The following is a 144,179-nucleotide window of genomic DNA, read 5'->3' as shown; positions in this document are numbered from 1 at the left end:
TTTTGAGCTAGAATACCAAAAACAGCTTGAACTGATATTAACAAGCTTGCCACGTAACACAGGCGCCGTAAATGCAAACGAAGAAAAACAAAAACCATGACAATAAATTTATGTGTGGGTTTTTTTTTCAACATAAAATAAACGAGGAAAGTCAAAGAAGTTTTTGGCTAGCATGATATGTGCATTCTGGTAGAACAGTTACGCAATGAAAAGATCAACAATAAAACCAAAATATTTTCTAAAACTACACAAACCCCCCCCCCCCCCCAAAAAAAACCAACATCACGATAAAGAAGCAAAATTTTCTTTGCACCTTTAAGATTATTTTCACAAAATTGACCTTCGTCAATCTGAGCAGTTTCTTTAATAATTTTGACTCCAGACAACGGAGAATGGTTGACCCGTTTTCATAAACAGCATTATAAAGTTTTTAATTAATTAAACAGATTACTGTGAATGCGTTTTTCCATTTTACAAATAGTATTTAAGTTCGTTTATTTACAACACAAAGTTTATACAGGTAACTTTGCTTTACTATTGGAGGAAGGTAAAAACAAATATAAAACGAGAAAAAATAACCATAAATATCAATGTTATTTAAAAAAAAAAAACCTCTAATTTAATAGAATTAAAACCGAATAGATGTCTCTATAACAGTATCATATATGAAACAATTATAAGAGAAAAGTTTTAGATCTGCCGAATTATTTTCTTTATTTGTATTGTAAACTACGTTTTCATGATAAAGAAAAAGAGTACAAGGATAACGAAGTATTAAGACACGCCTTCACAGAAAATTTGAAACATTTAGCCGTAAATGCAAAAAACAATTGCAAAACAAAATGCAAATGATGACATAAAGATACACTCTTTTCATAAAGAAAACCTCAACAAGACGTTTTTACGGTAATTTTACGAGATTGTTTAAGCAAGCTTTGTCAATAATTTGAATTCTTTATGACATTTGTGTTTAAAAGCACACAGACTGATTATTTTCATGTTTATTATGAGGTTTTGATAGATTAATCCAATTCATTCTATCATGCTTTTGAAATCTTCTGCGCATTTTTCTGTTTAAATGTTCATGCCACGGGAAGATACACTGACGTATCAGTATATTGGATCATTTTAATTGACCAGTTAATAAAAGAAACTACAACTTCAAAACAAAGAGGTTAACATAGAATGTTGAATGCAAATAATCATATCAAACAAGATGTAATTTATAGCACTTACACGTAGGTACATCGTAAAGATTCATTTTTTACACGCATATGTCAAAAATTGATCGATTTCAAATGAATTTTTACTTTTGTGATTTATTTTTGTCAATGATGTACATGATGATGATTTACATTTTTTCTTACTTGTTCGAATAAGAGAAGACTTGGAATTGCCTTTTTTGGTGAACAAACAAATTATTGTATATATGATAAGATAACTATTACAAACTTCAATAATTTGATCTAACTCTAATGTTTTTGTGGAAATAGGTGAAAAGACTTCTTTAAAAACTTTAATAAAAAGAATTAATTCTTCAGAAAATAACCAGACATGATGTACTCGACGAATTGTTTCAACGCTCTATCGTTATTGTAAACAGCATCTTTCATTACAAAGGCTAAACATTTTTTTGTTTCATTACAGTGGCTAAAACAAAAGAAAATGTGTCATACATTCATATTGCAGTTCCAAATTATTGTCGTAGCAATCTTTCGTTTCTGGAAATTGGAAATAAAAAATGAGTATGAATTATTTGTTGCTGCATTGTTAAAATTGATAAGTAAATAAATCGAGGGGTTAACAATGACATATTTTACTGTATAATCACATTTTTGCTATTTATATTAAAAAAATTCTGTCATTAATTTTGATTTGCAACATTCTATAAAGTCAAATACCAACGTTATATCAGGCAAAAAAATTTATTGAAACAATAAATCAATTTCAAAAGCATCTCTCTTCCGTACACCTTTCAAAATAAAATTAATCTTCCAAGGAAATATTAGACTATCGACCGTTTCTCACAGCAGCTGACATCTTGTGACATTTCGCTATGTTTCTAGAATAACAATCATTTCTCTATTAAGTAATTAAAATTCAATTTTTTCATCTTGTGGTTAAGAGCCAACACACAAAAATAAGAATAAGAGAAAAATAAACTGGATCATATGTCATGCTCTCCAAAAATCAAATGAACCAATCCTTTAAACAACCTGCAAAAACTCACCCTAATTAGGATTCCTTAATAATGATGAATGAATGTAATTATAGTTAAATGACATCTATAGAACCCTGATGAGGCATATATAAAAAGGCGGGAGGTCTAGAAACTCACTTCGCATTTGCTTGTTCTGTGTCTTGCAGTCGTAGCTCTGTTGTGACCTGTGAAGACTTCGCTTCCAGAGGCAAAGAGGATGATTTGCAACACTTCAGCAATGTTTATTATTCTTTCTGTACTGTATGTTATTCTTGGTGCAGAGGCTGCTTCAAAGGCTTCAGATCCCGCCTATGTGAGATGCAACAGAGAATGCATTGTAGAGAGGAATGTTTGCTCCAGTGACTGTCGTCTGCGGGAAGAGCTTTCTAATAGGATGGAGATTATGCATTGTTTGATTGAATGCAATGATGAGTACGTGGAATGTGAAGCAGAATGCGCTTGTGTTTCCAAATGTTCTAGTGATCTCAAGGCTTGCACAAGTGGATGTAACACACACCCCTTCAAGAATCGGTGGGACAGACGTCAATGCCGACATGACTGTATCCATGAGGACGAAATCTGTCAAGATCTGTGTTAGAAGACATACGTAGAAGTCCCGTTCAAGATGCCAGAAATGGACGACTCGCCATTGCAGAACCGAAGAGCAGATGGTACAGTCAACAGACCAGCGAAATGGAGACGATTTTCAGTTTGAGTTGTATGATAGCACAGAAGAGAATAAAGACACAAACTAAAGTGATATAAAATATAGATTTAATAGAAATCCGGGTTTTATTTCCATGCAAAGACGTATTAGTAAATATTGACATGCTACCTACTACGTATGAAAGAAAGCACATGTTTACGCAAGTGTTTGTATTTGAAATCTTTATCCATAGTTAAAATATGGAATACAACTTTATTTATCAAACACTATTAAACATTTTTTCTTGTTGTTGAAAATAAATGTTTACAAAAAATTCGATCGTCTGCGCCTGTTTAAACAAAGTTTATAAGAATACAAGGATGCTCGATGGTCAACGAATCAACAATCAGTTCTACCAAAAACCTGCAGATCTGATTTGCTTTCTTAAGAACGATTATTCAGTGACGAAATATCCAGAAATGATATATTTTTTTGATTAATTTGTGTATTTTACTATTTTTTTTATATAGGGCTCTTCTTCAGTACAGTACAAGCATATCCCCGACCATAAAGCACTCTTGACATTATCCAATAAAACTTCTTTTATGATTTTTTTTCTTTTTGCTTTCATAACTTTTAAACAACAAGTAAAGCAATTTACATATTTATAACATGCAATTCTAGTGTTCAGACATTTGAAAAATATTTAAGCAAAAGTAAATGTATAGGTTTCGATATGCAATTTGCAATCCTTAATAAAAATTTCGATATATCATTGGTTTGGATTATTCTGTTCATCTTCACTTTATTAGGAGAAACAGTCCAACACCCTTTTATTATGCATTGTACTGAAACAATGTACTGATTGAAAGCTTCTCTCTGAATTCGTGTGGGAATCAATTTCATAGGTGCACGTGCATTTCGTGATAATTTTGACATTGATGGAAATGTAAAAGTTAATTTGAATTTTAAATGAGAAGACGATATAATTGCTGATCATCTGTTTCAATAGATTATTCATCAGCAAAATTACCCACCAAACCAGAATTTTAAATAATATTTAGTTAATAATTTATACTGTTTGACTTCCTTTTGTGGACTATATTTGTACGAACCAGACACAAAGTAAAAATAAAGAGCTATGATTTGTTTGTATATAACCAGATGTTCTGCTACAAATATGTACGGCCAATTATTCCTAAGGAGATATACATGTAATGTGTTAACTTTATGAATACATGGCATGATCATCAGTTAAATTGAAATTCATTTAATAAAAGTTTTTCTTCAAACATACCTGTAGAAACATTCTTTTGAAAGACGTCTAAGTATACGAATATTGCGAGCTAAGTACACAGCTTTCATATGGAAGGTTATGTATTAATTGATCTCTGTCTCATTATTTGTCTACCGTAAACATGACGAATCATACATATTATACTATTGAATGAGAAATTGCACTAAAACACTGATACTTCCTTTGGCATAGCCTGACTCACAATGATATCATGAATTAATCATTGACGAAAACAAACATATAAATGAAGCAAATAACAGAAATACCGAGTAATCGAAGACATACGTGATGTCTTTCAACCATGCTCTCTTAGTGTTGTGCATGTTGTCTTATTTGCTGTGTAATATAACTGCAAGTCCACAAGTGTTTCTAGAAGAATGTGAAAGAACATGTCTTACAACGAAAGACAGTTGCAGTGCCGTTTGCCAGAAGAAAAGTGCCAGGAGAAGAAGTTCCAGACTAGAAAGATGTCAGGATAAGTGCTCCTCGCGCTATCGAGATTGTACTGGACAATGTGCGTGTTCTCTTAAATGTCGACGTGAATTCCGCGGGTGTAAGGAGGGTTGTGAATCCCATCCATTTGATTCTAAATGGGACAAGAACCAGTGTATTAAGGAGTGTCGGTTTGAGGATATACAGTGCAAACACGAATGTTGAGAAAACAAAATCGGTGTATCCGGATACAGGAGGGAGGTAACTTTACAAAGATAATAATGGACGGAGCAATTGGAAACTGTTCTTAAACTACTCAATTACTTTTTATGAACATTTGCAGCGAGATAACGGGAATTAGTTAAATAGATCTTCTATGACTCCAGCATGTTCCACGTATAATTGCGCTGTTTCATTATAAATATCAAAAAGACATACTATTATATATCATTTTTATCTTCATATAGTTTTTGTGCTTACATGTGTTTTGAACAACGAAAACAACTAAATGCAAATTGATATTTTTTATGATATTAAATTATATCTGGACCAAAGGTATGTGGCCTTTAACGTGTGTTTAAAATAGTTCTCTTCTAGATAATGGGGCTAGCCCTAAAATGTCTGCTTATAGTCCTTTTCTACATTTGATCCCAAGTGAGGTTCATTGTATTTTATAGTTAGTATAAATACACTGCAGAAAGTAAGTATTACACGTGACATTTGTTTATGTAAATATGCATTTATATTAAGTATTGTTGGAATATATTCAATCGTGATTAAACTTTTTTCATAATAGGATATTGAAATTCATGTTTTCCAAATATTTAAGAAATAAATCATTTTTAGCCGGGCTCTGCTGAAAGCAAAGTCCTGGCTATAGGCAGGCAAATCGCTAATGTTACTATAAATAGTACAACTTCAAAAGTAAACAAAAAACCAAACAGCGTCAAGGTAAAGCTTTCTCTATACCAAATAGTTACACAAAGAGCCACGTTTTGTCAAAAGTGTTGGCACTTTGTTTCTTTTTTTTAAATTACGAGAGAATTGTCTATCTTTTTCAGTTTTCTTATTAATAACGTGTTTTTAAAACATTACTATGCATTTTGGACACATACAATGCGCATGAATTCCTATGAACTACTTTGCTGCGCGATGAAGAAATGGGGATTGACTATATAATGCTTGTTGCAAAATTCAAGGCAGCAACTGTTGAACTTTTTAACTTCTACTAGACAGACATATTTTTTGTTAATAGCCGCTTACAAAATTTGGTCGCTCTCTGATGCTTTGCCGATATTAAAAGCATGAGAGAGAGAGAGAGAGAGAGAGAGAGAGAGAGAGAGAGAGAGAGAGAGAGAGAGAGAGAGAGAGAGATTTTCAGTCTTTACTACACAATATGCATAAAAACACACCAAAAGAGCCCGGCTTTCAGTACTTCAGTACTTTGATTATTTTTAGTAGTATGCAGTGATAATCTTGTTCGGGGCGTAATCCAATCTTATAAAGCGCAAAGGGCTTTCTGATACTTTAAATCACCGACCGAAATTATCACCTCATAATATTCAAAGAATGATACCTTATTACTTATATTTATACAATTTTCAGCAGTTATAGGATTACATATTTGAGAATCAGTTACCAACTTCCGCTTGCGGTCCAATTATTCGTCATTTGAATTTATTGGACTGAATAGTGAAAAATCGATACGTAGTGTTAAGAAAAAGACACTGAAAAATATAAATACATGTACATTGAATTAGATGAAAACATTATCAGCCGTGCATTATTTTATTTTCATGTCCAAGTAGCGCAGTGGATAACGCACTCGCTTTTCACCGCTGCGACCCGAGTCGATCCTCGCAATCGACAGTGTTTGTATGTGATAGGGTATGGCGGTCGCCCGCTTGGACACGTGGGTTATCTCCGGGTACTCCGGCTTCTTCCCACACAAATTGCCCCCTCGCGCTAACATCTGTACCAACGAGAGATATTAATATAAGTTGCAGAACTTGTTTATCAATCGTTGTAAAATAGATAAAGTTCAGTTTTTCAATTCCATTTTCGTTGCATACCATTATCAGCAAAGATTATAAAAATCGGATAAAAAAAAATTCTTTCAAATGCGAATAAATAAATGAGTGAATCAACAGCCAAAGTGCTTTACTGTACAAAAAGTATTGTGGTATGTGTATTGTTGTTGCCATGACGTTGTGTGTTTTGCAAGGTTGTGAAATGTTTTTGCATTGTAGATTATACAGGTTAGGTTCCAGCTTACAACTGTAATTGAGTATTAATGTGGGGAAAAAATTAACGGTTATAACAATATTTCAAATAATTTAGTATCACTTTTATAGGTATTCTTTTATGATGTAAACCGTCATCAATGTTTAACTTTATACATGAATTAACATGAAAAATCATTTATAGATTACAACAACAAATGAAGTAGAATCAACTTTATTTCTTTTAATGGAAAGATTTGTTGATCCTCACTTATCTTATGAGTTTGAATAAAAATGACATTGAGACATCATTTCTAACAGCATTTTCTTTTTTCGTTAATAATACTTTATTTATCTTGCAATAAGCAATAAATCACGCCAAAATCCAATCAAATACTGGTTAACTTGATAAACACAAGTGTTCATTAATATGGTTTATAGCAAAAGTTAGAATCTAAAAAATTTTGACAATGATACGTCTTTGAATGTATTTTTACGTATTATCGTTATTGTTTTTTGTCATTGTCACTCACTGAAAACAGCGAAGGATATATGTTATATACATATTGGAGAACTCTGAATCGATTAGATATTGATCTATTAAGTTGAAACGTTTAGAAATGGAAATCATTTAAAACATACATTTAGGTGATAGTTTTAAATTGCCTCACTTTTGAGCAAAAGTTTTCGTTAAAAGACTAGAAAATAGATAAAACAAATTATCTTCAGTAGCCTGCGTTTCTGTGATCGACTTCACCTTAAACTACTTAATTTTCTATGCAGTGACAGCCTTATATAAATCTAAAATAAATATTGCAAAATAAATTAAAAAGTATTTTAATGGGTTTGCCTGGATAGTAAAACATCTACACACTTACATGATGTTAAAAATCAAGTTTTTTTAACATGCATAAGAATATTAACCGGAAATACAATTTGCTCGCTAAGAGTAATGTTTATTTATGCCTTGCCATTTTGGAAATCTACAAAACGGTGGGATATATCCTGTTTATCATGTTTATTTCTTGTACCTTTCTGACTTCGCATTACATTAAGAGCTAGCCTTCAAAAAGAAATAATTTGAGCATGTTGATTAGTGATTTTTGAACAGTTTTTTTTTCCTTTGAAACAATAAGAAGTGTAGAGTTATCTCTCTTTCCATTAAAATAGGTACTTCACGAATAACATTATCATTATTTAAACCATATGTAATAAGAAGTAAATTTCAATTCAATATATTTTTTAAGGACATAGTTTGTTATTAGGTGTGAACATTTAGATTAAAGCGTTCTGTAGGTAAGTTTGTTGCATTTCATTTTACAATTTTCATCTTTTGACGAAAGCCTTGAAGATGAGAAATAAAGATTGATTTACATTCCTCGTGTATTGTTCAGCGTAATAGCGTGTCTATCTAAGGTAATAAAACAATACCGTATCAATATTCAGAATACATCTTATAAACATATTTATTCATATTTTGAAATAAAGGTTTGTAAATATTGTTTTTAAATGTATGTACATCTTTCAACAAGTATGCGGAAAATGTAAAACACAAATCATGAAATATTTATAAAAACAAACATGATGATTTAAGTGGACGCTAAAGACCAATCTCAATTATACATGTAAATAATTTGAATGCTGATTATGTTTTGAAAGTTTTGAAAGTATAATTCATTCAGGCTTTATAATATTTGATGCCTCAAATTTACACAAAAGATGTACAACATATAAATCAAGATGAATGTTAAACAAAAGGATCATAGGCCACATTGCCCAACTAGGCAACGATATCAGCTGGTATCTAAGGGAAAAAAACAAGCTTTAAAATATGAAATCCATTCTCAAAATTATTATAGATTTTGTTTCTTGGAGGAAAAAACGAAAACGTGATTGTTTTTGACCAAAAAAAAAATCATTTTGATTTGAACGCTATATAGTAAATTTGTGTGATTTACAAAAATGTTATGTTTTGCATTTTTTTTAAAATAAATAACCGATACCAAAATATACAAAAATATTTATTTGAGCACCTTCCTAAAATAATAAAAACAAAACAAAACAAAAAACCACATGATTACTTTATTTACTTTTCATTATTTTAACGTAACGTTATGTTCACTTTGTTCCCAATCATCTCTTTTTAAGGTCTTATTCTATAACGTAATAAAATAATACAAAGGTTCCTTTTTTTTTGCAGCTACTGTGATTTATATAAGCTTTTCAGAAACCATTCACAAATCAAAAATGTGTTCTGTATATTGCAATTTGAATTCTTGAATTTCCCATCTTTATTTCAAAATAGGATGATTCAAATTTGTTGTGGATAATCTTCGTTTAAACCAATATCAAAGTCAGCAATGATTAATGCATTGGTTCCATATAAAGAGCAGATAATCAACTATTATATCTCCCTTTTGTACAACATTCATTTAAATGTTCTACCGTGGTTTCATTAATATTCGTGGGTATCAATTTTCGTTGATAAAGTGAATGTCATAGTTTTAAGGATACGTAAACTCGTGGCCAATAATCATATCTATACAAAATGTTAATAGAAATTGCACTTCAATGACCATTTAATTTCTTGGATAAATATATCAACGAAATCCACGAAACATGGTATTCAACGAATATTGATCAAACCACAATATGTAAAGTTGGACCAACACTTGTATCTTCTCTCTGATAAACAGGGATCGAAAGCTAGAAAGATCCCACATTAAGAATATATTACACTAAGCTTCCGATATTCTTCAAATATTTGCAAAAGATATCCATTTCATGAAGATTTATGAAAAAAGGATACTATTTTTATGCTTCTTACAATTGTATCTCTGGATAATGACAACAAATTACTTTACTGATTGGGACTTTATATTAGTAAAACCATAGTGAAATAATTCTTCATCAGAATTCGTAAATTGAAACTTCTAACACAATACTAATTAAGTTCATACTTTTAAACAATAAGAAGCATAACAATTCTAGTTTTAAAAAAAACAGGATCAAGCTCACTTAAATATGAAGCTTAGATGAAGACTCCCCTTATGAACAACATTATTTTAATGCGATTGTGATATATGTTGTGTATGTATATGAATCATTTAATTAAGATGGCAACTCATCGTACGCCCTTCATGTCCTTGTGTGGCATTTTAAAAGTGTAATTCTTAGCTTAAAGCTCTATGGATAACAAAATAATGCATGTTCTCCATCTTAAATTGAAATCCAAGAATAATATCTAGACAAAGTTCAAGAAACCGATATCATAAAATATAGTTAATTTTTACGACGTTAATAAATGCTAAAAAAAACAACTCTCTTGATAAGGCATGCTATAATCTAGCATTCTTTCACAGTTTTTATTAGATTGTTGAAATGTCAATTGTATGATGGTGATATTTAGAAAAAAATGTCTTTTTTTGTTTTAAATCGTTTCTCATCAACTATTTATGAAATGACAAATAGTAATTACCAGTAATAAATACATTGTAGTTAGCAAATTAACGTAGAAGATGCAGCGTTTTATTACAAAAATCATTGTGTTTTTCCAACGCCCTCATTTTATGACAAGTCATATATCTAGTAAAAAAAAATCGACGATCCATTTTCCCAGGAATCTGTTACGATAAGAATTGAAATGATTGCCCATAAAACAAAATGTAAAGATGATAAACAGCAATTCAAAAAAATTAAACCTTGTTATATAAGCGACAAGGAAGCGTGTAAAGGCACGTGAATCGTAAGATGGACCAGAGATTTATTGGCTATTATAATTCTAAACATGATACTGCATTTAAATAAAATTAAATACAGTAGTCTCTATCAGAGTTAACCCTTTTCATTAAATCTTGAATCTTAATCTTCAAAATACAGGTTCAAGTTGCGTTTAACATACTTTATTAAACGTCGAGATCAGTAAAGAGATTTTAACACACAATTATATGATAACGCTGAATCGTCATCATGTACATATCTATTTTTCCTTATTAAATCTCCTGAATTGATAATTGTTAAATTTTACATTTTTAATGATTGATCAATGATGTCTTATATCTATTAAATCGGTCAAAATTGAATATTACTCCACTTGGATATTTTTTATCGTGAAAGACCATTCATTATCTTGTTAACAAGCTATGTGTAGGGGGGGGGGGGGGGACTGAATACCATCAACGAAATGGTTAGACTCATATTCTTTCCCAATTCATCAGGAGTTGTATATTTATTTCTAATATTGTAATTAAAATGCAGATATAAACGATGTAAAAAGTCGGCCCCTGTATTTGTGGTATAAATAGGTATAGCTTCAATCGATCACAATTTAGGTTCCTGAAGAGGAAATTCTAACGTTAACAACTCCTTAATTTATTGAAAATGATCATGGTGATTAAGAAATGATTTGTTGCAGTGATCAAAAGTCAGAATGCTATCTGCTATATAAACATCAATTGTTTCTTTAAAGTTACAAAACAGGGAGAAAATATGGACATTAAGTCACCTTTGTCTGTGATAGTTATTTATTTTTCATTACTACAAGTTAACTTACAGACGTATGCAAAGATTAATTCTGCAGAAGTAAAATGCAACAGAAAATGTATAAAACAGAAGATAGAATGCTCTACAAACTGTCGAAAGGAAGGATATGCTATCAACAAACCTGAAACAATGTGGTGTTTAAGAGACTGCAGGCTGGGGCACCAGTCATGTGAGAACAAATGTAAGTGTCTTGCTCTGTGCTCAAGGGAACGCCAGGGATGCGATCAGATATGTCGAAGGTATCCGTTCCAAAACCAACACGACAAATATGAATGTTTTGAGGAGTGTATTCATGACTGTGATCAATGTCTAGACGTTTGTAACAATGGAAAAATGCAGTTTCCCGTCTAATTGCACGATTGTTTTAATTGAGTGTACTTCTTTTTACGATTTCTTAACAAGTTGAAAGGTTTTTGTTATGTTTATTGTGGTTTTTTTTTTATATGTGTTTTGCATAAATGCTACTTTATATCACTATGTCAGCAGGCAGTTGGAACCATATAGCATTAAAAAAAATGTTTATCAAATATTTTGTTATTTATACCTTTTTTAATATTTACATTGATCAAATATTAATCTTGTTATCTTTTGAAACCTAACCTATTTATATAGATACTTAATCTAATAATTTAAAAATTAGAATGAATGTTTGGAATCTGAAACTCAATATATCATACTTTGCAATCATCATTGCTCTTTAATAAGGGACCAAAATTGGTGGCTTTCAAGGGTAACCTCTGCCACAAATTTACATCCCCACGAATATATTTTATACAAGCATTTCTTTACTATTCATTAAAATTGTCTCGAACTTGTTACTTACAAAATTATGTCCCAAGGAACCAGGAAAAGGTAGGCTATCGACAAACATTGATACTCACGAATAAAACGAGTTTCAGAGAGAATTACATTTCTTACTTTACTATTCCAATTTAAAAACCATCATTCCAGAACACAGCTTTAGTCAAAAGATAAAAATATAATCGTTTGTAATAACTGATCAACTGAAAGGTACAGGTAAAGTATAATGTCAAACATGCTGAAACAAATACGAGTTATATGCCATATTACAAAGGACTTCTGATTAGACCTTCTCTGTTAATATCTTTTAAATCATAATTAACCAACCTTAACGATGTCGACGAATAATGAAACAATCTGTAATATATATGCATCAGCAAATTTACGGAATCATATTAGCACAAATCTTTAAAATTATTGACATAGAAAAAATTGTTTCCAATAATTAATAAAAAGGTCTGAAGATGTTGAAAAACAAGACGATACCGGATCGAAGAAAACAAAATAAAAATGTTATCGTATAAAATATTTCATTATGATATCAGAGAAGAAAGCATGTACTTCTATATTGCAATTGAGAAACCAAATGTATGGATGAAGACATGCATTTTGCATTAGAAGTAGAAATTCTACGATTTCAAAATAAAAGAGTTCGCTGCGAAGAATCGCTGTTCTACATAAACATCACTGAATGAGAGTAGAATGTAAACTAAGTTAGTGTACTTTTAGAATATCGGCACTACTAGTTTTAAATACGACTGGTAAACTTAACTGTAGCGATTGAAGAGAAGACTTTTTAACTATCTTCTCTCTTGTCATCATTAAATGAGTAAGATATATGAAAGATAATTAACCTAATTAAATTTTATGCATTTTAGTGAGATTAATTCTTTTGATATGCAGGGATAATTATCGTTAATTAAAAGTTAATAGACCTCAAAACAGTAAATAATTTCCTTGTACTGACACTTAGGACTTTACTGTATTGGTAGGTGGTATAGGTCAGGAATGTATCCCTAAAATAACCTTGTCAACGATTGGCCTAGCTAAAAATAAACGATAATTGATTAGTGAAATTATAATTACATGTAAAATGATTTATAGCAGTCGAATTTATATGATTTTCAAAATTGTATAAATACATAACTTTTTTCTCTTTTTATCAGATAGTCTGAAGTCGGGTTTTTGAACGTTGGTATATTGATAAAGCTAAGGAAATGGCAAACAAAACAGCATTTGTGCTGGCTTTAGGCGTTTGCATTTTTAGTGTAGAACTTTTTGCTTCTCCAGAAAAGTACTTTAAAAGATGTGAAAAGAAATGCTGCTCCGCAAGAAATAAGTGCACGACTGAGAGCCGAAAGGAGGATATAAAAGACATTCAAAGAAAGTTCGAAATTCTGAATGATCTCATGGAATGCCGGAAAAATTTCGAACAGTGTGAAAATGGATGTGTTTGTCATTTTGAATGTGCAGCTGAGGGTATGGAGTGCAGAAAAAACTGTGAGATTTTTCCTGGATTCTCCAGACGAGACAAACGGCGATGTCACAGACGATGTCGTCATGACGGTAAAAAGTGCAGAAGAGCCTGCCGATAGCCCTTAACTTGGAACTTGATGATAAAAAAAATGGCAGCCTTCTTTTCTTTTGCGTTTAACTAACTGCATGTTTCATGAAGAATACTCATGGTTTACAATTATATATTTGTATATTGTTTATGCACATGTACTTCTGTATTAATTATGCAATACAAGCGACTCTAAAAAATCATTTTTGTGTAAAAAACGTTAAACGTAATTAATATAGTGTTTGCATCATATTGTTTATTAGTTGCGTTGATGTGATTGTTTTTTTTAGCAAATGTAAAGCAAATAGGGGTATTTTAAACGTTATTGATAGTTTTACAAGATATCTTAAATATTCAAAAAAATTCGCATGAAATTCTTATTGCTATCTATAGTTTATAAATCCATGTGAGATTTCATTGCTTTTGATGCAATGTAAAGTTCTAATGTAAGAAAGATAACTCATATGCATAATTAGAGTTTATATTTCGGTATTTTTGATATGTGTATTAGCTTTAATTTTGTTTGAAATGCATACTGTTTTAAGTTTATGCATGATTTTCATTAAACAAAATAAAATTTCCATAATGATGTTTATTGGAATTCTTTTCATTTTTATTATTTTTTAAGGTATTTTGGACATGACCACGATTTGAATAAAAAGTATATGTGAAATACAACGCTAACAATTTTTCGTTGAGCTATGATGAGTTGGACAAATGTTTCTTTACATATTTGAGCTAAATAGAAACAACCAAGTCAAGCATCAAGTTTATAAACACTGGAAACTATTTAAATATACCACAAACATGCAGTTTTACTTAAAACAGTACATTTATCAGCATACTTGATCAAAGTTATGAATAGCGTTGTTTACAAAACAACATTGAGTACTGTATATCGTATATATCTTAACGTCTGACATTCAAATTTTGGCTGAGCACTATACCAACCCTAAATAAGCAATATATAATAAAAATGAATTTATTTAATTAGGACAGCGTTCAGCTGAAATCCTGTACATGCCTCTTAAGCTTTAAACTTGATTTGAAAAATTTCACAACAAAAATTAGCATTTGTTTTCAATGCCTTTATGTTCCATTCAGGATTATGCATACTGTTTTTACTCACTACTTACATGTACGTCTCCCGCATATAATATCATGAAGTTTTGTATTAAAATTTGTAAAGATATTTAAAGTAAATTCCACAATACGAGTTATTTTTCAACACCAAAGTGAAGAGTAGTAACATATAACTTCTAATTTGCGATGTAAATTTAATTTAATGTGCTTGTATGACCTACATTTATGTACTTTGTCTCTGATCGATGCATGTATGTTTGCAGTCGCTGTGATAGCCTTTATTAAACACCGTACCACTTTATACAATATATATATATCCATATATGTGTATAATACAGTAAAACATGGTCATAACAAACACGCTTATTATGAAATGACGCTTACAGCAAATTGATTTTTTACCCGTAACTTTATTGCTTATCGTAAACTTGACGGATATAACAAATTACGACGAAGTAAAATTGCCCGTCCCTGGCACTTCATTGTGAGCGCTTTTAACTGTAATAGGTCCTGTGTAAAGAGCAAATTGAACATCGCATATACAGATACAGAACGTTAACTCCTCGTGAGCAGGCGTTGTATAAAACTGTGGGCTGGCTTGTTAGGGATGACTGGTGATGACAGACAAACCACTATTTAAATCAAAGTACTGAAGTACTGAAAGCCGGTGTTGTATAGCAGTTTTTCCCCCATAGTAGCTTTTCCCCCCGGAAAACCTACTATATAGTAGACTTTCCCCCCGGGGGGAAAAGCTACTATATAGTAGTTTTTCCCCCATAGTAGAGTTTCTCCCTCACGTTTTTGGTTCAGATTTTATAAAAAATATTTATGGAAATCCAGTAAGGATTAAAATCAATGGTTCTACACTCCCAGGTTGCATTCATCTGTACAGGTTAAGTTTTGTTTTGCCGATTTATTATTTTTATAGACAATGCTGAAAGTTGAACATGTGTGTAATGGAATTACACATAGAACTTAATTTAGGTAATTTATTGAAAAAAGTTTTACAAGTTATACACTTATATGCGTAATTCTGTGTTCTGAAATTGTATTAAGCGAGAATGTTTTAGGAATTTTTTGATAAATCTATCAGACTGTCTGTTTGTGAAAATTTCATCCCGGCTAAACCCCTGTTTTAGAGAAATTTTGTTTCCGATGTTTCAGAGCCCGATTTTTAAAATCCTATTGTAATAATTATAGTGCATATTCTTTAGGGTCCAATGTCACATAAACTAGAGATACATGTAACCATATCACCATATTTTTATAGTGGCAGTGGTTTACCACTTGAAGATGACTCTGAAAATTTCAGCACTCAGGGTAGGGGCCCTTGATGTTTCAGGGCACGATGTTTAAAACCCCATTATAATGATTGAATAGTGTTCTATAAGTGGGGACCCGAATCTCAAATTCTAGAGATGACCAATTAACCATATTTTCACAGTGATAGTGATATACCAGTAGATGATGACACCGAAAATTTAAGCCCCCATGCAGGGTAGGAGCCTTTGCTGTTTTCGAGCCCGATGTTTGAAATCCAATTATAAAGAATATGTATTTTTTAGGGCCCCATATCTCAAAAACTATAGATGACCATATTAACATATTTTTACGGTCATTTGAAAGTAAAAAAATCATTTAAAAATACACAATCACTCATATATTTCTTTATCAAAATGATTGAAAATTACGTTTAATTCTGCTGCTTTTTTTTTAATTTTCTAACAAATTTTTTTAAAAAGGTACGCGGGTAAAATTCATTATTCTTCAAAACATTTAATCAATTCATGAGATGAATTATGATATAATAAATAATTAGATAAATAAATCAATGAACTTTTATTCATAAAAGGAGAAACCGAAAATAAAAAATGGATAACCAACCTAAGCGCATATGCGACTTTTTGACTTGTTAGTTGATTAGAAGTAAAAAAAAAAAAAAAGTCAGCTCATCACAATATATGAGTTTGTTGTTTTTTTGGGTTTTTATGTTGTTTTTTTATTACCCTTGTTTAATTGTTTGAAGAAATAATATGGTACACAAGTAAATCTTTATTGCAAAAATATGAAACAAATAGTATAAATGTTTAGGTAATTGAATCGTCTTGATTTATATGGCATCGTTTTCAAAATTGTATATTTATAAATCACGTTGCAAACTTAAAAGTGGAAAAATTAGCAAATAGTGAGTGACAATATAAACATAAAGTTAGTTCAGGCTCCATTTCACATTTTCCAAAGTACCGACATTGTTCTGGTTGTGAAGACATTTCATTGTTTTTTAAAATGCTTACATCATAATATCTCGCGTTTTGTAGAAATGTGCTTAAAATATGAATATGCGTAACTTTAAAACGAAATGGTACACAATAACTTTACACAATCATGCCTTTAATACATAATTAAAATACCCCTTACCTATGATTTAGAACCCCATCATTCAAAGTAAAACTAAAACATTTCAGTTTTTCATCATGTCATTGCATCATATCTCCCGTTTGATATTTAGAAGAAGAAATATATAATTGTTTTTAAGATCGTCAATTCTAACGGTATTGATTTAAAATTGATAGCCTTTTGGACGAAGGGAGTAATAAATTTCCACTTCTTATTCCCTTCCTCTACAAAATTAAGTTAAGATTGGTCAGTTAGTTCCATGGGAGAAGCTTATACATTGATGTTAATACGTTGGAAAATTAAAGTTCCAAACTGGCGTATTTTCACTCAAATGTGTTCTCACGTGTTCATAACGTTGAAGTAAAAACTGTAGATAAGCATCGATTAGATGAAAAAGTTTCGAGGTATTCCGAAATCCGTGTAAAAGGTGTTCCAAAAAGATGTGAGAACATGTGAAATAAACGATGATGACACATGAATGTTATGAAGGCGCATGTCTTAGTTCATATTTGGGGTTGAAAAACCATGTATTTTATTCTATGTATTAATAAATGCCATAATTATCCTTTTTTGTGAGAAATTAATATCATATCAGTTATTGCAAATTATTGTCACGAATGGTCCGCAATAAACATGGCCGGAAAGTAAAAATGAGGGAAAATCCACTATATAGTAGGTTTTCCGTGGGGGTAATCTGGCTATGAAAAGGGGGAAAGCCCACTATATAGTCAGCTTTCCGTGGGGGAAAAACTGCTATATAGCCATTTTTCCGGGGGGAAGAACTGCTATATAGCCATTTTTCCGGGGGGAAAGATGGCTAGGGGGAAAAGCACTATATAACACCGGGCTCTTTTGGTGTGTCTTTATGCATATTGTGTAGTAAAGACTGAAACATCTCTCTCTCCATCTCTCTCTCTCCATCTCTCTCTCTCTCTCTCTCTCTCTCTCTCTCGTGCTTTTAATATCGGAAAAGCGTCAGAGAGCTACCAAATTTTGTAAACAGCTATAAACAAAAATATGTCTGTCTAGTAGAAAAAAGTTCAACAGTTGCTGCCTTGAATTTTGCAACAAGCGTTATATATTCAATTCCCATTTCTGCAACGCGCAGCAAAGTAGTTCATGGAAATTCATGCGCATTGTGTCCAAAATGCATAGTCTAGTTTATAAAACACATTATTAATAAGAAAATAAAAAAAGATAGACAATTCTTTCGAAATTAAAAAAGAAGAAACAAAATACCAACACTTTTGACAAAACGTGGCTCTTTGTGTAACTATTTGGTATAGCGGAAGCTTTTACTTTGACGCTGTTTGGTTTTTTGTTTACTTTTGCTAATTATAGTAACATTGGCGATTGGCCTGCCTACAGCCAGGACTCTGCTTTCAGCAGAGCCCGGCTAAAAAGCATTCTGAGAGTATTGCATTAGCAATACCATCCCCTACCGGTTTGTAGAAATTTGTGAAAACAATGCACTGTTATGAGGAATATCAGTTCTCACCGTCCTCTGTACCCCGAATCAACAGACCAACCCAATAACGAACCCGATTGTAATTATACAAAAAACCTTGTCAATTAAATTTACAACACAATGCTTGACACTATTTTACAGAAATTATTTGTTTGTTAGAAACAATAAAAGGAATTGTCCAAGTAATGCACGATATTATTACTAAGTACATACTTTCCTCGTTTATTCAATACACACCGAACCCGATAACGAACCCGAACATTAATAAATTGGAATATAAAAAATTTATTTTCTCGAAAATATGTCAACCAGACGCTACAAAAGTGTAAACTTGATCTGTAGTTTGAAATTTTGAAGTTGTTCAGCAAATTTCATATTATTCCTCAAACGCATAAAGTGTGGAAATCTGAGTGGGACAGACAGACGGACGGACAGACAGACGGACGGAGGAAGAGGAAAGCTATAGTCCCCTCCGGTGAAAACCGGCAGGGGACTAATAATAGTTTAAGCAATTTTAACAAAATATTTGAAATTATGTTGAAACATTGGTCGTTACAAAAACCCGACATACAAGTATTAGAAACTTAATAAAGTTTAATTTCGATTAATTACTTAAATCAGTGACAACACAGTTTTGTTTGGGCAGATTTATGCATATGTAAATGTGTGGTATTAAAACGTTAGCACTTTTATTGCAAATATTAAACGTTGTAAATCAACAAGATTAGACAAATTACTAATTCATATATGTAAGACATCTAATTTGATCATGGTTCAAGCGCTCACGTTTTAACAACTTATGTTGTCTTCTTTTTATACTCCTTTTTAAGGTCTTCCGTTTCCAACTGAAGACCTTATATTGATTGAAAGGTTTTTTCTTTCTTTCTTCTTCTTCTTCTTCTTCTTCTTCTTCTTCTTCTTCTTCTTTTTTCCCCTTTTTGTTTTATTAATATATCTGATATGTGTGGATAGATTTTCCTAAAATTTTTAGTGATGATTAGAAATAAAGAGGTCGAGATGTATTTAATAAAAGTTTTTCTAAACTCACTTCCGTTCTTCCGTTTTAAAACAGATTTTGTAAACTTTCATGGATGATAGACATTTGATTGAAGATGTGTTTAACCGGTTTCTTTTTGTCTCCCGTCACTTGCGGTCCACACCGGAAGAATTCAAACAAATCGAAGTTGTTTATCAGTTTAACTTTTTTCCTTTAATATTTGTAGTTAGCTCGATGTACAAAAGGCAAGTATACAAGAAATATTAAATACACTTTACATTGAGCACTTCCGTTTGTCCGTTTCCTTTTCCGAGACAAAAAACCTTATTTTGACGAGATCTCAAAAACGGTTTCGACTCGAACAACCAAACTTTGTGGGATGATAGACCTATGTATGAAGATGTGTTAACACTATTTTATCATATCCAGCGTAACTTCCGGTCATCACAGAAACTACACTCGATTTTGATTTAAAAAAAAAATGTTTTGATTATTTAGCATGGAAGAAACGTTTTAGCTATAGAAATACAAAAGGTTATCTACACATGGTTAAAAAAAACAAAAAAGTTCTACTTTGAGACATCTCAAATTTCTCAAGTAGCCTTATTCTATAAAAACAAAGAGCCCACAAGATCTCAGACACTGTGAGAGATCAAGAGGCAAAACTTATATGGATAATAGACATTTGATTGAACATGTGTTTAACGGATTTCATTTGGTCGTGCATCACTCCCGGTTCTTATTCGAAGGGTTCAAGCAATAGATGTTTTTTTTATTTTAAACTTTAGATTTTTTCAATATTTTACTCAGTGTGATGAACAGTAACGTGTCGTAGGTAAATGTACTAAAATTATCTACTTAAAAAGTTTTAATTTCTTAAATCACTTCCGTTAATCTGTTTCCGGTCCCGAGACAAAAACCATTTTTTCAATGAGATAATATAACTAACAAAAACTTGAACATCCAAACTTTGAGGAAAAACAAAACAATATATGAAAATATGTTTAGTATGTGCTGTATGATCCGGCATAACTTTCGGTCGTCACAGGAAGTACTCAAAAATTGATATTTTGTCTTTCTGTTTTGTTTACCTTAGAAATAATTTCTTAGGAATTCCTTTACAGTATATATTATATCCCTTTTCCTTTCACAAGAAAAAGAGGTTTTTATGCACAGATTGACACATAAGGAACGGAATACATTTTTGTTGCTACAGCAACAAGAGTCTAGTTAAATATTTATTTCTGTTCATTGACATTTCTAATGTAAAAAGTCGACTTTTGATGTTACTTTCAATTTTAAACTTGATTTATTCATCATTAGGGTAATGGTTTCTAGAATAAATCAAGTTAATATCATTTTCCAAGCAATTAGCAATTTTTAAAATACTTTATTGATTTAAAAATTTATCTGAATAAAAATATTTTGTTTCTTTCAATTTCTAAAAATAAGATAAAGAAGGATAGAAATTAAACAATGAAAAAAATATCTATTTTAGTTTAAATACATAACTAAATAAAGGTAGAAAACCACATCAAATAATATCAGCATTCAAAGCCAATATCATATGGGACTTTAAAATAGAATCAAGTCACAAGACAGACCTCATCGTTGTTTTTTCTTGAAGTTAATGACATTAACCCTAAATTAACCTTACGACTGTTGAATTTCATTTTATTATTATATATCAAAATTTACATTAAATAATACTTTTGTATTGAGCTGTTAACAGTTATCAGAGTAAGTGAATCGGATCAGGGATTTTTTTTTTATTGTAAACTTGCATGCACGTTTATAATGATATCACATTACTTTTTTGTAATTTCCATAAAAATTTATGATTTAAAAACGCCCTTGTATTTTATTAAAATATGCATTTACAAATTAAAAGCTCGAAGTGTTAAGTGTTTTCATGATTACATTTAAGCTTGTTGTCAAACTTTGCAAGCATAAATATAATTTGTACCACTGAATGCCACGTTATTAATTCTATGGTTTTTGTGTACTTAACAATTTTTACAAGCTTTAAAATATTAAACAATTACTGATTCAGAACATAAATAAATCCGTCAACATATATGACTTTTCGTGTGGATTGTCAAAATACTACGACCAAATCACTTTTAATTTTTGACAACTTTGAATATAGATTTTAGTTATGCAAGTGTAGTTAGTATAAATTAAAACAATTTGTATGTTAATTTTTATTTGGATTTTATTTATAATTAATAACGGATTAACCACATATTTATATCACCCCCTCTAATGGACATATTTACAATTGACCTTTTGATGCCTCATTTCTTTTAAGAAGTTAAGGATATAAATATTATAAATGAGCTTGGGAGGATTTCTGCCGCGCAAATCCATTTTGATGAGGTTACGTGTCCATGCTCTTATAAAAACAGACTCGAAGAAGTACAAGTCAGTTCAAGAAAACATCGCCAGGAAGATGGAACAAACAAAGTTACTCACTGTGGTCTTAGTATTTGGCCTCTTCATTTTTGAAGCACATGGATCACCAGAAAAGAGGTTAAAGAGATGTGAGAACAAATGCACAACAGAAATGAACACTTGCTCTGTGGAATGCCGAATGAAGAATTTCAAGAACATGAAAAGAAAAGTAATTATGGACTGTTTGATTGAATGTCAGAAGGAATACCAGGAGTGCGGGACAGAATGTTCGTGTTCCGCTCAATGTGCCATTGAGACAAACATTTGTAGGGACAACTGTGCTTTAAATTATCCCGATAAGAAAGAGAGGAGACAGTGTAATCGAAATTGTCGAAGTGAGAACAAAAACTGCAAAAACAACTGCTGAGGAGAAGGTGTTATAACTTATTTATGCATGTACACGTGTATAATCTGAAATGAAAACCAAAGAATTGAATGTGATTGTTTTTATGTAAAACTGAGCCCATATTCATGTTTACTCAAATTGAAATCAATATTCGTGTTAATAACTTTAATTTGCTCTTAATTGTAGGATGATATGTAATTTAGCAAAGCTGATCTATCCTTTATGAGTACTCTACTTCATTTTCGAAAGCAACTACTTAGTTTTTTTAAATACATTTTCTTTGTTATTTGCATTTTTATTAGAATATGTGTTTGTGAACTCGACGCATATCTTTTATGAAGATGATTGTAAAATATAAAAAAATGTTTTGATGTACCTTAACTTATTTTTATAAAAATAAATGACATATTTTTTAAACCATTGGTATTTTTTTTTGTAAAAACTAACTTTAAAGTTTTCTTATGCTCGGCATTAAAGATAAAATATCTGAATAACCTTGCTTTCAAATGATATATCTATTATAACAGCTATATGGATAGAACTGGCATGATGCCAACTTTATTTACTAGTTCTGTTACTAGGAATATCCACTAATGTCAAGCAATAATAATGGTTCCGTTTAAAAAAAAAAATCTGATTCACAACACGTTTGCGTAAATCATAATAAGTATACTTTGAGAGACAGACACGTCACTTATTGCCTAAATACATTTTTATCTGTTTCTATGAACTTGTTCCATTGATCAATAAGATATCAGATTTTTTTTTAAATTTTAGACAGACTCAAAATTTTACAGGATATATACCCACTCGATTCCAAAATTGTTTACTTTATGCCTTTGTCTGTAATATATCAAAAATATTTTATCAATTGATCAATATTCATTGATACTAATATGCTGAAATAATGTACTGGAATGAATATCATTGTATATCGAAAATCAAACCAATCTCTTCTTGGAAGCTTTAACTTTCCTGCTGACAGCGATGCTCCTTGGTACTGTCTTAAATCTAAGTTTGTAGCATATCCAAAATCTTTCGGATTTGGTACACTTTAAAATATTTTACTGTAATTTTTATTATCATTCATTTGTACTTATATTCTTGATATACGTTCGGTTTTTTTACTTTGTTGACAAGAGCATCCTGGAGATACTTCGTACTAAATAAACAAATGACGCATATTTTGTGTAACATCGTGTAATAATGGGGTTCGATGGTCGATATAACAATCTTGTCAGCGAATAAAATACTCCACGTGGTCGCATGCTGACTGACGTTTTTCATACTTATTGTTGGACCATAATTAATCACCTAATTGTCTACGGATTTCCCATCTCCCCCCCCCCAATTTCGATAAAGAGCACACGACGGGTGTGACCTGTCAGCAGTGGATTTTTCACACCTTTAATTTTTTTAAAGGTCTGCGTTTTCTTTGCTCCTGTTTTTTTTCCTTTGGATTGTGGGCACTGTTCGTTATCACCACATGGCATTAATTCATATGTCATTAGTTTCACTATTTAAAAGGGGTACAATATAACTTTTGTTCACAATTGGCGTATCATTTAACGTATGCACTCTTTTAAAGTCTCAAATATAATAAAAGTAAGCTGAAAATTCAACCTCAACATGTAATTAATGTTTTATAAATAGTTTATATTTCTAAAAGCACTCACTATTTGTGATATTTAATGAGCTATCATTATAAAATATAGTACATATTGGTGACATACAAAACTGCGATGTTTTAGATGACAGATAACAGGCCGAAATAACCCCAAACCGTTTTTAATTTTTTTCGTATTTATTCCCAAAATGTACCTGGGTTTTTTTCAATGATATATTGGTTGCAAAAACTTTTTGACAACTATAGGATTGATGTTAGAAATTACGATATGTTATAAGGTATAAAAGTATTTTAGACTGCAGTCAAAACAAGTCTAAAACGTAACTTACTACCAAAACACAAAGATGGGATTCATTGTACATTCAATGTTTTTTGTAGTATTGTTGAGCGCATGCTATGCGGACGATTCAATGGAGTCAACAGTTATTCGCTGTAACCACCAATGTTCCATAGAAACGGTTGAGTGCTCTGCAAATTGTCGTATGGAAGACGTACTTGACAAATCAGATGTCTTAAGTTGTTTGGCAGACTGCAAACTGAAATCCGAAACTTGCGATACCACTTGCATTTGCCTGACGGATTGTGCGAGCCGAATGAAAGGTTGTGGTCAACTATGCAAGTCGCACAGCTTCCAGACCAGTCATGACAGGAGGGAGTGCTATGCTGAATGCAGTTATGAAACGGAACAATGCCGCAACAAATGTAATCAGTGATAAGTTGTAAATGTGAATATGAGGAAAGATCTATTTGAAATATCTTTTTCCTGTACTTTACTATTTTCAAAATAGATAAAAAATAATCTAAATATTTGCAACGCATATTAGTGTTCTTTAATAAATAACTGATTATCTTGTTTTAGTGTTGATATCCATTGATTTCATTTAAGAAGAACAAAAAGCGAAAAATGAAAAATAATTATGGGGAAAATGCAAAAGTTGCAAGTAACGAATGGCGTAATAAAGAAATATTACATTGTTGGTGTTAAACGGATAATTTACTTATTTTTTTGGATCGCATTTGTTTGCAATATAAGTTCCTATATATGTCAAAATTTAGAGAGAGTATAATTTCAACAAACCGTTACATTTTCTACTTTTATTGTCTTTACCCATTATGATTGTCATATCCTTGTTAATGTACATTTGATGACACGTTCAGCAGCCCAAAACATAAAAGTTACTGTATGACCGATCACAAAGATTGATAATGACAGACACGTTAAAACGGTAAAAATATAAACTTAAGTAAAACATAATGAGTTTATTTTATTTTTTTGGCGTGCAAATAATGTATAGTTTTTTAGATATATTACTTTGGTGGATATTAGAGCAACTGAGTCTTTTCTAATTGTTGGCATCGCCGTTTAACCAAGAGGAATAAATTGCATGCGTATAAAATAACTAAATTCTAAATTTAGTATAATTAAAAAAAAATATTTCGCAAAATCGCTTACTTGTGTTAAATAAAACCATAATCTTCGAAGGTTTACAGGATATATCATATAGTTGGTCTACATTTATCGTGCATTATTTTTCATGTTGTTCTATGATATGGTCTTATTTGTAATATGCATTATTTTAACAACATTTTTTATAACGATAAGTTCATACTAAGGGTTAATATCAAATAGATATAACTTTTAAGTTTTGTTGCACTATCAGAAAAAAGTTCAGTCTTTTATTAATGCTGAGGACTACATTAGTTCTGGAACTTTTGCCCGATGACATTAAAATAAAGTAACAATTAAATAAGTTCAAACCAATACTTTCTTCGTTGATAGCTAAAAGACATTTTATTTAGCATGCAAATAAAATATTTTTCTGGTTAATTTCAAATATGAAATAAGAATGGTCTTTTTCAAAATTGAAGACTGATTTCTTTTTCGTCAATTAATTTTTTTTCATTCAAAATGAACATACACGCAAAAGTTGATGCATTACATAGTATATGATATAAAACTTGGAAGTTGGATTAAAACTTTGAATCGTCCTTTGGCCTTGGATCTTGTTTTAGACCAATTATTCTAATTTTAACCATTTATCACATGATATTCACATTGCTTGTTTTTTTTCTCCGAGGACACTTTACACGTGTTAATGCATACCACCTGAAATATAGATAGATTTAGATTTGGACATTTTAATATTCTTGTCATTTGAAAAAAGGTTATCGAAATAAGATTTACAAGCTGATATGAGAACTTAAGTTTATTTTTTTCTCAGATTAATTAAACAGTATAGTTTGTAACCCAAAAAAATAACCAAACGAACGAACGGAGAGGCTTTTAAGTGGCAAAAATGTTAATCCTATTGACACTAGTCTTTGATATCTACTAACTTAATCTCCCGGCAAGTGAAATAATTGCTGGACAATAGAGGTGCGAAATTATCGTAACATTTATATGTATGATTGATTATTTTTCTGTCATGTCATTACCATCTCTCACAGAAAAAAGCAAAGCCTGTCCAAAAAAATAAGTGTAAGAGAAAATGGTTTAAGATCTAGAGGAGTATGGTTGGGCTAACTGTGCTGGATCCCCGCACGTTAGTGGAGTGTGTGTGATATCGGACTAGCTGTGCTGGATTTCCGCACGATAGGGTCGATTTTGTGTACAGAATTATATCGGACTGTTCATGCTGGAATCTCCGCACGTTGTTAATAAGTTGTTCTCTCGAACTCCGACAATCTGTTTTCATTGGAATACCATGTACCTTTAATTCCACCAACTTAAATACAACTTGTTGAACTTTTATTTCGTTTTGCAGTTTTTATTCAGCGTAAACTTGAGCGAGTGTTACGAATTGAGCTTTCCCCTGAATTCACCATATGGATTTTATGAAACTTACATTACGATTTGCAGTTTACAATACAAATAAAATACAAGATACGTTCTTGAAAGTGGGGTAGTATTTCGTAGAAAGCCGAGTGCCATGAAACTAAGCTAACCGCAGCTTCACGGAAACTTCACAGAAAATTCACGATAGGAACTTTACACTTAAAATTCATTGATGAAATTTGGTGTGAGAATCGAATTGCTTAAACATGGCAACAAATTAAAAAAATAATAAAATTAAATGACATTTCTCAATGATCTAGCCCAAGCTATAAATGGTTATTAAAGACTGTGGATACGGGTATTTGTACCAATCTGTCATTGTCTAAAAATATTTATTTCTTGAAGAGCAATTCGGGTAGTCTCCTTTCGATATATATGACTAAACTGGACGTAGAAAATAATGAATAAACGTGTTGCATAGAGTCTTGTTTAACAAATTCAGGTAAATGGATCATACCGTAATCAAATAAGTACTATTTAAAGCTGCTTGGTCCGATTTTTTTGTTATTACAGTATCAAATTTTTTTTTCCATACAAACCATTTATCTTAGAAAGTTATGGACTTTCTCCTATTTACACGAGCAGAATCAGTCTCCTTTCAAAATTAGAAATATTCAAAGTAAATAAAATAATTTCTTTTTGGGCAAACGAAATAACAAAACAAAGCGCATCACGGGAATTTTTAGAAAAGGAAACCGTTTGGTTTCGTCCCCTGAATGATTGGGGTTACTAGTATTTAACCCGCATGCTGTGCATCGATTGTAAAGAAAGCAAACTTCCGAAATATTAGCGAACAAAACGTATTCATGTTTATTTGTAATTTGTCTGATTATTTCGACCTTTATTTAATACGATGTCAAAGTCGTAATACAACCATGATACCCGTCTCGTTGTCAGGGGTTATAACATGAGGCGAAATAACGCGGTATGCTTTTATGTCGTTTGTTTGTTAGCAAATTTTGTACGTATTTTTCTTCATTGAAATTTGGCATAATTGACTAGAAAAAACTACTGCAATGTCTATTATTATACATATACTAAGCATAGCCATTGTTTAAGGCGTGCATAAAATTTGATATAAAATCGGACCAAGCAGCTTTAATTGTTTCAGATTTTATTCCTGAAACTAGAACACCAAAAACAATTTAACTCGACTCAGGAAATACAAAATTCAGTCTGATAAAACAAAGTTCAAAACGATTTGTATATATACAAGACCCCCTTTTTAACGTAGTGTTGCGAAAATGAATAATGATGCAACTTGATTAATTGACAATAGTTGAGTTCGTTTTCTTATCTCTGTGACTGTTCGTCACATCTGTTATCTAGTCAATAAAACTGACATTGATTGATCGTTTTGATATCGCGGTATTGCTGAGGCGACAATTCAAAATAACCTAAAAGCAACAGATTATAAAATTGGTAACAGATTGTACATTGGTTTACACTTAACCAAAAAAGTTGATAAATCACCATATGCTTTGGGACGTTAATGCTATTTGATATTTCGTATTTAAACCTTTATGCAATTGATATTGAAAACGTTTTAAACTGCATTTTGTCCGAAGTCTACTGCATTAAACGCAGTATGGTGTTTCCGAAAACGATGATCACGGCATTGTGCTTGATAGCTGTGTTTGCTTCATGTTACGCATCAGTGGAATCTGAATCCGTTAAATGCAGCAGAGATTGCAAGAAAGAAGAACTTGAGTGTTCCACTGAATGTCGTATGGAAGACGTAATAGACAAACCAGAGGTTCTTGGATGTCTGAAGGAATGCAAGATAGAAACAGAAACGTGTACGGCAGAATGTGAATGTCTTGGACTTTGTGAAAGAGAACTTAAAGCTTGCAATGAGAAATGCCAGTCTCATCCATTTCAGAACGACCACGACAGAGAGGAATGTCTAAAGGAATGTTCTTATGACGCCGAGATATGTAGTGAGCCCTGTGACGAACTGGACCGTTAACTATGTCATGTGTCTAAAGATATGGAGAAATGGGTCACTCATATTTTTTTGAATTGAATTAAATGTTGATACTCTTCACAAGTCTTCAATATGTTTTTCATACGGTTTTTAAATATTTGATATGCGTAATTAATTTATACCATTCGAAAACACTATTTTTAGTATGATTTTTTGAAACTAAGATATGATTTTTCATAAGATTTTCAATTTGATTTTTTCATCCGATAAGCTCAAGACTCAAAACACTAACAGTATGGCCACCTGATTGGAAAGAAAAGTCTAAATGTTGATTAAGATGTTTATTACATTCGATTTTCAAACGATAGCACAATTGTAAAATACGAAGATATTCAAGCAACTTTAAGTTTGTCTTACATCACATTTATTATTGTTAATAGAACATTTGTTTACAAATGTAAAAATTATTATATTGATACATCGTTATAATGATTTAAGGAGAGCAGTAATACTTTATTTTTTATCTATCTTTATCTATTTTGCAATGATTTGTCTCTCATTGTACACATGTCTTGATAACTATTTAAGAAGAACAATAGTTACCATATATTTAGTTACAACATCACAAAATAATTTTTACGTTTTAATGTCAGTATTTCTATATTAAAGTATATGATTACTAGAAATGCATAATTATCAAATAAGAGAGGTTTGATGTTTTCGAAATACATAAAATTGAATGATGTCAATATTGTATTGATTTAAGAAAAAAACTTTATTTCATCTTAATTTTGTCTAAATCCTCATCTGATTCCCTCATTAATACGTTATACGTTTTTAAGATCTGATAAATAAAAAATCAATTTAATGAGAAGCTAAAATGAAATTCAAAACATTATATTCTTTACACGACATGAAAGCAGGGTCTGTTTAATTGCATACCATGAATATCACGGACTGCTGATTTGTTAGATGTGTAAATAAACTAAACATCCTGTCCCGTATATTTGGTCATTTTAAGTTAAACATTTTAGGAAAAAAAAACCTCTGCGCAGTTAGAAACTAACTGCGTAATGGCTATAATCGCCATAATTAATCTTTAAGATATATATATATAAAATAACCTACATTTTTCATAAACAGAATCTTTTAACATTTATGTTAAAGTTGAAGTCTACATGAATAATTGTTGAGGGAAAGCAGTTTCCCACTCGAGCTCAAGTATCAATCCTTTTCTTTCCTTTTTAAAATTATATATAAATGTATTCTGTTATTCATTAAATTTGTTTTATGAGAAACTTGCCCATTTTAATATTTTTTTACTTAACGCATTGACAAGTATGCAAAATGGTTGTTTACAATCCATGCATCACTTTTCTGATTCTATTATGAGGATTGATAGTCGCCGCCTTTTTTTAGACTGTATTGATCTCCTCTGGAAGAGAGCTAAAACAAAGTAAATACTGAAATTCAAAAGATAAAATATATGGATTTTTTCTTTACCAAATGATACCTTAGAGCTAAATAAATCTTATCTTAAATCTGTAGGTAGGTGTGATGGTTTCTCAGTTGACCATCCAGCCTCCTGGTTCCTTATATGACATTCAGTTGAGCAACACCCCTGATTCATACGAAGAAAGAGATAATGCCATGTTTTAATGCAATCTTTTCTGTTGGGAGCGTTGACAAATTTAACCAGTTCATTATTACCTTAAATAAAAACGAAACATAAGAAGGTAATGCTTCATATGATATTCTATTTTTAAAAATCATAGGAAACTATAAAAAAAATATTAATGTGTCAATATGTTTATTGTGTGTTGCTCATCAATTCTAATCAATAGCAGAATTAAACAATAAACGAGAAATATAATTTTTTAACATTTGATTCCATTAACTGCACACCACATCTTGATCATTCTTGGTTTCACAACGTGATGAAAGCAACTCATAGACTACATGCAGTCAATTTGAAAAAGTATCAGTTGTGAGTTGAAGCCAAATGTCTTGTTCTGTTGCCTCCGCAATGTATCATGTATCTTCCTCATATCGATGCATCATAAAACCCTTTTGGTATTAAAATGACATAAATTAAAGTGCGCGCGTTTCATAATATTTTAGATTTATAAAAATGACGAATTACCAATAAATTACTGATTTTCAGGTAGTGCGTAAAAATCTCCAATATAATTATATATAAACCATGATCACAGCCACATCAGTGAAGTTTAAAGTAAGCATAGTGATTATTCTGATTGTGAACAGCAATGCATAGCTTACATTTCATGATCGTAGTTGCAATGTTAGTAGCCTTTGCCTTCAATGCAATTGAAAGCAACGCTACTTCCGAATCTGTACAATGTAACCGAGAGTGTACAGCCGAAAAGTTGGAGTGTTCCGATGAATGTCGTATGGGAGAGGATGCCATTGATAGATCTGAAGTAATTCAATGTCTACGAGAATGCAAGATCGAATCAGAGGACTGTAAAGAATCGTGTAACTGTATGTCAAAATGCGAAAAGAAGAGTCAGCCATGTGAACAGAAGTGTAAATCGAATTCCCAACAGGATCCTGAGGCTTCTGAAGATTGCATTGAGATGTGCGCCGAGGAAGTTGAGCAGTGTATGGACCTTTGTGGAGAATAACATTAATTACCTTCGTCAAATGAGAAAATGCTATAAAAATTTTTAAAATAAAAACTAAAATAATTATAAATTACTATTCATTAACTACAGCTACCATTAGGGCAGTCATATTTTCTGATATTATTACGTTTTGATAAGCAAAGTTTTGACTTTTATTTGCTCAGTGACGAATGCTTTGTGTTAAATAGAGAATTGATATAGATTAAGCTAGTTTTCTGTTTTGAATAAAAAAATATACTAGTAGTTATAATTTTAGGACTGTAATAAATTTAAGCAAATCATTACATTGTTCTTTTTATGTTTGTATTCTTATTTGTTTGTTATTATATACATTTCTTGTTTTTGTTTAAATGTAAGATACGTGGTTCTGCGTCAATACAATATGCTATTCGATGGCGAAAGCAACTTTGACAAATATGTACAGTTGACATTAATAAAATCAATAAACATTTATATAATGACGCTAAGAACAAAAGCAAATATCCCCATCTTGCAACAGGACATCAAGTGGTTAGCAAGAAGTACGATCAAAATGAACCAAAGATTTTTTTCTATACTGTGCGTGTCTCTCATAATAACGGATATTCATTGCATTAAGGTATCCAAGGCCATCAATTGCAAACAATTTTGTAAAAAGGAAACCAGGGAATGTGGTGTGCAATGTCGAAAAGAGGAGCATGCATTCGATCGACCGGACGTCTTAGAATGTCTCCAGGAATGTAGTGTTGAGTCCATGGAATGCAAGAAAGCCTGTGACTGTTTGAGTCAGTGTGCCAGAGAGGTGGACGGATGTAATGATAGCTGCGAGTCTCACCCATTTCAGAGGAAAATAGATAAACTGGAGTGTTACAAAGAGTGTTGGTATGACTCTAATCAATGTACAGATACTTGTCAAGACATTGTGTAATTGTATAGAAAAAGATTGCGCATTTTATTTTTCCAGCAAAGATTTTTTCTTTGAACTATACTTGATAACAAAAATGTGAAAATAGTCATAAATTAGTTACTGTTCATCAATAAAAGATATCATATATATTTTGGCACAAGAAAACTTTGAACGTTTTTTTTTTTAAAGAAATAAAGTTTCTGATAATAGATTGCATTTTCTCTTTCGTGGGTTTTCGCATGCATCAGATTTGAGGTCAATTAAATATGTAACTTAAATGGTAAATGAACATGAGTGGTGGGTACCGATAGACACCCTGAGGTCGCAAACACCCGAATCTCGGATTATTCCTCGTATCTCATATCACGTGATCAAAGAGTATAAATAAGCAGATATCGTGAGTTTCAAGGAGTTGCAGTTTAGACCCTCAAGAGAATACTTCGAAGTAAGGTTATTGTTCGTAAATCAATTTTGCTCAGCGATTTGGAGAACAATAATACCGGTATATAGAAGCAACGTGTCCTCCTGGGAGTTGCTTGTTAAAATCAGCGGGTAGACATTTGATGTCAGTTGCAAGGGCGCTTTGTGTGGTTGCTTTGGGTTGAAAAATGACCAATAGTGGCCGACAGGAGCGACAGGTCGCTTGAAGTGACCAATAGAAGCGACGGAAAGCTTCAGAGCGACACCTAGAGTTTGGCTAGGGCCCATACATTAGTATATTTATATTTAATTGAGTTTTAAATCAATAAACGCAAGGAAAGCGACAAGGGAAATTAATATACATGTATATTTTAAACAATTAACATAATATTCAAACACCTCAGCAAGGTATCTGAGGGGACCCGTTATATTTAATACCGTGTCCAGGCAGAAACGTTATAATTACACCGCGTTCTTCGCCTACTATAAAAGTGGTCATTTACATGTTGGTTATATGCGCATTTGCTATTGTCATACAAAGCACGTGGGTATTAAATAAGCTGATGCGTGATATACCACTTTAAAGTTTAGATTTTTTAACTTATGCGCGGGGTGTTTTCCGTTGTTTTAAGCTTACCACTCAACTGTGTAAATTGCCCCCAATAACCACTTTAACAACATTCGTTGTAGGACAAATAGATGAAAATTCGTATTATCGTATCAATTTTTATCAAAAAGCTTAAAAGCATTCGGATAATGTATATTCTATCAAAAACAGTTTTAATCTTAATTTTTTTTGTTTAACTCTTAGAGAGAATAACGATATCGCGATTACCTGTGACAATTTTTTTTGTAATTTGAAAGGATTTTTTAAAACGAGAGCATTTCGTACAATATCATAAATAATACCAACTTTGAACTTCGTAAAGTTATTCAAGTTTGTTTTGAAACTGTCGTTTAAACAGAACATATAGATTTAAAGTGAACTCAAAAGATGTGTGAAATCTGAAATAATACTGACAATATCCTTAACCTTCAGATTATCAATCATTCTGTTAAAACAATTTCATCCGAAATAAAATGTTCCCTTACAATGACTTCTTGACAGAACCGTGATATTGTCTTGTGTAACCTTTTTCAGAAATAGGCATGCAATCAATTAACTTCTAGTAAACTTTGCATAAATTAGTTAAAATACCATGTGCAGTAATCACTTATTCACGAATTGTAATTGATTTTTTTCTTTGGAAATTATGACTTTTGATTGAGTAATGCCGTATATATATTTAAATAAAGATTCGTTTTGAAATCAGTTATATTCTAACATACTGCAGAATGAAGGCAATGATTGGAATAAGACGGATCTTTTATTTAACAATGTTTGTTCTATGGATGTTATCAGTAGAGGTATATACAACGCCGGAAATAGCTTTCAGAAACTGCGAAAGAAAATGTTTAATAAAAAGGGACACTTGTTCACTTCGATGTCGCATGAAAAGAATTAAAAATTTCAGAAGGAAAATGAGAATCATAGGATGTCTGAGTGAGTGCGGGCGGGACTATATAGAGTGTGAAGGAGAATGCGCTTGCTCTGCTACTTGTGCCAGGGAGAGACTTGGTTGTCAATTCAGCTGTCAATGGTACCCGTTTATATCCAGGTGGAATAGGAAGCAGTGTCGGGAAGAGTGTTACCACGAGAATGAATATTGTAGGGATATATGCTGAGAAAACTTAGAAACTTTGAAATTGACTGTATCAAATTTGTCCCATGTACCGTTCAAAAATCATAAATATGTATGATATACTGTGAGAAAGTGTTGAATTACACCCTTCTGTTGTGTAACCATCGAAACAGAACATAATCGGAGATATGATTATTGTTGTTTCTAACTGGACGTGTATGCGTTATATGCATTGTTTATTTCATTCTTGTTGTAGAAATCCATCCAGTGTATACATTGCATCTGTAGTTGTAAATATTATTATTCATATTTATAGATAGTCTTTCCATACAACGTTAACGTTCAGTTTTCAATGAGAAAGTGACATAGAAAATATTTATAAACTTGCATTTTTCAGTCACCAATTCATTTAATGTTGTAAACTACATGTATTTGTGTGAGTACCATAAATTATTTTATGAAATTTTTATTTTAAGGTTTCACTAACATGTTAAAACAAAACATACTGTATATCAACATTTATAAACAACTACCACTGTCTCAAAGATTGTTTGTAAACATTTATTTTTGCAAGAAAAATTCCAAAACTAACCAAGGTTTTCGTATTCATAAAAAGAGATATCGATGAACAGAGAAAATCATCAAAACTTTACAATGACCGTTTCGGATATTTTTTCCATTAGTCTACAAAATATTGACATTGTTCAGTGAATGAAAATTGAATTCATTTGAAAATTTCCAATGCTGCATGTTTTGTTTTAGTTTTTTAAACTGAATTTCGTGAATTAAGTTATTTAAGCAAAAGAAAATGTGATAAAGTAATAACGTATTGGAGGGGTTAACTTTGATAGTAATTAGGAGGGTTTTTGATTGAGAATGATCAATCGCTTTTATAGATGATCATTGATATGATAGTTTTTGTATTATTTTGCCAAATTTAGAGTAAAACCTAGGAACGAAAAACGATTATGCGAAAAATTTACAATCGGTATAAAATTCCTTGAGTTTTGAGTACAATACATGTTTACAATTATCATAGCATAAGAAATAAAAACTATTTATTTTAAATTACATCGCCTTTTGTTACAATAAACACTATTAAAAATAAGGTTTGTGGCAAAAAATGCATTTCGTGACAGAATGCATTAATAAAACGATTAAAAATCTCAACATTTGTCACAAACAAATACAAGAGGAAAGAAATACGTTAAAGTTATGTGTGGCTAGCCGCAATGGTGTTTCTGCTTAATGAAGAATAATTAACGAGATAACCTCAGAAGCTGAGAGTGGGATTGTTGTGATGTTTCCTTATACTTATACTTAAAAAAAATAACTATAAAAAAATGAGCAAAATAAAAGTTTCAATAGAAATATATTTAGAACATTCCTCATTGATATTTTTATCATCTTTAAGCTTTAACGATTTAAAAGAATTAAAAATTAATTATGTTTTAATTATCTCCCACCTTTGGGAAGGTCTAGCATTTAATTCAATTGGTCATTAATTATCATGAATAATTCATGTTTTGGCCAATTATACATTCTGTATTCGTGTGGTTTTTGGAAAACCACAAGTTAAACCATGCACTTCATATTAATGTTTTCAACCGACTTTGCCAGCCCGAATACTGGTTTGGTACAATGATATTTTTTAATATACAAACAAGAAGCTGATATTTTGGATATATATATATATATATATATATATATATATATATATATATATATATATATATATATATATATATATATATATATATATATATATAAACTGTACCTTTTCAGAAAGATAAGATATTTTGAAACATATGCTTTATTTACATCAACATCTATATTCTTCGGGGATTTATATTTTACAAAACGCACCAACCAATATCAATAAGACAAGGGTTTACTTGTTGAATAACAGCAGATACTGCTAAAAGGTATTCAAATGCAAATGCTCTCGATTATGATAATGATTGACGCATTTCGACTACGAAAGATAGGGCTGCGTATATCAAATATATATTGACAAAAATAGATGCAAAAAATGATCGACGGACTTGAAGTTGCTTGCAGCCACGAATCTGTCAGACCAGATGTTGCAGGTCAGAACTGAACTTGCCAATAGTAATGACCGTTTAGGATTGATGCGGTCAACCTTGCAGCACTCAACGCAGTGTAAAGTCACTGTAACTTCATTACCAAGTACGTCGTAAATGTACGCTTACCAGGTCAAAGATATTCTTACTTTGTAGGAACTAGTGTGTTTATCAAATATTAAAGTGGGGATTAAAATAAGTTAAGCCATTTTTAAATAAATAGATTGAATTGATTGAAAACTTACCAAATAAAAAGTTTTTAGGCATTTATAAAATCTTCTATTATTGATGAAGTTGAAGTACATCTGTTACATTTTGCTAATACACCAACGGAATACGATAAAAACATCCGAAAACTATACGTACGTAAATAATGAAAGATTAGGTGATTTATCCTGGATACACGTCATTTTTCGATGTCTTATATAACATGGAGAACTAGCCAAGTCATAACGTGATCCATACTAATTAACGTTAACTTTTTTTCCCTTCATGCATTGTAGTTATTTGATTTTTGGGAGTTGATTTTAGTCAACTCTCCTATGCAGTTACTCAGACAAACCAAAAGTGAAACAGTGTTTGGACCTCAGCACAAATCATCGCTGCTGACAAGACTTAGTTCTTGAAAATAATTGATAAATTCGAAGTAATGTATGCTAAAGCATTGTTTTTCAAGGAAACTTATTTATAAATACCTTGAAAATGGTCAGATTTCAAATGGTACAAACAATTTAGATATTTTTTGTAGTCGTATGTATTCCTACGCCAGAGTGCAATATAGTCTCGTTCAACTCGACGTTCGGCTGTCTCCTTAAATCTCCGACAAGCAGAGAGTCTCTCTTGCTTGTTGGAGATTTACAGTGTCAGCCGAGCGTTTGGTTGAACGAGACTAGATTTCAATATTGCTTGGATCCATACAATTTTCGAGAGATATTTCTATTACTAATATATAGTTTGATTGAAATAATTTTATCTTGACATTTTATTTAACATGATTCATATGGGGGTTTCTCGACATTCTTGTCGAAAAAGTCCAAAAATTCACATCATAAAAATGTGCGTAATTCAAATACAAATTAGAAACTACATGTACTTGTCATGCAAAATAACATATAATTGATTTTAAAATAAATAAACATCGACAAAATTAACTCCCGTCAGTTCTTCAGTACTTTGATTTGTTTAAAGATCAAACTGATTTAGATTTTTAACATTCTTAAGTAAGAGAGAAAGGTTATATATGATCACAGCATATTCTAGTTTTAGAAAATAATTATTTTTGACATTTGTATCTTGCTGTGTTTTTCATTTACATTTTAAACGATAGTTAAAATTCATATTATTTACAATCTTTGTAGAAATGAAACCATGTTTACGTCAGTTATTTATTAATAATGGGAATAAACAATTAAAAAATGCTTAACATTTCAGATGAAAATGATTTAGCAGAAAATATACAAAAATGCATGATAAATGAGTATGTAAGGTAATAAATACACTACATATGCTCAAGTATATCCAAATTGGTTATGGAATCCAAAATTAATTTCAAGTAAGAACCTTTGATACAATAAATATACTTAAGAAGTGAATGTATATACAGCTTTATTGTTCATTTTATGACTAGAACAAGAAAATGAGAATTCCAATCTTATGTTAAGATATATACAGATATTAGGGAATGTTGGGAAAATTTACAGACATAATTATGTGAGAAATGTTTCATTGGTATGCGGAATAATCAAACCAATAACACAAATTGTTCTTTGAAGTTGAAGGTTACATGAATATAATACCAATCATATTTACTAACCATTAGGCGTTTCTATCAAAAAATGTCTATTGAGGATTGACAACTGAATAAAATAAGTTTGTCATGCAAATAATGTCTTTTTACAAAAATATGCTGAAATTTTTTTATTTTATTTTGATGATATATAGAATTTAATGGATAATCTACTTTTACAGACGAATTCTATTAAAGTTTTATAGGTGATTTTGATCAAGTATGCATTTCATAAATATTTATCATGTGTATTTGAATATATACGGAAATATGGTTTACATTATTTTATGTGCAGCCGCCTCCGTGATTAAATATTGAGCCTACACACTTCTGACACTATACAAAGACAGAAGTGCACCAATGTCTTACTCTTTTAATTCAACAAGGAACTTCTTTGTCACAATGAATCAGGATCTTGATTGACTAATTTCCTTTCTGTCAGTCTTAATCAGCGGGGAAATAATAGCACTGATCCTATGAAAGACATTCGAAAGATCTCTTGGTATGATTATCTAATCAAATTTAAAATGTCATTTTAAAAAAACCTTTTTCTTAAAGTGTCCGTCTTTTGTTTGAATTTTGATCCAACAGCAACATGCATATTGCTCCTATGACCAAACTTAAAAATGTTACCAGAATCAATGTTATGGTTTGTAAGTTCTGTTGCTTCAATCGTTATGTTCGTAAGGTATTGATTGCCATTGCAAATGTTTAGCAATGATAAAGAGAGAAAATCGTAATTTATATATTTATATATCTCAAGGAGACAATATGATGATATCTCTATAAAAGAATCCTCTTAAACATTAAAAGGTCTATAGTCTGTCCCAAGATATTTTTGCCGCATATTTTCTTAATTTATTCAATATTTATAAATACCTCATGGTTCAGACGATGTTCATTCAATAGTATGAAAAAATCCCAAGATTTCCCCTTTGAAACGCCCCCTCTAGCTTGTCGGGTATCAGTACACGGCTAAAAATAAAAAGTCTACGAGGTTTTTCCATTGCTAAGGAGATGAAGACGCCCGGATGATAACGTTGAAAAATTGCGCGAGGGGTCCCGAGTATTTCCGAATGGAGAAAAGATGTCAACATTCCCTATTATAAATCTCCGTAGGAAATCTGTTTTCGTTCCTGTGAATTTTTACGAGGAAAAAATGATAATGTGTGAATGAAGTTATCTTGGGAATTTTCCCTTCCATCGATTTTAATTGCACTTCAGTCACAGGTATGTGTATTTTTATTAAAAATCGTTCAAATATGCAGCAAAAATATCTTGGGACAGACTATAGAAACAATTCTAATTTTGAATGACTTTGGAAAATAAAGATGTTGAACAGTAATCCAGACTGATAGAATCCGAACTAGAAAATTCTTTTTGTATTGTCATATTTTTACATTTTGTATCTAAATCATAAAAGACTTGAGATACTGACGCTTTCAAGACTCAACTAAGAATCAATTGGCTAACACTGTATGTAGATTACTCTCTGTTAATCAGGAAACACTACTGACACATTGCCATTTGATTAAGAGGGAGTTATGTGCATTTGACAAATAATAAAGCTAATAAGTTCACACAAAATTAATTATGCCCTCTGAATATATTGACAAAGTAAAAGTTATTGTATCATAGGCATTAATGAAAAGGATAATGTGGAATAAGTGGGATAATGTTCATTTCATTTGAACACCTGACATTTGATACAATCCCAATATCTGTAAACGAGATATCTCTTCAGCATTTGTCGGAATACATCAGCATTTCTAATAAACATTTCAGATTCATTATCAGGCATATTAAAGCTGAATTAGTGGTATAAAAGAGAAACAAAGGTTGCTTTTTTATTATTTGTAACTGTTTGTTATTGCTAATATTTCTTTCACATTATGGCTGTAGCGAGGAAAACGGTAAGAGTTTTTACTTCATCAAATCCGCATACAGTTTAAAAACTATTATTATATTTAATATTGCCTTTTCCATTCAGACAAATCCAACACAATGACTGAAACAATCAATATTCTATCGGTATTGTAATGATATTAACTAATACATATCGAGTAACTATAAATCAATAATGTTATTAATTTATACGAAGGACGTGACCGTTGTTTAAGGAGATACGTGATTAATGGTTTATTTTTCTGATTGTAGATTTTGACAGCACAGCTATGTCTGTTCACATTGTTTGTGTTTACTCCTATTGAGACATTACCACGATCTCGTCGCAGTACAACCTGTCAGGAAAAGTGCTCAGCAGAAAGAATTGAATCAGAAACTGAATGCAAAACAGACTTCAAAACAAACAGAACACAATTTTTAAATTGTTCCAGGGATAATACCATAGAATATAATGAATGCTTAAGTGAATGCAGTCCAGAAAACACTTCTCCTCCTGAAGAAGTGGCCAACACTGGAATGTCTTGTAGTTTTTTCTGTACTCGTGAACATTTAAGGTGTCAGGGAATATGTCGATTGCACCCCTTCCAGGATGAATGGGACAGGAAAGAGTGTACTAGAGAATGTGAGCATGAAACAGAAGTGTGCAAGAAAAGCTGCGAGGACAGTGGGAAAGTTTGACATTGGATCAAGCTAATCAAGTCTTCCCAAAAACTCTGAATTTCTTCCGTTAATTTTTTCCACGTTGTAGTTTTGGATGGATGTGTATTTTGTAAGTTTCGAGGTGAATTTATTTATTTCTATCAGAATAAAAGTTATGAAACTCTCTTTAGTTTGTATCTTTGTCTTTGAAAAAAAAATGCTTGTTAGAAAAAGACCATAGTAAGGTAAATGTTATTATTTACCTGATAAAACAATTACTCTTTCATGATGCTCAGGTTGCAACAATATTTTTCCTGGGGGTTTTTTTTGGGGAGACCTACATATACCTTGTATCGTTGATATGGAAAAATAAATGTCAAGTAGTTACCATGTTCATATTAATTTCTTGATAAGGTAGTTTCGAACACTTCCATATTTCAATGTACTTCCTATCAAAATAAAATCAAGTATAATTTTATCAATGTTTTTCCCCTCACAACGTAGTGCAATTGGTTAGAGCGTTAACTACGAATCTGTAAGTCACAAATTCGCATCTTGCTGGGATTTTTGTGATCGGCTTCGGCTTCCGCTTGCATAAGTAGTTCTTATAAAAACTTGAAGCTTTGGTTTACTATTTATATAACATTTTACTCAGTTTTACTTCAATTCATTTACCTTAAGAGATGTAAACATACATTAAATACAGTTCGACCTGTTAACTCAAGAATGCACATTTTGTCTCACGCGTAAGGATTCATTCTGGAATGCAGTTGACCTCGATGAACTGACCTCAATCATAAGAAGATGCTCCATGAACTGACCTCGATCTATTGATGTTGCATAATAGTAGCTAGGAAGACGGCTTGATTTATAAACAAGGTTACGTTATAATGCGACCTCAATAGCAAGTTATGATGGCATTCAATGTTTTTCAGTCGCATTAAATTATTTTAGTACAACTCTTTCTTTGTATACGTGTTAATGCTCTTTGAAGAGCCCTACTCAGTACTCTGAAGAAGATACATTAACATTTAATGATTACGTTAAAAATATAAAACTAGACAAGGAGTTTACGAACGGCTTTCCCCAAATTTATTTCAAAATTAAATTTGTTGACGGTTAATAAAGATGAAAATATGGTATACAGATTCAAAATATTTTATATTTTGTAAAAATACAGTACTTTTTAAATTATTTTACATCAAACTGATCATGTTGAATGCCTCTAGCTATCAATATATCATTATTGCCGATCATTCCTTTCAAAGGAATACTTGTCATGCTTTTTAACCGTTCCAAAAATTATCAAAAGCGTATATATGTTGGTGAAATATTGTAAAATTGTAAAAAAAAAATGTAAAAAGTATCTCGATGAAATTGTTCTTTTATTTACGTTAATAACGAAAATGTCCCATACCACATTAAGTTTTCAGGGTAGAGAAAAGGGAAGTCAAGAGGGTAGATCACCCGAAGCAAAACGAATTCGTTAAAAATAAACTGTTAGAGGTTCTTTAATGAAAGTGATTGTTTCGAACGCGATTAGACCTATGAAAAATTGAAGAATGAGAGATGTATTTTTTGGTAGGCAATGAAGATCTTCTGTCATGCGATTGATGTAGCTCTAGCTATTTAAGAAAATTTTGGGTTGAAATGTCATCAACATACAGTTTCTCACATGCAAAAATACTGAAATTACTGCAATGTATTATTGTATGATACTTGTAGTATTATAAAGAGTTATCATACATATTTGGAGAATTTTTATTCAAAGAGAGACAATCTAATTTGTCCCTGCTCTGCAAGGTCATACTATTAGCAAACCAAGGGACTATTGAATTTTCGTTAAATATTATCATTGTTCAGTGGTTAAAGTATTGGGCTTGTAAATCGCAGATCAAATTCGTCAGAAATTAATATTCATGTTTATTAAATTAGATTATTTGAAAATATATTTTTTTTTAAATTGTATTTTTTCTAAATTTGACTTATTTACGTCTTTTGCGCCATGCTTTTTATCATGAACAAAAAGATTTCTGCTGAATAGAAAAAAATATTTTAAGGTTTAGTCAGCCACCTTAAAAACAATTTCTTTTCTCATTGTCTGATATGTCCTGTTAGAAAATTTATCCTATTGCTAAACATTAAACAGTTACTGTGTGGATTTTAATGATATGTATCGATGCAACCAGTTATTTTTAGTTCCTCACGTACAGTTTTGTAAAATATTTCATGTTTTATTTAACCTTGAATTTCAGGTCATCTGAATGCTGTAGCCCCCTAATCATATTGGGTTGATAAATTATAATATGCATTGTCCATGCGTACAGTTTAAATTTCTATGACCGAAAATAATTCATTTTAGATTATGATTATGATAATGGTTACATTTAAACAATGAACAACAGAGTACCATAAATCTAGAATTTGGCATAAATAAAACTTTTTTCTATATTCTAATATTTTTTTAATGATATATATCAGTTCATTATTAATTTGAATAAAACGAATAAAAAGTAGAACTAAATAAGTATTTAATTACATATTATCAAAGCAAATCGTAATAGTACACATCTAAATCAAAAACAATTTGCGCCTTTTTTGGGAGGAAAATATTCACAATTTCTTATAGAAATGCAAATTTCCTCACTTAAGATAAAAAAAGTGGCTATAATTTTGTACTAAAAATATGTAATTAATGCGTTTGTGTCAAAGGTCAAATTGCTCGCTTTTGCGATTGTTACTTGTAACTATAATAAAGCCATGATCATTCCGAATGACAGAAAGATCATTTAAGCTTTGCATGAGCATTTCATTTTAATTTTAGCTACATCGACACATGATTAGAATTTTATCAAAACAGTTTGTTTATAGTTGTGTGGTATGAATTAAAATTGGACGTTCTGGTTAACCCAATTAAAGAGGGTCAAGGCCTTCTTTATATTGATAATCAGATTTTGATAGGCTTAGCATCTTTAATTTATACATATTTGTCAGATGTGAATTAATGATGACAATAGTATGACCAACAAATAAAAACCCACTGCGTCCAAGTTTACAAGGAATGGTTGGTCAATGATAAATTCTAAGCTTTTATTGAAATGGGATTGTCATTGATAATTCATGATAATAGAACAGAATTTTTTTTTGCCGTGAATATTAATTGCTAATTATATTAAACCTAGATATTATTTGAAGAATAAACAGCCAACAAATGTGTCAACTTTTTCTAAATTCTGGTTATGCACTCTTTGAAAAAGAATTAATAAATAAGTAGTTTTATTATATGATTGATTAATTCTAAGTTCTCTGATTGGCTTAAATCCCACTAACTCGTAAAAACAGAACGTTATGTTCACCTACATGTGACTTAGGAGGTCAATGTAACCTTTGATTTCCTCTACATTGGACTTAAAATAGATTCTCCAATGAAACATTGCCTTTCTCAATTTGTTCGGCTATTGCTTCAAATTAAAATCTGCTTAATTACACTCAATTTAATATATGTCTGCATCAATCCGCCACTAAATCGCATAGTAATATCATTATTGCTTTTTATTACTTTTTTCGATCATTACGAAGATTTAGCAACCCTTGAAGTACAATTATCACTTCTCGGATAGTTAAATCATCGTATTGACCTAAAAACGGCAATAATAGTATAGAATAGCTATTATCATTACATACAATGAGTTAATATCAGTACAAACATTAAATTAATATTTGATGATTTTTTTTAATTACATGGATAAGTGATATAAAAGTAATAATGATAACAAAATTGAAACAATTAAAGAAATTATATTGAGGTCCTTTATGAAATAATCCTCATTGATTTGTACATTACATGTTTTATTGAAAAAATATTTATTCCTGCTTAATATTTATATATAGACAATATATGTCGAATAAAAAAAAAACTTCAGTTGGAAAGGGGCTTTGGAATGCGTACAAATGAGTATACAATGTGCAAAAATAGAAATTCACATGATATACCATACTTTTGTTGACCTTGAATATTTTATATATTCTTGTCCAAACTTGCACTCATTTTTCACCACATACCACACATATGCAAATGACTTTCAGTTTGGGTACGAATAATTATTCGTACCCAAACTGAAAGTTATTTGCACACAATCATTTAAAAATCATTACCATTGTAAGAAAGTGATATATCTTATAATTATGCAATTTATATATCCTACATATTTGAGAATTGATTGACCATACTTTTATCCCCTTTATATTCAGCATATGGCCCTTTGATTAATTGCTAAAAGTGTTATCCTAAAAACTTACTATCCTACGTAAGAAAACGTTCCAAGATCGACAACTTGTTTTTTAGTTAAGCAACCCCCCCCCCCCCGGGCCAAAAAAAAAACCAACCCAATAAATACACGAAAAATATTTTCTCCTTCCAATTAAGTGTTAAAAGTCTACGCTTTCGCCTGATTTTCAAACAAAACAACAAAAGAAATATCATTTAATTCATAAAATTATTTGACATTTTTTTTTTCGATTTTTGGCAAAAAATTACATCATTTGTTCATAATAAGACTAAATTGTAAAAAGTGACAAAATAGACATCTTTTTTGGGCTATGATGCTATGATGAAAATGAAAGATATAATATCCCTCAGGACATAGTTGTCGTTGAACTTTTTAAAAGTTTGTTAAAATTCGCACCAATCGGAACACAATAAAAAAATCCATTTGCAAGGTTTCTAAGTAATTTAATATAAATTATTTGTCAAATATCTTTTATGCAATTTGCTATTTGGCTTTAATCTTTAAAAATTTTATGTGTGTTTTGTTTTAACAGTGTGATATTTATGTGGTGTGTGTAGAGTAAAACTTTTGTTTGAACAAGTGTAGGAAAGTTTGCAATAAAAACTTTTTCTGACATTTTAGATGGTAAACATACAAGAGATGGGATCGGGTTTGACTCATTAACAAACAATCGTTAAGTGTAATATATTTTTGTTACATGCATTTTTTTCACAGTTATGAGTAGGCAAAGTATTACACAATATAGGGACCCAAAGTAAAACGCTCTTTTTAACGTTTAAATATTTCAGACATTTTCCTCAATCTTCTGTTTATGAAAATATTCTGCAAAGTACAATAATATTTAATAATCGTGAGTCAATAAGATGAACCAAAATAAAAATGAATGAATTGAAAGTCAGAAGAAATATAAAACAATGATAACAATCCAGGTATAAAAGATTTGTATAAAGAGTTGTCTTTCTTTGTTTTAAGTTTACTTCAGATATATTCAGAACAATCTTGTAATACATATATATATTTAACAGTAACTTGATCCAAATGGTCGGATCCCGCCATTTTTTCAGTGGCAGATCATCAGATCAAACAAGATGCAAAGCGTCATGTTTGATCTGAAGATTCGCGCCTTGCAACGAGAGTGATCCGGCTCTTTGGATCAAGTTACTGTTACAATGATAAATTTATTATATACCATTGTCCATTTAAAAGTTTTGTTTTATAAAATTTCCTTTTAAAATCAATTGTATGCCGTTTACGTAAACGAACTCGTTTGAAGCATCATAAAATACAGATGTTATTTAATGTGTACTACGTCATCAGTTTCAGAGAGTAGTGATACGAAATAGGAAACCTACATGTACAGTATTGAATCCAGAAAATCAGATCACACTCTGTAAAAAAAAGTATCAAGGGAGGAAAATTGATAGGTACATAATAGAGGTAAAATTACTTTTCAAAGTATCCAAAAAATATATTTATATTGAAGGGGCATTGTCACGATTTTTGTCAAATTCTATTTTTCTGTTTTTTATCATTTACCATGCTTTATGAAAGCGTATCTAATGATCAAATGAAAATTGAGAGTCAGAGTTATAAGTAAGATATTAGGCTCACAATTCTATGTCATGTAAACAAGACTTGTGTCCTGTGTTTGTTAACATAGGTTCAATACAAAGGTAAAACATCTTTTTTAAGCTGATGTGTCTGTTTTTCTCCTTTATTAATCTTTAGCATAAATAATCTGTTCTTAACTTTAAACACATTCATTTTAGGTCTTAAACTGGAATTTTCACTTCAACATTCATAACGTAAACAAACGCTTTGTTTACATTGCAAAGAATTATCTCGCTTATAACTCAACGAATGACACTCATATTTTGGTTGCCTATTAAAAGTACCTCGATTTAGCATTTTAAACATTAAAATCTAAAAATATTTTTTGACAAAAATCTTGACCAAACCCCTTCAAAACATGTAGCACAGTTACATTTTATCCTCTTCATAAATCTCCAAGAAAAATTAAATCATATTTGCGTTACTTGTCATTCTTTATGTAATTACCCTATTCAAGTATATTTATTTTAAAGAATGAATTAAATTGCATGTAATTGAAGAACAACAAAAAGGTAGGAAGACAAATTATCATATCTTTGAGAATATCAGTATAACTGTAGTGTTGTTCTGTGTATTTATAGAATACCTGTATTTTGTACATAGTCAATTTTTTAGGCAACATGTATTTTTTTATGTTTGCACCTTTTTCACCCTTTCATGCTATCCATTGAGTCATCTGTTTCAATCTGACAAAATGATATATTCATCATGATTTATAAAATCAACTTGTTAAAAAAAATTGAAAAATTGTTTTTAATTTTTATGCAAATGCCAATCATGTCAGCGGGAAATAATAAACCAAAGGCATAGCAACACATACATAAGTCACATATGTATCTGCAAGTGCGTCTTGGAAAACATTTTCCTGTGCAGAATTCTGTATTTTCTCCATTTTGGCTTTCAATTGTTCAAATGCTGTTACTACTTACAATGAATTGCAACCAAAATGCATAATTTAAGTTCCAAATATACCTTACGATTATCATAGCATGCAATTGTTCTGCAATTGGAAAAAAGTAATTATTATATTCTTCAAAATTAAAGTTTATATGAAAATAAAATACCTCTGCTATCAGCCACGTGTTTATCATCGTGTAGTGGAGACCACGTGACAGGTGCTGTATTGTCAAAATCAGGAAACTGTGAACGCTTTTTGCAATACACAGCTGATAATATACTGTGTGTCGAAGTCCGAGATACAACCATTAAACACATTTTAAGGCATTTTGGTGTTTTCATACTTTTATTTTTCTCACTCATTAGTGGAGTTCCATTACACGGTTTATAGCTTGTTTTGTTCGACGACAAAATATTATCCTTCCGTAACAAAATGGTGTTTCAAAAAATGTCAGATTTGTTCTCGAAATGATGCGATCCACCTTATTAATGAAATGACAGTTTCTTGATATTGAATGGTTTACACTATATATATTGATATTATATTTAGGCGTTATGGGTACAATATGTGGCAGCTAATGTGTTACATTTAGGATGCTTTTTTATTTATCTTTTATTTTTAGTCATCCTTTACTAGACCTCTGAATCATTTACTCTCTTTTGTATCCCTCGATACTTGTGTATATCCACCTGAGTTTAGGTTTTTCTGCTCTCTTTGTACTGGACTGCTGTAGTTTGAGTAGTAAATGAGTGACTCTAAATTGTGTAATTGGCAAGTAAATGTCATTACAGTATTTTAAGTTACGTGTAAAGTAATTCAGTATTATATCATTAATTGTGAAATGCAAGTAATTGTAATGCTACGCTGCCACCAAGTTGTCTCATTGTTATGTACGATGGGTCCGGTGAGTCATTACTTGTATTCAATTTTATGTGAAACTTAATGTGTATGTTCAGTGAACACAAGTCCTGGATAGTAGATAGTGTTTCGAATAGTGTACAGAAATAAAGTTATGAAATTTAGTGTCTAACAAACCTAACAGTGTGTCCTTTGACGACTGTCAGTCAATGAATTTATTGTGCAACTTCTTGAGGGCATTTAGAACCGTATCAAAACTACATTATTCTACATTAAAAATGAAACGATCTCTTAAAATTGCTTATGCATAATATTCTTGCTAAAAGATGTTTGTAAAAATCTTTAAGTACATGAACAGATTAAACAAAATACTGTAAATGTAAAATTATATACTGTCTTCAGCACACTCATTATACATTAGAAACATCAGTTTTGAAAATGACGTGCAAAAAAATGCAAATTTTATTTTCGCTTTGTACAAAGTATATTTCTAAATATATATCCACATTTGGCTAATTACAGTGTGTGCAAAAACACGTGGTTTCAAAGGTGCAACATGATTTACGGCTATATGTTTTAGAAGCCAAAAAATCAATAGTCCCACATAATTTGAACTTGTCAGAGATTGATTAATATTCTTTAAAACGACTATCAAAGTGACACTTATTAGACTGATAGTAGCATTATATTCAAATACCATGCAATTTTATATTTTATAGGGTAAATTTAAGTGACATATAAATAAAAAGCAAAATCAAGCATCGCCCTTATTCCATCATATCATCCTTCAATATCAACTTTATATTTTCTTTATATGGAATGATGTTTATTTTTTTGCACCATGTTGGATTCTCTAACGACCATCATTTTAGTTGCAAAGCGATGATTTTAAACAAGGCAAATACTGAAGTGAAAAGCTTTCATCTTGTTTTAATATTGACATGCAACCAGATTAATCGCGATTTAGACTTCGCTGTTATGGCATTTGAATGATTTGGAAGCAAGTAACAAAGATGAAACAATTAGAAAATGAAGACTTACTCTCATTCTAGAATAGACTGTATTCCATCAACCGCTCTGTTCAGTGGTTATGTGATGCTTACATTGTGTTCTTGTCCGTGTGTCTGTTACAACTCTGGCTAGAAGTTCGCTGTGAAAAAATAAGCGAATTCATTTGTTAGTCTTATTCACCAGATACACGTATAGCCTATCTGTCTATCTATCTTTCTATCTATCTGTCTGTACTACTCCTTTTCTATTCTGAGTATTGTGAGTAGGGTGCGTCGCTGGTTAAACAGATTTTTAAAAATGGGAGAGAGAAAAATTTCAATGGAGTGAAAGAAAATACTAATATTACTACATTTTAGTGAAAATAAAAGAGAAGAAAGATAGTTTTTACAATTAAAAGACATAAGAACACTTTTACATAGTTATGGCCTGAGGTAGTTTAGTTTGCCCTCCTCCAGTTTGAAAAGATCAAAACCTGGAAGCGATACAACACTGCCTTGCAGTCTGTTCCACTTGACAATGGTAAGTAGGAACAAAGAATATTTGTAAACATTTTTGTGATTTGAATCTGTCGAAAAGTAAAGGGGTGAGTTGAGCGAGTAATCCTACCATGGGGAATAAGGTACACCGATGTGATGGTTACTAAGCCATGAATGACCTTGTACATAAGTACAAGATTGGCATCGGCCCTCCTCAGGCTTTTCCAACCTTAAATATGTAACATGCTTGTTACACTTGATGCTCTGCTATGGTCTCACATCACCAACCTCGCTACTCTGCGCTGAAATGACTTAATGTGGATAAAAGTACATTAAAATCCAAATACTTTAATGTTTATTTATTTCAAATTTTTGGGTTCTGTTTATTTTTTTTTGGTTTTAAATCTTTTTGGAAAGTTAAAAATTACAAATTCCCAGCGGGATTTGAACTCGTGACTTACAGATTGGTAGATTACACACTTTTTTTAAAAAAATATTTTATTTGTAGATAACTCTCCAACCCATTACGCTGGGCGTTAAGAAACTATTTCGGGATAGAGAAAGTTTATATAACTGTACTTGATTTTATTGTTTATTTCAATCGGAAGTAAGTCATATTATGTAGGTGTCCCTTACCACCTTAAGTATTTCTATCATGTATTGTTCATCCTGTATCATATCCTATCCTTGTCAACGTTCATGATGGCAGCACTGTATATGAGATCATCAGGAAATGGAGACTGAGTACCACATGTCTCGAAAGAAACTAGGCCACTATATTACGGAATGCACGGCCAATCAGTGTGAAGTTCAACCACGATGCTTGCTATCCTTATCCCCAGCTATGGTTTAATTAATTTCATTGTCTGGTGGATAGCTTGGGAAAGTCAACAGCTATGGAGAGAAATCCAGACAGGAAATGAACACAAGTGCAACGAGTATCGGTCGTCTACGAGATGAAAACATAGAAAAAACCACTGGTCCTCCGAATTCAATAGGCTTTGCTTAGGGACAACATTCGTATTATTTCTAACAAGACAACAAAATGGTGGAGGAAGAATTAATATCATACAAGATACTAAACATTTAACGGGTGTTTTTTTAACCCTAAAGGAGATTTTTTCTTCGTCCAAAAACAACATTTAGAGTCGGCTACGGGCTAATGGAACACTAAACCAAACTTGAAAAATGGCACAAATAGTGAAATAAATTTAAGTTTATATAGATCGGACCTCCTTTTAATAGTTTAAAACAAATGGTTTCAAGACTTCACACAGGATGAACCTCTGCCATTCAGTCAACTGAGAGGTGACTGAAAGGTAACTGAAATGTGGCTGAATGGCATAGCTATGCCATTCAGTCACTTTTCCAGATCATTCAATTGACATTCATTTGACTGAATGGCAGAGCTTCATCCTGTGTCAAAGATTTACTTTGCAAAAAACTGATATCCGTTATGTTGTAATTGTATCATTAGTTACACATACAGGTGATGAAGGAAATGTCTAGAAGGTTTTCTTCAATGAAAGCATAAAGAAGATATAGAAAATACCCCATATCATGGTGTACTACTCATCTTGAGAGTAGGGAAAAGCAATCAAAACATAAAGAGGATTATGAGTGAGCAAGAAGTAGGTGAATGCAACAACAATGATAAGATGGTGAGACATTTCTGTCAAGAAAACGACCTTCAATATCATTGTACTATTTTTATGCTCATTGATTATATCTATAAAATAACATGGAACTTCCAATATGGCCATACCAAAACCCTAATTGACCATGTCAGAGCTTCTCAAGGCTAAAGAATGCTGACACTTGCCATCATGACAACCATTGTACAGAAATATGAGAACAGACATCAATGTACTGGAAAAAAAGGCCTTATAGTTAATAGATAAAGTAGATAAAAAGTACGTACGAGAATTTCAAATCTTCTTTTAGTTAAGTGTTGCTGTGTACATATTGTGGTGAGGGTACAATTTAACTACGAAGCCACGTAGATAAAAAGTATATCCGAGAATTTCAAATCCCCTTTAGTACCAACAAATCAACTGTATGCTGAGCCCTCCAAAAATAATAATGCATGCATTTCAACTCCATGAAGGTAGGTTCGTGTGGAAAAACTAGATCTTCTCCTTGTCATTTCGATATGTGTATTGGACAGTGGCGCCTAGAACGTTCTCCGAGGAGATCGATAGACATTGCTTGCGTAATGTTATTCGAAACAACATTTTTTGGGCATATTTACGGTATAGGTGATGCATTTGAGATTAATATGCATGTCAATTCATTTTTCACCAGACAATCATAAAACGCGATATTTTTATACATAGATTAAAGAGAAGAATAGATTCATTTACAACAAGATAACATTAATGTATATTACATATTTGAAAAGAGATGTGTATCAACACCACGTGTGCTTTTAGTTAACGTAAGGCTCAAGTAAAGTTCAATGTCTTTTTTCAGGCAATGAAACCATGTGTTTTTCAAATTATGAAAATCAAAGTATAAAAACTTATAAAGCGCTAAATATAGTTCTAAGATTACTCTAAAGCGCAGCATAATAAGAAATTGGCATGATATGAATTAGCGCTACACTTCTCTAGCAACATAGACAAAATAATGAATATTTGCACAAGAACACGATGTTTTTGTAGTAAAAAATGAAAATGAAACAGTGCAATAAGAATATCAACTATAAATGCCATATATCTAGCCAATGTCAAATATCAGCGATAAGGCAAATGAAAACTAAAGTATGATAGAATATGTTTCATGTTGCATGTTATAAAATAAAAGTAGAACATGTATGAAAAATTAATCTTCTAATTGCAAACAAATAAAATAGTAAAGGTAAACTGGCGACATACATCACTGACTTTATGCGTAACAACAAACACTTGATACATTAGCTCAATAATCATAAATGTTTGAAGTGTTTAATTTGATATATTAGCTTTATAATCACGAGTGCTTTAATGTTTGCCAGCAAATAAATTTTACAGGACTTCATGAACTTAATCAACCACAAATATTCTTTAAAACGATAAACAAACAAAACATCTATGAATAAACTGATTATCAAAGTTGTATTCTCTTTTCACAAAGACGACAACATGACCCACGCAAATACTTTTTACAGTGCACAACCCATGTGATATGAATACATATTGAATGAGCAGCATTGTTAAAAACAATGTGATTGTCATATGATTTTAAAGTAAAGACACGCAATCCATCACACATCTTGTGATTCTTTATGGTAAATGAATGAACAGCGCACTCTCTAATCACAGTTGATAATTGTTTGCAGGTTATTGCATTGTATACCCTTGCGATTGGTGCTGTACTTTTATTTTTAAATATCAGCATTTGCGAGAAGATACATCCGTAGGTACATCCAAAGTGAATACACATTTAAAAATCTATACACATTAATTTAATGCATGTACATGTATATTAAATTCATTCCGATCAAGTACACTATCTTTCCCTCTGTCAAATTCCCGACATCTTTTCTTTGCACACGTATTTTAATTCCTACATTTACGCATTTATTAATGAGATGAAATTAGAACGAATTCAGCTACACATTATGATATGCTTGTTGTTGATCTTTCTATCCCCCCCCCCCTCCTCAATTTATATCGTAGAAATAGACTTAACTCATATCGCAAGGACGTCTGATGAACATGCATGCAATACTTTACTTTAAAAATATTCAAATAATTATACATTTTAACATTAGACTTATAGGCAAAGCATAACTATTCTATTTATTCCTTCTGATAAGACCATGAAATATAAGAAATCACCATATCATATAGCGCACTACCTTAAACCTTATTAGTTTTTTTTTTAATTTTGATGGGGGGGGGTGTAGGGGCGGGGTACTTTTCTATACATACTTAAGTAATTTATTGCGGCACGACAATTTTTCTCAATGTAAAAATGACGTTTTTATGGTTTCTTATGCTGTCGATATTTAGTTCTAGATACTGGCTTCGAAGGCGAGAAAGTGATAGCTTCATTTTTTTAATCGCTACTATTTCCTGATTTCCGTAATCTAGTTGTCTTTTATTGGTGCTGATTTGTTTCGCTAATACTGTCTGCTACATCATTGTTATACTAATTAACCACAAGGACTGATATTTCAATCACATTTACATAAGTATGTTAAGAATGAAACATTTTCGTAATTTGTAAGTGGCAATTTTACAATATTCTATTATTTCACTAAAAATACAATTAAATAAATGATTCATTATGACAAACAATATAAGTTCATACTTAATTATTAGGGGATTTTGTGCAAATTACTAGTGTATTTTTGTAGATCTAAAATATCTTAATGAACTATGTAACCTCAGTGACTATTTTGTTTAGTATGACTATGGGTGAACGTAGAAAAGAATGACCTTTACTGTGGCCGGACATTTAAAATAACAGATTTATTACAAAGTTTCAACATGTTCCTAATATAGATATAATGAATTGAAATAATCAAGTAACTAAAATGAAAAGGTTAAAGGAGTAATTACAAAATGATCACGTTGGTTCACATCAATCCCTAAGAAACATTAATGAAGATAAATAATATACTCGGTGCAGTTTTAATTTATCGTTTAAAACATCATTATATAGACGTTTCTTATCAAACAGACAGGGCCTGCTAAAGGAACAAGAAATCATTATGCACAATTATATCTTTGAAATCTAATTTGGTATTCTCTAATTGATTGTGTGCATCAGCGGTCAGCCTGTCACATTGATTTGTAAAATAACTGTCAATGTTTCAGAAAATACGAAAAGGGAGATCAGGAAATGAGATCGTTTTGTAATAATCGTGTTGGCATTGATGTCCAACCTTCATTCAATTAAGAAGTTATGGAACAGATTTTCCGCTTAGGATCGCATAACAGGCCCACCCCGCCTCTTTCGGTATATTTTATAGTAGTATATAAATTGGGTTTTTTGCTGACGAAGCCAACTCTGACAAAGGCCAGAGCGTTAACTTCTGGTTGCTGTCTTTAATGCCATGACGTTTTGTTCCATGAAAAATCAGCTTTCTTGGAATAGTTTTAAAAATTAGATATTATAAATAGAAAATAAATTACAATAACTGACATTAAATGTTGTGTTGACATTTTACTCTTAACTTTGTTTCCATTTAAAATAAATATTAAAAAGGCTTTTATGCTATGGATATTATATATACTTTGAAGCGTCATTTAAAACTGCGGTTTATTCTATTATTTGATTACATGTATGTTCTAATATGTTTAACTTATCTGATATGTTCTATGAGATGTTTGTTCTAAAAATTCCAGAACATAAGAAGGTGCTAAATCCTTCAAAACATGATTATATAATCCCATTTACTCTGCAAGTAAAAACATGAAAATAAGATATGCGTAGTATCCAAGGTCAGAGAATCCTAAACGGAAAGACAAAAACGTAGGCTGAATCCTTAACGCACCTGAACAGCATTTATTAAAAATTAGAATCAATTTCGGTTGTGTAATCCTCCAACGAGTAAATATATTTTGACAGCTAAGACGGGACACACTCCAAAAAACCACAAACGTAAATGCTCCAATAATAGTAAAGTGATGGATGTTTCATTGAATTTTAATGACACGTCATGTTGTCATGATAATTTTCATTATTTTAATTAACTCATTGCATGTCTTGTTGTGTAGGGAGGAGTAATGACGTCATCAGTCTTTCGGAATATAAACACAGCGCTCCTTTTGAATCCTCACACTTTGTGAAAGCTACAGTAGTCATGAGGATTTCGGTAAGTTTTAGAGTTTCATTTCGAAATGATATTTTGCAACTGTTTGCTTTGAAAGGACACTTTGTTCGGTTTTTTTATTGTTTGAAATATTGTTTGAATGCACATGTTAGATCATAATACGCTATTTAAAAATTATTGCTAAACTGGACAATTCTCTCTCTCTCTTGCGTCGAATTAAGAAAACCTTTTCTAAAATTACGATGCCTGCTTTTTAAAGTAAACATATATTACGTTCTTTTTAAAAATTGAAAATTTTAGACTTGTATATCATATATTAATTTTTTTAGGTTGTTGCTGCCTTACTCGGAATGGTATTCCTCTGCGCAGAGGGTATGCCTGTTGGGCACAAAATGCCTGAAGCCTGTCAAAAGAACTGTCATCTAGACCATGTGACCTGTAGTTCAACCTGCAGAAAACAACACACCTATAACAAATTTGGATTCCTCGACTGTTCAAAAAACTGCAAATTTACATACTCAAACTGTTCAGATGGTTGTGTCCCTAAAGGATTTTCAGAAACCCCTATTGTTGAGGCTACAACTAAAGCAGCGGGAACCATCGATCAACAGCAAGGTCAGCTGACCACCACACCAGCCTCCCCCACGTCAGTTTGTTTAAGGGCTTGTTCTGCCGTTTCGGAAGCATGTCAAGTCGAATGCAAAAACGACCCACATGACCCTGACTGCGTAACCGAATGTTCTGCTGACTATGATGAATGCGTTCAGGATTGCGGAGCTAATGCTCTCAAAGTTGCAAACGGCCAAAGTGTTATCGCAAACTCAACGAACAGCCAAAAGGTGACATGTATGATGGGATGTTCCGTTGAAAACGTGGAGTGCATGACAGAATGCCAAACCGATGTTACGGACAGTTCCTGTTTGACTGAATGCACAGCAGAATTGGGTGAGTGTCAGAAAGAATGCAATGACAGACACCCAGAGGTAACGCCTGAAGTTGATGCCGCCAATACTGCCAATGCTGTCAAAGTCGAATTTCTCCCAGGAACAGCAACAAACAATGCGCAGTCAGGAAGTTACAGTTTTTACGTTGATCAAACACAGACAAATAACCAAGACGTGAAACAGTCCACGCTAACAGATTGGGTTAATCCATCCAACACAGCTCCTGAGCAGTCATACACTCTTCATTCCATCTGCATAAGACAGTGCTCCCTGGAGCGCTCCAAGTGTGAGATTGAATGCTCAGCCACAGAAATTTCCTGTAAGTCAGAATGTAAAGTTGAGTACGATGAATGTGTCACCGAATGCAACCAAGACTACCCGCAGAATGTACAAATAGGACAAACAAATCTAGCTGACAATTCCGGTAAAAGCGACATCGGTTTTGGATCATCACCAAAACCTCCAATGGGGATAAGTGCCAGTACATCATCTTCCTCCAAGTCTGGCGCTGTTGTTCTTCAAGCAGCCGCTGCTGCAGATCTCAAGACCGAAGTCGTAATCCAGACCAGCAATGGACAAGTCAAGACAACCTCTGACAAACCAATGAGCATGTTGAAGTTGCTCTGTCTGTCATCCTGCGTAATTGAAAGAAAAAGTTGTCTGAATGAATGTAAAACAGGTACCCCCGAAGCTGGATGTTCAACTGAATGTTACGATGAATATAAAGAATGCGTTGACGAGTGTAAAGAAGATGAAATCGAAAGAGAACAAGAGAAGCTTGAAAAAGAAAAGGAAAAACTTGAAAAACAGCAAGAAAAAGCGTCAAAAGCCTATGAATTTTCCTTCAACAATATAGAAAAGGACCAAGGAGAAGATTATGATTACGACTATGACTCCTCATCCGAATCAAACGAGAGATAAGCCATTAAAATGAATGACATAAGGATTCAGTTCCAACACAAAACAGGACAGAAGCGTCATTTATTCACGTCTTACTATCCTGTCTTAACTTATCGCTGAAATAGCCCGGTGCATTTAGACACAGCTAGAGAAAGACGTCGCAATCAGGCCAGCTTCATCCCCCAAACAGTCTGGAAGAGGACAACATAGAGAACGTTTGTGTGTAACAGTGGTTGATACTTTGTCCACTCTACTTTTTTCATTTTTTAATTATTTTGTTGTACTAATATTTAGAAGTATCTTCGACGAAGAACATTTTTTCTTATATCTTTGTGACTTTACACATAACCCATTTCATAATTGTGCAAATTCATCTTATGCATATGTGAATCAAATGTGGTCAAATGACGCCATTTTCAGGTGTGGCTAACATTTCCTCGTTATGCGGACACTGTGTCTGCTAATTGTTTACTAAACCATATATATTCATGCGATACACCTTTACATATGTCACCTGTGTAAAACATGTCCATGCCATTATACATACTGTTGATAAAAAAATAAATTTTTGAAATCTTAATTAATTTTTGTCATTTTTATGGATTTAAACATTTAGGTAAATGATGATTCATTTGTCGCAGAGATACGTTTCTGTCACATACTTAAGGGCTTGAAAGAATTCTACTTTAATTTAATCATTATTTTAAAACTGTTCTGACAGTTATAATTTATGGCGGTTGTTTAAGGCTAGTTTATGCATTCGTGTTCTGCATTTATAATTCATATTTTATTTTTCTGAACATTCACTATAAAAACTTGTTTTAAATGTTGCTTCTGAAATTTGTTCTCAGATCACGCACATTTCTTAATATTTCAACATCTTTCTATGTAAATTTTGGGTACAGGTTTTTCCCTAATGATACTATTTTCTATTATAATAATTTTTGATTACATCTATTCAATTAAAAAAAATCAAATCCTTTTTATAAATATATATTATGTACATACATGTAATCATCCAACACATTTGACAAACATTCATAAGTTTTTGACAAATTGAGCATTGTTTTTAAAAACAAAAACATTAGAGAGTGCTTCAAATGATGTCCTTTTTTTATCAGTGATAACATCAAGTCCATGAGTAAAACTAACAGCAGCCACTGTACAGATCCCGTTTTCTCAAATCTTTTCACTAGTCACAGAATCTTTTGCTTGTTGAGTTGTTTTCCTCTAGGTATTCTTTTTGCATAAATCGTACAACTATATTTGTAGTCTGTGTTTAATAATACAGTTTTAAAACGGAAGATGCCTGCTCTCATGTCCGATTCATCTTGAATAAAATTCAATTCAAATATGATGCAATTTTGTGACAGGATAATGAAAAGGAAAACATGTCTTCCCAAAAAACTTTTTAATGGGGAAAAATTGAATAATTTTACAATTTACAAGTTTAAGCCAAATATTTTTCAATTTATACAATTTCCAAATGGTATTATGTATTACTTACACCCTGTATAATGATATCTTTTCGATCCAATCTTGAATTCAGTATAAACTTAATTTATTTTCTGCAAAACTGTCAACCACAATGAATATAAATATAGATGCTAAATGCCAATTGTTTATTAATGGCGGCTTGATTCAGATATCAATTTATTCATATCTTAGGGCTAAAACCATCGTGTGATGAAACGTGAATCTATTAAATTCTATTGATATAAATTGCAAGTTTCGTGTTTTGCAGAAAAAAGTTTCGATTGTGTAATTTGTTTATATTTTAGACATTTTGAATGTTATATGTGAATTAACTTGATAAGTTAATTATTCTTTAAAAAGATAATAGTGATTTTCGTCCTTGAATTCAGTTACAAACGACATTCCAACAGAGTTTTTCCCATAAGTGAATATAAAAAAAAATTCTTTGATGATGGCCTGTTTTTGAATTTTTCGGTAATAAATTGAAAACAGAAGTGTAGCTGGTTTGCACACATTTGGAAGAAAGACTTTGCTCATGTGAGATGTATGTGATCCATGAAATCTTTTTCGAAACACAGTATATATTTTAGCTTTCATTTTAATATACTAAAACCTTAGGACATTTCTTAGAATTCTATATCTCAGTGATTCGCGTGTATTTCAGCTTCAGCTATCTCAAAGGACATATGTAGACAGTTCCATTTTAATGAATTTTCTTCAGCTGCATACCTCATTACTCTACCTTTAATTGACACTCTCAAAAAAAAATTGTAACAGAATATAAGGTTTCTAGGAGACTGCGTTGTTTGACTTTATATCAGCTAACGCTATTTTTAAAGAAATATCAAATAAGGCTGTTGTTACAAAAATGTGAAAATTAGTTTTTAACCAAAATTACACTTTAAAAATAAACCAGGCTTGCGCATTGCCATTTAAACAAATAATCATTTTTTTCTGTATCGCGCATACTCATTGATACTCAGCATATGATATTACAGGCACCCGTAAGCAATAAAAGTCCATAGATAAGTTTATGTTTAGAAAGAATAATGACAATTTAGAAAAAGAGTGTCTTTTTTTCAGTACACAACATATTTTGCCCCTTGAACATTTGTATAATGTGATTCATGAATAAAAGTATATCAACTAATGTATGCAGGTTTTTCGTGAAATGGTTCTCAAAACTTCAGAAATAATAATTATTAATGATGATCTGAATTGACATAAATCAAAGCACAATCCTGAACTGCCTTATTTTACATGTACTTTAAACGTTAAATATAAGCTATTGAATTGCACCTAGTTAAAACTGCATAATAAAGAAAAAATCAAATTAACATGTAAGTTCCTCTTTTCATTTATTCCATGCATTACAAAATTTATGGTATTAGTTATCATTCTAATATTTCTGTAAACTGGTTTTTATCGGAAAAATTTCTTAAATAAATTAACTAAATGCGCTGTTAGTTTTTGTGGTAATTATTTCTCATGTTATCTTTACTATATCTTTTTAATTGTTCAATACCATACAATAGAACCAACAAAATCAAATTTGAAAGTATTTTATTTAAAAAAAATTACAAAAGGTTAAAAAAACCAGTGAGCAGTGGATACGATATATAAATAGATGGACATTGACACCGGATTATGAGTAACATATAACAATAAAATCAACAAATAACAAAATGGATGGATTTCAAGAGTTGAATGCCTTATATACGCCAGTTTCCAATTATTTGGGTGCCTTCTGCAGGAAGTCCCATGAGGATCCTGCGGAGGATGGACATATCCGTGTCCGGGTTATCTAAAGAGGAACTCTGCACCGTCATCCCCAGACTTGTGATTCGGTTTGGCGATGCAGCGACGATGTCCTTTGGCTCTCTTTGAACGGTATAATGTAAGGGTGAACATGTTTCAAGGCAAATGTTTTTATTTCTTTTACACATGGAACTACAGTCGTTGTCCATGTCCATGCTTTTGGTAAGATCAATAAAGCACTGAAGCTCGCAGTCTACCTCTTTAGAAACACAGTCTTGCACACAGGACGATGACTCGTCTGTTCTCACTACAAGGTTGGTATCTGCATCAGTCGTCTCTAAGGGAACTATTGATGATGGAGGTCTGATTTTCTCAGAAGAAAGCCTGTCGATATTAACATCAACCAAATCAGAAGAAACGGTTTCGATGTTTTCCTGCCTATCCTTGGTAGTGTCTTTGCTTGTATGCTCTGAGATAACATGTTCGAGCTTTACCATATTGTTACAACGATCGAAACATGATTCCATATCATTGTCACATTGTACTTCGCATGTATTTGCTTCTATGTTGAAAAGAAAATGAGTGCAGTCTCTATCACAATATGTTTTCTCTTCTCTGCACATTTGATGACACAGGTTGGTATCTTGGCATCGTGTCTCAATAACAAACAGAAAGACCGTCATTATGCTGACAATAAAGCATCTTCTTGTTGCATAAGAGCTATTCATCTTTCTGAAAAGAAAAGACATGGAATTTAATACTTTACTAAATGAAGAATCAAGCATGTTATGACCATCTAAAAATACTGATATACTTTATATATATATATATTGCATTGATACTTACGTAAACGTCAAAGGTGTTTCTTTCTCTAGAGTTTATGGAGATTCTGATATCGAAACTAGATCAATTTGTGTCTTTTATACTGAATATCTCGTGGAATGTTTTTCGGAGGAAATTCCCCATAACTTGTAAAATCGGATGTAGTCCGATTTATTTATAGATCGATGGCCTGTTTTTTGATCCTGTTTGTTATGTTACGTCACGCATTATCCGGACTTAAAACATTCCAATTTCTGTCGAGCATATTCATACATTTTTGTTTTCAATGCAATTCGTCTATCTGACTTGTAAGAACAGAATGATTCCCCGTTAACAAGCAGACGTTATCAATCAACCGCCATCAATCAGTGCAAACAATGGGACAGTTGTTGACGCGTCTAAAGCTGGCTACATGCTATCCGTTAAAAAAATATGTATTTTCTTTGATCTTATATACATTTTCAAATAATAGCATTCTAATAGATTAGCGCATTTCCGAAAATTTCAAACATTGATCGATTATTTGTGTTTATGTTTTGGTCGGAATTTTAGATTTTACTCTCTAAGAATAGAAATTATTTCATTATTCTATAAACAAGTTTCCGAATCTCATAAATTAAACATATTCCTCACCAAATGAAAGGTAACTACCTCTTTGTTGACTGACGTAGAAACAATCACAAAGCCGTGTTTGAATTTCTCTTCAGTTTAAATTAATCTGCCAAATGAATTCTGTTCACTTTTGTTCATTAAGAGATGCATTCATGTAATACTATATTAGCGTTCGTTTTCTGTAGAATGAAAAATGATTGAACCCCAAAAGACTTACCAACTGCTGATGTTATATTGGAGCAAAATAGGTAAGTAATGCCAGGTAAACGATTGTCAGATTTTTAAAAAAAAGCATTTTAAACGCAAAATATCTATTTATAATGTTTCAAACTGCAAACTGCAGAGAATACAAAATGGGTCCTATGATATTTTTAACATGGAAAGATAGTCATACTACAATCACGTTTATCTTCAGCATTGGTCTTCTGATAGTCTGTTTGTCTTTTCAGCATTAGTCTTCTGTTAGTATGTCTCTTCAGCATAGGTCTTCTGATAGTCTGTCTCCTCGGCATTAGTCTCCTGTTAGTCTGTTTGTCTCTTCAGCATTAGTCTTCTGTTAGTATGTCTCTTCAGCATAGGTCTTCTGATAGTCTGTCTCTTCAGCATTGGTCTCTTCAGGCACGTAGCATCAGGGGGGCCAGGGGGGGGGGGCCTGGTCACTTTTTCTCGCAGCAACAAATTTTTTAAAATTTACATATAAAAAAATGAATTATATTGGAGTTGGCCCCCCCCCCCCCACTTTTTTGGAAGTAAGTAAAAAATTGATATGAAAATAAGGAAATGAGGAGTCAAATTGAAGTTATCCCCCCCCCCCCCCCCACGGATTAGGATTTTGAAGATTTTTGAAAACTTTAATTTTCCTTTTTTTTTTTTTTTTTTTTTTTTTTGCTTGTAAAGATTTTTTGGATGGGTCTGGCCCCCCCCCCCACTTTCAAAAACGATGATACGTGCCTGCTCTTGTTAGTCTGTCTCTTCAGCATTGGTCTCTTGTTAGTCTGTCTCTTCAGTAGTGGTCTCCTGTTAGTCTGTCTCTTCAGTAGTGGTCTCCTGTTAGTCTGTTTGCCTCTTCAGCATTAGTCTTCTGTTAGTCTGTCTCCTCAGCATTGGTCTTCTGATAGTCTTTCTCTTCAGCATTGGTTTCCTGTTAGTCTGTCTCTTTCCATGATTCTAAGTCTGGCCAAAGTTCCAGTTTTCTTCATCTTCGTCTTTCTTATCAAAAACATGGATATAAATTGGTTAATATTAATATAGAGGTGAAAGTCAAAGATTTCTTCTGCATATTGACCCCCCCCCCCCCGTTCACCCGGAGTAAGTAAGCAGAGTGAACATTTTTAAGTTGTTTATAACTTAGAACAATTCTGGTGCATCCTCGAACACTTTGTGATAATTTTTTCAACATTCTTGTCTGGGTCGTATGAATGCCATATGGGTTGCAAAATCATTGTTTGGATTTTATTTTTACCGAGTCTTTCAACCAGACAAAATGGAAGGTGATATCTAGAAATTTAATGTTGTTTGAACATAGATGTATTGAATTTATATTCATTAGAAACATATAAAAACTTAGATAGAAAAATACTTAAAAGTGGAAGTGGGCTTATTTATAACTTATTATTTTTAGATATGTAATGCTGGTATTTTTTTTTTTTTTGAATTTGAGATAAAATAATTTATCTTGAACTTTTCAGTAACGAAATGGTTTGGTTTTTTTCCAATATTAGTGTAAGTGTTTAGATAAGTAAACTTTAGGAGTTTGTGATATATCTTATCATGTTATTAAGTGTTATCGTGTTATTAAGAAAAATAATATAAACGTAACAAGATTCAATAGATATATATTCTGATAAGCAGCTATTATATACTAGTCAATCAACTGGTCTAACACATGCTCTGAATGAAAATGAATTTATTTTTGCAAAATGAAGAAAGGCGCATTAATCTACAAAATGTCCATTAAAAATAATTCAAACGGAAAGCAAACGCGTATTTATGGGATCAAAAGTCTATAACGCTGTACATATAGAAAAGGAATTTCTGTGCAGTACTAGTCACTTCGGTGGTCATATGTACATATAACTCGAAGAAAAGGATTGCAATAAATCTAAAATTACATATATAAATTTACAATCATGTGTCAAGAACGATGGCAATATGACTATTTACTGCAAATGTAGGAGTTTTAATTTTTCGTGCTTTGCGCCTAAACGCTCATATTGCTAAGTTCTCTGATTAAGGATCCAAACAGGGCTGTACATCATATGCTAAGCAGGATGTAAAAAGATTCTCATCGTAAACAAGTCGGTAAATCATCATTATGCATATCATTGCCGTATTTAGATGATGGGACGCGTGGTAGAATGATATACTACATGCGTAGATATTTGACATATATTACGCGTTGATGATTAACTTTTATACATTTTTACAAATTCATTCGTTGGGATAATCAAAAGAATCTTAATGATATGGATTTTTCTTTTTTATTATCATTTTTGTTTTGCTTATTTATACCTTTCTCTTATGTTTTTGCTTTTTTGTTTGTTTGTTTTTGATTTTTGCTTTTTTAATTTGTTTTGGTTTTTTTAGGAGGAGGGTTGTACTTTGTTTCAGTTTTCCTTCTTAATTGTTAAAGTAGTTTGGTTTTTTTTACTGTCAATTCACCAGATATTTAAATTTTGAGAAAACCGATTATAATTCTTAGAGAGGAAACGTGAGAACTTTGACCCAGGAAATGCACCGAAATAAAGGTCAGGTCAAACTGTAACCCTTGTCAATTTTCTGTTATCAATAAATTCATATTAGGTTTAATTAAAAACTTGTAACAAGTGAGGACTGGTTCACAAAGAATTGAACAGATATTAAGATTTTTATGACCCCCCCCCCCCAAAAAAAAAGAAATCTTACACCTAAACCTATATGAACATTCTCAATTTATTTCTACTAGAATTTAAAAAAAACATTGATCAGAGGGGTTTGACTATAAATGTTAACGTTTAATCAAAATTCATTTCAGCAATCTTGATTGAGTAATTAATATAACACGTGCATGGCATAATAGCCCTTGCCTTTTTTGCAAAGAATGCAGACGCCCAAAGAAAAACATCTTTACCTATAATATGATTTGTTAGTTGTAAAATTGGTTGGATGTTAGCCATCCTGTTACGAGTGTGGTGGCAGGAAACAGGACATTTGTTTTGAGTTATCTGATTTGTCAGCAAATCATCCTTGTTCTAGCGTTGAGGGAGCACTTAAGAATTTTTGTTGTCCAACATTTTTCTCATCAATCAAAAAAACGTTTGAAATTTCTTTTTTACTTTTTATTTATTACAAAACTGCAAATAAAGAAATTGGAGCAATGAAATGTGCATCATTTTTGTGCATAATAATGTTATATTTTGTATCTCTTTTGCATTCAAATATTCAATTGAATTATGACCGTTTTGAAAATGCAATTGACATTATATGAATAATTACGTTGGCATATATGTGTACATATCAAGCAGAGTGTTTAAAATTATGGAAACTTTAATTATTTTTTCAAGTCTATACATAACAGTTATTCAAATGAGATAGACCTTAAAGCAATTTTTGTTTCAACTTTTCTGTCGCCTCATGCAGACAACAGTCACAACATGTGCTTATAAATATTTTTTTCAAGGAAATTCATGCTGCATTGCTACTAGTAAATACATGTTTTGTTTATGATTGTAATAGCGTTAGGACGTGTTTATTTCAAATCTTATTTCTGATAACTTATTTCAAGAGATTGGTTTATCATTAGACATATCTGCGTTTCTGTTTCGCAAGTTTCCAGTTTCTTTCTACATACTTAAGGGAAACCTTTCCACCATCCAGCAACCTCTTTAATATTTTTTAAATAAATGCTCTAACAAAATAAAATAGCACTTAACATAAAAATTATGCATTTACCCGCTGTTTAACACAATTTATACATATTTAAAGAGTCACTAACGTCATGGTATCATTTTTATTCCAAAAATTTAAAAAATATATATTTTTTTTTACTAATGTAATACTTATGACACATGGTGTAATTAAATTCTATATATATTTATTTTTGAGCTTGACATTTCACCAGCAGCCTTGGTTTCTGGACCTCAGAGTGTGCCTTATGCATTAAGTTGTTCACGATACGGAATTATTAAATTACCACGCACTCTTAATGGCAATGCATATAATACCTCTTGTCCCTTTTTCCTCCTTAAAAGTATTTGTCAAGTTTTTGACAGTAAATCATGTACCGCTTTTGTTCCTACAAATGTATGGGGGGTTTTCAAATTTAGACATGTCTTCTAGTTTGATTTAAATCAATTTCTAGTATTTATAGACTGTAAAAAATGAGTCTTACTAAGAACATGTAAATACATCTCTCTCTCTCTCTCTCTCTCTCTCTCTCTCTCTCTCTCTCTCTCAAACAGATGTTCAAAATAGCTTTTAAGTTGATGGTCTGTGAAAAGAAAAAGAATATTTTAAAGCCTGGTTAATACCTACATGATACTAATCATGAAATCAATGCAAGGCTCATTTTTATAAATACATTTTTTTTAAAAGCAATTAATAATGTGAAGTTTTTAACAAAAACAATGTTTACCTGATCAGTTTTTCGATATATATATTGTAACAATATTTTCGAATATGTATACAAGTCTAGCTGCCCATATTTATTCTTTGTGCTACAATCATCAGGGAAGCTTTTGTATTACTGAGATGTGAATATGTAAATATATACTTGTCGCAGCATTGACATTTTGTCTACTTTTAGGTCCTTTTTGACACTGCTGGTGTGTCTGTATCTATGAGTGATGGTGTCGGTTAATTATAGACGTTAGTTAATCAGGGCCACATATATATTCTCAGGCTATTGATTTTATGAATAGAAAAACCGTACCTGTCTAAATAGATTTGGTTTTTAAATTTCATAATCAAAGGGCACTTAACTAAAAATAAAAGTATGTTAAACATTCATATTTGATATTTTTAGAACGATGTCTTGCTGACAAATGTGTTTTGAAAGTAACACAAAAATACGTTTATGCAACCAGATAAAAAACACGCATTGCTTAAATTGTTTGCATAAAACATGATTCTAGATCATTGAACTGTTTTCAATGATAAACGTTTAAATGGTTACCTTGATTTTCACTCTTTGTTGGCAGTTCTATTTGAGCCTTGTCAATTTTCTTTACAGAATTCTTTGTGTAAATTTATCTGTATGTAGTTTTTGTAATTGATTGCAAATTGAAAGAAAATGGAGGGGTAAGATAGCGCAAATGTCCGTTTGGTTTAGTCAACATATTCCAAGTATTGAACATATACAAGGGATACAAACCGATGCTATGGTAAATATATTTTGTTTTGAATGATTCCTTTAATAAAAAATAATAGAGGAACTGTGAGCAAGCTCACAAATGATACCGCGGCTTAGAGGATATAACAACTCAAGAATTTATTTCCCTATTAGAAATTAAAAGATGCAGCATATTTTTTTATATAGTGACCTTGAACTTGCACAAATGATTTAACCTCAAGATCAGAACATATTTAAAGGTCACAAACATTCTTTATGTCAAATGTTAGCTTCGATTAATTGTCCATTACAAGATATGGCCTAAACATGAATTATGCATTTTTTTTAAAACAGTGACCTTTAACTTGCACAACTGACCTGGGTCAATTCATGACACATCAGCAGGTCATCAGCAAGTTGTAATCACGTGATATCAAGTCATACGTACGAGACAATAGTTTCAAATTAAATTTTATTCGTGTTGTAACACTCTGTTCTCAATGACCATGACCAATATAAAGGCCTTTAGAGGGATTTAAGGCCCAACAGGCTTACGACAAAGGGGACACAAAAATTGACATATTAACTGAAACTGAAGTAATGATGTGTTCTCGTAATCTCTAGTGTGGTTTTTTTTATTATCTTAAGGTACCTCACTACACCGAGACTTATACTTTTTAAGACACTACGTCACAAGATGGCGATTTAAATGTTTTGTTAAACTGTTTGTATCAATTGATTCACATGTATATCGTCATAGCTCAGTGGTTAAAGTATCAGGCTTGTGAAACGCAGGTCATGAGTTCGAATCCACCTGGGGCTTTTGTTTATGTTTACTGATTAAAATTATTGAAAATATCATTTTTTATCTAAAATTGCACATTTTTTCGCCTATTTGACATCTATACTTCTTATCCATCATGCTTTCTATCATAATCAATTAATTTTCTGCTGATTTGAGAAACTATTTCAAGGCACCTTAAGCACTCAAAATGATATGATGGCGTTGATCATATTTAAACTACTATATTTCCTGAAAAAGAATGCATTTACATTTAATAAAAGGGAAGTTTCAAATACGATTAGATATTAAAGTCATATTGTATTCATTTATTAGCTTTACTATATAAAAGTTTATGGTAAAAACGATCTCTCAGTGAATCCGTTGACAATTTGTTAAACAGACTTTCTAATGCACTTTTAAAACGAGAAATCCAATTTAGTTCTCATATTGATAAGCAATGGTCATCTATAAACACATAAATGAATTGTAGTGATTCATTTCTCAAGACAAGTGTAGCTCTTATTCGGAATATTAAAAAAGGGTACATGCATATGGTAAACTATGTGTTGTTATATATGTACACGCATGCACGGATCGGGGGGGGGGGGGTGACGATTAGAAAAATGCCTCGGATACCCCATACCCTGGGGAAAAAGTTCTGGATCCGTGCATGACATGTACATTGTAAGAGCATGCATTAGTTGCATTCCCTACCACTGTACCTGTCCAAGAGCAAGATCGACAACTCCAATTAAAAAACCAGAAAGACAACAAAGCCAGTTCAGTTCAGTTCAGTTCAGTTTATTTTCACTCAACACCATATAATGGTACAAGAGGTACATAAGAAGAACAAACATATTTACATATATACAATATAGTTGTAAGGTTCAAGAAAGTAAGAGGGGTGAACGAACAATATGATTAATTTTTGAAATAAAGAAACACAGTTTTCTTAATGTGATATAATCGACTGAAGACATGATTTCATAAAACTTTTTAGTGTTAGGAGAAGAACAGTAATATGTATCTAAAAACTGACTTCGTAATTTACTTAATGCCTTGCATTCTAATATAACATGAAATTCATCACCAATTTTGTTACAATTACACAAATTACAATAACGTTTACTTTTTCAACAATACCCCACCTTCCTATTTCAACCGGAAGATGATGATTTGTAGTTCTAAACTTAACTAATATTTTTCTTAATTTACTGGGTAACAAGAGTAAGTAGCGTTCACATTCAAAATTTGTTTTATAAATTCTATATATAACACCCTTAGTCGATTCCTGAATATCGTTATGCCATTTTTGTAAAAATTGATCTCTTAACCTTTGGTTAATAGTTGTCTTAATCCAACTGGAGTTATAATGGTACGATTCATGATCACACCATAAATTTGAAAGCCCACATTTATCTAAAACATTTTTTAAAGAGCATAGCCATGGATTTAATATTTGTCCCTTATCAAAAAGAATACGTACATACATATATATGATTTTGCTTAACTTGTTTTCACTGCTATTGATTATGTTGGTCCAGAATGAAATCATTCTAGTAAAAATGGTTATATACAGAGGAAATCGTCCAGTTTCACCATATACCATGTAACTAGGTGTACAACTTTTCAGATTAAGTATATGTTTCAAATATTTTAAATGAACACGTTCAATAATCTCAATATTTTCATAACCCCAAACTTCGCATGCATACAATAAAACTGGTACAACAATTTTATCAAATAAATCTAATTGACACTCAATAGGTAAATTAAAAGTTCTTATCTTCCTTATAACTCCATACATTGATTTCTGTGCTTGCTCACATAGCCGTTTTTTTGCTTTGAAAAATGAACCTGTTCTTGAGAAAATTACACCGAGATAATTAAATTCCTTAACTATTTCAATAGGTAAACCATTATATGAAAAGACATATTTGGGTTGACGACCTTTAGAAAATACAACAATTTTTGTTTTACAAATATTAACAGTAAGTTTCCACGTATCACAGTATCTATAGAATTCATTAAGGGCAAACTGTAAGTCGTTTGCAGACTCAGCTAAAATAACAGTATCGTCTGCATAAAACAGGATAAACATTTTTAAATATAAAAATAGTTCCTTTTCAATTCCCTCAGTAATTGTAGACAGTCCAGTTATGTTTTTATCTAACAAATAATCTTCTAGATCATTTATATACAAGGAAAACAAGAATGGAGATGAACTTTCTCCTTGTCGTACACCGACATTACAAGTAAAAAGATCAGATGAAAAACCATTAATACATATTTTTGATTTTATAGCTTTGTACATGTTTTTTATGTATGTAAAACATTTACCATTTATTCCACTTTTAAGAAGTTTGTACCAGAGCCCATCCCTCCATACTGTATCAAAAGCTTGTTTGAAATCTACAAATGCACAGAATAATTTCTTTTTACTGTTGATCAGTGTGTGTGTTAAAAACTGCAGAACTAGAATATTGTCAAGTGTGGAAAACCCTTTCCTAAATCCCGCCTGACTTTCTTTAATAAGTGAAATATCATCTGCAAAATGTTAAATGCGTGTTCCTAAAATATTAGTAAATACTTTCCCTAAGCAACTTAATAAAGTGATTGGTCTATAATTTTCTGGATTAGATGGGTCACCCTTATTTTTATATATTGGTCTAATAATGCCTATTAACCATTCGTCTGGGACAATACCAGTATCAAAAATAATGTTGAACAAGTTTTCATACAGTGGTAAAAAATTCGACATAGTAGTTTTAATGTGTTCGTTCATAACATTGTCATAGCCAGGGGCTTTGATGTTTTTTAAACTATTAATTGAATTCACAATCTCTTCCCTAGTGATAGGGCTATTAAGTAATTCATTCACCGTATCCGATTGATCAATAATATTATCACATGTTTCAGCGCCTTCATTTTCATTCAATATTTTAAAAAAGTTATACAATGTATCAATATCCGCAGAACATTTTTTTGTCTTATTTGAATTGTTAAGAATGTTCCAGTATTCTCTAGTATTCGACGCACGTAGATTCTGCAATTTATTTGATAAGTCCTTTCTGTATTTCTTTAAAGCTATACACGCTATAATTTGCGTCAATTTTGAATAAAGGGGAAAATGTATGTGTTTGATTACTAATAAAAGTTACCTTTATTCTGTTAATTATAATGCTCAATTCGATCACGTAACAAATATATCAAATATTAAACAATAAAAAATATTTATTTTCCTGCCAGGAAAGTAATGCCTCCTCGTGAATATCAATCTATCACGTGATATCGACAGCTAAATTTAGCCTATCATACCAAAACTGGTGAAGGGTCAACATCTTCATAATTGTGATAGTTTCACAAAGGAAAGGATATTTTCAGTAAAGCATAAATTTGTCCGATATACGAGTACAAACAAAAGAAAAAAATACAAGCCTGTGAGTAGATATGAATACTTCCTTTAAAAAAATGACGTAGACCTAAGTTTTCAAGTTCCCCTATGTGCTATTTATAGATCCTATAAGTGTTAATGCAGAAGTAAGGGTATCGTGAATGACAAGCGTATTTTACTCATTATACATGTATGTATTTCAATTTAACAACTGTTAAGCATATTAAAAATCAAGTTAGATATTTAATTAGGCAAACAATAACGACCACCTAGTTCTCCGCGGACATGCGCAATCAGGTCGGTTTGCTCTTCCTTCATCAATATTCATGAAAAGGTATATTTTCCTGGCAGGAAAATAAACAATTAAAAATCTATATCTTTGTAAAGTAGACAAACACATGCGTTTTCACTGTCATTCAAAATTGACGCAAATTATAGCGTGTAAAGCTTTAAGGATTCGTCCATAACTGTTTTATAATGTTTACTTGTTAACTATAAGGTGGCCTTATTTTCTGTAGATTGATTGCGGCTGTGCATACGCTTCGCTAAATGAAATTTCGTCCTTGCTGTCTTACATTTGGAGTTAAACCATGGTTTATCCTTAGAATTTACAGGAGCACTATGTTTTTTCCCAAAAGATTGTTCTGCCGTTGTAATGAATAATTTACACAATTTTGTCATCACCGTTTTAATATTTTCCTCATTCACGGTATTTGATGTCTTTAAATGTAATAGTTCGTCAGTGATCCTTTCGACGGTGGAGTGATCTAACTTTTCACGGAAAACGTCTGCATTGTTTGCTGACCAAAGTTTCACAGTTGGTTGGTTTTTCGCAGGTAAAGAATTAACAATTGAAGCGGTGACATTTGTCTTGATAGAAAAAGATATAGGCTAGCTTATGTACATCAGAAAATAAATTACAAAAGTCTAGAACTTGAAAATTACATAGATACTGAAACAGCTCTAGACTACATAAAACATAATCTACGGTACTACTGTTTTTGCACGTGAGTGCACCAACACCAATATCATTACCATCTCGACCATTTGCAATAAAAAAATTGTTATTTTTACAGAAGTCTATCATCTTATAACCAAAATTATTACATACAGTATCCATGGCAGCTCTAGATATAGGGATTCCTAAAGTTTCAAAATAAGAGGCGCAATCAATGTTTTCAGTAACAACATTATGTTGTTTTACATTTGTTAAAAAATCATCAGGTTCAACAAAATCACCAAGACGACCAACTCGGGAGTTAAAATCTCCCATGAAACAAAAATAATTGGAGTCTTTAGAGAAATTAAAAAGCTCTTGTTCTATTTCCATAAAACTGTCATTAGATGAATAGTTGCTAGCCTCTGGAGGTATGTAAACAACTCCACAGATTACATCTTTATCAATGTTGAATAAAACCTTGCTTATCTTTAGCCACATAATAAATTTACAGTCAGTATCTATTACATTTATATGTTTCGCAATATTGTCTTTGATAGCTACGATTATCCATCCCGATCTAATGTTTGAGAGTTTGTGTCTATTTTTCATATAGGTTACAAAGCCGGGGATTTGTATAGAATCAGTATCATCTGTTTTGGTTTCTGTGAAACTTAAAATATCATATTCAGAAATAAGGTTTGCAAATTCATCGTAATGAAGTCTATTTTTTAGTCCACATACATTTAAAGATAAGAATTTAAGTGAGCACTGAGTCTTGGGACACCGGATCCGCTCCCCCGCGCATTCCTAGCGTCCGTTACAATCAGGAGTTGAACCGTAGCGCGCTCTTTTGTTTTCACGTCTGCTACCGCGTACACTGCTGTCGGATTTTGCATCCAGTGTCTGGACAACGTTGTTCGGTAGAATGGGGTCGCCATTGATTCTAAATAACTTTTCTTTGCCTAGTAGAATAAGCTCACATTCATCTAAAAACTACATTTAAGATGTTTAAAAAATGCATTGACTGTTTTGAATTTTTTATTACTTTCTTTAATCACTTTTATTAGTAAATGAAATCAATACAAGGCATTCCATTAATCACTGTCGAGGACTCATCGTCCGATAACTATAAGGTATCATTTCTACTAGAGACGCAATCAAATGACAAATAGGCGCCAACCTTAGGTTTTAGTCATAATAACAATATTATATTGTCAGGTAATGTTTCATCTCTAACAGAAGGAACGTTCAATCAATTTATATTTGAACCATGCACGTCTTTTTTTTAATGATTTCTTATCATGTATGTAAAAACGTCAGTATACTGAAATTTACAATTTGATTTGAAATTTTAAAGATATGTAATAATAAAATTATTATCATTGTTTTCCAATAAAAAAAACAATGAAAATAATCTAAAATAGCTACAATGTAAGTACTTCATATAAAGACCGAGTTCTTTAATTTTATGTATTAATTTAAACAAATATTCGTCCAATGGAAAGAGTGGAACTGTGTTCCAAAAACAAATCATTCCAAACTTCCCTGGCACCAGATTTAACAATATAAAAATCTTATTTAATCCTAATCTGAGATACATGACTGTTTTTAATTGTAACCCCTAAACAAAAATAAAATCATGCCCTAGAAAGGGCGAAAGCTGACAATAATAGTTCAGTGCCTTCCTTTAGAAAATTTAGATGGGTACTCACAATTAAACACAGGAACTGGTCAGTTGCATGCATGGATCTAGAGAAGAGGATTTATCGGAGATGGGAGGAGGGTTAGGGGCTAGAAAATTTTAAAATTATTTAGTTGCATAGTAAAGTTACCATACATAGGCCTTGGACAACCCCCACCAATTTGCATATGACCAGAACAATGCAGCACAAGGACCAACCCCTTGTATGGTCTGTTTCCGGTGTAAAGGGTTATTTGGTTATGATGAATTTTGGACTAATAACACCTCCTAAATAAACTTTTTTATTAAAAAAAAATTATGCTATGAATTAAATACCACTAGAACTCTCTATACATATTTTGTTAAGACTCACTGTTTAGTACTCTGTTTTGGGTTGGGTTTTTTTTTTTGGGGGGGGGGGGGGTATCATCATTTTTATCATTTGTTTATAACTATTGGCTATATGCCGGATTCTTGATGAATATACTTCGTATCTTTACATCAACTTGATTGTTCTTTACAGAGCACCAATCAAACGTACGAAAGCATTTTGTTCCAGAAATAGTTTGAAATACAATGAAATAATAAAGATACAATATGTAGAAAATAGAATTTTTGAAATATTGAAATATTTTTGATAAGGGATCAAAGGTACCATATGATATAAATATCAAAGCTAATTTTAGACGTATATTGTTATTGTACAATTTATATCAAAGATTAAATTGGAATGTTTTCGGTTAATCTGGGGGCAATGTGTTGACCAGCAAGCCGCTGTAAATAAAACATTGATGTGCCTTTAAGACACTGGTAATGTAATGTTTAAGACATTTCAACGCAAAATGAGTCGTATATTTTAATTCACATAACAATTCAGATATTTCTGAATATTGGAGAAAAAATCCATAAAAAAATATTGCTTCGTCAATGTACTCTGTATAAGCATAGATGTTATTTATTTATACTAAAGCAAGATCGACAACTCCAAAATGAAAACGTTTAAATCTACCAAAGCAAAACTTTGTTTAGAAAGTGTATTTTTTCTGTAGTATGAAGTTGCTATTGATGCAATATAACTTTTGTATTTACTACTTGTATATATGAATTTAAGGCTCGTTAAAATGCATGTATTGATTTGATTCGTTTATATCTCCCACTTGCATTGTGGTACCTGGGAAACAGAGTGACTATCATCAATATCAAAAAACAATACCTGTATAATGCATTCGATAAATCAAATTCGAGGACTCATCGTAAGGTAAGATACTAGTATCATCTCTACCAACATTCAATTACTCAGTAAGCCAACTCCCTCTCTCTGGTCAAACGTAAAACATTACTTAACTAAATGTTTGTGGGGGGTTTTTCTGTAGGCTTGGGGTAAAATGCTGACGATGGACCCTCCACTTTGGAGGGTCCATAGTGGAGGGGGTGGAGCTTGGTGTGTCAGTCTTAATTCAGAGTCCGTTTGATCTGTCGTTCCAATTATGTTATCAGAAACAGAATGGGGCACATTGTTTTATTTATATGACTTTTAAACACAAGCACATAAAACATCTCTCCCCTAATTGACGATGACGAATGGTGGCACTTTCATTTAGGTGCTGGGTTTTTTAAAAGTACATATTGTTCATTAGTTCTACACAAGGTGTATATAGTAAAAATATTACAGTTGCATTATTGCTGAAATGGACAAAATTTGTCAAATTTGTAACAGCTTATGAATTTTATTCTACAAAAGTGTAAGTCTTGTAAAAATGATTAATTTATTTTATATTACATTTCCTTTAAATGTCCCTATGTCCTGAAGATAATTGTGCTGAAATTTCTAAATGCACTATGACATTTCAAACACCGGACATTGTCTCCGACAACAATCCGCATTGTTAATACATATTTTGCAACGAAGCTGACACTCTTGGTGACTTGGAATTCGGACTCAGATATTTCCGATAATCATATTGTTTGAGAACAAGATCATCGGGTGGTTTTCTTAATTTTTCTGTAAATAATTGTGAACATCCATAGCATTTTTTTGTTACTATTAATATATTAACATTTGTTACTCGGGGGAATAAAGATAAATCTCTCCCAACGTTGAGGTGAGTTAAACCTCCTGTTCACAGTCTCACTGGACTCAGAATAATTGGTACACAAACATAGAGTGATTTATGTATCCTGATAAAGTTCATTTGAAGTTGCTAAATTCATTAAATGTTAGGACCTCCCTCTCCTTTTTTTTAATTTCTAATAAACAACCCATATGTTTTAGCTATTTAGTGCATGATGAAATTGGAATGACAGATCAAACGGATTCTTAATTAAGACTGACACACCAAGCTCCACCCCCTCCACTATGGACCCTCCAAAGTGGAGGTTCCATCGTCAGCATTTTACCCCAAGCCTGTTTTAGAAACATCAAATTCTTACGGAAACCTTTATTCAAAATTTTCAATTGTATTTCACTGTATTTTTCATCATGATATCGGTTGATGTTTGTATCCGTCAAACTGCTTCACATACAACATTTCAAGGGTTTGAATAAAAAAAAATGTCAGTTCTTACTGATTACTCTCATAATTTGATTTCTGAAGACATAACGCCTAATGACAAAAAAGCTCTCTCAGCATGAACAGTGATCACAATTAACCTGTAATAAAACAGAATTAGATGTAAACTTCCATACTCTAAACATCAAAGAAACCTGTCTGATTAACCCTAGTTCTTAGTTCTCAACTCTGCTCAAAGTCACCTCCTTCCTTTTTAACTCTCAATGCCCACATGTTGAGTACCTAATTTGTTGTTTGATGAACACAGCATACATCATTTCTACTTTGGCATCGGCAGCACATCTTCACACATATTCAAGATTTGATCAATATGATTTCTTTTGGTAGTGTTTCTTTGATGAATTCCAGATCGCATTTCCGAGTTCTAGCATATGTATTTGTTCAGATTAGGATTTAACAATCCCATTTCTAAACATTCCGTCGATTTTCATTTTTTAAGAGTTTTTTCTTCAAATAATAGATAATTTGATCTTGTGCAAATATCACATCAGCAACTAGACTTGCTCAGAACTCGAAAGCGGATAAAAGCTTTAATTGACATTGTGTGTTAATCAGCAAAGGCAGAACTAGCCTTTCAAAATAAACGGATTGATATTTTCGAAATGTTTTCAGTAATGGTCAATCGAGTCATTTCCGAAGTAATCAGAGAATCTGACGGAACAAAGCAAGAATAGTGCGCAAAAACTGACATCTGTTTCCATAATTTCATAACTATCGTCTCTATACTACTTTTTTCTCTCAGTAATCCTTTTAATTAACTCTGAGTGCTAAAACACTCTCAGGACCGATTTACAGGGGGAAAAAAGCAATCCGCGACTGAGTGAATAAATGAAGAAGCCTTGTTTTTTTACGATTGGACGTGTATATTAATGCATCAAGAGGTGCATTAAATCAGTAGTGAGGGGTTTAGTATGAAAACCTCATGATCAATACAAACAGTGTCTGATGTTTGTATGAAGCACCAAGTATGTCGAAGCTGCCGGTTTAAAATATAAAAAGTTCTCAATTTTAGTTTTCAGCGTGTGAGGGGATTATATATTAGGACCATACAAGTAAGTGAATGTAAATTAAAGTTAATTTTCAGAGACAAAGCTATTAATCTATTCAAGTTCAATATTTTTTTCTTATCGGGTTTCTAAAAAGCCTTTATTTTTTTTACGACTATAAGGTATATTTCGTGTGTTTTGCTGTAATCATATGAAATTACCAATGACAAACAGAAAAGCTGTTGATCCTTTTAAATGTATTTAATATCAACAAGCATCATCAAAGATAACCTATTATGTTATGTTCTACGTGTTTGTTTAAGTTTGTTCTACGTGTTCTAAGTCAAGTGTGTTCTACGTAATGAACATTAAAAAACATAATTTCAGTCTCGTTTATGATCATTATAGCTTTACCATCCATTGATGATGTTCTTCCCATTCAATCAAATATTTCTTCTTTAACAGTCTTTTATCTATCATCCCAACAGTGCACTGGAATTGAAATATTTCACCACTCTACAAAAGAACAAAGTTTCTTTTGAGGTTTATTAACATTTTTGTACACTAAAATGTCATATTCTCAAAACATCTTGGAAAATTCTGAAGAAAATAATGGTCTTTAACTGTTCATGTAATATTAAATAATAATTTCACAAAATATTTCAAATAATCTTAACTTGCTTTAAGCAACTATATTTGAAATCGATAGCACACTAAAAAAGTTGAAAACAACTGAACATCGATTTGCGCAAAAAACAAAAAAAATGAACTTGGGGTATGCTATTCTGGATAAAATTAACTGACAAATTGTTGAAAGATTTATTCAATTAAAGGATATCTTTCGCATCGCTTGGGGTAATTGTCTCGCGCATAATTGACCCACATTGTGTCATATTCAACTAACCGATTGGACAACACAGTACATTGGGGAAATCTCGAATTAACGTGGAAAGATTTCGAGACCACGAGAAAATGAAATATTATTGATTGTGCAGTTTCATCGCTTGATAAAGCCCTAACTTCCCAAAACATGACATGGAATTATGGGAACATGGACACAGATGCATTAACGGCTCAAGTCCAGAATTATACCACAGGGTCACAACGTGATGGCTTTTCAGCACCTAAAAATGCATGAATAAACGGCTCGAAGAAACGATCATCATTCATTGAAGAAGATAACAAATAAATAAAAAAAAAATAGTGGATTAAATGGAAAAAAATATTTTTTTTTCAAACCAGCTTAAACGTTTTGTAATTTTGTAAAAGAACAGGCCCTTTATGTTTAGTTCCCCTGGGTCAGTAGTTGATGGTGTTGTGTTAGGTTATCGTTAATGCATTTCGACCCGATGCACCTTCTCTATAAAAAATATCCTACACATTTTCTAGATTAAATTCGTTTAAAAATGAATAATCTTGAGTTTCAACATGTGCATGGCATGCGCTGGATAAGACGACCCATTCTGTTACATTAATAAATGGCGAGGTGGGTTTCTTCTTACTCTTTTTTCGAGGAATGGGCGAATATTACACAGCTTTTTCAAATATAAAAACTGATCAGGAAATAACATGCATTTATCGCCAAAGTCTCTGAAAATTGATTTGTCACAGGAAAAAAAGGAGAGTATACATTATGTTGCAACTGTAATTAGGCGCAGCAAATATTCAATTAAAGCCCCCATTTATCGACCACCATAGATTTACAGGGCTATCCGATTGCACCAAAATATTCCAACCTGTTTACGTATCCATCCTCCCAAAAAACTGAAAACGTCACAGCTTTATCTTGGAGAGTTTTTCATTCAGTTGAGAGATCGTTTTTAGAAGGCAGAATTTTCGCTTGATTTGCTGTTCATCAACGTTCAAGGTTTAACAAATCTCAAATTGGAGCCGCCTTGATATCAAATGTTTTTAAAAACTTTCCGATTATTCTGCTAGATCTTGCAATTCTCGATTTCAATGGTAAGTCTCATTTTGTCTGCTTATTATATTGGCTAATTTGATAACTGTTTAAAAGAAAGTAATTTAAGTTTGAAGGAAAGGCTGCTTGCATGTACATGCATGACAAGTAATGGCTTTTTGTCAGGTTAGGTCTGTTCTCTTTATCAAGTTCTGGCAATACATTGTTTCCTTGAGTTTGCTTCTTTCTGGTATGAAAACTAATCTGGCATTAGTTAACTTTTTTCAATCAGAGGAATCATTTTTTCCTCCAATACATTGTATTTTAGTCACCATTCTCCTCGCTGTTGGCTTTAACAGCTCTGTTTATACCTAAAATCTTGTTACAAACTAGGGATATTTGACTTTTGGCCAGAGCATATCTACATGTACCTTACTCATTCCATGTCTCTTCCTTTGCTTTGCAAAGAAAATGTGATCTGACTAGAGGAAGAGGTTTACCTGCAGAATAACTCTTCCTCAGGATTTAAGTTATAAAAGTCAGATTGTTGTTCAGGTCAATGGCATGAATGTTTTAAATACACAAAAAAGAAATAAATTAATATTGCTATATATTTCTATTTTATCAATAGGAAAATGTATATTTGTGGCAAAACAGAGGAAATTGGAACAAAGTTTTTTCCCACTAAAACGTCCTGTTAGCAACATTACAATAAATGTTAAGTAATAGAATTACAGAGGGAAATCATTAATGGATTATAATATTTTTAAAAATTACTGATCATTTTTTTCTGTTTAGCTTCACTATGAAACAAGAAACAATATACTATATATATGCTGGGAAAGCAATATTTGTTTGAAATAAACGATTGTATGATTTCACCAGCATTAACAATAAGACGTTAGTAATGTATGATAATATAGTGTCATTGCATAGATTTTGGCTTCGTATTAATTTGAACATTATCAATTTAGGGGTTTTTTTGTTTGGGTCTTTTTTCTTTAAAGGAGGGGATGCTGTAATTTTGCTTTGCAAATATTGTCGAATTCCACCAGATGTTCAGAGTACCCAGATTTTAATTATTTTTTTTTCATATTACAATATATATTTGAAAGAATGGCAAAGCTGACCTAGATATGAACTGCCTCCTCAGAAATAGCAGAAATATCTCCCTCTCTTATCTCTTTATCACAATATCTCATTCTTTCGGCGCGCGATCTGGAAGAGAAAAACTAATTTTCCTGAAAACCGGATCTAATTCTCGCATTCTACAGACAACCGATACCGCGCTCGGAATTATGAAGACTTATTTCATTTCCTACTGGTCTGAGCCCAGCTTTGGGTTGGAGCCACGTTCCGATAGGATTTATTATTAACTCTATCTAATCTCTATCTTGTTTGTATCAAAGTATCCATAGGAAGGGTCAAACATGGAAAGCTAATGGCTTCGTAATGGGTTGCAGCGTGCCTTCTGTACAAATGAAATATGTATAAATTTCGGATTAAACTAATGACGCAAGAAAAGAAATTAGATTATTTTTAGTAATGGAATAGTTCGTCGAGGAAATCCAATCAAACGGCCTGGGAAGAAAGCATTCGGACTCCGTACTCATTGTTAAAAAAAGATTACAGCGTAAATAATTAATCCGTGTGTCAAAAGTTAAAGATAAACCCGTAGTTCCATTTCTATATATCATAAAAACTATGACTACGTAATAAAGAACATAGATTTAGACAAACAGATAAATAAGAAGATTTGAATAAAAATATCGTAGTCTTGTAAAATATTCAATTCAAAGGCCGAATGCCTATAAAATCATCAACTATAACTGACATTTTCTACTACAGACACTGGCACTCCTTTTACGACAGGTTGTTAAAAAATCTTTGCACGTCAAATGCATGTAAAAAGAGATCTTTGGACCATCATTTCCGCCATTACAAAACTATTTTGTGAAAACTGAATTTGCAATTGTCACCAGCTCCTTTATAGGCCAAACGTGTCCATGGTAGCAATGACCGAGTAATTGGAAACCTTGTGTCACGTGCACATCAGTGGCACAACACAAAAACTCTGGATTCGAACCTGGCACAAAAATTATTTCTTCCAAATGATTTCTCTTGTATCATTACCCAATTAAAGAATTATTCTGTAACACCATCATTTAGATATATGATACAGTTTTACGACTCTGTGTGAATTTATACACTAATTATGCTATAACTGTCAGTTTGGTTCTCTTTCAAACGTTCAATATCAGCATTAATTGGAAAGTTAAGGATAAAAATACCTAGCTATGCTGATTTGTGCCACTATACTTCCGTTCTCCTGCGTTTCATTCTTCTACGATATTCATAGATCTGTGAGACTTAATCAGAATTCTTTTATCACATAAAACTCTCTGTTGGTTAGTATCGGCTATGGGACATCACAATGTTGTATGAGTTTATCTCATGTAATTTAAAGTATTCACATCAGAAATGACCGATCGCCGATAAAAGAGAGAGAGAGAGAGAGAGAGAGAGAGAGAGAGAGAGAGAGAGAGAGAGAGAGAGAGAGATTAAATAAATAATGCATGATATAATATTTGACTATACGAATTCTCTTTCGTAAGTTTTCAAAGATAGAAGTCCCATGAATCCTTTTAGACAGATTGAACGTTCGTCAAGGGAATGCTATGTTTGATTGCACTCTGAAGGTGCACCATTGTACCCAGAACCTGTGCGCGTGTCTTGTTAAAACCCAGAAATACAGCAAACACAGCATGCCAAACAATTCACGGTACATTCAGGTTCAACGCAGCTGTAAAGTAGATTTAATGGATGATAATGAGACAGAAGAGAAACGGAATAATTCAGCAATTATTTATTGCTTCATCCTCCTCCTGAAAGAAATTAAGACAGGTGTAGGTGGAGATAAAGATTTATCTTACTAATTTCATCAGCTGATTGATTTATATAATGTGTACCGGCTGCAAGTCTCTCTCAATCCTACCAAGTTCCAAAACAACAAATTTAATTAAATTCAATACCGAGTATTAAATGGGTAAAGAAAAAACCATCTTGTTTTTGATTTGCAAGCGACCTCAAACATTGTGTTCAGTATAAAATAAAATGTAAAAAGGGAACGGGATTATCAAATTTATGATTAAAGATTTTATCAGAATAAGTGAAATTTTTGGTTAGCATTATTGTTTAGAAGAATTATAAAGTTTATTTTCAATACTTAAAAACAGTGTCTTCATATGTTTTTTTTTTAATTCTAGAACTAACGGAAGTATTTATTTAATTACGATAAATTCGTTCTAAGGAAAAAAACAGGTTGGAAAACTCATTCAACGTATCATTATATTTATTGTATTCTTTGCATTTCTTCCTCTCATTTCAATAAAAAAAAAACCACGTAAATGATTTTTATAATGTTGCAATTTGAATTTCTTACATTGAATGTTGATGCAATTATCAAGTGACAAAATTTACATAAAACTGCATCTCCTATCAAACAATGGTCCTTACATTTATATATGGAAATCTTATCAATTTTCTCGTATTCTACGTTTCAGCAGCTTTTTAACGACTGATTTTTCATAATCCTGTGTGGTTCTCTGTTGAAATTCTCCAGACAATTCAGTATAACCGCACTTATGTTTGACGATTGCCTTGTTGAAAACAATTAATTGATCCACTTATCGTCTGTTTTATAATGCAATGCAAGACCCAAATGCTTTTGCGGAATTGACTCCCAAACTCGGTGTTTGCATCCAGTCACATCTGGTTGATGATTTCAATCATACTTTCAGTGCAAAGCGCCTTTAGCACAGTCGTAGCGAAGTGTGAATTGGTGATACTATTTTCTTAGAATGCTCCATGTCTCGTGCCCCTGCTTTCGGTGAAGCGTTATGCGTCGTTCCCCTACTTCCGGTCCAGATTCATGCCTCATGTACTTATTTTCGGTATAGTTATACGTAATGAGGGAGCCAACCTTCGGATTATTAGTGATAGGTCAGTTTGTAATGTTTGCCTTTATAAGCTTCATCAAAATAACAAGCTGTTCTCCTTAAAAAGAGGAGTGCAATAATTATTTCAACAGAATCCTCTCTAGTATAATTGATTAAGAATATTTATGGTTGATTTCAATCATATTGAAACTAGTAAATATTAAAGAATTGTAAAAGTCCTATTTGTCAAGCTGTGTTAATGAATTAGTATCAGTAGCATTCGGATTAGTCTCGTTTATCTAATTATTTTCTGCATTTGTGATGAAAATACTTAAATGAGAGACGATGAATCCAATGTGCAAATTTTCAAGAATTGGTACATAAACCAGCATTACATGTAATGTCAACCAATATTTATTTGATCATTGATTTTTGATCAAAATCGACATGAACACAAAAACATTGTAGCATGGTTGTTTTCGATAGCATGCAATAATCCGATCTGATTACTGATATTTAATGATTTTTATGATATCAAAATACTTTTCAACTTTGCAATTTTTCGATTTCACGTTTAAATTCAGCTGAAAAGTCAAAAAGTAGTTTTTCATGGTATTAATCAATCTACCGCTTGAGTTCAGGTTCCAATCTTGCAGACTCATACTCGTTGTAACCAAATAATTTACTTCAAATTTATGTGTTTTGTAAGCGTCTTGACGAGGAATTATGCTGATTTTATCGAGAATTTCCGAAATTTGATAACCTTATCACTTCTTAATAATCACTAACAGCATTTCCCCTGAGAGGTTGTTGTACAAAAGAAGTTCCTCAGTTTCTGGTCTGGACCGACCATCTAGACAATAACCTGTGTATGTGATCACCGATACAGCGTGATGCCGGGCGTCTGTAAACGATGTCGCATGACGAGTGGTGAGCAAACATCGAATCTTCCTAGACTGATTAAAACCAGCAGAATTCAAGGACATATGAACCCTTTCATAAAAAGTGTTTTATGTAATTACGTCACTCTTACCAGCATTAACAATTTTTGTTTTCTGTTATCGGCAACTCTTCGGAAATGGCATGGATTTACGTCAAGAGAAATGTGAGTTGTGGGGAGACATATATAGACATTTTGTCGGTAATTCAGACAGTAACCGAGAAAATTATATAACAAGGGAAAACTAGCTATCTTTAAAAAGACATTAAATTGCATGACAGCAGGATCCGATTAGGGTGAGTGAAGATTCACCGATTAGATGATCAAGTTCTAAAATACTGTACTGGCATTAAAAAGGTTTGTTGTTTTAGCCGCATGATGTCTGTATTTTCAATACAACAAATATTAATGCATTTTTACAGTGATTTGTAATTTAACGACATTTTGCTTTCGCTTTTCTTGTTATCAACCATCGCTCCCTTTGATTTCATTTATTTTAATAGACTCTTCGCTCATGAAATATTAAAACGTGTAAAAGCAAACCAAGAGAAATATTACCCTACCTCTCAACGTTTATCAATTTCAGTGCTTTTATATTCCAAAATCAAGCTCATTTCTCGTCTCGTAAAACAAGTTATTACCAGCTAGAAGTTGTGTTAGTCTCTAGATTGACAACTCGTGTGTGATAAGCTTACATTTTAGTGTCTGATTACCCAACGGTCTTTGATAATTTGCCTTATCTTCAAATCTAGGGCCAATTCTAGGAAAGGATAGTAATCTCCATCTCCATCTTACAGAGATCACAGATAGCGATGTGACATTTAAAGGGACTTCTTGATTCCGTCGTGCCGAGAGAGTTCCCGAAATAAGCAGGATCTTGTGTATCTCTACTGTGTTTTAATAGTTTTTAAAGTGAAGATATCATATTAATAATCGTGGTAACTTCATTTTAATAGACTCTGTTAAATTGGTACCCTTTACCAACGAACTTATATCTCTAACAGGCACGTAGCATCAGGGGGGGGGGGGGGGGGGGGCAGGGGGGCCTGCCCCCCCCCCCCCCCACTTTTTCTCGCAGCAACAATTTTTTTTTAAATCTACATATATAAAATTGAGTTCTCATGGAGTTGCCCCCCCCCCCACTTTTTTGTGTATGTAAAAAATTGATATGAAAATAAGGAAATGAGGAGTGAAATGGAAGTTAAAGTTATATTCTACGCCATGATGATGAGTCTGCCCCCCCCCCCCCCCCCATTTTCAAAAACGATGCTACGTGCCTGTCTAAGGCATATATTCACAACAAATTCACGATATTACGTCTCTATAAGAACTTAAACAATGAATTTCCTTAAATGTGGCCCAAAAAGTTTGAATAACATCTTTGCATTTCGCTATGGTACCTTGATTAAGTCTCAATCGAAAGAAAAACTCGGCCAGTTTTTCATACACTAACTTGCCGATTGTTTATATATTATTTTCCATTCATTAGTAAGAAAGCGAAATTAGAGGGATGAAAATGACGATCATTTGATGAAATCGTGCCGTTGTTGATAGATTCAGCATTAAAAGAATAGCTGATATTTCCTCTACGAGAGTGTAAAGGAGTAAATCAAAACAGAGCATGAATTATTCATGAGAACGAGAAGCCCACTATTATGATTATATTTAAAACAAACCGTGGGATTCAGACGGTGGACAAGTCTAACGTATCTCCAATAAATTTCACCAGTCTCAGGTATTACCAATAAAATTCAACAGTATCTAATAAAAAAAGTACATGTATCTCTAATGAATTTCACAAGTTTCTGAGGTATCTTAAATGAGTTTCACCAGCCTCTAAAGTATCTCCAGTGAATTTCACCTGTCTCTGTAGTATGTTAATTTTTATCAGTATCATTAGTTTATTTATTCTCAGTGACTTTTTCCAGTCTTACAGGCATTTTCAATGAATTTCATCCGCGTCTGTAAAGTATCTACGAAGAATTTTACCCGTCTTTCGAATATCTCCTATGAATGGCACCAGATTCTTACGTGTCTCTAGTGAATTCACTTTCCCGAATGTATCCATAATGTATTTGTATAAGTCAGTATCTTTAATTTTTAAAAAAATTGATCTTATACATCTTTCCTTGAAATCGGAAATATGATTTACTGTCGAATTAATCGATTGATGTGTCATGCTATCTTTAGAAAAAAAATACCAGTCATAATGGAAATTAAAAGTCCAGAACAGTAATGCATTTTCTAAATTCATTTGTACAAAACGGACATAAATGATTTGAGAGACTGTGGGTTGGTTCAAATCGTTTCGAAATAACGGTATTTTTGTGTAAAAACAATTACAAGTATTCATTTACGTTGCAGTTGTCAGGGAAACTTCTAGAATGTTGAAGTCTGAGCAAATCCAGACCCTCTATCGTCCTTGATGATAACAATTAAAAAATGCGATGTTTAGTTTTATTTAACATAATCAAATACTAAGAATGTCCTGTAAAAAGAAATGTGCCATGTTTTAAAACTATCTAATAGTATAAATTTCATTTCAGAAAGAAATGAAAATGGTCTTTAGGAAAGCTTTTCCAGTCTCAGCAATTAGATATGACGAATAAAGAAAAAGATAAATTAAACCTAAAATTTACTTGAGTGGCTTTTTTACTTCTAGTAACCATATTCTGTCATGGTAACATATTTTTGCAGGTAGGCAAAATAGTGACTGGTTCGTGGAGACGATACCTCGTCTTCTTTGTCTCAGTAAGAAAGACAACTTTTGCGGTAATGCTATTAACAAGTATTTGGCGATGTAAATCTGTGATGAATATAAAACTGGTATTTGTGCCATCATCAAAAATAATGATTGCAAGGAAGTGATATCTTTAAATGGTATATGTACATGTATTTTTTTCAATCCAATCTTTTGTCAATACAAACTATTTTTAAGCCGTTGACTGTTATTAAGTACTTCTGTATAAATAAAGTTCATATAGACGATATTCGTAACATTAAAGTACAAAATTACGGAATAAATTCATTGGGTTTTTAGCTCACCTGAGCTGAAAGCTCAAATGAGCTTTTCTGATCACATTTTGTCTGTCGTCCGTTTGTCCGTCTGTCTGTCCGTAAACTTTTCACATTTTCAACATCTTCTCAAGAACTACTGGGCGAATTTCAACCAAATATGACCCAAATCATCCTTAGGCAAAGGGAATTCAAAGTTGTGAGGGCCTCACCCTTTTTCAAAGGGAGATAATTAGAAATTAATGAAAATTTTTGAGAAATTTTCAAAAATCTTCTACTCAAGAACCATTAAGCCAGGAGAGTTGAAACTTGTGTGGAAGCATCCCCAGGTAATGTAAATTTAAAGTTGTGAAAATCATGATCCCCAGGGGTAGGGTGGGGCCACAATGGGGGGGGGGGTCGAGTCGAAGTTTAACATATAGAGAACATATAGAGTAAATCTTTAAAAATCTTCTCAAAAACAAATCAGCCAGGAAAGCTGAAACTTGTGTGGAAGCATCCTCAGGTAGTGTAGATTCAAAGTGATTAAAATCATGACCCCTGGGGGTAGGATGGGGCCACAATGGGGGGATCAAATTTAACATAGGAATATATAGAGTAAAGCTTAAAAAATATTCTTCTCAAAAACTTATCAGCCAGGAAAGCTGAAACTTGTGTTGAAGCATCTTCAGGTTGTGTAAATTCAAAGTTGTAAAATTCATGACTCAAGGGGGTAGTGTGGGGCCACAAAGAGGGGGGGTCAAATTTAACATAGGAATATTTAGAGTAAATCTTTAAAAATCTTCTTCTCAAAAACCAATCAGCCAGGAAAGTTGAAACTTGTGTTGAAGCATCCTCAGGTAGGTAATGTAAATTCAAAGTTGTAAATATTATGATTCACGGGGGTAGGGTGGGGCCACAATTGGGGGTCGACGTTTTACATAGGAATATATAGAGTGAATCTTTAAAAATTCTTCTTTCTCAAAAACTGATCAGCCAGGAAAGTTCAGAGTTTGATGCAGGTTTATATCCCATATATAAACAATTGTTAAGGATCTTTTTGAGAACTGCAATACTCAACATGTGATATGACTATAATATCATCGTGTTAGAAAAGGGACTAATGATTATAAACATAAGAATATCCAGGGGGAAAATGGATTTTATTTATACAGTATCTACGTGTGTTATTTTACATTGTCCAGATAGTTTGTATTATGACTCCATTAAGCTGATTTTATCATACCTATTGTTCCTCAGGTGAGCGATGTGACCCATGGGCCTCTTGTTTATTGTAAACATATTAATCTTCCATCGGAAACATGCATATCAGTGCGACAGATTAGACTTCATTACTACAGCATCTCTTTGCGTAGCTATCCCATCATCTTATATAACATTCTGGTAACTTACCATAAAGAGATAAACGTTTTGTTGACTTCGCCAGTGGCGCTGATAACCATTCCATTAAGAGTAATCAGTACTTTGCGACATATTTTAATCAACACTCATTAAAACAATGTTTCTTGTTTGTTGTTTTTAAACGAATTTATTATTTCTGTATTCTAAAAACATATTAATCACATGTTAAAGAATCGACAGTATACTTAGTAAATCAGTTTGCTTATCAAAGTATATTAATCAAAGCGAACGCCCGTAGAAGTTACGATTGTTAAAGTTTGGTTTTTTTTTTGTGAAATTTATATAAGCACGGCTAACTGTTGATAATAGATACGTTAAAGGAGTTCCTGTTCTCCAGTTGATATTCTCTGCCCATTCATTTAAGATATGTCTTTAGTTTCTTCATTTTGTTCTATTGCTAAAGCATTTGTGTAGGATCTTTCTGTTGATTGGTTAAAAATGTATTCCATTCTCTCTGGTGATTATTTCCAGGTTTTCTATGTCCATTGGTTCAATTTGTTTAAGTAAAGTCCATTCTCTCTGTCGATTGGTTTGTGTTATAACGATTAAACACAAATAGAACCTTAAAACTTTCAGTAGGATGTAACTATCTATTTATTGCGTCAAAACAAGTTGAAATGACGCTGGTTTCAAGCGAAATATACACTATAGCCAGACAAATCTTGTTGATTTAAAAGAGCTATTACTGAGTGGTCTACAATGAAATAGACAGGCCTACGTTACAATGCTGTTTGACACAACTACCCAAAGTCCAAGCTCCTGTTAAAATGGTTCTAAGCCATGGACGTCATAAAATGAGTTTATATGCTCGCACTTACGCTGATTGATTGGAACTTTGCTGTTTGATATCCCTTTGAGGTTTTTTAAATCATACACAGGATCCTCCTTTTCATGTAGAAGGCTATCGGGACTTTTTTATGCACATGCTTAGGAGTGGAAGAAAGGATTTTTCGAGACTTCAACTTTGGAGTTGAATTATAGGATCCGGCATCTTTCGCCTCTCATGATCCAACCAATTAACAAAACAAGGCTTCTTTGTGGAGTTACTGACTGAATTGATAGCTGTGGTTTGGAATCCAACATAAGCACGCTGCCTGTTACTGGTTTCTGCCAAAAGTAATAATTTACCCAGTTGTAATGTTGCAGACGGGAAGGGGAACGATTACATTATTTCTGCTGTTACTTTTTCACTAATATATTTAAGGTTGTCACCAAGAGATATAACGGTAATTTCATCTTCTGTTACTATTACACTTAACATTGTTCGCTTCCATCGCCTCTACATTCGTTAAAAAACAGTGAGTTCTTTTAACACACACACACACACATTCTCTCTCTCTCTCTCTCTCTCTCTCTCTCTCTCTCTCTCTCTCTCTCTCTCTCTCTCACGTTTTAGAGACTATCCAAGATAGATTATCTTATGCCCGTTGACCTTTGACTACTGTCCAAGGTCTTATGTCTTATGCTACTATCAGGCCCGACTGTCCATGACATAGATGTTAACAGATGCTAATGTTCTAATTTCCTATATAGCTGTCCAGCGTAAGTGATCAACACAGATTGATCGATTCGGGGTGCCATAACTTGCTGCTTTTCAACAATTATATAGCCCAGTCGATACGAATGACACAGAAATTTGGCTCTCTTAATGTGTTTTAGATATTAAACTGTCCATTCTTTCCCCTAACATCGCTGTATGCAGTCGCTAGGGTCTTTTTCCAGGAGAATAATGACAGCGGGTGCTTGTTTATCCGATATATCATCCAGGCAAAAAATAATTAATGTGTCGACATAGATGGTGCAAGATGTATTCGATGACATATTTCAGTAATTAATTATAGTATATAACATATATATAGAATATTTTTCCTTAACCATAATTGCCTGTATACATTGTACATGTATTGTTGTAGAAAGTTCTCTTTTAATATAAATTATTTCTGCATTTGACAGCAGCGTTTTTTATTTCAAATTAAATAAGCGGTCATACTTTCATTGCAATGTTGGCCCTTTACCGAACTCTAAAACGACAATATATTCTTGTTCATACGCGCGCAGTCGATCCCATAACTAGAGCAACTGCATTAAACACGAAATTCAAGGCTTCAGATAGCCCCGGTGTCATAAATTGCATCAATACACATGTAATACATCATGCAATTTGTAATGCCAACAACATACATAAGATGATATTTGAACCTTTGAAAAAATTTAATCTTGATAGTTATGTTTTATTCCGTTTCCTTATCCTAGAAATGTGAGGCGTTTAGGAATTTTGGTGATAAGTGTCTCTAGTGTTGATAAGATCTGATCTTTCCGAGTCTCTTCAGACAGAATTTGAGCATGCATTGCGTATTTACATACTTTTGGAGAAAAACTTCGTTGATAACACTCTTTGATGGACCTCGATATCGGAATTAAACCATTGATTACAACTGCTTTAAACGATAACCGAGAAACGCAACTATACGATTTTGTTTTCTTTAATCGTCACTCGAAGTGCCATTGGTTTCGAAGATTTTTATTTATCTATTTATATATCTTTACATTTTGAATTGATAGATAACCAAGATTACGGTCAGCTAGGGATCTTCAGATGAAGATTCATAACGTTAGGCGATTATTTTCGCAAAGATCCATATGGTTTTTTCAATTTTCATTTCAGGTAGGTTTAGAATATTACATGTACTACCTATACTTAGTTTAAGTTATTTTATAATATCTTCATCAGTTGGTCGATTGACAGTGGTAATTATGAAAACCACTTTAAATACCTAATGAATAATTCTCTTTTGTAAATGACAATGTGCAGTCTTGATGAGGTAGATTTAATGGACCGACAGTTCAGTGACCCAGGACATGTATTATGGACATATCCGATGTATCCACTCCCGATATTGGCTTCTATCGTATACGGTTTAAGGTGATAAAAACAAAGGGACATTGTCTTATAATGCCATGTTCCATGCTTGTACAACGAAGTAATAGAAAAGTATTTATAAAAGGACCCCAAGAAATTTTGTCAAGAGGAATAGAATTCGTTTATCTAAATAAATCATATTTGCAATTATTGTCAAAGAAAGCCCTAACTTGAAATTGCACAAACCGCGAAGTCCGATTTTCTCCGTTTATACCGGTTGCTTGTCGGCGGTCCGTGGTATCACTTGTATAGCAGCAGCTGTGTTCTAATATTGACAATTCGTTCCATAGAAGTTGCTGGTAATACCGCTATACTGATAACAGTCAACTTCTTTGGATCTTTTGACAAGGTTTCTGTTGAGTTTCCTTCGCTTTCTTCTAATTGAATTCTAGCTAGATGCCAGAATGACAGATATTGCATTTTGCATCATTTTCAGGAATTTAATGCTTCCATTCCAATGTCATCTGATTGCGGGCGAACATCATGATCTATAATGTTAGCAATGGTACATGTAGTTGTTAAAACAAAATTAGGGTTTGATACATAGTGCACGAGCCGGAAGCGAGTGCACTATGTAATCAAACCCTGACTACTATTTAGGCATAGTACATGCACAACACAACACTATTGTTATTATTATGCCGACTGTTGAATATACTGACGTGCTTTGCTAGTAGCTGTGACGTTCGAGTGGTGACAAGTCCCTAAAAATAATCACCGGAAAAGCAAGCGGTTTTTTTTAATAATCAATTGATTCGACTGTTTATTTAATCAACAAGTTGTTGTACAATAAAAAGTTAACAAAGGTTTATGTTCTTTTCAAAAAATGAGAGACGTTTGGCCTTACCGAGAAAACTCGAAATGTTTAGTTTAAACAATATTTTATTTAGCTGGAATTGAGTATTGGGACAATTGTATCAAACTAATAGATAATGTCTATGCTAAAAGACTAAGGTTACTTATACATGTATTAATATTGAAACATAATGTTGCTAAGTAACTCTAAATAAGCATTATATATCTGTGAACATACTGGTACATACAAATATGATACTTAATGCAATAGTTATAGTAAAACAACGGGTGAACTCAGAACCTTTTACTTTCAACAAGAAATTTCTTGACAAGGTAGAAAATATTGTTGTTTTCACTTTCAGATAAATAAGCATTACCATATACTAATAATTCAACATTAAGAAAATATGGAAGTGTCAGGATTGTATTGATTCTAACTCTGGAATATGTATTACAGTGTAATAAAAAATGGTCAGTACTTTCAACTTCGCCACAAATACAAAGAAGCGAGTCGATTAACTTTCTTTGAAACAAATGAAGATTAAGACCACCACATTCTAGTCTTAGTTTGGAGTGAAGAGTTTGGCCTATTCTGGTACCTAAATAAAAATAATTTGGGACTTTAATTCTTCTGGTATGTAAGTATGACTTAAAGCAATGTAATGAAGGATTTGATTGCACATTTTGGGGTAAAGCATTCCATTGTCTTATTGTAGCTGGGAAGAACGAATTAAAATAAAGCTTAGTTCTTGTATTGATTTCTCGCAGTGGGTGCATTGTTCTTGTGTTGTAGTTATGTCCTTGAGTTTTTTGTGATTGGATGATAGTAGATAAATAATTAGGAGCCATATTGTGAAATATTTTGTGAAATTGAATAAGACGATGATTTTCCCTACGTTTCGATAATGGTTCCCATCCCGTTTCTTTATATAACATATGCCTGGATGCCAGTCTATTCCCTCCCGTAACTATTTCTGGCTGCTTCCAATCGTATACTTTCAATCTTATTAACCAAGTATTCTGGTATGTTGTCCCATATAATACATATTCAAAGACTGGTCTTACAAAAGAAAAATACAGTGTTTACAAAGATTTCCTATCAAGGATATTCTTGAGTCTTCGCATCATACCAAGGCGCGAATAGGCTTTTTTAACTGTTTCATCTACATGTAAATTCCAAGACAAATTACTACTAAGAATAACTCCTAAGTGTTTATGGGTTTCTACTTCTTTCAGGTGAACATCGTTAAATATTAGGGAGGGATGGAAGGGTTTCTTGACTTTATTAGATAGGTTAGACATTCCGTTTTGGTTGGGTTAAAAGACACAAGCCACTGTTTTGACCATTTATGTATTTTTTCAAGGTCTGTATTTAATAAACATGCTGAAGTATCAGCATTATCAACAACAATATAAAGTGATGTATCGTCAGCAAATAATATGACCATACATTTAATATTGGTGACCAAGTCATTTATATATATAAGGAAACGGAAGGGACCAAGTATGCTACCTTGGGGTACCCCAGCCTTAATATGGCCAGTGTTTGATTTGTTGCCACTGATTACGTCATACTGTTTTCTATCATGTAAGTAAGAAGATGGGGGAACAAGATAGCGCAAATGCCCATTTGGTTTTGTCGTAAAAAACAGTTTCAAATTTTTTTCTCCAACCAAATATACTATATGATGTTATATTACAAGTTTACAAAAGAACGATTTCTAATTATATTCAGTTTTGAATATTTCAACAAACGATAAGAAAAAAAATAATAAATTATAAAGTTTTGGTGGTATCAAACCCACAACCTAAAAACCCTAGCTCTGTAATGTTACCTAATGTCTGGTGCTCTAACCACTGAGCCATTTCAGTCACAACAATCTTCATTGTTAAATGCTATGTGCAACTTCAACCACGAATTTACGGACTAGTAGTATTTCTCTAAAACGTTCAATTGTTGGGATACAAAATGACATTTTTAAAGTATAGTGGGTCATCTCTCCACGTTTTTGTTGATTGAAATCGGTTTGATTTTCTTTAAACCTCATATAGACTTTGACAAAAATATGGAGCCCAGACCCACTCTATAAAAGAAAAGGCATTGAAGTTCTAAAAATGACACTATTTGGAGGTTTTGACACGCATACGCCAGTTTAAATCAACCTACTCTAAACATTTAACATATTTAAAGGTTATAAATCGATGTTATGGTAAATATACATTGTTTTTAATAATTGAGAAAGAAATTATGAGATTTGTTCATATTTTAATTTTATAGTATCTTATCTATCCTCATATGGGCAGTTTACACGCCTTATTCATCCATCTTCTTTCTAAACCATTCGAGTAATTCTCCTCGAACGCCAACTTTTTCAATCTTGTACAGTAGACCAATGTGCCATAATTTATCAAAAGCCTTGCTTATATTGAAAAATACAACTCTAACTTCTTTACCCTGATCGACTGCTTTGTATATAAAAATCACTAGTTATACTTAATAACTGATTGACCGTAGAATCATTTGGTCTAAAGCCAGATTGGTGCGGTGTAAGAATATCGTTAGTGAGAATGAAGTTGTATAGATGTTTGAAAATACACTTTTCCATACATTTACCAAGAACACTTAATAATGATATCGGCCTATAATTGCTAACGATATTGCTGGCGCCTTTTTTGAATACGGGGATAACGTTTGCAATTTTTCATTGGGTTGGAACTGTTGACTTACGAAGCGATAAATTGAAAAACTTGCTTAGTGGTTCAACAATAGATGGCGAAGCTTGTTTTAGTAATGTTGGGTTGATGCAATCCGGCCCGGTAGCCTTACTCGTGTCTAGTGTTTCTAAGACATCTCTAACGTCTTGTGTTGAGATCACTATGTTCGAAATGGTACATGTATCTAGTGTTTCTAAGACATCTTTAACGTCTTGTGTTGAGATCACTATGTTCGAAATGGTACATGTATCTAGTGTTTCTAAGACATCTTTAACGTCTTGTGTTGAGATCACTATGTTCGAAATGATACATGTAACACTAAAACTATCGTAGTTTGGCAACTCAGTATTTTCATCGTTAACTACTGATTGTGAACAGAAGTAATTGTTAAACAAATCTGCTTTAATTTTATTGTCACTTATTGGCAGGCTGTGTTCCTCGCTTTTAATTGGGGGATAAGTACTTGAGTTTTTAGAACCGATGATTTTTCTTAATATCATCCAAAATTGTTTAGAGCTTAAGTTACATGTTTTTAATATGTTCGAAATCTTATCGTTATATATGTTTGTTTTGCATTCCTTATTTTATTTACACATACATTTCTTATTTTTCTATATTTTGCCCAGTCATAAGGAGAATTTGTTGTTTTAGCAATAAAATGAAGACGTTTTCTAGCTCTAATAGATTTTCTAATATTATTATGCATCCATGGCGGATCATTGGGGCGTAAGGTAAAAATTTTATTTGGATTATAAATTATTATTATTATTTAAGTTTAGCAGACGAAATCTCTTTGAATTTTTTTCTTGTACATTCTTTATCAGGCGTCATTTCAAAAAGCGTTTTTGTGATTCTTATGTAGAATTTCTTTGTAAAATGTTCAATCAATTAGTTCAAAAGTTTATAAGAAACTTTGACTTTAAAATTACCGTCAATTATGAAGTGTTTTTGGAAAAATGAATAATTTTAATTGCTTGATGTCAGTAGTATAATTTATATCTACGTTATAATTATATATAAATACCATTAGTTATAATAACGGCTAATTTAGCGTAGCGTTAACGCGTTGGGCTTCAAGCTGGAATGATTTTAGGCGTCGTGATTTCGAATCCCGCTGTCTGCGCTTCAAAGATTTTCGTTGAAAACATCTGCCGTGCTCTATTTCGGCATAGTATGCTTACGCTATATAAATCCTTTAATACTATGCGAAAATAGATGAGTATTGAATATATAGTGAAAACTGACAGAAGGCATAATAATGTACAATATATGAATAAGTAATGTTTATTTATTCATTTATTTTTCAGGATTTAGGATTTCTGCAGTACAATATAACAATTTTCAACAGACAGATATTTGTCTCCGGATATACATCATCTGACGGATTCGTATCCATTTAATAGAAGTGGATAAAAGTAGAACTTCTAAGCGTCCGCCTCAGTGATGGATCGGCAGAATTTTACCACCCTGTACAAAGCGAGTGGAATGAACGACACACAAGAAATGCCGGGTCTGAGTGGACCATCAGCGCCTGAACACTTTAAGGCTATACAGGACTTCGTGAAAGTTGTGTCACCCATCACGTTCTGCATTGGCTACCCTCTGAACTGGCTCGTGTTTTACATCTTTTCCAGGTCCAAGCTCAAAACGACCTCGTCTTCCCGCTACATTGCCGCCATTGCTTTTGTGGACAACGTGGTTATTTTTACTTATTTTATGATTCATTTGTCTGATTATTATAACGTCCCTGTATATAACATCTACGGTGCCTGTCAGTTTCTTAACTATTTCAATTTTATAGGAATATTCCTCTCTATTTGGTACGTAACGGCGCTTGTGATTGACAAATTCATTGGATTGTACTGGCCAGTCAAAAGGTCTGAATATTGTACGGAGTTTCGGGCGAAGTGTGTAACTGTGCTGTTCGCCATCTTCTCTATTGTAATGTATCACTATCTTTTGTGGACAGTTGGAAATAAGGTCAATGGACATACCACTTTATGTATGCCTTACCATGCACCGAGTTTGATGGAAACTTGGAGTTTTCTTAATCATGTTGATTACGTAATCGTGGCGATAATTCCGTATTTAACGATAGTGATATTGCTCGGCCTTATTATCGTAAAGCTCTGTACGTACAAATCCAACGTCAGACAGGTGCGCGGATCCCTGCGGGGGAGGCTTCCTAGTGTTAACACGGAACAGGAGTTCAAGACCATGCCACTAGTCATTGCAGTGGCCGTCACAACCATCGCTCTAGGACTTCTCTTCAATATCTATAGGATTTTTCGAATCATGGATCAAAACACTCACACGGTGGCTTTATGTTTTTATCAAATTTCTTTTGCCTGCAAGTTTTTTTCGTACGTGATGACGTCAGAGAGTTTCCGTGATCACCTGACTATGCTGTGCCGTCAGTGTATTTACCATGGCCCTGGGATTCCCCTCTGTCGCGGGCACTCCGAGTCGGAGCCGACCACATTCATCAGTGTTAACCAACAGACACACGGTTCCACGGAGGACCACTGTATCATTGAGGGCACTGTATAAACGCTATACTGTCAGTTACTTGTGTTTATTATACATGCATATACTCAAAATATTATGTAATTAGCTGAACCCGAAATCCGTGAAGAGCGTTTAGTAACCATAGCATATAGTGAGTAACTGTAAGGTCCACGAGACCTTGTCAATAATAAGCTACATATATCAAGGATATAAACATAGGACAAAAAATGTATTGATTTTGGAATGTTGGTCTGTTTACTTGTGAAGGAAGGTGGGAATAAACACGAGAAGAATTTACCGAGCTGCCGTAGAAGAGTATGCGTATTTCAATATTTAATTAAATACTGGTATTACTTTCCCTGTTAATAAAATTTACCACTGCAATTCACTGTGTTTTGAAAGTGAAAAAGACATCACCTCTTTATCCATTATATGACTGACATATATATACGGGTGTCAAAGTTCATAAATGTTATCGTGCATAAAAACTATTTCCATACTTATGTTTGACAAACTGGCAAGATACATTTCCGGATCCGTATCTACTTAAAGCTCTGTTTCAAGATATAAATGAAATGAAATACTGCCATACTTCGTGATCCTTCGCATTTGCCCTTTTTGTCCGCCTATTGATTTGGAAAACAATCAGTTACCCTATATATTGATGTCAGTTGGAGATTGCTTACTGAATTTTATAACAAGACAGTATATATACCCCAGTATCATTAAACACTTAATAATCCAATGGATGTGAGTGCGAGCTCTTCCGTCGATCTCGAGGTTTGTTAAAAGAGCTATCCCACTTAGGGAAATTGGATTAGTGTATAAACTATCCTTATCTAATGTCAACTAAGTTTTATTCGCGTACGTGCGAGAAATTTTCGCAAGATCCGCGTTTGCCTCGTCGAATATTTCTCGCCGCGAACCATCCTCAAATATCTTTGCTATTATACTTTTCAGATAATCTGCATTTAAATCGCGAAAATATCGCCTTGAGCCACTTTTTCTTCGGTTAATCGCGAAATAAAGTAATCGCGAAGAAAAGTTGGTTTACAGAATCTAAGTTAGCTTGAAGTGTTTCATTGTGAAATGGCAATTAAAGTAAAACGATGTAGTTCGTTTGTAATGTACCTGAAACACGTGCATATAAATCACCATAAGTGTATGCCTTGGCAACTTTATAAATACATCAAAGTTACTTCGATGTAGACTTTTTTCTTCTCAAATTACTTGAAACCGTAGAAAAAAATACTCATTAGAGACACATGTACATGTACGATCATCAATATCAGTTTTTTTCTTCAAAATATTAAAATCTGAGGAAACAATTGAGCTAAGTTTGTGCACAAATCAAGTTCAATAATTTAAATTATTTAAATTGCCGTGATAAAAACGATAAAATCGGTTTACCGAGGTGCAGAGTGCAAGAAATGCAATATCTACGTGCACTCAAATTCAATAAAATGCTATTCTGTGTAGATTGAAATCCAATTTCACAAAGGATTTTATTACTAGGATAATTTAAGTATCAATATTTCGCAATGACGAAACTGATTAATTTCGACTGTGAACAAAGGACGCCAATTAAAATCATATCGGAGACGATTAATTCAAAATGTTCCAATTCAACTGTCATGCAATAAGGTTTATCGATACAGACTTTAAACCTTTTCAGCTTGCAATTTTTTTGTTGATCCACGTACATTAAAAAGAGTCGGGATATAAAATTAACACCAAGACAATTAGGCGAGATATATCTTAATCAGGTTTAAAACCCAGTGACCCAGAAATGCAAAACTTCAAATTGATAAAAAAAAAATAGATCGATGGAATGCCAGTATAATCTGGTGCATGTCATCCTCGCTCCTTTGTCCACAAGTGTAAAGCCGGTTTCGATCCATCTTATATCTTAATTAGGTCAGTGTTTCTAACGAAAGAAGGGGTTTGATGAGGGAATAGGAATACACGTAAGTAATGGATTTATTGCCCTCCTTTTGATATATTTAGTGTGCTTTTGACTATGAAGAAGTTAAATACACAGAACCAGCAGTTTTTAACGAAGCATTTAGCGACGTTAGATACATAGTCCTTATTACTTGACAAAAAGACAATGGACAGTAGTCTCAAATATCAGGATTTTTATTTTCTTTGTGGACATTTTGAACTTATTCTAATTGTTTCAACGTAATCTGTCGTCAAAGCCTAAACAAATAGAATACTTAAACTAGAGCAGAGCTCGTGGCAAAGCCACGAGTAGGTCTTCCGTTGTTGCTGCGAGTTGAAAATGTATGTGATATGGTGTCAATAATTTATAATGACTAAACTTTCAGTTCTGCTTTTGTTATAAAAATGTGTTGTGATTGAAAGCCTGTATATAAAACGTGTTTTGAAAAAGAAAGAAAGAAAATGTTTTAGGAAAACTATCTGTCGAACACAGTTTATGTAATCGTTTCAAACATTTTTTAAAAAAATGAGATGTTTAATGGCGAGTTAAATTTTCAGAGGGTAGCAAGCATTGTTACATGTACTCATGATTCATGTGAGGAATTGTGTTTTTTGGGAGTTGATTTTAATCAACTCTCCTATGCAGTTACTCTAGCATACCGAAACTGAAACTGTGTTTGCACCTAAGCACAAATCATCGCCGCCGACAAGACTTAGTTCTTGAAAATAATGAAGCATTTTTTTAAAGGAAACTTTTTTATAAATACCTTGGAAATAATCAGATTTTAAATGATACGAACAATTTGAAGTTTTTTTTCGTCGTGTGTATTCCTACGCCAGAGTTCAATATATAGTCTCGTTCAACCATCGGCTGTCTCCTTACATCTCCGGCAAGTAGAGAGTCTATATTTAGAGGTCGCATCATCAAGCTATCACGTGACCTGGTATCTCTTGCTTGTCGGAGATTAACGGAGACAGCCAAGCATCTGGTTCAACGAGACTAGAGTTCATTATTGGTTGGATCCATACAATTTTTGAAATATTTGGAATACCAAAACATAGTTTGATGAAATCAATTCTATTTTGAAATATTACACAACATGATTCATCAGAGGTTTTTTCGAAATTCTAGTCGGAAAAGTCAGAGAATTCATATTATAAAAATCTGCATAATTCAAATGCAGATTATAAACTACTTGCCAAGCAAACTAGCATATCGTTGATTTTAAAATAAATAATATTCGAAAAAATCAACTCTCGTCAGTACATCAGTACTTTGATTTAAAAACCGAAGCCGCCTACAAAACACGTAACCTTTTCTCTAAGATAACTTCTTTATTTAAAAATATTTCTAAATTTTTGAAAACTATGTGCAAGTTTAGAATTGTTGCGTGATGACAAAATTTACAGACCGTGCAACGTACTACTACACCAAAAAACGTGCGACTTACGTGCGAGAAACGTTTCGTGTAAACCGTTTAGCATTTCGTGTGATTGTGAAGCGTTTCGTGTAAACCGTTTAGCGTTTCGGGCAAAGCGTGTAAATCGTTTCGGGCAAAGCGTGCGAGAACCGCGTGAAACATTCATCAGATTTCATTCGGAACTCACTGATACTTCAATTCATTTTCAATTGATGAAAGGGAATATATCCAAGATATCTTCATTGAACAATTTTCACTCATAAAATTTCACAGGAACGAAAACAATTTTCTTACGGAGATTTATAATGGGAAATGTTTACATCTTTTCTCCATTCGGAAGTACTCGGGATACCTCGCGCAATTTTTAAACGTTATCATCCGGGCTTATTAATGGCTGATGCAATGCAAAATCCCCGTAGACTTTCAACATTGGGATGTGTATTGAAACCTGAAGCGGTAGAGGGGGCGTTTCAACACATATAATCTGGACATTTTTCATATAAGTGGATGAACGTAGTTTGAGCACAAAGGTATTTACTATTATTGAAATATCAAGCAAAAAGTGGTGGAAGAAAAAACTCGGGACATAGTATATCTTATAAATTTATGAAACCTTGAAGTGTTTTGAAATTCTTTAACCAGGGAACAACGATGTCTATATAAAGATCAGTAATAGGATAAGGTAATTTCAAACATAGAAGACTGTACGAATATTTAAGAAACTGTTTTTATTACAAGTGTTACCGTTAATAATTAAATCAAAGTTTGCAGAATCTTCCTGGAATTAAACATAGTTTGTAAATTTACTTTGTATAAAAACTTTCTTCATGGTTACTCAGTGTGAGACATTCTTTACCTTAGACATTTTACTTTTCCACTAAGCATCCGCCTTCGTTGCCTTTCCTTTACACTACATATAAATTCATCATGTTCATAAGTGATTATTCGTTCGCATTTTAAAATATTTAATGTCCGTATTCTCGGACTCCATGCTAGGAAATTTAGTTGAATATAAGCTACGTCATTCTAACCATGTGCATGTTGTCGACGGCGCGCGGCCAAAGAAATTTTCACAATCGTTCTTTAAAAAGCTTTAAAGTTATACAATATAGGATATACATGTAATTTTTATATACAGACCTTAATTATTTTGTTTGCAAGTTTATAACTAATGATTATTCCTTTATCGGCACCACTTATAATTTACTCAACTCTCTCTCTCTCTCTCTCTCTCTCTCTCTCTCTCTCTCTCTCTTTTCTTTCTCCCATTCAAGTCACGAGCGGCAATGTCTTAACTCCGCCCAGCTACGCTCTGATTGGACAAAGGTCAGTGAAAACATTAGGTAGAAACTTTTCTGGAGTAAACCCCTATTAAACGCTTCAATGTACTTAGCTGTAACATAAACGATCATGTTTTGATAAGCATATATATTTTTTTATTTATTTACATCGATAACTCTTACTGAGACCATTCGACTTTGTACAAGCAGCACACATAACCTCGGACATCGGGTGTCTCCTGCACCTGGCTGAACCTGTCAATCAACCTATGTGTATTTGTTTTCATTGGATGGTCAAGCGTCTCTTTTTTTGTCAATAGCCAATGGAAAATTAATGACTTCAAGGTAATCGGAATCAGTATTTGATGAAGCATACAATTCAATTGCAAATAACAAAATTTTTATTAATTATCTGAAAATTATTTAAACCACTGTTAATGGAAAACAAAGAGTCTTAGAAGGAATTAACACACAGGGATTTGTCTACAATGTACACAGTCATGCAATTAATTATTATGGGAATCTTCACGTATGGTACTTAATTCAAATAGATCATGATAATCTATTCACTGTACGCCGTTATACACGTACATGTAAGGAGCGCCGGTAATATATACGAAGATTGGGTCAAAAAATTAAATCATTTTTATTTCTTGTTGTTTTCAATACAATGTTAAATTACTTTGAAAAAAAAATCCGAAATAGTAATTACAACTTTCTTTTTTGTTTAATCATTTGAATTTTTTCTGAGGTGCATGGATATGTACAGAACATATTTATTTACGCGAATGATACGACATAGGAAAAAAATTAACGGATGTTTGTATAACATTGTTTTCTAACGAATGTGACTAATTTGATTTTAAATATTTTTCAACATTATCAACGTAAATAATATCAGATTTATTTACTGTTTGTATTTTTACATCGTATTCTCTGAAACCAATAAAAATACTAATGTTAGAAGAAAAATCAAATCCCGCCGAATACTGAAAACCCGATTTCAGTTTGTAATCATGCGGATTTTATTTTTGGTATTGACAATTGAGTTACGGTAACATTTTTTCTGGATGATTTTTTTTAATTTTATGTAGTAAAAGCACCATTCCAATTGTTACTCAATAAACATAACAATTGATGACCAGGGGCTATATATGTTCTGAGCTGTGTGCGCTGAAGCGACACAAGATTCTCGGTCGCACGTGGCGGTTGAATTAACACAGACTGACCGAATAAACAAACGGGTGGGAAAGTGAAACAAATTGTTACACATAAGAAGAAGCCACCAAAAACGATTTTCGACAGATCTTGATATCGTTTCGCGAATCAAAAAAAAAAAAACAGCGCGAGCTCCTGTCATCGGGGCGGGAGGAGGGGGGGGGGGGGGGCAGCAATGAGTTCGCTTCCACAATGAAACGAACATGTAGAAAAACTACAGAAGTGATTAATATGTGACCGATAGAATCTAATTTAAAGTGTTTAAAACTCATGTGAATATTCTTTTAAATAATCATCGGATGCCTCAACTCAGGACATTCTTTTATCGTGCTAGCACCTACCGCAAACATGTAACATGGAACTTTGATTATAATTTAATTTGATTTTTAAACTACCTTGTACGCTATCGTATACATCAATGCTTAATCAACTGTACAAGTAAAATAAATTTATCTTTTCAACTTAAACCAATATAATAGTTGAAAACATAATAAAATATAGTTGTGTCCGTGCAAAATATGAAACATGAACGCGTGATAAGGTACATGTAGAAGATCACGAACCGACCGCGGATCACTTGTCCACTTGCGCCGGATCTCCTCAGCCATGTGCAATGGATGATCATCATTTAAATGTTTAATATTTAGGGGTTGTTGTTGTTGATTTAAAGCATTATTTGTACAGTTTATAAAATATTTTACATAAACAAACCAACCATTAATTTATGTCTGACGGTGTTTCCGATTTGGAGTAATATCGTTCATTAATATTCATTTACGCTCAGATTTAATTAAATAAATACAAAATGGACAAACTTAGATAACATAAAATTAAAACAGTTCTTGTATTTACGGCTATATTAACTCAAACACGTTCATATGCATGGAAGTGTGCGTCTCGGTGTGCGAATCTTGTGTATTAAATAACCGCTATGTAGTGCAGCCGTGGCTGAGATCCTCGGCCGTGGGCGAACGATAGATTACGTAAAGGTATAACGCACAAACCCGCACAGCTAAGAACCCAGAAAGCTTTGAAAAGATTGCAGTGTAATGACCTTACTCTATCAAATAGAAGTTATTTATTTTAAGCTCAAAAACCCACAATTGATCTATGTATATTATTGCTTTAGATTGAAAATGACATTCCTTTATTAATTAACTGAACGATTTCTTAATTGACACACAATCGTTTAATCCATAAAAAAATATGTGTAATCAAAACGAAAACAATTCTTGAGTTTGCGGATAAATAAACTCATATATGAGAGACGCAACTCTCGTGTATTAGATCACCGCTGACCGCTAGGTAGTCCAGCCGCGACCATGGTGACCGATTTTCTCGGCCGCAGGCGAGGGAGAGCTTACGTAATGGTACACACACACAGCTCTGATTCAAAGTAGATTTTAAATGCATGGAGTTAATAACTAAAATGTAATGCATATATTTTTTTTTTTAATTCCATATTTTGTGGTTTACTAGAAAAGAAAAACAATGAATTGTTTCCCAAATCCAGTTTTTAAGGATTGTGCATTAAAGGACCTTAACAACAATGACTTAAACTCCTAAAATAAAGCACGTATTCTAAAAAAAAAAAATTCTTATGAATTAATGCCGTTTGTATAAACCAGCATACTTTCTGCGGTAACTTTATGCCAGTTGTACGCGCAAAGACTTTCGTTAACTTGTCAAATGAAAACAGGTACATGTTAACATGTTAAGCATTTTACACTCATACTACACAAATCTCATACAAAATAACATTGTAACGACCTTTATGAGATCCCAACAAACAACTTTTCCAGCAACAGCCATATCAAAATCCTAACCCTTTTTGAGTTATTAAGCAAAAACTTTTAGGAGCTATTGGCCCTTAATTTAAGGGGCCAGCCCCTTTTTATTGGTGTCAAATGAAAGCCCTTGATATTTTGGACAACTTTTATTCTACATGTCTTAACAAAATGTTTTTCGTTTAAAAGATATAAAGGAAAACATGTCTAAATTTTTGCACTTTTTTGAATCCTGTTTTTTGACCCCCTACCTTTTCCTAAATAAAAAACGTAATCTAAAAACAAAAACAGATGTGCACAACTACAATGTCTCTGTTATTCAAATTCGTTGGATTCCCATTCCCTGCTATCATAGTCTCGGAGCCTTTGTCTGGAAACAAAAGGCCCTAAAAAATTTTTAAAGGGGAATAACTCTTTAACGGAAAGGGAATTCTACATTTTATGAATTGCTTAAGATAGGGTTTTGTAAAGTACATTAGCCCTGAAAATTTGAGCAAAAACTGTTCAGAAATGAGCAAGATATGAAGCCTCAAAGTTCGCGTCTAGGAAACAAAAAAAAAAAAAGAAAAATAAGAATAATCTTAATTTTTTTCCCGCACAATAATAGAAAGGTCTTCCGTTGGAAACGGAAGACCTTAAAAAATCGACTGAATATACTAATATATACTTAGTTCAAAAAAAAATCTTCGTTTACAAAACATTTCCTAAATTTTGAACGTTTTTTTAAAAGAACTTTTTTTCAGCCCGAGTCACCATGAGCATAATAGCAAAGCGGCATTATTCCCTGGCCGCAAGGCGGTCATCCAATCATGATATACTACAAAACAGGCGTCGCTCATCCGCGTGTGAGGTACATCTAGCAATGGAGGAAGTGCGACAGCTTGGTAAGAATAGCGAGGGTTGGCCAACTTGTGTGTACGACTGTACGTCCACCGATTGATACACCCAACTGAACTCATACAACTGTAAAACGGCAATAAACTTTGTCTCACTGAACCGGTTAAATCTGAGTAAATCAAGAAGCCACTGCATATGATAACTATATATGGAAATTGACTAAAGATTATATAAGCTTCAGATCCTCTTACAGAGGTCCTGTAAAATACCTTCAAATGTAGACAAGTAGTACATGTGTATATGGTCAAATGGATACTGGCTGTTAGATCTCGGTACAATTGTATAGCATACTGATCAATAATGCGATATTTCACGTAAGTCAAGATTCTCTAATATTATATTTAAAAGATAATTTGATGCATTAAGATCATTTTGCAAGTAATGTGTAGCTTCATGATAAATAAAACTTATTCAAATCTTAAAATTCAGCACACATTGCAGCTATAAAATGCAATCCGCAAAACTGTTTTCCAAAAGTATTTTTGGAATCCAAGAAATTCCAATGTAAGCAAGTTCACATCTTGATAATTAATGCACACTACTACCTAATGGACTGCTGCTCTAGCCCTCTTCGTCACAATTATTTTTTTATAGATCGTCGCCATGTTTTCCACGAAAAAGAGAAGGTCATCAACGAGTCGAGCGAGTCTCGGGTTTCCATGGAGACTGGCGGTGATATACAGACCGGAACTATGATGCCGTATGAACAACTGATGCATGCTATCGCCATTAAAAGCTTCCCAAACGTAGCCATTGCTGTACAGGATATACTCACGAACCAGGAACCAGTTCTCAACAAACGCAAGCTCGCACTATATCTGGAAACCATCAACACCCAAAATGTCCCCATCATTCGTGAAGTCATGTCTGCTATAAGACCTTGTGCTTTATTTCCAAAACATTACAAGTATACACTCATGATGAAAGCTGTTGCAACCAGGGATTCGGATATCGTCGACGCTGTCTGCAAACAGATGCTTCCAAGATGCAAGTTATCAAAAGAGGACACGGTTCGACTTCTGAGAGAAGTGTTAGGCATGGATGATATACGTCCCATGACATCTATATGTGGGTCTTTGAAAAACCAAAGAGCCGTGGAAAGAGACCATGCCTACTGTCTTCTTCTTCAAGCTGTAAAATCTGGAAGTCCTACACGGGTGATTTATATCCTTCGTGTGATAAGACCAAAGAAGGCCTTAACCTTGCAACAGAGTTCCACCCTCATGATATCCTCAATAGAGTCGGGTAATTTGGAAACAGTTCATATTATACTTAAGTTACGCAAGAAATATCCCACCAAAATGATTGAAAAGTGTCTTTACCGAGCTTTGACATCCAGTGCAGATATTTTCTTGCATCTGATACACGAAATAAAACCACGAATTTCCAATCTTGCGTTAGACGAACTTTTAAACAAAACGTACATCATTAACGGAAACCGAGAAGCGACCTGTCACATTCTAAGACACTACCCAACCCCGTCAGATGTTGCAAGTAAATTTCTCAAAGTCTTCATGCGAGACAATGACACAGTTTTGGTCCCTGTCATATTGACCCACGTCGCCAATCTGACCAATGAGGAGGTCCAGTGTATCTGTCGATTGTCCTTGGACACCTGCTCAAACTTGTTCATATTCTTCACCGGGACTCACAGCTGTCCCGGAGAAGCAGTTACAGAACTCTTTGCCGACCACTTTCAACAAGCAAATATCGAGAATGGAAATAGAGCTATGTTCCAAACAGAAACCTTGCCCGACACCATCGTTCACTTAATTCGATCATTACAGTATTCAGAATCAAAAATCATGAAGAGCCTTCTCCTGCATTTTGCAAAATCAGACAATGTACCTGCCCTGCGATTATTCTGTAATTCTTTCATGAGGACTGATAAGGATAAACACATTTTCCATGTAATTGACACTCTCCTGTCTATATCTTCAGACACTGAAGGTATTGAGTGTTTGTTGAGTTCCATTCGATCTCCCTCACCCAAATTGCTCACCAAACTTGACGCCATTGTTAACAAAAGTAAAGTTGACCCAAACCTAATTGAGATGGTCCAACATTACAGACAAAAATTAAAACATGTTGAAACAGAACTTTAAAAAAATCTCTGTTTTGCATCCTACAGTTTTTGTTCTTCTTGTTAAAATGCATGTATTTCAGTAATTTCAGTCAAGTCATTTGTTTATGCGACAGGTAGACTTTTAGGACCACTCAAAATGAGTAAGAAGGTACATATATTGTTGATTTGATTTTCCTCACGTTTTTTTTTAAAACACCGATTGAAACAATAAAATCAGTTTGGTTTTTGCCCATGTTTCTCTGTAATGTTCTTAGATATACATTAATTTTTTCATATTTATCAAACCACAAGTCTGTCAATCAAGAAGCCAAAGGTAATTTTGTTGATAATCATTAAGCGTAATCCATGATTCACAAATCTCTAGAAGAACCCTGTTTCAATTTTGCCAGAGTTCTCCAAGGGTTATATTATGTGGTTTACACTCCATACTTTAGCATATATAGACTGTGTATCAAGAAATCCTCTCATACAAATGTATAAACGTTACACTGTATTTGGTTGACAACCAACTTCTGAGTCTATGTCTCATAGATCTCCTTTGGGGTCACGTCAGAAATAAGAACAGACTGAATCATTAACAATATAAAACATGAACATATATCATACAAAATTTTATTTTTGTAACATTTAAACATCTTGGTTATCTAACAATTGTAAAATTCGTTCAACATTCTATCAAAATCAACCAGATTCATATATACATGTACAGTTATGGCTGATATTACAAAGGAATAATTGATATCTGGATAAAAAAAAATTATAAAAAATTACATCATTTTTATAATAGAAGTTTCTAATTGCTTTCCTATATTCTCTATGGTATATTGAATCCTAGGAGTTTCCCGAGCTGACCCAGTTTGTTGGCGTAGTAGGTGGGTACGTAAGAAGCCTGGGTGGGGTCCCCCGAGGCCTTGTAGGTCTCTACGTCAGACAGGGTGGAGACCCCGGTCAGGACCAGAAGGGACTGCATCCCACAGTTTGTGGCCATGGATATGTCAGTGTTACACCTGCCAGGGAAAGAGTGTAGGTTACAGCAATGGAAACCACTTTGTTGGATATATCTAAGTACATAAATTTTTAGCGTTCTGCACATTGGGCCATTAAATAACTAAAATTGCATCTGAGTAAGCTATTAGAACCATTTTAACAAGAGCTTTGACTTTGGGTAGTTGTGTCAAACGACAACGTGACGTTGGCCTGTCCATTTCATTGCTGGGCATTCAGCCATGGCTCTTTGAAATCAACATAGTTTGTCTGGCTTTTAAGTTAAGTCTAAGCAATCGGTGTATATTTCGCTTGAAACCAGCGTCATTTTGAACTTGTTTTGACAGAAGAAATTGATAGTTACATCCTACTGAAAGTCCAAGGCCTTGTTAAAATGCTTCTATAACATATCAAGTTGAATAAATATGCGATGAATTCCTTTCTATTGTAAGTAACACTATCTGATAGATAAATCATACAGAAATACAATGTATGTGTAGTCTGAATGGCAAATGAACGGTTTTAATAGTGGTTTCTTAGATTAAAAAAAAAATCTTAAAATTATCGACAACACCTTAAACCTTAAAGGTTGTCATACAGTATGAAGACTCTGTCGCACGTCTAATACAGTCTTAATAGCGGGTTGTTTTGGTTTTATATCCTTGGTTTACCGACATTGCTCATGCGCAATAAACAGGGTATAGAAATTATCAGTTTCTCTACAAAAACTTGGGGGGGGGGGGGGGGAGGTCGGTCGAACGCCTTAGTGTGTGTTTTCCCGTACACTCCATTATTCTCGGGGGGGGGGGGGGGGGGGGTTAAAACAAATTTGTCGACTTCTATTTGAGAACTGTATAGTGGAAATCTGCATTCATGCATTGCACAGTTGATCTTTTACCTTAAGAGGGCTGGATAGTTGTAACCATTTTTGGACAATGTAAGTCTCATTTGGCAGAAGAGCTTTGTATGACAATACATGTAGTAAAACGTTCAAATTTTACAAATAAAGACCTTTGTATGATAATATTAAAATGTTCGAATTTTACATATAAAATATTACGAATTTTTCTTTACTAAATAAAAGTTTATGGCTAGAGAAATCTTTCTAAAAGTTTAAGGTAGATCTGATGGTAATTTTTGGACCACCCATCTTCCTTATTTAAAACATAATAATTATGTCTGATTAAGCATAGTGTATTGTATCTGTAGACTCTTTGTTGCAAATAAGCAGGTATTAAATGGGTCTGTCATTTTTTTTTCAAAAATAGCAAATCTGGCAAGCCAATAAAAGGATGAATTGTTTGGTCTTGATTCTCTGAAACTTTTTGATAGGAACTGTAGCACTGTTGAGTTTGAAATCCCATTTTACTCAAACATTAACATCATTTTGTTGATAAACAACAGTTGAGTATTGTATATGTTTCACAGATACATATATCTATTGCAGCTTACAATTCCAATGGAAGTGACAACAGAAAGATTCACTGTAAATATAGATATGTAAATAGATATAATAAAACATTTTATTTCTCTAATAGTATCAAAACCTATAAATAAATAAACAATTAAAAAAAATTTCAACCTTTTATTAAATTCAAAAAACTTACTCAAATGTACAGCTGTAATAGGTAAAATAAAATCTGGTAAAAAGGCTTTCAAAAGAAAGATTAATATAAGGGTAAAAATTAAATCTAAAATTAAATACATGTATAAGCACAAGATGTGAGGTATTTCAACAGATAAGTTACTGTATGCCCCCTATATATTCTCAGGTATACTGAATCCTAGGAGTTTCCCGAGCTGACCCAATTTGTTGGCATAGTAGGTGGGTACGTAAGTCCCCCGAGGCCTTGTAGGTCTCTACGTTGGACAGGGTGGAGACCCCGGTCAGGACCAGAAGGGACTGCATCCCACTAACTGTGGCCATTGAAATGTCTGTATGACAACTGAGGGTGAAAAAAGTAGGTTCAATAAAAGGAAAAAATAAAAAAATAAAAACTTGGTATGACTTATCAGTGTATTTCAAATGAATCACTGGCAAACTTTTCTATTGTTTTAGTGGATCCAGCCACAAAGGGTTGGGGGATTGTGAGGGAGTAGTAGAGACCGAGAGGGGTGTGTGGTGGTCAAGACCTTTACCCCTCATTTTAAAATCATCTCAATAATTTTTATTGGATCTACTCCTATCATTTACATAATGAAAAGTCTCTGTCATATTGTTTGAAGAAATCCTTAAAATTGCTCTTAGTCAGTCTTTGGGCTAAAACACCCTGAATTAGCTCTTTAGAAGTTGGTATAGATCCTTGTTTAGATTTACATATCTCTAAAAAATATTTCAAATAAGCTAGAGAACTGCTCACCTGTCTCCCACCATCATACACCTGGCTGGGTCCAGATTGTGGGCCTTCTGTAGACATCTGAACATGTTGGTTTCTGGTTTCCCCATCACTAGAGGTTCTCTCCGGGCAGGAACCTTTACAGAGGCAACAATGGTCCCCGTCCCTAAACAGTTCAAAGTTCAGTTGAAGAGGGTTTAATATATTTAAATTAAATTAATACACGAGTAGAAATAAGGCCTATAAAAAAAATTGTGTGTTTAGGGTAACACTGATGAAAAAATTAGGTTAGGTAGGTAGGGATTTTTATTTATCTTATCATATTTTTTTCTGCATGAATCCTAAGAATGTTAGTTTGTGTCATATTTAAAAACATATGTTTTAATAGAAATAATATAAAATTCACAATCGGATAAAAACAGACATCTAAAAATGGTAGGATCGGGGCATTTTTGTAGGTAAGGTCGGGTTACCCTAAACACACAACTTCTTTTTTAGGCCTAAGTACAAAAATTCTCTATACATGTAATAATATTTATGCTTAGCAAAAATCAAACAAATATTCAGTTCCCCAGGCAAAAAATTGAAGAAAAAAAAATATAATGCAGCAGAAAATTTCATTGCTAGAACTGGAAAGGGGAATAACTCTATTTTAAAGTTAAAATTGATATTTTTTCTTTTTGAGGCAATACATTAATCAATGTGCCAGCACCTGACAAAATGTGATGTTTCCTGAGAAACTATATATATGATCATCCATTTTCTTTTTGGCCTTTGCAGCATGTACTTGCAACCTTCATCAAAACTGTTGAATGAAGTAGTTTGATCAACCATTTACAAAAGCTTACTGACATACAAATAATACATACAAAAAATAAATTTTTTTACATGTACACACTTTGTAGTTATTATTTACATCCCCCATCAGCAACAGACTTCCGTCACTTACCTGGAATAACAAAAGGCACATCCATAGGGAGATGGGTATCTTCATTGGTGGCTAGAAAGATACAATCCTTCTGTCTGGCATATGACGCAGCTTTCATCATTTTGGGATAAGAAATATATTTGTCAAATCCAACCAAGACACATTTTATCTGAAAACAGAAGTAGTTTATATCAGAGACCAGCCTTTTTTGGAAGCTTATATGTACATGTACCATAGATCATTTCAATGGATAGATAACTTGTCTATAACATTACCAAATTGCAACTCAAACTTTTCTGTACACTTTCAAAGATCATTTTCATGAAGTTCAACAAAATTATTTGCTTTTAAGCATTAAATATATAAGTACATGTACATGTATTTATGTAACAACTTTTGTTCAGATCTCGAAGATCTTTGAAATTTATCATCATACATTTTAGATTTTAAAAAATCCAACAGATTCATTTGCACTTTTTTGTTCTCCTACAGCTAGAAATAGATGCAAAATAGTTTTACCATAAACACTGGTTAGAGAGCAGAAACACAATAACACAATTAATATGTACATGTAAAAATTCATCTCTTGAATTTAGATTTAAATATTAAGAGTTTCAATGAACATGTTTTAAGCATTGAAATAAAGATAGTATTACCATGATCAAGATTGATTACTTGGTATATGTATATTTAACCTCAGAGTCTGAAGAAATTTAAAACTCCATATCCTGACCAAATATTGTAAATTTAAGTCTTAGAATCTGTGTCTAATTTTTGTCAGTTGTAAATGAGAGGGCAAACAAATAGGTTTGTGAGGGGTATTTTTAAAATGGGGCCTTGCTGACAATCATTTAATGGCAAATATGGTACAAGTTAAATTAAATACAATTACAGCATAACTTGATTGACATCATAAGAAGTGACGAGGAATGTGCTGTTAAGATCCATTCACATATCAATCATTTCAATCAAAGGTGGGATGGAATTTTCCAAATGGCCTTGACAAGTAATAACTTGTCATTCATGATAAAATTGTTAGTATTCAAGAAAAAACTTCTGATTTAATACCTAAATGATTGTGATCCCAATGTGCGTATAAATCATAAAGGTTAAAATGTGTACAAGTAAAAATGGTAACAGGTTTAACAATTTGACATAGTACTGACCGCAGGGTCAAGGGTAAATCCGGACACAACTTGTAGCCCTGCTTGGTTATCGTCGGGAGGGTCTGGCTTCAAGAGAATAAAGTCCCTAAACATACAGTTACACAATATGGAAAAAAACTATACATGTAAATTATAGAGTCCAAACATACATTTGTGAAAACTAAAATTATCATCATCTGCAATTCTTTTCATGACAGCTTGGTCATTGTTGAAAGCCAAAAAATACTGATTCAATGTGAATATATACATTTGAAAAACTGTATTATAAATGTTTTCCTACCCCCCCCCCCCCAAAAAAAAATAAAAAAAATTCACTTAACATGGTAAGATAGCTTATAAAAATGTATGCATAATAATTATTTCAAAAAATCAAAGAATTATGTTTTAACTTGATACCAGTAAAACATTTAAAGAGATTGAAATATTTTTTTAAAAATTCTGTGCATCGGGCATCATTCCATTAGACTGAAAAGATTTGTAACTTTTCATTCGTTCTTTGGTAAAACACAGTCCAGACAACACCAGAGGGACTGAGTATGTTAAGCTCTGTCCCATGAGCCTAATGACTGAGAAAGGAAATAGAGGAGTTACTTATCATTGTAGCTTATTCAGGTGATCAAATTAAGCTGCTTTACAAGAGAAATCAATTGTATCAATCAATGATATTCCATAAAAATTAAAAAAGCACACAATATCAGATAATTCTAATTTATTCACTAATTGTGCATGATTTAAAATCTAAATTGATCTCAGATTAATATTTCTTACCAAAGGGTCATAGTTTCCTTATTTATGTTCTGTCTTTAGCAAAACCCAACATAAACAAACTCAGTCTTATTTTTCATACTCACACCAATTCCTGTGTGCTTCAGACCAAACCTATCCAACTCTTCTCCCATGCTGGGATTGCCAACAACGTAAATCTTTCCTTGGAAGTTCATATTATGTAGGTACAGGGCCGAAATGTAACTTGTACACACAATCTCCTCCTTCATTAATAATATTTATATAAAGCAATTCACAATTTCATATGACCATTTTCAAACTGAAAACTTTGTTGATTATTAGCAAAAACAATGTAAATACATGTATTGAAGACTGTCAAACTCTGTAAAAATTTCAACAGAAGTTTAATTATACAAATTCATAGCACACGTTCTAAATACACTTATAAAACAGGAAAATCTGCCTTCCTCTCACCTCTGATGCAGGAAATCCGAGCTTGACACACTTTTCAGCATACTCAGCCCGAGTTTTTGTGCTGTTGTTTGTGATGTAAAATACTCTCTTCCCCTGTAATGTGAAATTCATTCCTGTCAGAGTTTGAACCATAAAATGAATTATCACAACTCCCCTATGTTAAGCACTGACTTAAATACAATCAAAGACAGTCATATTTTATTTAAATTACTTGCCGGAAACTCATTTTTTTTAGTTTTTGGTTTGGTTTTTTTTTTAAATTTAAATTCAGTAAATGAGTTACTTGGAAATTTATTTGTGTTTTAAACTGCTGTATTGCCCCAGAGGCAAAGTCCCTAATGCTTAAGTGCCCCTAATTTTTTTATTTAGTGCTCCAATTACATTTCACAAGTACACTAATGGATAAAGTGTTGGGCTTGTGATCCGTACATCCCCCCCAAGTTCGAATCCTGGAGGGGCTTTCGCTGTTTCATCATGTACATACTGTTTTGATTTTTTTAGATATTCATTTTTTATTCCAAATCTGCAAATTTTTCGCCTGTTTGACATATATTCAGTTTATTTATCATATCTTCCATAATCAAATAATTTACTATTAATATAAGTGACTTTTTTTCAGGTGTATTATTCCAGGTCCCAGTCTTACCAAAGCTTTTAGTCCTTTCACAGTTTCTAGGCTTCCGGGAATTACTTCATTAGCATTCCATAACACACCTATAATATAAAGTCAACACGATAAGAAAATTGAATCTATAACAACATTTAATTATGTTGACAGTTTGATTTTTCTGTAGCCAGTAGAGAATATTACCATCACAGTCAAATAAAAAGTTGTCCACATTGTTAGATATCTCTTTCGCAATATTGGGACTGATTTCTTCACACATCCTGATTAATCCCCCCGCTGCACGTGTAAAAAGTTGTCTAGTGATATGCATAAAGACATTGGACGTTGATCACGATCATCTACCATCAACCAGCGTAAGGGAACCAGTTAAATTAAAGAATTGGGTAAAAAGACAAATGGATGTTGCCGAATCCGCGTTTGATTTTCGGGGGAAACAAATCTCAGTTGCGATATGCCGGGTCGAGAATTTCACACCTGAAACACAGGGGCTCGTCACGAAGTTTTTTCAACCTTTTATATATGTAATGATTGTGTTATTGTAGATAAAGACAACAACTCCAACGTAGGGTTCTCTATTATGACTTTATATTATATCATAAGCTCTGAAATATTTAACAATACATGTATCACAATAAGTAATTTATCAATATCACATCATCATAAAAATAAAATAGATCACACATAATATATCATTTCATTTTGTTATACTTTCATGTTAAATACTGAAATCTGATTGGTTAAGACGCAGTTAATAATATTTACTATTACCCTCAGCGTTAGCAACGCACTTGGCAACGGGTAACATTAAAAAATGTTACATGCGCGAAAATTATGCGCGTACGGTTCGCTGTAGAATTCACGTTATTCCTATATAAAAGCAGAAAAATGTTCTTAAAAATTTAAAAAAAGACATTCAGTATAACAAAATAAATAGTGCCTGTTTTGGAGGATAACAGTTGAAATTGACACCCCTCGAAAACCATTGTCAACCTCCGCTTCGATTTTGCCAAGCACAGTTTACAAGCAAGAGTTATTCCCCTTATCACATTGCTAACTGATATATAAAGAGTTAAATAATATTTATCCCGTGTCATGCGCGGATCTAGAGGGGGGGGGGGGGGGTCGGGGGGGTCCCGACCCCCCCCCCCCCCCTGGAAAATGAAAATTTATTAAATTTACATAGTAAAATTATCGAGAAAATATGCCTCGGACCCCCCCTGGCAAACACAATTATCCTTCGGACCCCCCCCCCCCCCTGGAAAAATTTTCTGGATCCGCGCATGCGTGTAATTAATAATTTAGATAGTTATTAATGTTTAATAAATAAAACATATTAAACTTAACTTAGGCAATAAGTATCAAATCTGATATTTATATATATGCATACCTATGTGTGACACAAAGCCTAATTGATCTGCATCTGCATGATCCTTCTATATTCTTCAGGTATGGAATCTATATACATATAGCAATACTCTTAAAACTACATTTAGGTTATCTAGCTTAAGATTGTTAAAATAACTATAATGAGTGTTGCTCAAACACTAAGTTTTCACTCATGATAATTTACATTTAAATAGATTTACATTTCACTATATATCATTTACTTATCTAGCAAATATAATATACTTTATTAATAAGCAGTAATCTTAATAGCATAAAATATAAAACAATTACTTACAGTCTATAGATTTCTTCTTGGTCTTAAGATAAATACATCTGGTCAGTATGAAGATCAGATCAAAAAGGACAAAGCAAAGAGAGGGAATTTAAAAGACCAATCAAATTGAGAATTCAAAAATAGAATTGACCATGTGATATATAATTAACTAAAACAGGTTTACACTGACCATAATGACCATTGTGATGTCATACTATATAAATAACTATGTAGCTATTTACATACTGTTAGGTTGTACATAAAGTTGTTTATATTGACAACTTTTATAGTAAATACTGTAAACTTATAATTTATAGAACTATTAATTAATAATTTCATGAAAATGAAATTATGACTTAATTAATATGAAATATCACCCTATCACATGCTTCCCCTCTTCGTGAAATGACGTCCTCGTCATTTATTACTTATCAAAACAAATATCTACGAGTAATTTGAATTACTTTTAAACCTTCATGACTGCAAGAAAACTGTAAATAAAATATCTTAAAAACTATAAAAACGCACTATATCTCGCCTAGTAATTTTATAGACTTTATCACTAATTTAGCTGATTGAACTGACTGGTTAATACTGATCTCGTGTAAAATTGTAAATACTAATGTCTACCAGAAATGATCTGTAGTAGAGTCTTTTCTATAAGTTCTTTGCTATTTTTAGAGTTAAAAACATCACTAGAGACTAATGTCTGAAGGTAGTCTGCTCTTATCTTCCAATCTGGTTGTTTTGTTAATACCTGTTGATTTACTATATAATCGCCACTTGTAATCCATGATGTTGTTTTCTTTGCTCTCTGAGATCTCCTTGGTAATGGTTCTGTCTGCTGTTCGTAAGCTGGATTTTCTCTAGAATTGGTATTATCCAAATCATTATCATCATCATCTTCTTCAGTATCATCTTCAGCATCATCACCATCTGTAGATGTATCTACATGTACTTCCTTTATCTGAGTATCTTCTGCAGTTCTATCTTCTTCATGGTTGTCTTCTTCATCATTGTTATCTTCTTCATTGTTGTTATCTTCTTCATTGGCCAATGAATTCTCTATTCTCAAAGCAACAGTATCGTCGTTGCTATGTGCAATGGAATCTGCTTCATGCACCATTATCTCATCACTGTTGGTATCTGATGCAGAATCTTCATATTTTGAAGCATTCAATTGAGATCTTCTTTTCATTTTGATCGATTTCCTTGGTGCTGGCTTTGGTTTTTCTTCTTGTAAATCAACATGTCCAATTGGAAGTTGCAAATTTCTATGTAAAGTTCTTGATTTTGAAAAGTTATTTTCCTTTTTAACTATGTATACAGGAATGTCCTTGTTAGGTTGACTAATTACAATGTATGGGTCTTCTTCCCTTTTGTCTGACAACTTATGCGGGCCATCGAAAGCAACTATCTTCACCAGTACTTTATCCCCGGGTTGAATAACAGTACCTCTTATTTTGATATCATAGTTTTTCTTCTGCTTTTCCTGAGAAATTTTGATAGATTTCTTTGCCAAATTGTACGATTGTTCTAATTTAGATTTTAAAGATTTTATATAAGCGTTGAGATTTTCTGGTTGATTTTGTTCTTCTGTTCTGAATAGTAAATCTATTGGAAGTCTCGCTTCTCTGCCAAACATTAGAAAGAAAGGTGATTGACCTGTTGTCTCTTGCTTCATAGAATTATATGCATGGACTTAACTTGAAATATGTGATTTCCAGTCCTGTTTTTGCGAATTCTCAAGAGTTCCAAACATCTTTATCAAAGTTCGATTAAAGCGTTCTGTCAATCCATTTCCCATTGGATGGTATGGCGTTGTTCTAGACTTGTTAATGCCCAATATATGACAGAGTTCCTGTATAATCTTAGATTCAAAATTGGCACCCTGATCACTATGAAGCCGCAAAGGTATTCCATAGTGGACTATGAAATGGTTAAACAATGCCTCGGCTGTAGTTTTGGCAGTTTGATTTCTCGTAGCTATAGCCTGAGCATAACGAGTGAAGTGATCAGTGATGACCAACACATTTTCATATCCTCCTTTTGATTTCTCTAGTTTTAAGTAGTCCACACATACAATTTCCAAAGGCTGTGAAGTTTTTATGTTGGTAAGTGGAGCTCTTTCTGTAGTTGGAGTTTTTCTGAGAAGACATCTCCTGCAGTTGGATATGAAGTGTTCAATATCTTTCGTCATGCCATACCAGTAAAATCGATCTCTGATTAGACTGGTAGTCTTCTCTCGGCCAGGGTGTCCCATGTCTGTATGAAGATGGTACAGTACTGTTGGAATACATGATCTCGGTATAATGATCTGTGTCTTCTTATTTTCATTAACAACTGTCTCTCTGATCAATACTCCATCTCGAAGTCTTAGCTTTTCAAAATTCTTGTGAAGTAAAGCATGGTACTGTACATTGTTGTATGGTAGATGATGTTTCTCTGGCTAATACCCATCTCGCACATATGGTATCCAGAATCTTAGTACTGGGTCATTGTACTGATGACAACAAACATCAATCTCTGTTTGATCACTCAAATCCGGTTGGTTGTCAACTGCTGATGAAGATATGGATAAGCATTGTACATATGGACCATTGTTTCCAATTGAGTTGCATATGGTCTTTATGGAATCAGATGTAATGATTTCTTGGTTTGGTATTCTGCTTAATCCATCTGCATCTGCGTTAAGTTTTCCAGGTCGATACAGAATCTCAAAATTAAAGCTAGCTAGATCTGCGATCCATCTCTGACTCGCTGCATCTAGTTTTGTTGATGTTAATACATAATTAAGTGAGCGGATTGTTGTCTGTGTACACTTTAAATGTGCCTCCATATAGATAATCTCGAAATTTTTCACATGCAGCCCACTTTAATGCCAAAAACTCCAATTTATGAACAGGATAATTCTTTTCAGATTTTGACAAACTCCTGCTTGCATAAGCAATAACTCTCTTGAAATTATCTTGCATCTGATATAATACAGCACCAATGCTTGATGTATGTAACTCGAATGGTAATGAGTAATCTGGGAATCCTAAAATTGGATAAGTAGTGAGTTTCTCCTTTAGTTTTCTGAATGACTGTTCTTGTTCATCTCCCCATTTCCATTTGTCATCTACTTTTAATGTCCTAACACCCTTTCTTGTTTTCTTTTTAGTATTAGGTAGGAGGTCATTTAATGGACGAGCTATTGTTGAAAATCCCTCAATGAATCTTCGGTAGTAAATCCAACAAAACCCAAGAATTGGCGAACTTCATCTGAATTTCTTGGTTTCGGCCAATTCTGTACCTTGCTGATCTTATCTGGGTCTGGCTCTATCACCTCCTCACTGACAATATTTCCTACATATTTGACTTTCTTTTTAAAGAATTTGCATTTCTTTGGCGATAGCTTCAAATTTACTTCCCTAAGTCGCTGAAAAATCTTTTCCAAACGTTCTACATGCTCTTCATAGGTTTTGGAGAAAATTATCAAGTCATCAAGATAGATGTAACATATGTCTAGGTGAAGTCCATCAAAGCATTCTTCCATAAGCCTTTAATAAGTGGCAGGAGCATTGACAAGACCAAATGGCATGCGATGGTATTCATAAAAGCCTAGAGTCCCAACAGTAAATGCTGTTCTCTCTTTGTGCTTTTCATGTAACTCAACTTGATGGTAACCACTCTTCATGTCCAATATGGTAAAGAATCTATTTCCTGCCTATGCATCCAAAATTTCCTCTATACGTGGCAATGCATAGGAATCTTTCTTTGTTCTCAAGTTCAGTTGTCGATAGTCTACGCACATGCGCAATTCATTATTCTTCTTTCGACAAAGGACAACATTACTCGACCATGGCGACTTAGATTTCTTTATAATTCCTCCTTCTAACAACTTTCTTAAGTGATCTTTAACCTCTTCAAACATAGCAGGTGGAATACGTCTTGGACGTTGTTTGAATGGTGTGTCGTCATGAAGATCAATCCTATGTTTTACAATGCTAGTATGTCCAATATCTATTTCTGACTTGGAGAAAACATCCTCATACTTCCTCAATAAATTCTCTGCTTGTTGTTTCTCTAAAGTCGTGAGTCCCTCATCTTCAATTGTAACTAAGCTCAGGACATCTTTTGCTTGTTGGAAATTAACACAAGGTATAGCTCTTTGTTCTGGTTCAAGTTTTACAGGCTGCAACTCACACAAGATAGATTTTGGTGGAACTTGTACTGTCCTGGTAGTGATATTATCAATGTCCACTCTTATCACATGATTTGCTGGATAGCAGTAGTCTGTAAGTGATGGTACAATATCCAGGTCTGATGGAATAACAGAGCGAGATGTAGCTTGTAGAACTGCTGTTGTAGATTGATATGGTATTGCTTTATCAATGTATCCAGATATTGAGACTGTTGAATTTGGTGGTATAGAAATACAAAAGTTTTCAGCTGATTTTACAATTCCAAGTCTATTGTTGTTGCTAGCAAGTTCTTTATCCCGTATGGTCATGCCTCTAAAAGCTAAATACCAAGGCGTAAACAATGCAGCTTCTTGCAGATATCGGTCTCCGTATTTGTCTTTGACAACATCTAGCATGTGTTGTAATATGTTGGTCCCAATAAGAAGTGGTACTTGGCTGTTGTAATTGCTGGTGGATACAACAAGTAATGGAAAATTAAGTGGCTGTTCCAGTGATTGTGGTATTCCAGTACTTTGGATATTAGCCTCGATGTAACCAAAATATGGCAACTGTTGACCATCAGCGCATTCCACTTCTAAAAGTTCTCTTATTGGGTGGAGTTCTAAATGACGAAGGTGGTTTGTATAAAAATCATTGCTGACTGTTGAAACAGTAGATCCAGTGTCAATCAATGCTCGAACTAAGTTTCCTTCTATACTTGCTTCAACTTCAGAGGTATTTCCTACTAGTTCAACTGGTCTACTCTGGTAAGGGCGTTTCTTGTAATGACCTATCGTCTGCCCCGCAACGAAGGTCTCCTGATGTTAAAATTTCTCCGGCTGTGATCCATACGCACAGTACATCTACGTGCTATATGTCCAGGTTGTTTGCATCTATAACATATTGGTTGTCCATCTTCGGTCTCTTGTAGATTAGATTCTTGGTCACCATAGCCATACTCATATTGGTGGTAATATCCTTGATTATATCTTGGACTACGTCTATAGCTACCATATGAACTTCTGGATTGGTAGTTTCCTCTACTGTATTGTTGTTGCTGATCCTTATGATCCCAACTTGTTGGTTGTTGTTCGAATCTCTTGTACGTACTTCTTTGTTCAATAGCACTGACTTTGGTGGTAAGCTGTTGATTCATTCCTTTGAGTTCTTGATCTCATCTTGTGTCTCAGGTTCACTCGATGTTACAGCCATGTTTGATTGTGCTCTTTTCGTTACATGTTCTTTTTCTACAAGTCTGATTTCCTTCCTAAGTTCATCAAAATTTGTAAGTGCATCAAACTTGTATCCTGTGATATCTTTAATCCATTGATGCAATCCATTCCAGAATTTGGATCTTAAATTCTCATTAGCATCTGCCTGTGTCGCAACTCCTTTAATGACCGCTTTTCTATAAATCTCTTCTAACCTACAACTCCAACTCATGCTATCCTCGTCTTTCTGTTGTCGACGCACTGTAAAATTGTTCCATAATGGTTTCTCCTCGTTCTATTGTTCCAAATACACTCTCCATCTTGTCTAGTATCTGGGTTACAGTGGCTCCAGAACCAAGTCTCATTGCAACTTTTCCAGCATCTCCTCTTAGGGATCTTCTAATTGATTGAGCGATAGATTCCTCTTTGTATTTCTCTTTAATTAAACAATCCACTTCATATCGCCAAAGATCATAAGTAGTGTCGTTCTTGCTGCCGTCTCCAGAAAAGCAAGAGATCTTTGGGATATAGGAGCTAGTGTTGCTTCCTGATGCTGCTGATTTAACAATTTCAGTTTGTTGTTCTGTTTTAACATTAACAAACTCCTCTTCATTCATTTGTGTGACATATTGAGTCATCCATTGTTTGAAATCTTGAGCAGAATCAGCTTTTGGTTTTACATTCAGTTCTTTAAAAACTGACGCAATTTGATTGAGTTCGTCTGGGGATAATTCTGCCATGCTTAATTGTTTATGTTTCGATTTCGGAACGCGGCTTGCTAGCTATTTCAACGGATTAAATTCAGAATCGGTGTTTCGGAAATTTATAACTTAATTTTCTAAATTAAATTTCTAATTAAATATCTATGACTACTACTTACTGATAACTTATCTAATACTATCTTAATAAAATCTTAATATTAATTTAAGTAACTAACAAGATTAATAAATTGATTGACTTGTAATAAACCTTAATTAAATATACTTTGTTATACTAATGCTAAATAAATATTCTTATAAGAATAACTACTGGGTAACAGTATCTAAATAAATACCTTAATGTACTAAATGATGCTCTATCAAAATTATAAAAAAGTGAAAAATATCTAGTACTGTAGTACTTGAAATAAATAGAAGATACAAAAATTTAATTAACTTTATATAAAAAAATAATTACTTTCAATGAAAGATAACTCTCAAGAAAATGGCAATATTTGGCTTGTGCACTCAAGCGTGACAAAAATTTAAACAGGAAAATATTACTTTTATGTCAATATAGTTCTTAAATGATAGTGTTTTAAATAATTGCAATGCTCAAAAAGAAAATCTTTCAAATAGAAAAAATTATGATTACCAAATAATTAATGAATATGAAATGAAAAATGAAATGACAAATTTGCTGAAAATAAGTGCTAATTATAACACTTAAAAAATAACTATGTGATGTTTATGAAAAAAAATGAATATATATTACAAACCAATCTAGTCTAAGTCTCTAAGATAATAAGAATCTAACTTAAATATCAATAAATACTTATTACAACTCAAAGGGAATTCAGACATCTGAAACTAATTATAAGGTAGACAAAAAATGTGCTAAGTAATCTTAAAGATTAACTTAAAAAATGTTACATGCACCAAAAAATTCTACCTTACCGTGCTGGCAAATCTTGAAACAATGAAAAACACATGCAGTTCAATAAATTGACTGTCAGAGGTTCAATGGTTAACACTGAAGTCACTATCTTCACAATGTGAATGATCCTGGTCCTTGACAGGCGTCCTAGTCCTGGGGTTGATCCTCAGTCCTGTTCCTGATAGGTCCCTCCTGGTCCGGTTGATGGGGTTCCTCCTGATCCGTCCTAGGGTTCCTCCTGATCCGTCCTGGGGTTCCTCCTGATCAGTCCCGGGGCTCCTCCTGATCAGTCCTGGGGCTCCTCCTGGTCCGTCCTGGGGTCCTCTGGGTTACGCATCCACCGTAGGGCGCATCTGCTTCAGTATGTATGTCCAGCCAGTCCCAACGTGTGCGCCATTGTAATGATGGTGTTATTGTAGATAAAGACAACAACTCCAACGTAGGGTTCTCTATTATGACTTTATATTATATCATAAGCTCTGAAATATTTAACAATACATGTATCACAATAAGTAATTTATCAATATCACATCATCATAAAAATAAAATAGATCACACATAATATATCATTTCATTGTATAAGATCATAACATCCATTTCATGATTTTGCCAAGCACAGTTTACAAGCAAGAGTTATTCCCCTTATCACAGTGCTAACTGATATATAAAGAGTTAAATAATATTTATCCCGTGTAATTAATAATTTAGATAGTTATTAATGTTTAATAAATAAAACATATTAAACTTAACTTAGGCAATAAGTATCAAATCTGATATTTATATATATGCATACCTATGTGTGACACAAAGCCTAATTGATCTGCATCTGCATGATCCTTCTATATTCTTCAGGTATGGAATCTATATACATATAGCAATACTCTTAAAACTACATTTAGGTTATCTAGCTTAAGATTGTTAAAATAACTATAATAATTGTGTTGTTCAAACACTAAGTTTTCACTCATGATAATTTACATTTAAATAGATTTACATTTCACTATATATCATTTACTTATCTAGCAAATATAATATACTTTATTAATAAGCAGTAATCTTAATAGCATAAAATATAAAACAATTACTTACAGTCTATAGATTTCTTGTTGGTCTTAAGATAAATACATCTGGTCAGTATGAAGATCAGATCAAAAAGGACAAAGCAAAGAGAGGGAATTTAAAAGACCAATCAAATTGAGAATTCAGAAATAGAATTGACCATGTGATATATAATTAACTAAAACAGGTTTACACTGACCATAATGACCATTGTGATGTCATACTATATAAATAACTATGTAGCTATTTACATACTGTTAGGTTGTACATAAAGTTGTTTATATTGACAACTTTTATAGTAAATACTGTAAACTTATAATTTATAGAACTATTAATTAATAATTTCATGATAATGAAATTATGACTTAATTAATATGAAATATCACCCTATCACATATATACCACTTCTATACTATAAAAGTGTATTTTATAGTATACAGGTGGAATATATAAAAGGTTGAAAAAACTTCGTGACGAGCCCCTGTGACTGAAAACGGGGTTTTGTTATATTTCTTAGGTAATACTCATTTGCTCTGCACGAAATTTGTAGGATTACTTTATTAAATATTTATTGTCTTCGCTGAAATTTTCATCATCACAGAATGAATTTTTTTTATATATTTATTACGAACAAACACGAAGCTTCGTTTTTGAAAGTATGGGGGAGGGGAGGGAACCTCATCCAAAAAATTCTTGACAAGCAGAAAAAAACCATTCCAAAATCGCAAAAACTCTAATTCGTGGAAGGGGGAGGGGGAGGGGCTAGTGTACTTTCGGTGTTTCAGGTTTTTGGGAGTTGATTTTAATCATCTCTCTTATGCAGTTACTCAGACAAACCGAAAGTGAAACAGTGTTTGGACCTCAGCACAAATCATTGCTGCCGACAAGACTTAGTTCTTGAAAATAATTGATAAATTCGATGTAATGTAATTGCTAAAGCATTGTTTTTCAAGGAAACTTATTTATAAATACCTTGAAAATAGTCAGATTTTAAATGGTACGAACAATTAAAATTTTTTTTGTAGTCGTATGTATTCCTACGCCAGAGTTCAATATATAGTATCGTTCAACTCGACGCTCGGCTATCTCCGTAAATCCTTGTCGGAGATTTACGGTGTCAGCCGAGCGTTTATACAGTTGAATGAGACTACATTTTACTATTGCTTGGATCCATGCAATTTCGAAAATATTTCTATTACTAATACAGGTAACTCTCGATGGCTCGAAATTCGATGGCTCGAAGTTCTTGATCGCTCGAAGTGAGTCTAGTGTTCCGATTTTTTTCCCTATATAACTAAGCAAATTTACTATTGATTTCTCGAACTCTTGATCTCTCGAAACCCTTGATCCCTCGAGTCAGACTGCAGTCCCGTTATTCATAATCTATAGTTTTTTACTCTCGATATCTCGAAGTGGCTGTGTATATCCAAGCGTTACCTAATTAACACCTACTTGGTCATTCAAATGACTCCAGGTGTTAGACGCGGGACCCGTGTCACGGGGTGTTTATTCAGGCGACACTTGTCCTGCCAGGTGATGATTGTTTGATGATTGACCATATCGATACCTTATCTATAATTAACACCGACAGTTTTACGATAATTTAGAGACGCAGTGAAAATGAGAAATTATACTGAGACGAAAATTAAGATAATTTTTAGCCATGGTCAAAATTTTAGAATTATAAAACTGTAGAAATTATGCTTATCAGCATCATTTTCATTATACTGATTATTGTTGAACAAGTTCTTACAGTTGCTGAAGGACCCGTAGAGTGGTAACAATAGGTGATACTCATTTATCTAATTTACGACATGTCGTCTCGCAGTCAAGTAGTACTAAGCAATCTGATCATAATATGATGCATAAAATAAATAATTACTGTTTATCGTAAATTTATTCAACATTCGTTTATATTTAGTTTTAAAAATATCCAGGTCTGTATATTTAACTAAAACGAAAACGTCGTTTAAGCACGTGCACTAAATAAATGGCTTAATCATAACATCCGGTAAGACTAATTTTAAAACCCGTCGGTCAACCTGGAAATTCCGAACTCTTGAAGTTATTGTAGGAAACTCTTGATACCTCGAAGTTTTTCCTCGGTCCCATGGACTTCGAGCTATCGAGAGTTTCCTACAATAACTACATACATAGTTTGATTAAATTAATTTTATCTTTAAATATTATTTAAAATGATTCATATGGAGGATTATCGACCTTCTTGTCGAAAAAGTACAAAAATTCATTTATAAAAATGTGCGTAATTCAAATCAATTTAGAAACTACATGTACTTGTCATGCAAAATAACATATCGTTGACTTTAAAATAAATCAAAATCAACTCCCACCAGTTTTTCAGTGCTCTGATTTTAATATAGTTTTCACATTGAATGCAGAATGTGTATTTCGTATTAAAGGTATCTGTGGCGTATTCTTTCATGCTAAGAAATATTTGATTGATTGATTTATTTAAATATGTTATATAAAGATATATCTTTACAATAAATTACGCAGTTTATATCAATCGGGTTAAAAAGATACAGAAATTAATAAATAATTTTTATAATTATTTTCGCGTCCACAATAAAAACAGCATTTGAATAAACCCCGCCTTAAATCGGCCACGTGATACCACGCTCCGTCTATCACAACAACAATGGCGACGACAAGAAAGATAGGTATACCCGTAATACCGTTAAGTTTGACAGATTTGGCCAAGAAAGAAAAAAGAGACAGACTGACAAGGATAGGAGCAAAGGGAAGATTGTCATCGGTGAATATGTAGATTGATGGAATATGAATTAAAGCCGAATTAAACTAAAGTTGAATAAGTTTTCATCATGAAATTGTTGGGGTTTTGCTAGCCAGGTTCGTACGTGCTCCATGTGTTCCATGTCTTTACTATACAAGTTATGAACCACAAGTGGATTTTCGTTTAGAGAATTTTTTGAATAAAGAATTAATTAACACTTTCAGTAAATGCATCCCTCAGGAGAGGGGTATGGGGTATTCACTCAATTTACTGTGTCGTTGATGCTAAAATAGTGTTTCATCTTGATTACACATAATTAGAAATTTATATCGTTCTACTTTAACGAATTAGGGAATACTAATGATTCGGGTATCATCTGATATAAGAATTATCTAATTTAAGACATGAAAAACGTGATTCTAAGTTCTTCCATCGTGTTTTCAATACTAGGTTTTCCCGCACTCATGCGCAGTGGCGTTACAAATGGCCGATCACATTGTTATTCATCAGACGTGTAGCAAAGTTTAAAGACAAATAACTAAAGAAAGAACATGTTTTACGGGTCTAGAGTTTGTGAAACGTCTCATTGTAAGAAGCATGATTTATATTTTTACTTAAACTTATGTGAAAAAATTTTACTCTAAATACGCCACATATACCTTTAGTAATCATTATCATCTGAGATATTGCATTTAATTTATTGCCACAAAAGGTTCGCCATAAACATGACCGGAATGTAAATCAGGGGCAAATCAACTTTATAGTAGGTTTTTTGTGGGTGGGGGTAATCTAGATATAAAAAGGAGGAAATCCCACTAGATATAGTCAGATTTCCATGGGGCAAAACTGCTATTTAGCAATTTTTTCGGGGCAAAACTGTTTTACGAGGGTTGTTCGGAAATTATTGAGACATTTTCTCTCATTCTTTTAGTAAAAAAGATAAACTCTTGAAATTTCACAAAAAGTAAATCAGGATAGAGATTATCAATGTGAAAAGTTTCTTCTCCATGGCATGAATAGATCATTCCTGGTAAGCTGGCCAACCTGCCTTCGTCCAGTGACCCGGCGCAACCGCAAACTTTTCGCAACGTCATTTTAACGCTTCTTATTGCTCCTGTGTTTTAAACACCTTACAAACGAACGGAAATAAGAATTATTCTTTATTTCTCATCTTTTGTTTTCATTTCAAGATGTCATCATTCACATTTTCTCTCATTCTAGGTTTTTTTTAAGGAAAAATCGAATTATTTTTACCCGAAAGTCTAATTACTGTGAATGTCTCCTGCAGTCATTTTTTATATGTTTTAGAACTGATGACAACAGTTAGCGTGTCAAAAGTACTTGATAATTAATCCCGTTGACCTAATTCTAGTTAAACAATCAGTGAAAAAAATATGATGAACTGAAGCTCTATACCTTGTCTTGTCATCGTATAGTTTTTTTAAGCAACTGCGTGGCCTTAAAAGGTCTTCTTCTGAGATTTCCACCAGTTTGACGGTTTTCAATGCGCCGCCTTGACGTCAAAATTCAATGTAAAGTCGTTGTCAGATTTCTATTGTTTGGTAAATACACGTGTACCATATCCGTATTTCAACTCGAACATCAGTGAAACTTAATCAAAAGTTAGTCGCAAAGAATAGCAAAATGAGCATATTTAATTTCATTTCTTTTATCATTAACTGTAATTCTACGTACACTTATAAAGTAGATGTTTAAGTTGTTAAATCTCCGAGTTCATGGCTGCGTCGGGTACCCCAACCACCGACTTGTTTATCTACCGTCGTAAACAAAATATTAAATATTCTTTTAATATTACTTTGTTTTATTATTTGTTGGCGTTTCTTCCATGTCGATGCCAATTTTCACCAAAATTCGTCAATTAGAAAAGAAAATATTCGAGTTGTCTCAATAATTTCCGAACAACCCTCGTATAACAATTTTTCCAGGGGGTGGGGGTGGCTAGGGGAATTAGGCACTATATAACATCGTAACTTTAGCTCCCTTATTTTCAGTGCAGACGAGATTTTCAGATAATTTGTGAATTGTGATATCTTCATGTTGATTCGATCATATTTAACAATTTTTATTATATATTTAATAAAAGTCAAGAAAAAAATGAGCTCCAATTTTTGCCTAAATTAAAATTATAGCTTATTTCATGCCTTATCTCAAATTTCACCTCATAGACCTATATTGTAATGTCGGTATTATTTTCTGAATTTGTAACATTTTTTGACAAGTCTATCATAATTTAAGAAAAAGTTTGAGGCTTTTAAATAATATCATTGAATGTTATTGTTGCATTTTATAGAGGCATTACAGTTGCTTTTGTAAATTATTCACTTCTATTTTAATCAAAGATTGCTAACATGTTCTGACGCAAATGATGAAATCACTGATGCACATGTTGGATTTCAATCCAAACGAGGTTATATTTCGCGTTTCGGTTTTTATTAATATGTCATTAGATAGAAAAAGATTAAATTGTTGTTTTTGTTGATTTCAAAAAGCATTTGTTACAGCTGAAAGATTAAAATTATGGGGACAATTGTTTAACGTCGGTATTGGAGGAAAATTGTTGAGATTTTTCGTAGTATATATGATTATATGAAATCATGTGTTAATTCAGCGGGAAAGTTATCTGATTTTTTAAATAATAAAACAGGACTCTTGCAGGGAGAATATTATCTCGTCATTTCTATGTACCTTTCGTGAAACGGTCTTAACTACGTGCGTACATAGTACTTAAGTGTGTCGTAAATCGTTAAGTAGTACCTAATTTACGATGCTTTTGTGAAACGGTACCCACATTTAGACTTGCATGTCACTTTATTGTTTTCATATTCATGCTTATCTAATTTCACTTTGATTCTCTTTAATTCTTTATTGCTTGCTTATTTCTATGTTGCAATATTCTCTTCTTATTCGTGTAAATTCTTCTATCTCTGTTACAAACGTGAATTCAAACACGCAAACCATAAAGCACTTTCAATAAAGACGAATACAAGTTGTATGAATTTAATGCTGCATTATGACGCCAGGCGGCAGTGTGTGCACTACAATTGCTGCTCCCGAAGATTTAACAAATGGCATAAATTTAATAAATTCGTGAAAACATCTCAATTAAGGGCTTAGTATAGGAATATGAAATACATGTTAATATAGTCAACTTTTAACAAGCCACGATATACGCAGACTCAAAATGGTACGGGTTTTTTTGTATACATGTAAAATGTCTCCGCGCGGTTCTAAAAAAATCATAAGGGGGGGGGGGTGGGTGGTGGGGGTATGAGAGATAATTTGGTATTAATTTTTTTATTGGTTGATTAAATAAGTGTGAATTTTCCATTGGGGGGTAGATCTGATCTCATTCTAGATCCGCAATGCAATGTATTGTAGATATATGCAGTAACAATTTTTTTGCAAATTATTTGCAGGAACGGTTTATTTTTAGAAGAGGAACATGTCATTAGTACTTGTCGACTGGACTTTATTTTCATTTGAGGTGAAAAGAGGTGGGGTGATGCACAGTTCTGTCCAGTGGTACCAGTGGAACATGTAGATGAAAAAGAAATAAATTTAAACCAAATTTAAAGATGTTTTTGAAAAACAATAAAAGGACTGGGGTACGAAATTCTTAGAAGTAGCTTTTCCTGTACTCTAGTGCGTGTGAAAATTATCACTTGCATGAATCACTATGTATCCCTTCCATAGAAGTGTACCATACCATTACAGCAATATTGCATTTTGATTATACATAACAAACTACATGCACCATAAGATTGGGCAAAGGATGAATGAAATTAGGAAGGTGGTGCTCATTTTCTCAGCCTTTAACACACACAACTTTTGTGCTTGTGCAGTTATAGAAACCAACTGAATTTTAATGTATTCAATTGAGTTTGCAGCTTTATTGGGGCGCGTGATTGCCCCTCTTAAATTTTGAAATGATGTATTCATTTGACTTCGCAACTTTTTTGCAGCGTGTAACTCTTACAAGGCACTTCTTGAATGACTGCCCCTCATAAATTTGCAATTCAATTTTTATTGTCAGAACGTGTACTTGATCTAATGATGAAAGAGTCAAGAGGCTATTTTCTAATTGACTTACACGATTGAATTGTTTACCTTAAAAATCATAAAAAATGACAAATATTTAAAACGTAATGAATGTTTTTTAAATGTAATGCAAAACCAAGTTTCTAGCCTTTGATAGTAATCGATTTTCTAGTTAGGCAGAGTGTAATGGTATAAAAGTTGTCTTTGTCATATGAATAATTCTCAAAATTCTTTTTAATATAGGGCTCAAGAGTTCGGCACAAAATGCGAGTCTAATGATAACAATGATTCACTGGAATTAGCTGATCGACAGATGGTGTACGTAACGAAATAGTTGAACAATAAACAATAAATTTAATTCAAATTATAGCAGACAGGTCAAGCACAGTTTTAAAGTTTTGATAAATAGATATACTTGTTATTTACATTTATTGAAATTGCGCGAAAGAAAGAAAGAGAGGGGAGAGAAAGAGAGAGAGAGACGCAAAAAAGTTTGATAGGTTACAGGTACATAGGCTACCGTTATGTTAATTACATTGTGGTTAAAAATTCATCCTTGCATAATAACATGTTTAGTGACAATATCATATAATAGAATTTGCTGAAATGTTTAATTTGAAAGAAATATGTTTCATTATTTTTAAATAATTGTAGCCATAGAGATATGTCCAAAATTTTCGATTCAACTGAATAGCTTTGTTTGTTTCTATTATTTGTTTTTTGTCATCGATATTTTTTTACATTCCACATATTTTTTTTGGCACGTATAGTACATGGAAAGCTACTGCAGATATAACACCATAACGCAGACAGGGTATTCAAAGGTTTAATGACTGTGTTTAATTGTGCTTCGCGCCGCGTAATGCGCTCGACTAAGATATGTCTCAGACATCACTTAGGACACGTCTTAGTCTTAAGTCAATTTCTTGAAGCCGTCCTATTTTAGGACATGTCTTAAGACATCCTAACAAGTGTCTAACTAGTAAAAATGGTCGTCGCCTATTACAACTACATAAGGAGAAGAAACCCAAACCTACATCGCGAGCGCATATTTCGAGATATCGACAACCCGTTTGATTACCTAGATGACACAGATATCATCTGTAAGTACAGACTGACCCGTCATAACATAATATACCTTTGTGGACGCTTCAATCGTGACCTGAGACGACCTACATTGAGGTCACGCCCACTACCCGTATCGCTCCAAGTGATGGTAGCTTTGAGATTTTACGCCACCGGCAGCTTCCAAGCCGTTCCAGGGTGATGTGCACAGAATATCCAGACCTAGCGTGTCTAGAATAATTAATGATTTTACTGATTGTTTAGTGAGACTTTCTCCTAAGTATGTTAAAATGCCTACCTAAAACGACTCAGTTCAGATCATGCGGGGGTTCAGTGATATTGCAGGCTTCCCAAATGTCATAGGTGCATTCGATGGGACCCATATTAGAATAAAATCACCATCTCTTGATGAACACTTGTATGTAAATAGAAAAAAACTACCATTCAATTAATGTGCAGGGTGTGTGTGATTCAAAGCTTAGATTCATGAACATTGTAGCAAAATGGCCAGACAGCACACACGACTCTTTCATTCTAGAAAACAGTGCGTTGAAAGATATGTTTGAGAGGGGTGCAATTCCTGAGGGGTGGCTCCTTGGGGACAACGGCTATCCACTGCGGCCTTGGCTGCTCACTCCAGTGCTGAACCCAACAACCAGACCGGTAGTGAGATACAACGCGTCTCACATCAGGACAAGGAATACCGTGGAACGCAGCTTCGGAGTCCTAATATCAAGATTTAGGTGCCTCCACACAAGTGGAGGCCGTCTCAGGTCACGATTGAAGCGTCCACAAAGGTCTATAATGTTATGACGGGGCAGTCTGTACTTACAGATGATATCTGTGTCATTTAGGTAATCAAGCGGGTTGTCAATATCTCGAAATATGCGTCGTCCGTTAACACTTTTACATTTTTAACTTCTTGAAAACTACAAGGCCAATCGTTTCCATTTTTTATTTCAAACATTTCTATGATAAGAGGAATCAAAAATGTAATATTCATTACTTGACCAACCCAGGGGTCTCAAGGGCAGAGCCAAATGTAAAAAAAAAAACCCAAAAAAAACAAATTTTCAAAATTTATTTTCTCTAAATCCACACATGAAGAAATAACCTAAATGCGTGGTTATGCTGCCTATAAAGCACCATACACCAATCATAAAATTCATGGCACCTGGGTCAGGGGTTCAGGCCCTAGGGGAGAGGGGAAAATATGTCCATATCGTGAAAATGTATTAAAAAATCTTTTTAATACTTGCATATATATTAGAGAAAAATTAAATGCCTGGTTATAATGATCATGAAACCCTGTACGGAAAATGTGAAATTTATGGCCTCTGGGTCATAAGAAAATTGAATCTATTAACAACATTTGATTATGTTGACAGTTTGATTTTTCTGTAGCCAGTAGAGAATATTACCATCACAGTCAAATAAAAAGTTGTCCACATTGTTAGATATCTCTTTCGCAATATTGGGACTGATTTCTTAACACATCCTGATTAATCCCCCCGCTGCACGTGTAAAAAGTTGTCTAGTGATATGCATAAAGACATTGGACGTTGATCACGATCATCTACCATCAACCAGCGTAAGGGAACCAGTTAAATTCAAGAATTGGGTAAAAAGACAAATGGATGTTGCCGAATCCGCGTATGATTTTCGGGGGAAACAAATCTCAGTTGCGATATGCCGGGTCGGGAATTTCACAACTGAAAGCGGGGTTTTGTTATATTTCTTAGGTAATACTCATTTGCTCTGCACGAAATTTGCAGAATTACTTTATTAAATATTTATTGTTTTCGCTGAAATTTTCATCATCACAGAATGATTTTTTTTAAAATATTTATTACGAACAAACACGAAGCTTCGTTTTTGAAAGTATGGGGGAGGGGAGGGAACCTCATCCAAAAAATTCTTGACAAGCAGAAAAAACCCTTTCCAAAATCGCAAAAACTCTAATTCGTGGAAGGGTAGGGGGAGGGGCTAGTGTACTTTTGGTGTTTCAGGTTTTTGGGAGTTGATTTTAATCAACTCTCCTATGCAGTTACTCAGACAAACCGAAAGTGAAACAGTGTTTGGACCTCAGCACAAATCATTGCTGCTGACAAGACGTAGTTCTTGAAAATAATTGATAAATTCGATGTAATGTAATTGCTAAAGCATTGTCTTTCAAGGAAACTTATTTATAAATACCTTGAAAATAGTCAGATTTTAAATGGTACGAACAATTAAAATATTTTTGTAGTCGTATGTATTCCTACGCCAGAGTTCAATATATAGTATCGTTCAACTCGACGCTCGGCTATCTCCGTAAATCCTTGTCGGAGATTTACGGTGTCAGCCGAGCGTTTATACAGTTGAATGAGACTACATTTTACTATTGCTTGGATCCATGCAATTTCGAAAATATTTCTATTACTAATACAGGTAACTCTCGATGGCTCGAAATTCGATGGCTCGAAGTTCTTGATCGCTCGAAGTGAGTCTAGTGTTCCGATTTTTTTCCCTATATAACTAAGCAAATTTACTATTGATTTCTCGAACTCTTGATCTCTCGAAACCCTTGATCCCTCGAGTCAGACTGCAGTCCCGTTATTCATAATCTATAGTTTTTTACTCTCGATATCTCGAAGTGGCTGTGTATATCCAAGCGTTACCTAATTAACACCTACTTGGTCATTCAAATGACTCCAGGTGTTAGACGCGGGACCCGTGTCACGGGGTGTTTATTCAGGCGACACTTGTCCTGCCAGGTGATGATTGTTTGATGATTGACCATATCGATACCTAATCTATAATTAACACCGACAGTTTTACGATAATTTGGAGACGCAGTGAAAATGAGAAATTATAACTGAGACGAAAATTAAGATAATTTTTAGCCATGGTCAAAATTTTAGAATTATAAAACTGTAGAAATTATGCTTATCAGCATCATTTTCATTATAATGATTATTGTTGAACAAGTTCTTACAGTTGGTGAAGGACCCGTAGAGTGGCAACAATAGGTGATACTCATTTATCTAATTTACGACATGTCGTCTCGCAGTCAAGTAGTACTGAGCAATCTGATCATAATATGATGCATAAAATACATAATTACTGTTTATCGTAAATTTATTCAACATTCGTTTATATTTAGTTTTAAAAATATCCAGGTCTGTATATTTAACTAAAACGAAAACGTCGTTTAAGCACGTGCACTAAATAAATGGCTAAATCATAACATCCGGTAAGACTAATTTTAAAACCCGTCGGTCAACCTAGAAAATTCCGAACTCTTGAAGTTATTGTAGGAAACTCTTGATACCTCGAAGTTTTTCCTCGGTCCCATGGACTTCGAGCTATCGAGAGTTTCCTACAATAACTACATACATAGTTTGATTAAATTAATTTTATCTTTAAATATTATTTAAAATGATTCATATGGAGGATTCTCGACCTTCTTGTCGAAAAAGTACAAAAATTCATTTATAAAAATGTGCGTAATTCAAATCAAATTAGAAACTACATGTACTTGTCATGCAAAATAACATATCGTTGACTTTAAAATAAATCAAAATCAACTCCCACCAGTTCTTCAGTACTTTGATTTTAATATAGTTTTCACATTGAATGCAGAATGTGTATTTCGTATTAAAGGTATCTGTGGCGTATTCTTTCATGCTAAGAAATATTTGATTGATTGATTTATTTAAATATGTTATATAAAGATATATCTTTACAATAAATTACGCAGTTTATATCAATCGGGTTAAAAAGATACAGAAATTAATAAATAATTTTTATAATTATTTTCGCGTCCGCAATAAAAACAGCATTTGAATAAACCCCGCCTTAAATCGGCCACGTGATACCACGCTCCGTCTATCACAACAACAATGGCGACGACAAGAAAGATAGGTATACCCGTAATACCGTTAAGTTTGACAGATTTGGCCAAGAAAGAAAAAAGAGACAGACTGACAAGGATAGGAGCAAAGGGAAGAGTGTCATCGGTGAATATGTAGATTGATGGAATATGAATTAAAGCCGAATTAAACTAAAGTTGAATAAGTTTTCATCATGAAATTGTTGGGGTTTTGCAAGCCAGGTTCGTACGTGCTCCATGTGTTCCATGTCTTTACTATATAAGTTATGAACCACAAGTGGATTTTCGTTTAGAGAAATTTTTGAATAAAGAATTAATAAACACTTTCAGTACATGCATCCCTCAGGAGAGGGGTAAGGGGTATTCACTCAATTTACTGTGTCGTTGATGCTAAAATAGTGTTTCATCTTGATTACACATAATTAGAAATTTATATCGTTCTACTTTAACGAATTAGGGAATACTAATGATTCGGGTATCATCTGATATAAGAATTATCTAATTTAAGACATGAAAAAACGTGATTCTAAGTTCTTCCATCGTGTTTTCAATACTAGGTTTTCCCGCACTCATGCGCAGTGGCGTTACAAATGGCCGATCACATTGTTATTCATCAGACGTGTAGCAAAGTTTAAAGACAAATAACTAAAGAAAGAACATGTTTTACGGGTCTAGAGTTTGTGAAACGTCTCATTGTAAGAAGCATGATTTATATTTTTACTTAAACTTATGTGAAAAAATTTCACTCTAAATACGCCACATATACCTTTAGTAATCATTATCATCTGAGATATTGCATTTGATTTATTGCCACAAAAGGTTCGCCATAAACATGACCGTAATGTAAATCAGGGGCAAATCAACTTTATAGTAGGTTTTTTGTGGGTGGGGGTAATCTAGATATAAAAAGGAGGAAATCCCACTAGATATAGTCAGATTTCCATGGGGCAAAACTGCTATTTAGCAATTTTTTCGGGGCAAAACTGTTTTACGAGGGTTGTTCGGAAATTATTGAGACATTTTCTCTCATTCTTTTAGTAAAAAAGATAAACTCTTGAAATTTCACAAAAAGTAAATCAGGATAGAGATTATCAATGTGAAAAGTTTCTTGTCCATGGCATGAATAGATCATTCCTGGTAAGCTGGCCAACCTGCCTTCGTCCAGTGACCCGGCGCAACCGCAAACTTTTCGCAACGTCATTTTAACGCTTCTTATTGCTCCTGTGTTTTAAACACCTTACAAACGAACGGAAATAAGAATTATTCTTTATTTCTCATCTTTTGTTTTCATTTCAAGATGTCATCATTCACATTTTCTCTCATTCTAGGTTTTTTTTAAGGAAAAATCGAATTATTTTTACCCGAAAGTCTAATTACTGTGAATGTCTCCTGCAGTCATTTTTTATATGTTTTAGAACTGATGACAACAGTTAGCGTGTCAAAAGTACATGTACTTGATAATTAATCCCTTTGACCTAATTCTAGTTAAACAATCAGTGAAAAAAATATGATGAACTGAAGCTCTATACCTTGTCTTGTCATCGTATAGTTTTTTTAAGCAACTGCGTGGCCTTAAAAGGTCTTCTTCTGAGATTTCCACCAGTTTGACGGTTTTCAATGCGCCGCCTTGACGTCAAAATTCAATGTAAAGTCGTTGTCAGATTTCTATTGTTTGGTAAATATACGTGTACCATATCCGTATTTCAACTCGAACATCAGTGAAACTTAATCAAAAGTTAGTCGCAAAGAATAGCAAAATGAGCATATTTAATTTCATTTCTTTTATCATTAACTGTAATTCTACGTACACTTATAAAGTAGATGTTTAAGTTGTTAAATCTCCGAGTTCATGGCTGCGCCGGGTACCCCGACCACCGACTTGTTTATCTACCGTCGTAAACAAAATATTAAATATTCTTTTAATATTACTTTGTTTTATTATTTGTTGGCGTTTTTTCCATGTCGATGCCAATTTTCACCAAAATTCGTCAATTAGAAAAGAAAATATTTGAGTTGTCTCAATAATTTCCGAACAACCCTCGTATAGCAATTTTTCCAGGGGGTGGGGGTGGCTAGGGGAATTAGGCACTATATAACATCGTAACTTTAGCTCCCTTATTTTCAGTGCAGACGAGATTTTCAGATAATTTGTGAATTGTGATATCTTCATGTTGATTCGATCATATTTAACAATTTTTATTATATATTTAATGAAAGTCAAGAAAAAAATGAACTCCAATTTTTGCCTAAATTAAAATTATAGCTTATTTCATGCCTTATCTCAAATTTCACCTCATTGACCTATATTGTAATGTCGGTATTATTTTCTGAATTTGTAACATTTTTTTGACAAGTCTATCATAATTTAAGAAAAAGTTTGAGGCTTTTAAATAATATCATTGAATGTTATTGTTGCATTTTATAGAGGCATTACAGTTGCTTTTGTAAATTATTCACTTCTATTTTAATCAAAGATTGCTAACATGTTCTGACGCAAATGATGAAATCACTGATGCACATGTTGGATTTCAATCCAAACGAGGTTATATTTCGCGTTTCGGTTTTTATTAATATGTCATTAGACAGAAAAAGATTAAATTGTTGTTTTTGTTGATTTCAAAAAGCATTTGTTACAGCTGAAAGATTAAAATTATGGGGACAATTGTTTAACGTCGGTATTGGAGGAAAATTGTTGAGATTTTTCGTAGTATATATGATTATATGAAATCATGTGTTAATTCAGCGGGAAAGTTATCTGATTTTTTAAATAATAAAACAGGACTCTTGCAGGGAGAATATTATCTCGTCATTTCTACGTACCTTTCGTGAAACGGTCTTAACTACGTGCGTACATAGTACTTAAGTGTGTCGTAAATCGTTAAGTAGTACCTAATTTACGATGCTTTTGTGAAACGGTACCCACATTTAGACTTGCATGTCACTTTATTGTTTTCATATTCATGCTTATCTAATTTCACTTTGATTCTCTTTAATTCTTTATTGCTTGCTTATTTCTATGTTGCAATATTCTCTTCTTATTCGTGTAAATTCTTCTATCTCTGTTACAAACGTGAATTCAAACACGCAAACCATAAAGCACTTTCAATAAAGACGAATACAAGTTGTATGAATTTAATGCTGCATTATGACGCCAGGCGGCAGTGTGTGCACTACAATTGCTGCTCCCGAAGATTTAACAAATGGCATAAATTTAATAAATTCGTGAAAACATCTCAATTAAGGGCTTAGTATAGGAATATGAAATACATGTTAATATAGTCAACTTTTAACAAGCCACGATATACGCAGACTCAAAATGGTACGGGTTTTTTTGTATACATGTAAAATGTCTCCGCGCGGTTCTAAAAAAATCATAAGGGGGGGGGGGGGTTGGGGGGGGGGGCGTATGAGAGATAATTTGGTATTAATTTTTTTATTAGTTGATTAAATAAGTGTGAATTTTCCATTGGGGGGTAGATCTGATCTCATTCTAGATCCGCAATGCAATGTATTGTAGATATATGCAGTAACATTTTTTTTGCAAATTATTTGCATGAACGGTTAATTTTTAGAAGAGGAACATGTCATTAGTACTTGTCGACTGGACTTTATTTTCATTTGAGGTGAAACGAGGTGGGGTGATGCACAGTTCTGTCCAGCGGTACCAGTGGAACATGTAGATGAAAAAGAAATAAATTTAAACCAAATTTAAAGATGTTTTTGAAAAACAATAAAAGGACTGGGGTACGAAATTCTTAGAAGTAGCTTTTCCTGTACTCTAGTGCGTGTGAAAATTATCACTTGCATGAATCACTATGTATCCCTTCCATAGAAGTGTACCATACCATTACAGCAATATTGCATTTTGATTATACATAACAAACTACATGCACCATAAGATTGGGCAAACAAAGGATGAATGAAAATATGAAGGTGGTGCTCATTTTCTCAGCCTTTACCACACACAACTTTTGTGCTTGTGCAGTTATAGAAACCAACTGAATTTTAATGTATTCAATTGAGTTTGCAGCTTTATTGGGGCGCGTGATTGCCCCTCATAAATTTTGAAATGATGTATTCTTTTGACTTCGCAACTTTTTTGCAGCGTGTAACTCTTACAAGGCATTTCTTGAATGACTGCCCCTCATAAATTTGCAATTCAATTTATATTGTCAGAACGTGTACTTGATCTAATGATGAAAGAGTTAAGAGGCTATTTTCTAAATTGACTTACACGATTGAATTGTTTACCTTAAAAATCATAAAAAATGACAAATATTTAAAACGTAATGAATGTTTTTTAAATGTAATGCAAAACCCAGTTTCTAGCCTTTGATAGTAATCGATTTTCTAGTTAGGCAGAGTGTAATGGTATAAAAGTTGTCTTTGTCATATGAATAATTCTCAAAATTCTTTTTTATATATGGCGCAAGAGTTCGGCACAAAATGCGAGTCTAATGATAAAAATGATTCACTGGAATTAGCTGATCGACAGATGGTGTACGTAACGAAATAGTTGAACAATAAACAATAAATTTAATTCAAATTATAGCAGACAGGTCAAGCACAGTTTTAAAGTTTTGATAAATAGATATACTTGTTATTTACATTTATTGAAATTGCGCGAAAGAAAGAAAGAGAGAGGGGAGAGAAAGAGAGAGACGCAAAAAAGTTTGATAGGTTACAGGTACATAGGCTACCGTTATGTTAATAACATTGTGGTTAAAAATTCATCCTTGCATAATAACATGTTTAGTGACAATATCATATAATAAAATTTACTGAAATGTTTATTTTGAAAGAAATATGTTTCATTATTTTTAAATAATTGTAGCCATAGAGATATGTCCAAAATTTTCGATTCAACTGAACTGCTTTGTTTGTTTCTATTATTTTTTTTTTGTCATCGATATATTTTTACATTCCACATATTTTTTTTTGGCACGTATTGTACATGGAAAGCTACTGCAGATATAACACCATAACGCAGACAGGGTATTCAAAGGTTTAATGACTGTGTTTAATTGTGCTTCGCGCCGCGTAATGCGCTCGACTAAGATATGTCTCAGACATCACTAAGGACACGTCTTAGTCTTAAGTCAATTTCTTGAAGCCGTCCTATTTTAGAACATGTCTTAAGACATCCTAACAGGTGTCTAACTAGTAAAAATGGTCGTCGCCTATTACAACTACATAAGGAGAAGAAACCCAAACCTACATCGCGAGCGCATATTTCGAGATATCGACAACCCGTTTGATTACCTAGATGACACAGATATCATCTGCAAGTACAGACTGACCCGTCATAACATAATATACCTTTGTAGACGCTTCAATCGTGACCTGAGACGACCTACATTGAGGTCACGCCCACTACCCGTATCGCTCCAAGTGATGGTAGCTTTGAGATTTTACGCCACCGGCAGCTTCCAAGCCGTTCCAGGGTGATGTGCACAGAATATCCAGACCTAGCGTGTCTAGAATAATTAATGATTTTACTGATTGTTTAGTGAGACTTTCTCCTAAGTATGTTAAAATGCCTACCTAAAACGACTCAGTTCAGAGCATGCGGGGGTTCAGTGATATTGCAGGCTTCCCAAATGTCATAGGTGCATTCGATGGGACCCATATTAGAATAAAATCACCATCTCTTGATGAACACTTGTATGTAAATAGAAAAAAACTACCATTCAATTAATGTGCAGGCTGTGTGTGATTCAAAGCTTAGATTCATGAACATTGTAGCAAAATGGCCAGACAGCACACACGACTCTTTCATTCAGTGCGTTGAAAGATATGTTTGAGAGGGGTGCAATTCCTGAGGGGTGGCTCCTTGGGGACAACGGCTATCCACTGCGGCCTTGGCTGCTCACTCCAGTGCTGAACCCAACAACCAGACCGGAGGAGAGATACAACGCGTCTCACATCAGGACAAGGAATACCGTGGAACGCAGCTTCGGAGTCCTAAAATCAAGATTTAGGTGCCTCCACACAAGTGGAGGCCGTCTCAGGTCACGATTGAAGCGTCCACAAAGGTCTATTATGTTATGACGGGGCAGTCTGTACTTACAGATGGTATCTGTGTCATTTAGGTAATCAAGCGGGTTGTCGATATCTCGAAATATGCGTCGTCCGTTAACACTTTTACATTTTTAACTTCCTGAAAACTACAAGGCCAATCGTTTCCATTTTTTATTTCAAACATTCTATGATAAGAGGAATCAAAAATGTAATATTCATTACTTGACCAACCCAGGGGTCTCAAGGGCAGAGCCAAATGTAAAAAAAAAAAAACAAAAAAAACAAATTTTCAAAATTTATTTTCTCTAAATCCACACATGAAGAAATAACTTAAATGCGTGGTTATGCTGCCTATGAAGCCCCATACACCAATCATAAAATTCATGGCACCTGGGTCAGGGGTTCAGGGCCTAGGAGAGAGGGGAAAATATATCCATATCGTGAAAATGTATTAAAAAATCTTTTTAATACTTGCATATATATTAGAGAAAAATTAAATGCCTGGTTATAATGATCATGAAACCCTCTACGGAAAATGTGAAATTTATGGCCTCTGGGTCAGAAGGTCATATAGTGAAAATGTATTAAGTCTTTAATTAGACAATCTTCTTCTCTACTTGCGTTTATATTTGAGAAAAACCGAATACATGGTTATGATGTCCATGAAGTCTTCTACCAAAATTGTGAAATCCATAATCC

The 144,179-nt window shown here is 33.0% G+C and overlaps 5 protein-coding genes across 13 annotated transcripts; 3 read left to right on the top strand and 2 right to left on the bottom strand.

The window, feature by feature from the left end:
* Nucleotides 1-55,721: 55,721 nt before the first annotated feature.
* Nucleotides 55,722-58,217, top strand: LOC128184620 (uncharacterized). The gene is made up of 2 exons (XM_052854178.1): nt 55,722-55,835; nt 56,123-58,217. The coding sequence occupies exons 1-2, from the start codon at nt 55,722-55,724 to the stop codon at nt 57,656-57,658; spliced, it is 1,650 nt and encodes a 549-aa protein (XP_052710138.1). The 3' UTR covers nt 57,659-58,217.
* Nucleotides 58,218-75,602: 17,385 nt separating this feature from the next.
* LOC128183583 (pyroglutamylated RF-amide peptide receptor-like) lies at nt 75,603-98,337 on the top strand. Of its 8 annotated transcripts, XM_052852659.1 has the most exons (3): nt 77,787-78,034; nt 91,725-91,827; nt 96,900-98,337. In XM_052852659.1, the coding sequence occupies exon 3, from the start codon at nt 97,036-97,038 to the stop codon at nt 98,140-98,142; it is 1,107 nt and encodes a 368-aa protein (XP_052708619.1). In that variant the 5' UTR covers nt 77,787-78,034; nt 91,725-91,827; nt 96,900-97,035; the 3' UTR covers nt 98,143-98,337. The 8 variants fall into 8 exon arrangements, with proteins under 8 accessions (XP_052708624.1, XP_052708619.1, XP_052708616.1 ...); XM_052852664.1 differs by lacking the exons at nt 77,787-78,034; nt 91,725-91,827 and adding an exon at nt 75,603-75,670; XM_052852656.1 differs by lacking the exon at nt 91,725-91,827.
* A 488-nt stretch (nt 98,338-98,825) lies between these two features.
* Nucleotides 98,826-108,979, top strand: LOC128183582 (uncharacterized). Of its 2 annotated transcripts, XM_052852655.1 has the most exons (3): nt 98,826-100,067; nt 106,494-106,634; nt 107,242-108,979. In XM_052852655.1, exons 2-3 carry the CDS (start codon nt 106,505-106,507, stop codon nt 108,750-108,752), a joined length of 1,641 nt encoding a protein of 546 aa, XP_052708615.1. In that variant the 5' UTR covers nt 98,826-100,067; nt 106,494-106,504; the 3' UTR covers nt 108,753-108,979. The 2 variants fall into 2 exon arrangements, with proteins under 2 accessions (XP_052708615.1, XP_052708614.1); XM_052852654.1 differs by lacking the exon at nt 98,826-100,067 and having other exon boundaries at nt 106,403-106,634; nt 107,242-108,978.
* A 345-nt stretch (nt 108,980-109,324) lies between these two features.
* Nucleotides 109,325-116,562, bottom strand: LOC128183584 (glycerol-3-phosphate phosphatase-like). Its single transcript, XM_052852665.1, is given in 11 exon segments — nt 109,325-109,740; nt 110,616-110,625; nt 111,523-111,554; nt 111,556-111,663; nt 112,078-112,219; nt 113,003-113,150; nt 114,148-114,213; nt 114,999-115,136; nt 115,348-115,440; nt 115,994-116,061; nt 116,159-116,562. Coding segments are annotated over 11 exon segments (1,125 nt in total). The 5' UTR covers nt 116,286-116,562; the 3' UTR covers nt 109,325-109,547.
* A 1,692-nt stretch (nt 116,563-118,254) lies between these two features.
* LOC128185515 (uncharacterized) lies at nt 118,255-118,833 on the bottom strand. Its single transcript, XM_052855097.1, has one exon. It carries the CDS (start codon nt 118,831-118,833, stop codon nt 118,255-118,257), a length of 579 nt encoding a protein of 192 aa, XP_052711057.1.
* Nucleotides 118,834-144,179: the final 25,346 nt, after the last annotated feature.

Source organism: Crassostrea angulata, chromosome 5, assembly GCF_025612915.1.
Source record: "Crassostrea angulata isolate pt1a10 chromosome 5, ASM2561291v2, whole genome shotgun sequence".
Taxonomy (NCBI): domain Eukaryota; kingdom Metazoa; phylum Mollusca; class Bivalvia; order Ostreida; family Ostreidae; genus Magallana; species Magallana angulata.
This window is presented reverse-complemented; position numbering and strand designations above follow the sequence as displayed.

Coding starts and splice junctions, on each gene's coding strand:
- LOC128184620 (XM_052854178.1), top strand. CDS start 55,722: ATGTCTTGTTGTGTAGGGAGGAGTAATGACGTCATCAGTCTTTCGGAA. Junction 55,836..56,122: donor CAGTAGTCATGAGGATTTCG/GTAAGTTTTAGA, acceptor TAATTTTTTTAG/GTTGTTGCTGCCTTACTCGG.
- LOC128183583 (XM_052852664.1), top strand. CDS start 97,036: ATGGATCGGCAGAATTTTACCACCCTGTACAAAGCGAGTGGAATGAAC.
- LOC128183582 (XM_052852655.1), top strand. CDS start 106,505: ATGAGCATAATAGCAAAGCGGCATTATTCCCTGGCCGCAAGGCGGTCA. Junction 106,635..107,241: donor GGAGGAAGTGCGACAGCTTG/GTAAGAATAGCG, acceptor ATTTTTTTATAG/ATCGTCGCCATGTTTTCCAC.
- LOC128185515 (XM_052855097.1), bottom strand. CDS start 118,833: ATGAAAAGAAGATCTCAATTGAATGCTTCAAAATATGAAGATTCTGCA.